Raw genomic sequence first — 144179 nt, 5'->3', positions numbered from 1 at the left:
AAAGTGAGAGTTCCCAAAAGTTATGTAGAAACTTCCATATAAATTCTTTGTTCAGAGCTAAGATGTACATGCCCACGTCAAGACTGCCTGAGATTTGTAGTAACTGAAGTGTTCAAGAGCAAACAAGAGCAGATAGAGGTTCCAGACATGAATGAAGGTGGACATTGATGTTCTGGCAAAGCCAAGATAGAAGAACATGGAAAAAAATTTGAACCTTCCAAAGACATATCCTAGTAAAGCATAAACACCAGCCTACAAAAAGTGCAAAGTAGTCAGCCAGTAAATCAACTGGCTACTGAAGAAAAGGTAGCGCTTCTCAAAGGAAAACAAAGTCCGGCTGGGCGCAGTGGCTCACGCCTGTAATCCCAGCACTGTGGGAGGCTGAGGCAGGAGGATTGCTTGAGCTCAGGAGTTTGAGGCTTGTCTGAGCAAGAGTGAGACCCCAGCTCGTGAAAAAAATGGAAAAACCCAGCCGGGCGCAGCGGCGAGCGCCTGTAATCCCAGCGGCCCTGGAGGCTGAGGCAGCAGGGTGCCCACAACCGGAGTCCGAGGTTGCAGTGAGCTCCGACGCCACTGCCCTCTGCTCAGAGCATCGGGTAGAACTCTGCCTCGACAAAAAAAAAAAAAAAAAACAAAGTCCAGAGTCTAGAGTTTATACAATGTATCACCAATGATGTCCAGTACACAATTAAAAAATTGCTGGACCAAAAAAAAAAAAAACCTAACAGGCAAACATGACCCATAGTCAAGGGAAAAATACCAGTCTCAATGTTACTGAGATGTTAGGTTTATGAGATCAGGATGATAAAGAACCTTTAACTCTAAGGTAATATTTGTACTTTTATGGCCGTATTTGTAGTTTTATGCAATATGTCATAAGCATGGCTCAAAGAATTAAGGAAAGTCTGAGTTTAATGAGTAAAAGCATAGGAAATCTCAGTAGAGAAATCTAAACTATAAAAAAAACAAACATAGAAATTTTGGAACTGAAAAGTTCAATAGCCATAAAAATCACAGTACATCAGGGATGATAGCAGAAAGGTAGTGAATGTGAATACAGGAAAACAGGTCTATAGAAATTATCCAAACCGAAGAATGGAGAGAAAATAGATGGAAGAAAAATACACAAATCTTCAGAGACCTGTTGGACAATGGGAAATGGTCTTAAATAAATAGAATTAGAGGCCCAGAAAAAGAAGGGAGGATGGGGAAAAATAAATTTTTTAATGATGAAAAGGCAAATTCAGCCTTTCACAGACTGAAAAGCTTATAAAAAATATATCTGACAATGGACTTATATCCAGAATATATATTTTTAAAAGTTGTTATAACTCAATAATAATACAATCTAATTATTACTATTTTGAGACAGAGCCTCAAGCTTGCCCTGGGTAGAGTGCTGTGGCATCACAGCTCACAGCAACTTCCAACTCCTAGGCTTAAGCGATTCTCTTGCCTCAGCCTCCCAAGTAGCTGGGACTACAGGCGCCTATAACAATGCCCGGCGGCTATTTTTTGGTTGCAGTTGTTATTGTTGTTTGGCAGGCCCGGGCTGGATTTGAATCTGCCAGCCCTGGTGTATATGGCTGGCACCTTAGCCACTTGAGCTACAGGCACCGAGCCCAATCTAATTATTTTTAATGGACAAAAGTTCACTTGAACAGGCACTTTACCAAAGAAGATATATGAATGGTCAATAAGTACAAAAAGGTCAGACACAATGTCTCACGCCTATAATCCTAGCACCCTGGGGCCTGAGGCAAGAGGATCCTTTGAGCTCAGGAGCTCAAGACCAGCGTGAGCAAGAGACCCTGTCTCTACTAAAAGAAAAATTAGCTGGGCATTATAGTGGGCACCTGTAGTCCTAGGTACTCAAGAGGTTGAGGCAAGAGGATCACTTGAAATCAGGAGTTTGAAGTTGCTGTGAGCTAGGCTGAGGCCATGGTAATTTAGCCCAGGTGACAGAGAAAGCCTCCATCTCAATAAGTAAATAAGCACGAGAAGAGATGCTTAAATTAACATCATTTGTCATCAGGGAAGTACAAATTAAAGCTATAAGATAATACTGAAAATCCCTGAAAAAGGCTAAACTAAAAAGACTGTCAATACAAGTTTTGAAGAAGACGAAACATAGTTATCTCTTTTATGGATTGCTATTAGCAGTGAAAAATGATTCAACTGCTTTGGAAAGCATTTGACAGTTTCTTTTAAGGTTAAACACACAAACTAGCTACTCTACTCATAGGTATTTACCAAAATGAAATGGGAACATATGTCTACTCACATCAACTTTCTTCATAGCCAGAAAGTGGAAACAACCCACATGTCCACTAATAGATGAATGGCTAACAAATTGTGTTAACACACTAGATAACTTATTGACAATAAAAGTATGCATTCTTGATAAATGCGCCAATGTAGAAGAATCTCTAAAACACCATGCTAGGTGAAAGAAACTCAACAGAAAAGCGTACATATGGTGTGAAGGAGAGATGAACAGTGAAGGGGCACGAGGGAATTTTCTGGGATAATGAAAATGTCCTATATCTTGATTGGGTGGTGGTTACATGGGTGTATACATTTATTGAACTGTACACTTAAAGTGCATGCATTTTATTGTATGTAAATTATACCTCATAAGGTTGATTTTTAAAGGACCCTTCCATAACCCTCTAAATTAGAAGCCTTATCTTCATCATCATTCTGTAATGAGTCATTTGGCAATAAATTTTATAAGGGACAAGTTCTTTATGAATCACACACAGACACCCCAAACGGATGTCTGCTCATTCATTTGTTTACCTATATGTGGAAACATACATGCCTGTTAAACTAATAAGGCCCCTGCCCATCATCACTGATTCTAGGCTGCAAAGAAACTAACCTCAGTCCTTCTCTCAGTAATCACTTGACCAGATCCTGAAGTGAGTATCTATATTTCTTTCATAAACAAGTTGTACCACCTGAAATCTTGACTGCTTAAGAGATTAGGAGTCCATTCCCTTAAAAATCTGCCCTAGCCAGAATCTGACTACCTAGGGAACCACTGTTGGTCAGATGTACTGTCCTAATCACCTTCCTCTGCTCAGGCACCTTTTTCTTGGGGTGGGGGAAGACAAGAGTCTCACTTCATCATCCTCAGTAGAGTACCACGGCGTGACAGCTCACAGCAACCTCAAACTCTTGGGCTTAAGCGATTCTCTTGCCTCAGCCTCTCAAGTAGCTGGGACTACTGGTGCCTGCCACAACACCTGGCTGGTTTTAGAGATGAGGTCTTGCTCTTGCTCAGGCTGGTCTCCAACCTGTGAACTCAGGCAATCCACCCACCTCAGCCTCCCAGCGTGCTAGGATTACAGGAGTGAGCCACCGCACCTGGCCCTTGGATACCTTCTTATAGACCCTTTTGAAAACACCAGCAATAGGAAAGCTAGACTTTCTTTTTCTTGAAATTTTCCAATTTCAAGTGGGAAACTAATGGCAGAAAGTGAAGTTACCACAAACTAAAGCCTGCGTGATGACCATTTATCAGAAAACCTCCCTTGCTGATCCGGATCCTTCATAACAATAACAGGAAATGAGAAAAAGTGCACTACAAGGTCAAATCCTATGTTTCTTATTGTATTCATTTTCTATTGCTGTACAACAAATTATACCAAATTGAACAGTTTAAAACACCACCCAGTTTGGCAGTTCAAAAGACTGAATGGGGTTGGCTGAATTCTCTGCATGGAATTTCACAAAACCAAACTCAAGTTGTTAGCTGGGCTGGGTTCTGATCTAGAGGCTCTGAGAAGAGTCTACTTCCAAGCTCATTCAGCTTTTTGGCAGAATTCAATTCCTGTGGATACAGAACTGAGGTCCCATTTCCCTTCTGGATGTCTAGAAACTACCTGCATTCCTTGGCTCAGGGCCTGCTTGCTCCAGCCTCAAAGCCAGTAATCGTGGGTGAGCCCTTCTCAGGCTTGGAATTGCTCTGATTTCCTCTTCCGGCCTGCAGCTAGAGAACATACTCTGCTTTTAAAGGACCCATGTAATTAGATCAGGCCCACCTGAATAGTTTCCCCATCGTAAGGTAACTTATTAGAGACTTTATCTACATCTGCAAAATCATTTTTGCAACACAACCTAACATAATCATAGGAGTTGCCTCAGAGCCAGAAATCATAGGGCCATCTTAGAATTCTGTCTACTGTTTGGATGCTAGATTCAGTCCAACACCAACCACCTACTATGTGTCCTCACCCAGACATTTTAAAGTTGTATTTAAGAAGAAAATCCTGCTAGTTAGTGATGCAGAGCTTGCTTTCCAGGTTGCAATAGTTAAGACTGGAATAGGACAGAAAGTATCAGCTCTGGGGTAAGAAGAACTGTGTTTAAAGACCAGGTGTTGGTCGGGCACAGTGGCTCATGCCTAGCATTCCGGGAGGCCAAAGTGGATGGATTGCCTGAGCTCACAAGTTCAAGACCAACCTGGGCAAAATCAAGACACCCCACCCCCATCTCTACTAAAAATAGAAAAACCTGATGGGCTTTGTGGCAGGGCCTGTAGTCCCAGCTACTCGGGAGGCTGAGGCAAGAGGATCTCTTAAGCCCAGGGGTTTGAGGTTGCTGCTACAACACTCTTCCCAGGACAGCTGAGTGAGACTCTGTCATAAATAAATAAGTAAATCCATCTATCCCAGGTGTTCAGGGAAGGGAGAGGTTAGAATGAGCTAGAAAAAGCTTCACAGTGGAAATGGCACCCCACTAGGGCTTTCTAGGATGAATAGAATTTGCCGAGGCAGGGCCAGGAGAAGAGAGGGATAATCAGGGATATCAGAACTTGATAATCAGGGCTGAAGCAGGGAGGACACCACCTGATAGCTGGTTGGAAACATTGGAAGATACAATTAGACCAGCAGATACAATTAGACAAGCTAAAGTCAAGACAGTTTTGTAAACCAGGACAAGTGCTTGCATTTGATTCAAGGGGCAACACTGAGCCTTTGAAAAACCTTTACGGGTTTCCTTAAGAGTATGCCAAATGGTAGGAAATTTGAGGGTTGGAGAGAAAAATGAGAAGATGAGAGGGAGAATAGTTAGAAAGCTATAGGAACATAAATTACTTATCTACACAGATGTTATGTATCTGTTATTATAGGGAGAGATTTATATCTGTTATTATGTAGAGATAATACATATCTGTTAGGGATGTATACTGACATTCTATAATGCTTGTAAAGGGCCATAATTTATTCTAGAAAAAATATAGGAGGCAAAGAAGAAAGAAGAATGTTAAAATGTTTATAATTGATGAAGCTTAACGATGGGTACCTATGGTTTCGATATACTATTCTTCCTACTTCTGTGTGTGTTTGAATGTTTCCATAATAAAAAGTCAGTGTTCTTTTTTTAAGTCAGTGGTGGTAATCTAGGAATGAAGTCATGAAAATTAAGATGAGGGTAGTGGCAGAGAAACTACAAAAGGAAAAAAATGAATTTAACAGGCATCTTGACCTTGACAACCGATTTGATATAGCTTTAGCTGAGGGCAGAAACAAAACTGATTTACATAACCTGGGAAACAGGACAATGTCATAAAAAACTGTCACCTGTACATAAATTTCTGCACTTTAAATAATGTACTCCCTTAGTCTATACGATTGAAATGTGTATAGAAATTAATAATCTGTGTAAGAGATCTGTCCATAGATTCTTTTACTCTTTTATACCTCATGAAAGATCTGTATAGTTTCTTTTTGTTCTTTTTTTTTAATTAAGTCACATACATACAGATCATGAATGTACCATGTCTTGTAAAACTTAGAGTATCTTATGGAAAAATCTGGCTTATTACAGGTGTCCCAAAAGAAATCACTATATATAGGAGTACAGATGCCTTGAAGAGTGTTCACCATAAGTGGAAGAAAAGACATTACATGTACATGAGGAAAGGTGACCAATACATAGAGAATATTTTGTAAATATTGTTGTTGTACAATTTTGCAATGAATATTTTCTAAATAAAGGTAAATTTAGTTACAACTTTCCATTTTTCCTCTGTATGGTAACTTTTGTGACACCTTATATGTATCTATGGCTTTGGCCTATACAAAAAATCATTTTCTGGGGCCCTTGAGAAGTCTCTATTTATTTTTTCTTTTATAAAGATAATGTTGCATGTTATATTTAAAGTTTTCTACAAGATGTGTTAAACATTTATCTTTTAAAAATTTTTCCAGGAATCTTTCATGTAGAAGCACCAAGTAAACAAGTAAATGTTTACTTGTTTTCGCCAGTGGGGTATTCTAAATTTTCTTTAGATACTCCTAAGAAGCTATACCTGACAAAATTGAAGATGAGCAATACTTATTTCCATAGCTGCAAAAGCCTTAAAAGAACTTGTTGAAAATTTTTAAATATCCTATCAGGAATCCTTCTTGGGACCAAAAAAGGAAGGTATTGCCATTTTAAAGACAAACAAAAAGGACAAATGATGTAAAACAGCCTTTTTTTTTTTGAGACAGAGTCTCACTCTGGCACCCTGATTAGAGGGCCATGACATTATTGCTCACAACAACCTCAAGTTCTTGGGCAGCTCAAGCCAATCCTCTTGGCTCAGTTTTTCTATTTTTAGTAGAGACAGGGTCTTGCTATTGCTCAGGCTGGTCTTGAACTCCTGAGCTCAAGTGATCCCCCTGTCTCAGCCTCCCAGAGTGCTAGGATTGCAGACGTGACCATAACCAACTGGGAAAGGTGGACTTTCATGAGGCAGGCTCCCACCAAGACAAATATCCCAGCTAACCTCTGAGAGCTGGAAGAGAAGAGCAGTTCTCCTCCAGAGCCATCAACAACGTGAGCCGTCTGTGAAGACCCGTCAGGAGATACCCACGCTCTCAGGCAAGCACTTGAAATGAAAAGTCTTACCCGAGAGATGTTTGGCTGCAAATATGGAGAGCAGGCCATGTGAATTAAGATACCATGAGCTGATAAAATGAATAGCAATTTCAAATTAAACCTCAGATCAATTAAACTAAGGAATCTGGTACGGTTTCACAATCTGAAATTTGTATTGTCAAGCCTAAAAAAGTACTAAGCTGTTCTAACAGGTAACATGTACTAGATCCAACAACGAAGTTCCTGGAGTTGCTAAAATCTTTATTTTCAGAGCAATAGCAAGAATCCTATCACTGAAGAAGATAATATCTAGACCTAAAATGGTATATTTCAACTGAGTTTTGGCAAAGTGGAATCCATATGTACTATCTGAAACTGGATTCAACCCTTCACTTTTAAACATTTGCAGTTTCCAATGAGTAGCTATTCTACTGCTGCCATTACAAGATCACACGCTGTAAGGCACCAACATTTACCCTGTGATCAATCATGTCACTTCCCACATGAGCAACTCTAAGTCATATGATTAGTGTGAGGAGCAGCAGATTTATTCAGATATGTCGCACAAAGCAGAATGACTAATGATAATCATAGAAGCTTTGTTCTAAGTTTTTAAAATCATTATAATAATTTTTAAATTACAGCTCAAAAATTATTTTTTACTATTTCTCTTAAAGTTTGTTTATCAATAGTAAATAAGTCTCCTGGTCAATAAACAAAGTTTGTTTATCAATAGTAAATAAGTCTCCTGGTCAATACCAGGTACTAAAGCTAATAAATGAAATAGAGACATTGCACCACATGTTAGATCAAAAATTAGGTGTAAAAGGTATGCATAGATTCTGAAGACAGTACAATTGCTCAAAAAGAAATATTCATTTTATAAGGTCTACAAATTTGCTGTACAACATTCTCCCTATAATTAACAATACTGCATTGTACCCTGGAAATCTTGTTAAAAGAATAGATCTTCACTGTGATAAAAATGTGTCAAATGGTTTATGAAGTGAGTGTATGATGCCCCATAATCATATCATTGTATACAGTTATGATTTAATAAAAAAATTAAAAAAAAAAAAAAAAAAAGAATAGATCTTGTCGCCTGTAGTCCCAGCTACTCGGGAGGCTGTGGCAGGAGAATCGCCTAAGCCCAGGAGTTGGAGGTTGCTGTGAGCTGTGTGATGCCATGGCACTCTACTGAGGGCAATAAAGTGAAACTCTGTCTCTACAAAAAAAAAAAAAAAAGAATAGATCTTGTGCTAAGTGATCTTACCACGTAAAATAATTTTTAAAGAAGGGAAATATTAATCTAATTCATTTTGTAGGAGAAATAAATAATAGTAGCAGAAAGATTATAAATCCTTTTTCTCCGGTGTAGTGGGTTCAATAACGGCCCCCCAAAAGGTATATCTGCACACTAATCATCAGAATCTTTGAATGTGACCTCATTTGGAAAAAGGGCCTTTGTGCAGATAATTAAGAATCTTGAGATAAAGTCATCCTGGATTATTCAGTGGGCGCTAAATCCAATGACAACTGTCCTTGTAAGAGATGTACAGAGAAAAGACACAGGGAGAAGAGGAGATGGCCTTGTGAAGGCGGAAGTATAGATAGGAATTATACTGGCACCAGCCCAAGCAGTGCCTGGAGCCACGGGAAGCTGAAATAGGTAAAGAAAGGCTTTTCCATAGAGCCTTTGCAGGGAGCACGGTTCTGCCAACATCTTGATTTCGAATTCTGGCCTCCAGAACTGTGAGAGAAGGAATTTCACTTGGTGAAGCCACCACGTTTGTTGTTAATTGTTACAGTCTTAGGAAACTAATATGACTGGAGAACTCAAAAACCAGAATAACCTTAGAAAAGTGTTTTCAGAAAGCAGAAAAACAGATACGGTGACTCAAAGGTAGTCTTCAAAGGTAGTTTCTATACCACAGGATCCAATGTGCCTGGCCACACTGAAGGCATTCATCAGTTCCTACCTCATCCCCATGGGCCCTGCAGCAACCCATCATGTTACCACCCTATGGCTACTTCCCAACCCACAGCCAGCCTGTATCTCCTAACCAGGGGGTCCTCAAACTGCGGCCCGCGGGCTACATGAGGCAGTGTGATTGTATTTGTTCCCGTTGTGTTTTTTTACTTCAAAATAAGATATGTGCAGTGTGTATAAGAATTTGTTCATAGTTTTTTTTTTTTTAAACTATAGTCCGGCCCTTCAATGGTCTGCGGGACAGTGAACTGGCCCCCTGTTTAAAAAGTTTGAGGACCGGGCGGCGCCTGTGGCTCAGTCGGTAAGGCCCCGGCCCCATATACCGAGGGTGGCGGGTTCAAACCCGACCCCGGCTGAACTGCAACCAAAAAAAAAAAAATAGCTGGGCGTTGTGGTGGGCGCCTGTAGTCCCAGCTACTCGGGAGGCTGAGGCAAGAGAATGGCTTAAGCCCAGGAGTTGGAGGTTGCTGTGAGCTGTGTGATGCCACGGCACTCTACCGAGGGCCATAAAGTGAAACTCTGTCTCTAAAAAAAAAAAGTTAAAAAAAAAAGTTTGAGGACCCCTGTTAAATCATCAAATACCTGCCAGAGGCCCTGAAAACCCTGGAGATACTGATTCAGGAAGGCTAGGTTGGGGCCTAGGCATGTGCATGTTTTACAAGCTTCACAAAGGGCACTGCTGTCCAGCAAAGACTTGAACCTGGTGCATGCAGCATCCGGACGATCTGGCCACTCTCATCCCAAAACACTCTTTGGGTGGCAGGCAAGGGAAATGATGTGCTAGTGGGAGCAGGGAGCACAGGCTGGAGGACAAAGAGTACAAATAAGAAAGCAGGACACTCTGAGCGGGATCTTCAGTCTGACTCCACCTAGAAACACACCACCTGTACATTGTTTCTGGGTCTGCGCAGCCTCCAGAAGTGGAATGAGGGGAGTGAGAAAATAAGGTGAAACCAGACTTGGTGTGCAGTTGAAACGTAAAAGTACTTCTCGAGTAAGTCATAAGAGCTCCATGTGAATGATAAAATGTTAATTCACTGAAAGTATAAAATATGCCAAGAAAAAATAAACTTAAAAGTTGTGGCTGGACAGAGTGGTTCATGCCTGTAATCCAAGAATTCTAGGAAGTGAGTCTGAGGATTGTTTGAGGTCCGAAGTGTGAAACCTGAGCAAGTGTGAGACCTCAGCTCTACAAAAATAGTAAAAAAGTTATCCAGGCTTTGGGGGTGCACACCTATAATCCATCCCAGCTGCTCAGAAGGCTAAGGCAGGAGAATTGCTTGAGCCTAAGAGTCTAAGATTGCAGTGAGCTATGATGACACCACTGCACTCTAGAGCAGGCGACAGAACAAGATCCTGTCTCAAAAATAAATAGCCATAAAATTAAATTCAATTTAAGAACTATCTGTTGATTGTCTACTGTGTGTCAGATACTGTGCTAGGTGCAGAGCTTCTAATGAGGAATAAAACAGTTCCTCATCTATTCTCAAGGACTAATCCAGGGCACTCTCAGGAAAACCAGCACCTACTAGCATGGTTATGACTAACCTCAAACCTTGGCTCACAGGAACCAAGAATTCAGCCAGTGGCTGAAGCTGATTTCTCCCCGTGGTCACATTCAATACAGAACAACTGATGTTTTCAGAAAATGGAAGTTAATGGTGCTGTGTTTAAGAAGCTGACATTTATTAAGATAATACTAAGTGACACTTCCATGAGGCCTGAACATTAACTTAGTTAGCATTGTGAATGTCAAACGTCTTCCTAGGCAGCATATTGTGTGTCATATGCCACACCTCCCACAGGTTGGAGATGCCCATTTTTGCCCTACATAGAAATTATAATAGACATCTGTGCACATGTTCACTTTTTTTTTGGAGATGGAGTCTTGTTATGTCACCCTCGGTAGAGTGCTGTGGTGTCACAGCTCACAGCAACCTCAAACTAATAGGCTTAAGTGATTCTCTTGCCTCAGCCTCCCAAGTAGCTGAGACTACAGGCACCCACCACAACACCCAGCTTTTTTTTGTTGTAGTTGTTGTTGTTTAGCCGGCTTGGGCTGGGTTCAGTGTATGTGAACGGCGCCGTAACCACTGTGCTATGGGTGCCGAGCCACATGTTCACCTCTTACTTTTGTGAAGATACACCTGGAAACTCAGCAACTACCTCTTATTCCCATGTGCAAGATTTAGCTTGGTGATGGCTGATGTGATGTCATGAGGCTACTTTTGTTTGAGTTTAAGAGACATATCAAAATTTATACAATCAGATGAATCATAGGATCATGAACGTTAGTGCTAGAAAGGAATGTCTTGAGGTCACCTACCTTTGACACCTCATTCATCACTGCTATCTGGACTCCCTCATTCATACCTAAAGTAATTCATTGTAGTGTCATCCAATGATAACTTTTCATTTCTTATTGGGGATATCTCTTCTATTCACAGAAGTACTAGAATGTAGTAAGCATATCAAATTTGTTTAGGACTTTTAATAAAAAGAGAAGTTGACATTTATTAAAAATTAGAGGAGTTTGAGGAAATTCTCTACTCTTAAATAAAAATGTAGAAAGGATAGTAAATGTTACTGATTTGACTAACAAATATAGCTGGAAGATTTGGTCTCTGACTCTTGTGAAGATTCCTTAGTGAATATTAAACTACAAAACTAAAATTAGTCTTTTGCCAAAAGGGATTAAAGTCGGGATTGCCCGCTTGATTTTTTGTAAATGAATCCAACTATGTCCATTTTCATTAACTTATCCATGTCACTGTTAAATTCGTATGTCAAATCATATGTCAGAGTTAAGTTCAGAACTATGATAGCCACTAATTCACTAGTATTTAATAGCATAACTGTGGCTCAAAACACCAACTCCCTGCAAACACCCAACAAGGACCGCATACATTCATTCACTCATTTAACCAATACTTTATGAGTTCCTACTGAGAGGGCAGTGCTGTGGAACTTGAAATAGTTACCAAAATAACTGAAAAGAACAAAAGCAAGTAAAGTTTTAGCAAGAAAGAAAAAGTTTATTTTAATGGTTTGGATGGCAAACCGGGCCCCCTCTTAGAAACTGCAGGCATCATGGAGAGCACAGTGCTGGATTTTATATGCAGCTTTTGAGGGGTGTTGTTTCTTGGAAATTTCCCATGGTCCTATCCTAATCAACTCCATTCCCATAACATGTTCCCATAACAGCTTGGATCCATCTGTCCACATCAGAAAGTCCCAGTGACATTAATCAGTCCCCCCAAACAGCCCACTCCCCAAAGCGGCCCAACCACAAGGTCTTGTACCTGGAAAGGTCCCAATTAGCAATTAGTCCCATTCACACAATAGCCCAGGTCAACCCGACCCAAGCCAGTCCACAACAATCTAACCACATTCACCATCCACCTTGCTCATGTCTAACTAACTGCCTGATCTCGGCCGGGCACTGTGCTAGGCACTGAGGTTGAGCAATTTGGCTTCTCATTCTTTAAGGGTATTCCATCAAGAGCCATTTCCCATACATCTGTAGCAGATATCACTAATCAATCACCCACCCTCTCCTCCCAAGCGCTGAGGCCTGAGGATCTTTCTCAGCATAATATTTATGAGAATATTACCAGTCAGAGGTGGAACACAAGATGAAATTTATTGGCCATCCCAGATTCTAACCAAACTATTAATTCATTGAAATCACCCGCTGTTCTCACACACTACTATGCCTTGGTTCATGTTTTTTTCTATATTTTTCACCTGCTTGTCCTCCCTTTCTGTAAACATCCAAATTATTTTGAAGATACAGCTCAAATGCTCTGTCTACCTTGTATCTCCCCCAATGAGATGCAAATTTCTCTTCTCAATCTGCGTGATACTCATTTTTTATGACATTTAACATAGTCTGCCTAATTAATAAAGTACATGCCCCATCTCTCACATAAGCACCTCAAGGCTAAGAAATGCTTTGTATGTCTTAGATTCATAGTATCGACCATTACGCCTTTGTACACACAAACATGATTGCTGGACCCTGGTTCAATCAATTAATTATGAGAGAATTTGGCATTAATTAAGGGAGAACATCCCTGGGACTTTCTGATGTGGACAGATGGATCCAAGTTGTTATGGGAACATGTTATGGGAACAGAGTTGATCAGGACCATGGGAAATTTTCAATAAGCTTACTTGGAAAAGTTTCCTGTATAGCTATGTTCAGTGAAGTTACATCATTTCTACTGTTCTTGTTATCAGTTTGCATTTGCAAAGCAAACTACTCTTAAGATTTTATTCATGTGGAAAAAAAACTATATTTGATGTATAGAATAGAACTAAAATAGCTTAACTCATGAGTCGTAGTCTTTTGGGGGGAAGACAGCATTTGTGTATATAAGCATATATGCTTTTTTCCAGGGAAAGGATTCATAGTTGTTTTTTTGTTTGTTCTTTTTTTCAGACAGTCCTACTATGTCGCCCTGGGTAGAGTGCCATGGCATCACAGCTCACAGCAACCTCAAACTCTTGGACTTAAGCCATTCTCTTGCCTCAGCCTCCCAAGTAGCTGGGACTACAGGCACCCACCACCATGCCCGGCTATTTTTGTTGCAATTGTCTTTATTGTTTAGCTGGCCCAGGCCAGGTTCAAACGCGCCAGCCTCATTGTATGTGGCTGGTGCCATAATCACTGTGCTATGGTGATGAGCCGGATTTGTAGCTTTCACTAGATTCTAAGAGGCTGCAAGTTAAGAACTAGAATATATGTGCAATAATTATAATGACTGATACAGAGGCACTATGTGTTTGATCTCGCACAGGTCAAAATGGCTTGCTGGGAAAGGGGAAAACCTCATTTTATTACCATTCCCACGTTTACATCCCCCTCAGGATGATCCTGGTAATTTCCAAACTGTTTTTCTATGTTCACTGCCTCCACTTAGGATTTTTTTAACATACAAACTTCTGAATGATCAACATTATTAAACATCTGTGATGTTTTCAGAACCTAACAAACCTCTACTAGTGAACGTGACAATCAGATTGTGATGTTAAATCTTGTATACCTTTGGGAAACATATTCTCAAAAAACTCCAAATTAAAATCTATTAATTAATTTAAAAGTATATAAAGTAGACATTAATAGCACTTTCCCACTTATGGAAATAAAAATAAGGCACTAGGAAAAATAATACACATCCTTAAGACATTGTTAGTGAATTAATGTTTATTTAAAACCATGCATGAATGTTTCCAGTGTGAATGAACTGATTTGCATCACAACATATTGATAGAGTGACTATAACTAATTTGTCCACAAGACATACTGGGTCAAACAATGTGATCAATCCAAAGGGCATCTTTTTAAAAAGAATTTAAGTACTGAGCCACAAAGATGATAAGTTATAGTCAGTTGCTTAAGAGACTTATCATTTAAAAAAAGAAAGTCTTTAATGAGTCAAATTTATTATGAAAAATTAGTGTGTAATCAAAGCCAACTATGTTCCTCAGACATGCCAGAGGTCAGCAAAATATTGTTAATAGAATTAATGTTACTAAAAAATAAAACATTTTTTTCTGAATGGTAATATAAAAGATCATGGCACACTACCATCAATTGACAATATAAAAGAGGAAGACATGTTTTAATTTTGACTTTTTGCTGTTTTCACAAAGGCAAAAAACAAAAATTTCATAAATTCTAAAAGGTAAACCATAGCAAGGTATTCTCTTCAACAGCATGCAATTCCCTATAAATAACTTATCTCATTTCGATGCATGAGAAAAGGCACATTTACAATTCAAACATAGCTCTTTCGGCCACTAAGGGAACTATTCACCATCTATTTTATCTACAAAGTCTTATTAAATCGAGTGATTATGAAGTAACAATTCCTTTGAACGTGTAAAATTTTCTAAAATAGTGACAATTCACTTGTTCTTTTCTATTTTATTGACTTACAGTTTCAAATACAACCATGTTAATGGCCAAATATGTACAACATTTTTAAAGACAAAAAATAACACTTATGTACAGTTTGCAAAGATCAAATTTTAACCACGGACACCTTTCATCTAGTCCAATGACTAGAAACTTTCCAACACCAATAACTACCAAGTACCACATCAGACCAAATGAAGCCTCAACACTTTTTGTTTTTCAAAGGCTTTCATTTTTCTTTAGGAAATGTTTACGATTCACCTACTTTGAACGTGGCAATAGCTACAACAGCAATGACTGATGCCACAAATCAAAGACTTTTCCTATCCAACAGCTACTGTTACTTGAAGGTAATTTTACCATTCAGATCAAATTCAGATGTCTAGATCCCAGATACCTGGGTATGAAATATGCAAATCTGCCAAGAGAAATTAGATATTTTTCTTCTTTTCTTTTAATATAACCCACTATATAATAGTGAACTAAATATGTTTGTTTCATAGAAACAACTTACATTTGCCAATACAGGGCAAATGGTCTATGTACAGATAACATCAGGACTGCCTAACTGACAGTGAGTGTTGCTCACAAGGCTCCAGGTTAATGGAGCTAATATGGTGGAGCTCTCTGCTGAATGGACTTTCCTTTCAGGATTCGTCGGATCTGGAAGAAAAGTAAATAGGATTTGTCAGGTTTATTTTTTATGATCAAAGGGGTATAGTTTCTTTTTTTTCTTTCTGGTTGCAGTTCAGCTGGGGCCGGGTTTGAACCCGCCACCCTCGGTATATGGGGCTGGCGCCTTACCAACTGAGCCACAGGCGCCGCCTCCAAAGGGGTGTATTTTCTTCAGAGTTTCTTTCATTCCTATCTATTACACACTACTCCTATTAACTTGTATTTATATGAAGAAATATGTACAATATTTTTCAAGATTTTATTTTATTTTTTTTTAAGAGAAAGAGTCTCACTTTACTGCCCTCGCTAGTGTGCTGTGGTGTCACACAGCTCACAGCAACCTCCAATTCCCGGGCTTAGGCGATTCTCTTGCCTCAGCCTCCCGAGTAGCTGGGACTACAAGCGCCTGTCCCAACACCCGGCTATTTTTTGTTGTAGTTTGGGTGGGGCCAGGTGTGAACCTGCCACCCTCGGTATATGGGGCCGGCGCCTTACCCACTGAGCCATAGGCGCTGCCCTATTTGTCAAGATTTTAAAGTGACTTCAAAAAAATACTGAACTTCTAAAACTATTTGACATCTCCTCTAATTATCTGTGGGTACAAGAAAGTAACACGTCTCCATTAAAAATTATCTGATGTTGAAAGTCTCCAAAAACTGACATAAGACCTATATTCCTTGCCTAATCTTTACTCCTGCTATTTATGAGAACACTTACCATAAGGCAGCAATTATGGTTTGTCTTCTCACTTAATCTTGAAATCAGTGTCAACAAGAACACAAAACCCATTTTACACACACATAAGCAAATCCTTAATGTCCTTCAAGTCATAACAGCTGTCATGGTATCCAAGTGTTAATGCATCCATGCAGAACTTCATGGATTACAGAACAGATCCCAGGACCCATGACTGATTTTATGCCACGGTCTGATAAACTGTCTTATCTGTCTCTCAGCTCACAGCAGATTAGAAGCAATAATTTAGAAGAAAAGATTGTGATAGAGCAGTGGTTCTCAACCTCCCTAATGCCGCGGCCCTTTAATACAGGTTGAGAACTGCTGGGATAGAGGATACAAGTATTAGCTGCTATAAGGAAACACAACCACCGGAGTCTGACGACAAAAGCAAGGGGAAAGACCCTCTCCCTATAAAACACGTAGGCACAAAATACAAAAGCAAAAAGGACAGAACATTTAGTGAAGAGTCAAACGGCCCTCCATACCTCCGTAACCCCTAAGAACATCATTATTTAACTGCATACCACAAACTCTGAAGCAGGAAAAAATACTGGGCTTAGGATTCTGCCATTGTCTAGTTAATGATGGTTCCTGTGCTTGGAGCCTCTCTGAATATCAATTTTTTCCGTTGAATCTTTATACCACAAAGTTGTTATACTATTAAGTGATATAATATACAAGAGAATTCTTTACAGGCTTGGCACCCATAGCTCAGTGGCTAAGGCGCCGGCCACATACACCAGGGCCGGCAGGCTCAAACCCAGCCCAGGCCTGCCAAACAATGACAACTACAACAAAAAAGTAGCCAGGCGTTGTGGCGGGCACCTGTAGTCCCAGCTACTTGGGAGGCTGAGGCAAGAGAATTGCTTACACCCAAGAGTTTGAGGTTGCTGTGAGCTGTGACACCACAGCACTCTACAGAAGGCAACATAATGAGACTCTGTCTCAAAAAAAAAAAAGAAAATTCTTTACAAACCATTAAGAGAGTCCTTCTAAATCATAAAAATCTCTACAAATATGGGTTATTGTAACATTATGGTCATAATAATGGCTCAGAATTTAAAAAAAAAAAAGCTAAACTGGATCCTATATATTTAATTTTGTGATTAGTAAAATATATAAAGACCTACCCATGGCCAAAATCACCCTCATTACCTCCAGGAAAAGATTTCCATCAAAAACATTTTAATTTCTTAAAAGAGTAAGTACTTATTAACTAGAAAAGTTCTCTCATGAAACTATTTAATCCTCAGTGACAATATATAACTATATTAATGAGTAAAGCATAATTCTATTTAACATATAAAGTACCTATGGATTCCAAATTACATAAATAACTTTTTCATTTCTCGTTCAGTGTCACTTAGCAGATAAAAGTAAGTGTAACAGTGAGTGTTCACTGAGCGCTTACTATGTGCCTGGGATTAACCCGAACACTTTACACATGGGAACCCATTTAATAGCCACAGTATTTGGTGGCTCATACCTTATAAAACCATGGCTCTCCCTCCTTGGTATCTACAGGAACTCTGGTACATCCTCCTTCATCAGCTTCCAAAGGTCAAACCATTCTAACTTACTCTAAACCCAAGTTTGAGTCATGGAAGAGAAGATTACTTGAACACTGACCATTTAGGATCCACAGGTAGACCCTCAAATTTCTTATGTTTCCTTCGGCAACAAAGTGATTAGCTACAAAGTGCTATGATAACTAGTGTGAGACCCAGACACCAAGGGAGCCCCCACAAAAAGCACCAGCCACCTTCATCCTGCATGATGGCCTCTGCCTTCACCCATCAGAAGAGAGCGCCTACAAGTACTTCGTCTGCCTCCTGGGACCCTCACCTGTTCTCCCACAGGGCCATCAGGAACCAAATGCACTGGCTGTTCATTCTCCAAGTTCCGAGTACTTGGGTCTGCTCCCTTCCTCATCAACAGGCGGACTGCATCCAACTGTGTCACCCGGTACTGCAGGCTGGCAGCAACGTGGAGGGCAGTGTTTCCATTGTATGCCTGAAGACAGAGGGATGAAATGAACATCAGGAAGGGGGAACTTTCATGAAAGCAGCTCAAAAAAAACAACATGAAGGTGGTATAAAAAAGGTCATTCCAACTATAAAAGCTTTCTCAAAGTACCTTTGCATTCACGAAAGACAAGCAACTGGGCAGCTCCAAAAAGAGACGAATGAGTTCCAAATTTGCTTCTTCGGCTGCCAAATGCAGGGCTGTGCGGCCACTTTTACGATCCTTGTCAAAGGCAAGAAGAAAGAAAAAGAAAAATCCAGATACCATGCCTTGGAATACACTTTTCACCCAGACTCTCAAATGCCTCACTCAGCCTTAGAGACTCACTTTGAATGCTCCCTTCTCCACAAAGCCTTCCCTGGTTCTAAGCTAACTAGAATCTTTTATTTCTCTTTAATTTCTTATTAGTTTGCCTACACACCTCTTATCATACTCTACCCTTATATAGAGAGTGGCTATAAAATGTAGGAGAACATAATATTTTTATTGTGCACTGTATCATATCAACAAATTACTTATTACGTATTTGTCTGAGTTTCCAGGCTTGATGGTCACACTGTGGAGTTAAATTTAGCTGTATTTGTAACTTCTTCAATTAGACAGTTAGCCTTCCAAGGACCCAAAAGGTTTATGACTTAGGTTTTTTCCTCCCAAAGCACCAAACCGAGTGCCTTGCATATAGGACTTACTCATTAAAGCCTAAATTTCAAAAGAATAAAATCTTCTAGTTTATAAAACAGGAGATGAGTCCAGCTCCTACAATGAAGAAAACCTTATAAAATGCACGTTTATTCTCAAATGTATGAAAATAAAAGCCAAAACAATAACATCAATTTTAAGCATTTTCCTTTCATTTCAAACTAATACTAACTTATTTCACAGCTAAGTGATCTTTTAGATAATAACCCATAGACTAAAAGCAAATAAGGAAAACCGATGAAGTGACTATCTAAAATCTAAGCTTCTTAACTATCCATGCATTGCTATTCATTCTGTTAACTTTAAAAAAAGAAGGAAAAAAACTTGTTTTAATCTATACATGGGAACAGTCTTCTGCTATAACCTTTTTCTCTCCTATCCCATCTCAAACCTTTTCTGTGAATTTACCTTTGCTTCCACTGCTGCTCCCATTTGAATCAGACACTTAATGGTATCAACCAGACTCTTATTCTTCAGTAAAAGCTCCTGAACTTCCGGTGAATGAGGCTGTTGATTTCTCTGGAGTTCATGCACCACAGCATTGTGAGCTATAACTGCACAATGAAGGGGCGTCAGGCCTAGAAGAAAGGTTTAATAACACAATAGTCAAGCAGTCCTTTAAGTCTTTTGGCCCCTCTATAATTACAAACCTTGAAGATGGCCTCTAACTCTATCTACAAACAGGCTCCACAATAAAGCAACCTGAATATTCCCTCCACTGGCTCTCAGTCCTAATTGTATCTACAGAACGTTTTACCTTCCTTCTTAGTAGGATACTTAATACCCTCAGAACTCACAGGCCCCACTCCCTACTTACTTCTTTATCTAACAATGTTTCAGCTGCTTACCATCATAGTTAGTTGCCTCAAGATCCACAAACTGATTGCTCCTCATTGCTCCCTTCTGAATTGCCTGCAAAATTTTAAAAATCATCTATTAGCAAAATACAAGCTATATGCATACTTAACTATTAGAATCCCCAGAAATAAGTAAGTTAATGCACAATAGATAATTGTAATAGCATATGAGAACATCCTACATCTAACTTCTAACATCTAAGCCCTATCTCTTTGGCCCTGTGACAGAAGACTGGTTTGCCGCCTCTCACCTGAAGCACCTGGGAGTGGCCCTTCTCAGCACAGACGTGCAGAGGTGTCCTTCCCCAGCAGTCCGTGGTGTTCACCTGGGCCCCAAGGTTCACCAGATCCTGTACAATGAGATGCTGATTGGCAGCCACTGCCACCTGAAAGGCACTCTGTGGACACATACAGGGAAAAAAAATATTTTTTTTACCATTTAACCTTATCATAACAAAGAATATGAAACTAAACTATGAGGAAAAAACCCACATACAGAAAATAAATCCTATTATAATAATAAGCAATCATATACTGTAAAGACAAGGAAACCAGAGTAAGCTTAGGGTGCGGCTTTATTGTTCTCAGTCTTTGGTCAAATAACTACAAAGTTAAGATTAAAAACTTCAAGGCTGATGGTAGCAAAAAGTCAGTATCTCAAAGTTAATATTAACTGAACTCTCTTGATCTTGAGGTCTGAGATGATCTACTCGTCACCATTCACTTCACCATGACCCCACCTTTGCCATTTCCGACCGCCTCTGTCCAGATCCTCACCTGTCCATTGTGCTCTTTAATATCTAGCATGTGAAGAGCATTCATCTTTCTTGCAAGAACATAGGAAAGTGCCCTTCTCCCTTGGGCAACAGCAATGTGAAGGAAGCTGGGGAACAAGGCAAGGAAAAGAGGTGAATTATTTCTGATTTCGCTAAGTTCACATTTTAAAAAATATTCTTCCTTTAGCCCCTTTTCACAAATGAAACATTACAGAACATTTGTCATTTCTCTTTTCTCCTAGATGATACATTCTACTTGCAAAAGAGCTGAGTTAGGCTACCAGACATCAGAAGAAAAATGAGAACATCAAGCACCATATTGAACATTTTTTTTGTGTCTGTGTGAGACAGAGTCTCACTTTGTCGCCCTAGGTAGAGTCGTGGCACCACAGCTCACAGCAACATCAAACTCTTGGGCTTATGCGATTCTTTTGCCTCAGCCTCCCAAGTAGCTGGGACTACAAGGGCTCGCCACAGTGCCCGGCTATTTTTTGGTTGTAGTTGTCACTGTTGTTTGCCCACTAGGCCCAACAAGTGTGGCATATCTAAAATTAAGCATATAGGCCCAGGCTGGATTTGAACCCACCAGCCCCAGTGTATGTGGCTGACACCCCGGCCACTGAGCTACAGGCACCAAGCCCCATATGATCACTTTAAATCTATTATTTTTAATTCTCATAAAAGCCTTATAAGGGAAATACCATTTTACCTGTCAAGAAATTGAGGCATATAGAAGTTTAATAATTTGCCCAAGACCACGGAGACGTCAGGACAGTTTTGGATCAATCTACAAATCAACTCACAGCCTAATCATGGCATAATCATTTCTGGTCTACAGATACAGTCTATGCTGGTCTTCCAAACTCAACATATTCAAGAAGACACATGTATTTTTATTAATTTAGAAAAGTAATTTGCAGCAAAAAAGAAAAAAAAACTGAAAAAGGGGAAAAAACCCTTTCTTGAAATACAAACTATCGCTAAGTAGCAATTTCCACCTACACCAGTTGCCTTGGCTGGCCAACCACTAAGTAAGCTATAACTTGGTACACTCTAGAAAAAGTTCATGCCCACTAGGCCCAACAAGTGTGGTTTATCTAAAATTAAGCATATAGGAGATAAAAGTATACTCACGTGTCACCATCGGCATCCTTTGAAAGAAACTGGTCTTGGGAAATATTTGCCAATTTGCTTTCTTCCTGTTCTACTTGCCACTGAAAAAATGATTTCCCTAACTGTGTGGTGTTCATTGTATTTCCAATGAGGTTTTGGAAGGGCAGCGAAGTATTTAAAGAGGTGGAGGCCATATCATGGCCCCCTGTGGCCTCACAGGCACTGCTGGGCATCATGCTGAAGCTCTGTAGATGAGCATCATTTTGTTGCTGAATGCTGGAAGAAGTCTGGATGGGATTAGTAATATTGTCAGATTGCCCATGACTACTTAGAAGGGAAGCAAAACTTTGGTTTGGGCAAAACTGTGATGATTGACCATCAAACAAGATTGGTTCATAGTTGGGAGACTGGGAAGTTCTGGAATAAGGACTGTACTCCAGAGTGGGGTTGTGGGAGTAGTGCTGCTGCGGCTCTACATTCTGGTTCTGTGGAGAACACTGGTACACAGAAGTCTGGTCCATCACTTGTGGGGAGCCACTGACTTGGAATGGCTGATATTTCTGAGGTGGAGAGAAGACCTGCCCTCCGTGGAAGTCCTGACACTGCTCTCGGGGGGAGCTCTGAGAAACACCCCCAGGGCTCATCCAGCTAACTTGGACTGTGTTCAGGGAAACTGGGCTGCATTCATTCTTAATGTTCATAATGTTCTGAAGCAGATTGGCACTGCTGTCCTGTTTGGGTTCATTGTGAAGAATATCTTCCATGCTCTCCCCGGGCGTTGGTGTTTGAGGTGGTATCTAGAAAGAAAGAAAAAGCAATTTGCACACTCAATTCCGTCTAAAATTATTCCAGGAATAATTTTCAAAGGGTATTCAGAGGAAAACAGTGAGATACTTACCAAAAATGGAGTATGCAGAGTTGGCCTCTTGCAAGCTGGTCCATCAGGCAATGAATCAGGCCCTTTCCTTTTCCCACTATATGATACTGTGTTCTTTAATTCTGCACCCAAGAAAAACATATGGAATCTGTGATAATTCTACCTTATAAATTTTACCCACAGTCACACTAAATTAGTTTACTCTAAAGCCCCCAGAAACGTATGAATAGAAGAAACTCTTACCTGTGAACTGCTCTATGTTCACACCTTGTGCCTATAAGGGAAAAAGTTTTCCATTTAGTATATACAAAAAATAGTTTTCTGTTTAATACAACCAATAAGTAGACTTATATCTACTCCCTTTTATAGCTCATACATAAATCTCTCATATGGTTATTCTATCAATATTTGTTTTGTCTCAATTTTCATTTTATCTTGCAACTTCTCTATTTTCACTTTCAACTTAACCCAGTTCAAGATAAAATTAATAAAGCCATTTGACTTTTCCCTTTCTAGTCAAAATGTGCCATTTCATTTTTTTTGTTTGTTTGTTTTTTTGAGACAGAGTCTCACTTTGTTGCCCCTTGGTAGAGTGCCATGCCGTCATAGCTCACAGCAACCTCAAACTTTTGGGCTCAAGCAATCCTCTTGCCTCAGCCTCCCAAGTAGCTGGGACTACAGGTGCCTACCACAACACCCAGCTATTTTTCGAGACAGGGTCTTGGTCTTGGTCTTGCTCAGGCTGGTCTTAAACTTGTGAGCTCAGGTGATCCACCTGTCTTGGCCTTCCAGAGTGCGAGGATTACAGGCGTGAGCCACTGCGCCCAGCCCAAACTGTGCCATTTCTAATGAACCATATTTATTTTCTTGCCCCTAACTTCCCTCCATTTATTCACGTTTCTCTCACACCCCTACTAGATGCCTGGCACTGGCCTAAGTGACAGGAATACTGCAGACAACAAGACCAACATGGTTTCTGTCCCATGGACTTTGTCATCTATGAAAAACTGTAAGTGATTTACTCGACCTAGCGCAGGAGATTAACTCTAAGAGACTAACCTCTCCCCCCACCCCAGTCAAAACAAAAAATAGATGCCACCTTAAAATCATCCACAGCTTGGCCAGAAGCCTTCTGTTTATGACTTCGGATGTGCAACAGGAGTTCCTTCACTGAATTTTTCACGCGAACACCTTGAAAGGGTCCTTTCTGTTGCCTGCCAACCCCCATATGGGGCTCAACTGTTCAAAAGAAAACAAAATACATCCCCAGTTAAATCTCTTCACAGACACAAGTCTTAATCATGCCAAAAGTAAAAATGTCTAACGTATACAGTTCCCAAGCAAAAGATCCCAAAGCCTTTCCAGCTAGCTGTGGCCAATGGCCCTATGTGTCCCCAGCTCTACGGAAGGGTTCTATGTTGCCTGTAACTTTCATGAAAATGTGGTCAGAGATCCCCAGAGCCAATAGATAAACCCAGATTAAGCCTCTCTGTCTCTCAGCCCTCATGAGACAGGATCACCAATCTGCCACCTAAATCTCACAGATCTAAATTTTCTTGACTTTGGAAAACTTTGGAGAATCAGGAGATAAATGATGCATTTTTAGCTTTTTAAGCCAAAGGTTTTATGTGCACATAGAAATTTTAAAGTCTATTACTTCCACTTACCTAAGAAGGCACAAAGCAACGTCCTCCAAAGATCTCAATGTACCAAAATCTAACAATTAACATCTTCAGTTTATTTATTATTATTTCTCCCAATTCAACTGTGCCAAGAAAGCTTACATTTGCTGAACTTAATTAAACAAATTTCCACATACGCACACAGGATTTCCTCTCACTGGCTGTTTTTGGAATTGCTTACACAGGCCTTCTAAGTAAAAAGGAAATGTACTCGTTTCACATTTAAACTTGAAAGTACACTTTAAAATGTAGTACATACAAACAGTATTCTGCTTCTGACCACTACTATGCCACAGCCTCTTGGAATCTGAGTTGAACTAAAACACCCAAACAGTCAGGAAATTAATAACTTGGCCACTCCATCGAGTGTAGAAAAAAGTAAGAAGATGGGACGAGAAACTGCATAATTTGAACAAATACATGTAATCAATACATGACACAAAAGGTTCAATTATGGGGTGAATAAAACAATTCCTTAAGTTTAGAAATTTCCACAAATACCAGAATTGCCAGAATCTAACACAGCACTTCCCTGGAATGAGAGAGGATAATAATTCAACATCACAAAAAAAATGCAGTTTCAGAAATCCCCTATGGCTCTGTGGTAAACCAAGGAACTCGCCAACCAGTTTCAGTCAGATGACGGCCAAATGCCAGAGAACAGGCCCTAAAAACACACACATTTTGAATTTGCTACACTCTTGACACAGTGAATTAAAGCACTTCTTAAAATTTTTAAATGACTTAAAATGAAAATGAAAAAATCACTTTTTAAAATAAAAGACAGCTCAAACAGCAGTGGCTGGCCGTGGGGAACACCGGAAGGAGATGTGCTTTAAAATCATACTTATTGGACAGTCCAACATTTGAGATCAGGCGTTCTTTCATCTACCCACCAGGGCATCCTGTTTTCCACCAAACTATGCAACTCGGTTCATTAAAAAAAAAAAAAAATGAAACCAACCAATTCACAACCGAAGAAGGCAAACGTGATGCCTTTCTTTGCTAGATAATGACTTAACCATCCCTTCTAAAGCACACATAACAAAAGATCAAGAAATTGTGGCAGACTTCTGAAACTCACCAGCATCCAAAACTAAGAACATGAATTGGTTTTCAGTCCAGCTTTACCTTACATCTAGTTAACAGAATTTTCTTTAATGGAAAATCCTTTTACTTACAATTTTCACAAATACTTAAGAAAACCTAAGTCATGACGTCAAACACAGTTCCCAAACCCTTATGCTCTGCTACCGCTTTTCACTAACCGCCGCAAGAAGAAAATTATACCCAGACCCCAAATCTCCTCGTTGTATCTTAATTATAACTCGATAAAGCTGCGTTTTTAGTAAAGAAAGAAAGGGGAGGCTTAGAGAGATGCCTAACTTCACTCATCCCGGGCCCTCAAGTCAGCGCTCTGCTGGGTGGTGTTTCAGAGGCTGGGAGCTAGCTGGATGGAGCCGGGATTTCACAGCCTGTCCAGGGCATCTGGTTGTGTCAGGCGCCCGGCCCAGGGCAAAGCATTCAGTAGTCGCTCATTAAATGATAGCTAATGTGTTTATGTCCTGCCGCTAAGGACGGCGCAGGGACAACCTCGCCTCGGGTCTTCCCAGCCGGGAGCCCGAGTGCGCAGGGGTGCGGGCCCGTGGCTACCTTGCAGGCGCTCGGCGCGGGCGCCGCCTCTGGGCCGGGACTCGACGGCCCCGCAGGAGGACACGGAAGAGGCGGAGAAGTCGGAGGAGTCGGAGCCGGAGCCGGGCGAGCCCGGCGCGGAGGGACCCGACGACGAGCAGCTGGCGTCGCAGGCGCCCGGAGCGGCAGCGGGCGGCGAAGCGCCATAGAAATACGCCAGGTTGAGCGGGCTGGTCATGAGGCCGCAGTCGCCGGTCGCGTCTAGCAGCCCGTCTCCGCCGCAGCTGTCGTCCAACAGCTTGTCCACGATCATGCTCCCGGGCTCGGCGACCCCCAGACACCGGCGCCCCTGGTTCGCTTCGCGCAGCTGCCTCCCACCGTGGCGGTGGCGTGCCGGGGACCTAGTGACGGGCGCGGCCGGGCCGCCCCGGTTTTTAGCCGGCCGTGGCGCCCGCCGGCCTCCCCACCGCCCCCGCGCCAGGCCTTGCCATTGGCGGTGCCCCGGCCGCCTCCCGGCCCCTCCTCCGGATGCGCCCGGTTTCCAGTAAACTGTACAGGATGAAGCAATGTGCCCTCCGCCCGCGCCCCGCCCGCCCGGCTCCGCCCAGACCGACCGGTTGTTTTCCTGCCCTGCGCCTGGAAATCCCGACCGACCCCGGCCGCCAGTGTCCGGCTTCCCGGACCCGACCTTCGCCGCGGCCGCCCGCCAAGAGACGCCCGAGCCGGGCCTGCCCTCGGCGAGCCGCGGCGGGGCCCGGGCCTGGGACCAGGGCGCGCGGCGCCGGGGCGTGGGCTGCGGGGGGCGGCGGCGCGGACCGGTCGGCCGGGTTCCCGAGAGTGGGGAGTCCTGGCAGGTGCGCGCCCTGCACCCGCGTCCTGCCCTGGCGCGGCGAGCTGGAAAAGCCGGAGTTAAGGCGTCTCGGGAAGGTTCCTAAGGGCCGGTGCCCTCAAGTGCCTCAGAGCACGCTGCCTCCTTAAAACTTGGGAAGGGTTTGCCAGCGCACTTTGGGCGAGGTCCCAAGTTGAAAGAGATGCTGAGGCACTTTTGTGCCTTCAATTATGGTCTGGGCCAGGACTGATCATTTTTTAGGCGCAGCCCTGAGATAAAAAATTATGCCTACGCTTCTGAATCCTTCAGTACTAGAAAAAGCCATCTTTGCAAAATATATACACAGGATGTGTCTGCATTTTATATATATATATATACACACACATACATACATACACATATATATGTAATTTTCATTCTGCATTGCTTTACACTGTGTCTGATAAACACAGGAATTTTGACCTTTCCCATCTTGAATATTTTTCCCAATAGATTTACACTATTTATTGAAGTCCAACTAGCCAAAAAATTAAAAAAAGGTAAAAGTTTGCAGGAGGAAACGATGAATTACATTAAGCCGTTTATAACTTGTAGAAATGGTAAGTGATGGGCGGTGCCTGTGGCTCAGGGGTAGGGCGCCCGCCCCCAACACCAAGAGTGGCGTGTTCGAACCTGCTCCAGCCAACAGGCAACAACAACAATAAAAATAGCCGAGCGTTGTGGCAGGAGGGCGCCTGTAGTCCCAGCTACTCGGGAGGCTGAGGCAAGAGAATCGCCTAAGCCCAGGAGTTGGAGGTTGCTGTGAGCTGTGATGGCAAAGCACTCTACTAAGGGTGACAAAGTGAGTCTCTGTCTCTATTTAAAAAAAAAAAAAATAAGTGATAAGATAAGTACACATGTGCTATATTAAAAAAATATGATTAAATATCACCAGGGATACAAAGTTCAGTGCAACATACTTTAAAGAGAACCTATGTTTGATAAGGGGAAAAGGAGGTCAGGAGGAAAATGTTTGCAGGAGAGGTGACTCTTGAGATAGGTCCCAAGGGATGGGTGTGATTTCAGCCCACAGCATTTACAGAGAAAGGGAATAGCATGAACAAGGAATTAAGGTCATATAAGAGCTTGTAGTCCCTTGCTCAATGCTTCATGTATGTAGCTACAGGTCACAGTTCTCAAATTTGGTTCAGAATAAACCTCTTTAAATTATTTTATAAAGTATGGCTTCCTTTTTGTTGATACTCCCATATTTTTACTTTTCTGTGTTCAGTTTGTTTGTTTTTTGGAGACAGAGTCTCACTTTATCGCCCTCAGTAGAATGCCATGACATCATAGCTCACAATAACCGCAAACCCTTGGACTCAAAGGATCCTCTTGCCTCAGCCTCCCAAGTAGCAGGGACTACAGGCACCTGCCACAACGCCCGGCTACTTTTTTTTTAGAGACAAAGTCTTGCTCTTGGTCAGGCTGGTCTCAAACTCCTGAACTCAGGCAATACACCCACCTCGGCCTCCCAAAGTGCTAGGATTACAGGCATGCGCCACTGTGCCTGGCCTTGTGTTCAGATATGTTTAGATACACAAACACACTTACCATCATGGTACAACTGCCTACACACAGGGGTGTTCAACCTGTGGCCCAGGGCAGATTATTTAAGGCCCTGTTTTACTTATGTGTGATATCAAATATTGCAAAAATTATTCATGGTCTTTTTTTTTGCTTATCAGCTTTTGTTAGTGTCTATTGTTTTTAATGTGTGGTTCAAGATAACTGATTCTTCTTATGTGCGGCAAAAACAAAAAGAAGGTTGAACACCTCTGGACAGTATTCATTATGAAAATATGCTCTGAAAGAGGGACTTTGCCTAACAATTGCAATCAATGTAACCTGGCTTATTGTACCCTCAATGAATCCCCAACAATAAAAAAGAAAATATGCTCTGAAAAGGTTTGTAGCCTAGCAGCATTAGACTACACCATATAGGCTACGTGTATAGTAGGCTATATCATTCAAGTTGTGTAATTAGACTCTGTGATGTTAACATAAGGACAAAATCACCTAACACATTTCTCAGAACGTATCCCTGATGTTAAGCAACAAGTTACTATATTTCCTTGTTTCTCACAAATGTATTTCCCCAAAACTTCCGTTGCTTCTCCCTCCCCCTAACTTTTTGGCAAGTTTTATAAATATATAAAAAGGAAACAACTCCCTTGATACATCTGTGGAATATACAAGGCTCAGAAACCAAAATTGCTTAAAAGATGCTTCAGATGAATGTTGAGAGGTTAATTTTATGCATTAATTTCACAGAAATAAGGAATGCCCAGACAGCTGGTAAAACATTATTTTGGGGTAAGTGTTTCTGGGAGAGATTAACATTTGAATCAACAGACTGAGTAAAAGAGATCCCTGCTCCCCAGAGTGGGTAGGCATCATCCAGTCCATTGAGGGCCAAAATAGAACAAAAAGGCAGAGACTCTTCTTCAACAGGCATCCACCTTTCCCTACATCAGCACGTCTGGTTCTTGGTCCTTCGGACTCCAGCCAGGACTTACACTACCAGCTCTCCTGGTTCTCAGGCCTTTAGGCCTGGACTAGAACTACACTGCCAGCTTTTCTGGTTCTCCAGCTTGCAGACGGCAGGTGGTGGGACTTGTTGGCCTCATAACTGTGTGAGCCAGTCCTTCATAATAAATCTCTTTCTATATGTATATGTAAAATCTATTGGTTCTGTTTCTCTGAAGAACCCTGATATATTGGAGTTTCCAAAAAAAATCAATTTGGACTTTTTTTCTCCTACCATGTTTTATGGATAATAATGGGCCTAAATGCCCATTCAAATAAATTCATAGACAAAAATTTTTTTACAGAAATATCTCATTGTTTTAATTAATTCTCTTCCTGTTTTACTTGTTATACAAAAATTTAAACTTCAAAATCGTGACAACTGGAGAACTTAATATAGACCAAAATGGTCAATGAAAGACCAGTGTTTCAAACTAAACAAACCTTTCTATGCATTACCAAAGCAACAATATTGTTTGAGAAGACTGTAACTCCTGATGCCTAGAAGCTTCCCACACAATCAAAAATGGTTATTAATATCACTGCAAAAAAGCAAATGTAAATAAATATACTTTGGTTCATTTAAATGTTGAAATATAAACCCAATTTGGTATATTAGGCTGAGTGATGAGATGTTGCCATTGCTCTACTGCTACATGGTTGAATGTTAATTCTGGGGGAGATAGCCACCATGACAGGAAGACACTGCACCAACTGGAAAAGTCAGCTGATGCCAACAACCAGCACCAATGTGACAGCTGAGTGAGTGAGCTACTTTGAAAGACGATTCCCCAGGCTCAGCTCCTATGGCTCAAGCAGCTAAGGCACCAGCCATATACACCTGAGCTGGTGGGTTCGAATTCAGCTTGGGCCCACCAAACAATAATGACGGCTGCAACCGAAAAATGGCCAGGCGTTGTGGCGGGCACCTGTAGTCCCAGCTACTTGGGAGGTGGAGGCAGGAGAATCACTTGAGCCCAGGAGTTTGTGGTTGCTGTGAGCTGTGATGCTACAGCACTCTACCCAGGGCAACAGCTTGAGACTCTGAAAAAAAAAAAAAAAAAGAAAGATGATTCCCCAGGCCCTACATCAGGCTTTCAGGTGACTGCAGCACTGGCCAACATTTTGACTATAGTCTCTTTAGATAATAACCCCCAAAGCCACTCTTTAAGCAAGAACACCCAAAGCCACTGATGCTTCCTGATGTACAAAAAAAGTATTTTAAAAACTGGGGCCTGGAGAATTTGTCTAAAGGCATACTGTTCCATTACAGGTGGAGAGGAGATTAAAATCTAACTCTGGAACCTGATCTTTTGCGTAAAAGAGGGACATTGTAAGATTCATTTCCCCATGGCTCAGAAGTACTGTCAACATCTAAAGATACCGAAAATGACAAATGACATATCAGTGAGTTGTGTGATCCATGGAAGGAAGAAAGAATAAGAAATAAAAATACAATGATGCGATCTTTCTCTGGGCTTTACATACACATAAGGTTATGTAAGGATAATAATTTACCTTATTGTGTCTTATGCATGAGAACATTTTAAAATAGTTTTATGGTGTCAGTTATGTTGTAAACTTTTTGAAACCAATAATTCAGAGTTTTAAGAAAAATATTGAATTTTTAAATATAGATGTAATGAACGTTTGCACAACCAAAGATGATTTGGAGCAACTTTTCTAACTTGAAAAAGCCATAACCTTACAGAGTAAGTTACTATGAGTAAGTTACTATAGTGCACTGGCTGATGAAGAGAACATCATAGGTGAGAGACCAATAAACCCTGATAGCGTTTATTTTGCTGAATGTCTTCAATATGAAAAGTCAGTAAAAGAAATCATAGCACTGCCATTTCCCAATGATACAGTAATTCACTGAATTATAGATTTAACTGCAAACAACTGATTTTTGTCTGCAGAATTACACTTTTGTTTTAGAAATGGACCAATCTACAGACTGTCTGGACTTGCTGTCCTGGTTATATTCATCTGGTATCAGCACCAGCCATCAGCAAAGATCTTTTATTTGAATGCTTAGCAATAAACACAAGGAATGATGAAACATTTCAAGTATACACTAACTTTTTTGAAACTCAATCTATCCTTGGACAATTGTGTTTATATTTGCAATGATGGTACAAAAGCAATGGTGGGTAAAACTGCTGGTGCCTTAAGAACAAATCAAGGCAGTGGCAACAAAATGAACAGGTAATCATTGTATTCCTTACCACCACCATTTGCAGAAAGAAAAGGGGGAGGGATCATTTTCATTTAATAAGTCCTGGCTTGGTGCCTGTGGCTCAAGCGGCTAAGGCACCAGCCACATACACCTGAGCTGGTAGATTCGAATCCAGCCTGGGCCCGCCAAACAGCAATGATGGCTGCAACCAAAAAATAGACAGGCATTGTGGCGGGCACCTATAGTCCCAGCTACTTGGGAGGTGGAGTTAGGAGAATCACTTAAGCCCAGGAGTTGGAGGTTGCTGTGAGCTGTGATGCTACATCACTATAAGCAGTGCGACAGCTTGAGGCTCTGTCTCAAAAAAAAAAAAAAAAGTCCTATGTGTAACAGTAACAGTATTAATTTTATTAAATCCTGACCCCTGAAATATACATTTTTTAATATTCTATGTGGCAAAATGGGAAATATGCATAGAAGTTTGTGCTGCATCCTAAAGTATGACAATTGCCTAAAAGAAAAGTATTTGTATATTATGTTGAACAAGATAACACTGCCATTTGTCCTAATCAAATACTGTCTGAGTTGCAAGCTGAACAAGCCCCTGTTTTTCATGGAACACTAATTATAGTTGACTGACAAACTATGGTTATTCATACACAGGTATTTGTCAGATTTTTTTTTTAAGAGAACAAAGTAAACCTGTCACGTCAAGGAAGATAACAGTATTTTTTGCCAATGATAAAATTCAAGTTTTCAAATGAAAATTAGAATTTTGGAGAACTTCTATCAGACATTTTCAGCTTGATAGCTTCCCAATACCTGAAGACTTTTTATAAGATCAATGGTGATATGTAATTAACAGATGTGATTTTCTTGACGTATCATAAAATGTGGGAACGTTTGGAAAGTTTGCATAACTTGATTAAGTGGTATTTTCCAAATGAAGAAGATAAGACATTACAAAATCACACATGGACAAAAAGATCCATTTGAAATGCAAGGGAGACCATGGATTTTAATGTATCAGAATATTAAAAAGTTCATCGATACAGTTTTCGATTCCACATTGTATCTATCCTTTAAGGAACTACCACTTGTTTTGGTACAGCATTAAGGAAGGATACCCAGGGGCTGCGCCTGTGGCTCAGTCGGTAGGGTGCTGGCCCCATATACTGAGGGTGGTGGGTTCAGGCCCGGCCCCGGCCAAACTGCAACCAAAAAATAGCCGGGTGTTGTGGCGGGCGCCTGTAGTCCCAGCTACTTGGGAGGCTGAGGCAAGAGAATCGCTTAAGCCCAGGAGTTGGAGGTTGCTGTGAGCTGTGTGAGGCCACGGCACTCTACCAAGGGCCAGAAAGTGAGACTCTGTCTCTACAAAAAAAAAAAGAAGGATACCCAAATTACCTAAAAAGACTATTAAAATATTTTTTGCTTTTCCAACTACACATCTGCATGAGGCCAAATTTTCTTTTTTTGAGACAGAGTCTCACTTTGTTGCCCTCAGTAGAGTGCCATGGTGTAACAGCTCACAGCAACCTCAAACTCTTGGGCGTAAGCAATTCTCTTGCCTCAGCCTCCCAAGTAGCTGGGACTACAGGTGCCCACCACAAGGCCCGGCTATTTTTTTGCAGTTGTCATTGTTATTTGACAGGCCCGGGCTGGGTTCAAACCCAACAGCTCCGGTGTATGTGGCTGACACCCTAGCCACTGAGTAACAGGGGCCAAGCCCCAAATTTTCTTCAAACATTTCACCAAAACAACATATTGCAACAAATTAAATGCTGAAGCAGATTTGAGAATCTGTCTTCTGTAAAATGGGACAGTAAGAGATTTGCAAAAGTATAAAATATTACTGTTCTTCTCACTGAGTTTTTATCAGATTTAGCAAATAAGGATTTAAAAATAGGGCGGCGCCTGTGGCTCAAGGAGTAGGGCGCCGGTCCCATATACCTGAGGTGGCGGGTTCAAACCCAGCCCCGGCCAAAAAAAAAAAAAAAAAAAAAAAAAAAAAAGAAGGATTTAAAAATAAATTAGTAAAGATTTAAATAATTTCAGGCTGGGCACAGTGGCTCACGCCTGTAATCCTAGCACTCTGGGAGGCTGAGGTGGGTGGATTATCTGAGCTCAGGAGCTGGAGACCAGACTGACCAAGAGGAAGACCCCATCAATTAAAAAAAAAAAAAATAGCCGGGGGTTGTGGCAGGCACCTGTAGTCCCAGCTACTTGGGAGGCTGAAGCAAAAGAATCACTTGAGCCCAGGAGTTTGAGGTTACTGTGAGCTGTGACACCATAGCACTCTACCGAGGGTAATAAAGTAAGACTGTCTCAAAAAAGAAAAAATATTTAAATAATTTTAATGATAGAACGTAAGCAATGTCATATTGTTCAAACTATTAATCCCAAATTTGGCTAAATGTTGAACATCAGGTTCTGGATCCTTTTTCTCTTCTCTATTTCCCTGTCCAAGACAATACCTTTATCTCTAATCTAAGCCAAATGACCCATCCAGCCCTGCCCACCTAAAATCTGTCCTCCAGATTGCCATTAGTCTGCCATATCTATAACCGGATGGAATGATTCCTTTACTTAAGAATCGTTCAGTGGCTCCCTATTATCTTTCCCATGGAGTCCAATCTTAGAATGACAGGTGTCCAAGCCCTGCCTCCCTACAAGCTCCACCTTCCTCCTTACCTTCAGTAACACCAAACTGAGTATAGTTTCTCACAGTACTGGGACTTCGTTCTGCTGTTCCCTCTATACAGAATGCTCTTCCCTTCCTCACCTGGCCTGCTCCTGCCCCTCTCCCCTGAGATTCACTTAATATCCAATCTTCCTGAAGTCTTTCCTGACCCTCCCTCCACCCTCACTCTTATCCTTCCATATTTATACATGGACTTCTATCAGAGCTCTTAGGATATGCTGAAATTATCCATTTATGAATCTGTCTCTTCTCTTCCACTATAAGGTCTCAAGACATGTATCCCTTATAAATAGCCAAGTACCTATTACCTAGGTAGGTAACTGGTACACATTTAACTGACTGGTGGAAAGAAATGAAAATGCTTCCAAAATTATTTTATGTGTAATACCATCAAACATCGAAATAGACCCTTTGGCTCCCTGAATTAGAATACCCTCATTCTTGGCACTTGGATTATGATAAAACTATTTTTATGTACCTTATATATATAGAAGATATCCTAGCTGTGTTTTTCCCAGGATTCTTTGGAAAGAATGTAAAATGCTGGGTGGCGCCTGTGGCTCAGTGAGTGGGGCACTGGCCCCATGTGCCGAGGGTGGCGGGTTCGGACCCAGCCCCGGCCAAACTGCAACAAAACAATAGCCAGGCATTGTGGCGGGTGCCTGTGGTCCCAGCTGCTCGGGAGGCTGAGGCAAGAGAATCGCGTAAGCCCAAGAGTTAGAGGTTGCTATGAGCCGTGTGACGCCACAGCACTCTACCCCAGGGCGGTACAATGAGACTCTGTCTCTACAAAAAAAAAAAAAAAGAATGTAAAATGCTTTAAGGAGCTTTTTTTCCTTTTCTCTCTCTCTCTCTCTTTTTTATGATAAAGAGTTTCTCTTTTGTCACCTTCAGCAGAGTTCTGTGGCATCAGAACTCACATAACTCACAGAAACCTCAAACTCCTGGGCTCAAGCAATTCCCTTGCCTCAGCCTCCCAAGTACCTTGAACTACAGGCACCCACCCAGCACCTGGCTATTTTTTAGAGATGGGGTCTTGCTCTTGCTCAGGCTGGTCTTGAACTCATGAGCTCAAGCAATCTACCCACCTCAGCCTCCCAGCGTGCTAGGATTACAGGCGTGAGCTACCGCACCTGGCCTTAAGGTGCTTTTAAAACAGATACCATTGTCATGGCAGTCTTCTTCATGAAGTCTTCCCCCAGGCCAATATCTTCCAGTGTTTTTCCTATGCTTTCTTTGAGGATTTTTATTGTTTCATGCCTTAAATTTAAGTCCTTTATCCATCTTGAACCAATTTTTGTGAGTGGGGAAAGGTGTGGGTCCAGTTTCAGTCTTTTACATGTAGACATCCAGTTCTCCCAACACCATTTATTGAATAGGGAGTCTTTCCCCCAAGGTAAGTTCTTGTTTGGTTTATCAAAGATTAGGTAGTTGTAAGACGTTAGTTTCATTTCTTGGTGTTCAATTTGATTCCAAGTGTCTATGTCTCTGTTTTTGTGCCAGTACCATGCTGTCTTGAGCACTATGGCTTTGTAGTACAGACTAAAATCTGGTATGCTGATGCCCCCAGCTTTATTTTTGTTACTAAGAACTGCCTTAGCTATACGGGGTTTTTTCCAGTTCCATACAAAACGCAGAATCATTTTTTCCAAATCTTGAAAGTACGATGTAGGTACTTTGATAGGAATGGCATTGAATAGGTAGATTGCTTTGGGAAGTATAGACATTTTAACAATGTTAATTCTTCCCATCCATGAGCATGGTATGTTCTTCCATACAACAAAAATAAACAAATGGGACTTCATTAAACTGAAAAGCTTCTGTACAGCTAAGGACACAATAACCAAAGCAAAGAGACAACCTACACAATGGGAAAGGATATTTGCATATTTTCAATCAGACAAAAGCTTGATAACTAGGATCTATAGAGAACTCAAATTAATCCACATGAAAAAAGCCAACAATCCCTTATATCAATGGGCAAGAGACATGAATAGAACTTTCTCTAAAGACCACAGACGAATGGCTAACAAACACATGAAAAAATGTTCATCATCTCTATATATTAGAGAAATGCAAATCAAAACAACCCTGAGATATCATCTAACCCCAGTGAGAATGGCCCACATCACAAAATCTCAAAACTGCAGATGCTGGCGTGGATGTGGAGAGAAGGGAACACTTTTACACTGCTGGTGGGACTGCAAACTAGTACAACCTTTCTGGAAGGAAGTATGGAGAAACCTCAAAGTACTCAAGCTAGACCTCCCATTCGATCCTGCAATCCCATTACTGGGCATCTACCCAGAAGGAAAAAAATCCTTTTATCATAAGGACACTTGTACTAGACTGTTTATTGCAGCTCAATTTACCGTTGCCAAAATGTGGAAACAGCCTAAATGCCCACCAACCCAAGAATGGATTAACAAGCTGTGGTATATGTATACCATGGAATGCTATTCAGCCATTAAAAAAAATGGAGACTTTACATCCTTCGTATTAACCTGGATGGAAGTGGAAGACATTATTCTTAGTAAAGCATCACAAAAATGGAGAAGCATGAATCCTATGTACTCAATCTTGATATGAGGACAATTAATGACAATTAAGGTTATGGGGGGGGAAGCAGAAAGAGGGATGGAGGGAGGAGGGTGGGGCCTTAGTGTGTGTCACACTTTATGGGGGCAAGACATGATTGCAAGAGGGACTTTACCTAACAATTGCAATCAGTGTAACTGGCTTATTGTACCCTCAATGAATCCCCAACAATAAAAAAAACAAAACAGATATTATGGGGGTGGCACCTGTGGCTCAAAGGAGTAGGGCACTAGCCCCGTGTGCCAGAGATGGTGGGTTCAAACCCAGCCCCGGCAAAAAACTGCAAAAAAAAAAAAAAATTCAAAACAGATATTATGATATACGATATGCTGATATGTTAAATTCTTTCCCTAAAAAATAATCATAATGTCTCCACGGCTATGTAAAACTTTTTTTTTTTTTTGAGACAGAGTCTCACTTTGTCACCCTTGGTAGAGTGCCGTAGCAACCTCAAACTCCTGGGCTCAAGCAATTTTCTTGCCTCAGCCTCCCAAGTAGCTGGGACTACAGGTGCCCACCACAATACCCGGCTATATTTAAAGAGGAGGTCCCGCTGTGGCTCAGGCTGGTCTCAAACCTATGAGCTCAGGCAATTCACCGGCCTCGGCCTCCCAGAGTGCTAGGATTACAAGCATGAGCCACCTCATCCAGCCTGTGAAACCTTTTTTAACATCTTAAGAAACATTTAAACTTTGGGGTGTTCTAACAGATTTTGTTTTAATGCAGAGGAGTAAATGAAACCACATTTTTTTCCAATTCCATTTACTCTTCTGTGCTCTGTTCTATCGGTACTCACAGACCTCCCCGTAAGATACCTAAAACATCTGATCTCCTAGGCTACGGCACAGACAGCTGTACTTAGTAAGATCTATAAGCTGCTTCCTTACAAATGGCATAATCCATTATTTCGTGTGGTTTGATCTGGAAAGGCTAAGAAGATGTCTTCAAAAGTAATTTCCCAGGTCCTGTTTGCAACAAATTATTAGCACCTAATAGTAAAGCACAGTATGCTATATTGAGGAAATTTCTCAAAGCAGGTAGTTATCCCTGCCCAGTTAACCTAATCATCAACCAATGAATTAGTGAATGATTTGCTCATCTCTGAACACTATCCTTAGCGCTGACAAAGTGACCTTGAGACATTTCTAAGTACTATATGTACAGTATGTACAACTTTGCATATTATGGACTGATTGCATCAAGGCAAAATTAGTAGTGTCCCTGGAGTAATCTCTCTGGAGCTTCCTCTTACATGAAAGTGGCCTAAGAGGTGTCATGTACCACTTTGTCATTCTCCTTTGAGCATCTATGACATGCCAGGTGAGTTGTCCACTATTGGACAATTAATTCTACTGCTCCCCAGTTAGGCACACAATGCCTGTCCTCTGATGGACAAGCAGAAGAAATGCCTTGTACAAAGCCAGGTCACACAGCTGAATATCCCAATCAGGAGATGACTTATAAATAGAGGCTGAGTCACAGCAACACTGCCATACCCTGAGTCTCAGCATCGCACCCTTCTAAGCCCAGGAGAAATCCAAGTATATAAATCGGAAACAAAACAATTTTTTCTTCCTCTTTAACACTTCATTTCTAAAGAAGTGAAAAGGTTTTCTATTTGATTTCAGAAAATATTCACATACTATAAAATGTACAGGACCCGTGCAAAATCATATGATATGTACAATAGAATAATGTTGGGTATTGGTTTGAAGGGCTAACTTGTGTATACCACACTCTCTAATAGTAATGATCGAAACTTACACAATTCATACACATGAAACAAGTACGCTTTCCTAAAATTCGCCCTGTAAATTGTACTTAGCTCATGAAGGTACTTCCTGGTTTCTATTTATAATGATGAACTTTATCTATGATAGACACACATAGAAATAAAAATTATGTAAGTGAACTTTGTCCAAACAGGCAGAGTACTGTAAGTTCTACGGCTGCTTCTGCTTTCTCTGCCTTTGACAACTCAAAGATTTCATTTCCACACATGAGAATGAAATAAACAGCAAATGTGGAAATACTGTTAATTTTTGTCTACTTTCAAGGACACTAAAATATGATTTGCCTTAAAAAGAATGAAGAAGAAAGAAAAGTACCTTCTCCTCCCAATTCCCGTTTCTCCTTCCTTTTTCCTTCTCCTTTCTCCTTTTTACCACTCCTTTTCTTACACAAATCTGCAGATTCTAGATAGTAATATGCTATAATCCAAATTACCCTCCCCTACAAATCTTTCTGCTATAAAAATTTCCCATGCTGGGCGGCGCCTGTGGCTCAAAGGAGTAGGGCGCCGGCCCCATATGCCAGAGGTGGCGGGTTCAAACCCAGCCCCGGCCAAAAACTGCAAAAATAAAAAAAAAATCTCCCATGCTCTGGAAAATGCTCAGTTTTCGAGAAGAAAACTTTGACAAACTAATTCACATCGTAGTATGTAAGTCGCTACAAAAATTTGAGGTAGATTGTATTATGGCCCAATAAATAAACAGTAACTTTGTTACCTTTCCTGAGATTATTTATTTATTTTTTTTATTATTTTTTTTTTTTGTAGAGACAGAGTCTCACTTTATGGCCCTCGGGTAGAGTGCCGTGGCCTCACACAGCTCACAGCAACCTCCAACTCCTGGGCTTAAGGCAATTCTCCTGCCTCAGCCTCCCGAGTAGCTGGGAGAGATTATTTATTTTTTAAGGAGGAAAAATCTGGAGGCAATTAATTAGCCTCAAAGGACTAATGTTTTAGAGTTGAATTTTAAGAAATTAAGTAAAGATCCTTTGATAAAAACACCCTTCCCTCTTCCTCTGTATGAAGCTTTGGCCTACATACACCTGCTAAGGCATAAAGCTAAGAAACTCCAAGCGTTGTTCTTATTTTCTTTACATTTTTAGTTAAGCCTTCTCTTTTCCCCAAAGAAAAGGTTATCCCTGAAAAATTAGTTATACTGAGCTTGCTGCCTCATCAATATAGAAATGGGATATGTTATCATTAACAATAAAATAATAAAAAATTATAGACCCATATTATAATAATATTGTGGTATAATAATTATCACTATTGAAGATCCACCATATACTGATATGGTACTTGTAAATGTTCAGTATGGAGTTGCTTAATAAACATATTGATTCCACTGATTGAAATGTTGATTTTTGTTTTTCAAAAACTTCATATTCAAAATTTCCTTTCCCGGCTCAGCACCTGTAGTACAGTAGTGATAGCACTTGCCATGTACACCAAAGTTGATGGGTTCGAACCCAGCCCAGGCCAGCTAAAAACAATGACAATTGCAACAGAAAAATAGCCAGGCATTGTGGCAGGCACCTGTAGTTCCAGATACTTGGGAGGCTGAGACAAGAGAATCACTTAAGCCCAAGAGTTTGAGGGTGCTGTGAGCTATGATGCCACAGCACTCTACCGAGGGTGACATAGTGAGACTCTGTCTCAAAAAAAAAAATAAAAAATTTTCCTTTCCCCTGCCCTTTTTAATACAGATAACATATTTGTCAAACTGAATGAGAGATGAGAATATAATTTTATGTTTTCTATTAAGGCATGAATGGTTTATATGCTGCATTTTCTCAAGAATAATTTTAATTTTAGAACTTTTAATTCAGAAATACTTGAACTTTTTGATTTGGAGGTTTTAGGGGATTTCTTTTTTTTTTTTCACATGGGTCTCAAGGGATTTGTTTAGTTTGTTAGTTTTAGACAGAGTCTCATTCTGTTGCCTAGTCTAGAGTGCCATGGCATCAGCCTAGTTCATGGCAACCTCAAACTCCTGAGTTCAAGCCATCCTCCTACCTCGGTCTCCTGAGTAGCCGGGACTACAGGGACTCATCACAATGCCCTGCTAATTTTGTATTTTTAGTACAGATGAGGTCTTAGTCTTGCTTGGGCTGGTCTCAATCTCCTGAGCTCAAGTGATCCTCCCACCTTGACCTCTCAGAGTACTTGGATTACAGGCATGAGCCATGGAGCCTGGCCTCAAGGGATTTATTTTTAATTTCTATGAACAAAGACACTAGCATGTGCCAGATAAAAAGACTTATTATAAAAACATTTAAGGCTCGGCACCTGTGGCTCAAGCGGCTAAGGCACCAGCCACATACACCTGAGCTGGCGGGTTCGAATCCAGTCCTGGCCTGCCAAAACAACAATGATGGCTGCAACCAAAAAATAGCCAGGCGTTGTGGTGGGCTATCATTACCAACAAAATAATAAAAAAATTATAGACCCATATTATAACAATATTGTGGTACAATAATTATCACTATTGATATCCACCATATACTGAATACTATGAATCATGCTATATATACATTCTCTCTAATGTAAGTCAGGGCTGGGAGAATGGTCGAAGATTGAGGTGAAATGTGCAGTTATGAAATCTTGCCAGTCACAACCATACTAGCAGACAGAATACATCAAACAAGCAGAACTACAAATAGAAAGAACTAGTATTAGTTGACAAGGAAATCTGAACTGTTGAATATGGCAAATTCAAACTATCAGCTTGCAACTATCAGCTTACCAAGTTGCTTTGCCTTACATTATCTGGATACTGCTCTAGCTTACTGCGTAGCCTGCCACCTAAGTATGGTTTTTACATTTTTAAATGGCTGCATTTCAAATGGTTATATAAGTGCCTACATAATATCCTCCATCTTATTGTCTCTTGGCTCACAAAACCGAAAATATTTACTCTTTGGCCCATTACAGAAAACGTATGCCAACACTTGCTTTAAGCAAAAATGCTTCGAGGCACTGTACTGTCATGGCTTTGAAACCTGCAAATCCAGCACTAGTGTTTACCAGATTTGTGACACTGGGCAAATTCCTTAATCTCTGAGCCTCAGTTTACTCTCCTATAAAGAGGGTACCAGTATCCAACTCAAATTGCTAAGATCACATAAGATACTGTACTATGTATATAAAGTAGTTAACACATCCTAAACACTTAATAAATGTTAGTTTCCTTCTTAAATTATCATGACCATTGAGTAAATCTCCCCCCCCCCCCGACTTTGTGTGTGTGTGGTTTTGGGGGAGCAGAAAAGGATAGATTACAGACTGGACTAAAATCTGTTAGTTCTACCATGCAATACCATTTTTCTCCCAGCACAATTTTACATTTGTGCAATCAAAATGATTAGAAAGGAGTCCAATGTATTTTTTAAAAATCATAATTGTAGATTTGTTAATTAGAAAATTATTATAGTGAACAGTTCCTAAAGATGCACTAAATTGGCCATGATATTCAGTAAACAGGTTGTCCTGTCAACCTCCTTCTATTCTTGTCTATTTCCAACAAGCATGCTTAACATTCCACTTCTTAATCTCACTCTGAGTTTACAGACCTGCCCTGATGCCTTGCAGAGTAGCCTCTTCCCATAAGCCTACATCATCCCACACAGTGTAAAAGTTTCATGAAATTCAAGCAAACAAGGTCTAAGGGACCAACAGCAATTCTGCTGTAAATAGTAAAGAACAGAATCAAAGTCATCCTTTAGTTTTATGTGTCCTGTTCATTTTTAACTCTGAGAATCTGTGCCCTCATGAACCTTCCATTCTACTGGGAAGGACAGACAATAATCAAATACCTATATAATATAATGCCATGCAGTAATTATGTGCTATGAAGAAAGACAAAACAAGGTCAAAGAACAAAGCTAAAGGTGCTATTTTAGCTAGAGAGTTCCCAGAAAGTCCCTCTACTATCTTGTAAACTGTACGACAACAAGACATTTTGAGACCTGAGAATTCTTGTCTCTCGTCCTTTTAAAAACCGAACAATCTCACCTGCTCCCACAGATTCACCTCTGGGAAGATCGATTCCTATCTCTAGCTCTGACCTTTTCTCTGAGTTCTAATTCCATGTTGCCAAGAGTATACTCATCAAGTCTAAAACCAAACTTGCCTCATTCCCCCTCCTTGCCCCTCTACTACCATCAAAAGAGTGGGAAGATCTAAACATTCTTTCCAGAAATCTTTAGAAGATTTAAAGGATTGACTCCTTCTACTCCTTCATTCCACTATAGAAAAGTCCTCCTAATTCCTTCTCCAAAATGGTTCCTATCATCTCCTTGTACTCATTCTCACCACCATCATGTTTAAGAGCAGCTGGAAGCTTGTTTGGGAAGGCCCTACTTTCCCCTGCCTTTCCCCACCTCTACCATGATCAAATGCTATGAGCTCTTATATTGAAACTAAAAAAAAAATTGTTTTTTTGAGACAGGGTATCACTCTGTCACCCTGGCTAGAATACAATGACATCAGCCTTGGGAGAGAGCAAGATGGCGTCCAAGTAGTAGCTTCCTTGCATCTGGGCACCGTGAGTCTGGGGAGATAAGACTCCAGGCATCTCTGGCTGGTGGGATCTGCCTATAATCATCCCTTTGAGGATACAGGGAGTCAGTGAGAGACTTCTGGACTCCAAGAGGAGGACAAAAACAGTAGAAAACTGGGAAGTGGTCACGTGTGTTCAATCGGCCTAATCCCACCCACAGCTATAAGTACAGTAGCAGCGAGACTACAAACCGGAAAGGCCTTACCTGTGAACTGTTTTGGTGTTTTTGGACTTGGCACTCAGTTGAACTGCCTTGGGGAGAACTTGAACAGGAGTGCGGAGAACTTTGGGAGTTGTCTAGGGCCCCAGACTGAGCCTCTGAGCCTGACAGAGCTAATAGTGTTTCGCTGTGGGCCGCAGGGAGCCATTGGGAGAGAACTGCCCAGAAAGGTCTGCCCTCAGGGTTGCAGAGTAAGGATTGGACGGGAGCAAGTAACCTAGTGACTGAGCAGCCTAAAGGTGGGAACTGAGCTGCCTTACAGCCTTAACCATCAGGGGCAGATTGATACCGGTTTTGGCACACTGGGTAAGTGGATAGCTACTTCAGCAGTGATTCCAGCGACAAGCACTTTCCTGGGAAAGCTTCTGCTTAGCAAGTTTAGAAGTTAAAAGTGCCTTTTAAGAGGGCTGAAGAGAAATTTAGGGTGTCTACCCTGTGGGGTTTGAGAATTCAGCGGAGGCCTCCAGTCATATCAGCACTGTGATTAACATCTCATACCCCAGAAGACCACCTGTTGCCCAGACAATATTCAACAAGATAAATATACTGCTTTGTTTTTGGTTTTTTCTTTTTGTTTGTTTTTTGTTTATTTTGATGTTGTTGTTGTTGTTTTTTAATTTCAACCTTTTCCGTACAGATATTTTCTTTCTCAATTTTTCTAATTTAAATACAATTTCCCCTTGCTGCCTTTTTCAATAACGAGAACTTCATTTTTGGTAGTGTTTCTACCCTATTATTTGGTTTCTCACGCAATTTTATCCTGTAAAGTTTTCTGTTTGCTTGTTTTGGTTTGATTTATAGCATTTATGTCTCTCCTCTCTACTCGGTGGAGGTGGGGTACTGTGTTTGATCAGGTTAGCAAAGAGCTGCTGACTTCAAGGGAACCACCCAAACAGGCACCCCCAGAGGTTGGGTTTTATTACAAGGTTGTGTCAAAGTACCCTACTATACACCTATATTGCTCTGTCTCCCTCTTTCCGTGCCTCTCTTCTTTTTGTCAATATTCCTTTTACCCACCCCCTCTCCTTTCTCTATTTTCTTTTCGTTTTGTTTTGTTTTTTTTTTTTTTTTTGTAGAGACAGAGTCTCACTTTATGGCCCTCGGTGAGTGCCGTGGCATCACACAGCTCACAGCAACCTCCAACTCCTGGGCCTAAGCGACTCTCCTGCCTCAGCCTCCCGAGTAGCTGGGACTACAGGCGCCCACCACAACGCCCGGCTATTTTTTGGTTGCAGTTCAGCCGGGGCCGGGTTTGAACCCGCCACCCTCAGTATATGGGGCCGGCGCCTTACCAACTGAGCCACAGGCGCCGCCCTCTCTATTTTCTTTTCATTCTTTCCTTCTTTCTTTCATCCTTTCTTGCTCTTCAACCTTCTCATCCGTCTGGTCCTGTACGAAAGGACTCATCAAAATCTTAGTCTACAGACAAGGGAACTTAAAGAGCAAGAAGAAGTGAAAGGAAAATTAGGGCAAGGAAACAGATAAAAGAAATCACTCATAAGGAAGAATCAGCAGAAAACTCCAGGCAACATGAAGAACCAGTCCAGAACAACCCCTTCAAGGGACCATGAGGTAGCTACTGAAGAGGTTTCCATTCCAAATGATGGAAACAATGAAGGAAACTGCTTAAAGATGCAATGGAAAGTATCAGCAACAGGTTAGACCATGCAGAAGAAAGAATTTCAGAGGTAGAAGACAAAGTTCTTGAGATAATTCAGATAGTAAAAGAGGCAGAAAAGAAGAGAGAGAAAGCAGAATGTTCACTGTCAGAATTATGGGACTTTATGAAGCGTTCCAACATACGAGTTATAGGAATCCCAGAAGGGGAAGAAGAAAGCCCCAGAGGAATGGAAGCCATACTAGAGAATATTATAAATTAAAATTTCCCAAATATCACCAAAGATTCTGACACACTGCTTTCAGAGGGCTATCAGACCCCAGGTCGCCTCAACTCTAACCGAGCTTCTCCAAGACACATTGTGATGAACCTGTCCAAAGTCAAGACAAAAGAAAAGATTCTGCAAGCTGCCAGGAATAAGTGCCAGTTGACCTACAGGGGCAAATCCATCAGAGTGACTGCAGATTTCTCTAATGACACTTTCCAAGCAAGAAGACAATGGTCATCTACCTTTAATCTACTTAAACAGAACAATTTCCAGCCCAGAATTCAATACCCTGCTAAGCTAAGCTTTAAAATTGACGGAGAAATCAAATCATTTACGGATATACAAACATTGAGGAAATTCGCCACAACAAGACCATCTCTACAGGAAATACTTCAACCTGTTCTACACACTGACCACCACAATGGATCAGCAGCAAAGTAAGAACAGAAAACCTAACCTCCACACTGATGCAAAAGATAAAACTAAGCAATGGACTCTCACAAAATATGATGAATAGAATACTACCACACTTATCAATTATCTCAATAAATGTTAATGGCTTCAATTCCACACTGAAAAGACATAGATTGGCTGACTGGATTAAAAAACACAAGCCATCCATTTGCTGTCTGCAAGAAACACACCTGGCTTCAAAAGACAAATTAAAGCTCCAAGACAAGCGTTGGAAGACAATTTTTCAGGCAAATGGAATTCAGAAGAAAAGAGGAGTTGCAATCTTATTTTCAGATACTTGTGGATTTAAGGCAATTAAAGTCAAAAAAGACAAAGATGGTCACTTTATATTGGTCAAGGGAAAAAATACAACAAGAAGACGTTTCAATTCTAAAAATTATGCACCCAATTTAAATGCTCCCAGATTCTTGAAACCGACCTTACTCAGTCTGAGCAATATGATATCTGATAATACCATAATGATAGGGGACTTTAACACTCCTCTTACAGAGCTGGACAGATCCTCTAAACAGAAATTAAACAAAGATATAAGAGATTTAAATGAGACCCTAGAACAACTGTGCTTGATAGACACATATGGAAAATTCCATCCCAAAGATAAAGAATACACATTCTTCTCATCACCCCATGGAACGTTCTCCAAAATTGATCATATCCTGGGACACAAAACAAATATCAACAGAATCTAAAGAATTGAAATTTTACCTTGTATCTTCTCAGACAATAAGGTACTAAAGGTGAAACTCAACTCTAACAAAAAGGTTCGACCCCACAAAAAGATATGGAAATTAAACAATCTTCTGTTGAATAACAGATGGGTGCAGAAAGAAATAAAACAGGAAATCATTAACTTCCTTGAGCATAACAACAATGAAGACACAAGCTACCAAAACCTGTGGGATACTGCAAAAGCAGTTTTGAGAGGAAAATTTATCGCTTAGATGCCTACATTCGAAAAACAGAAAGAGAGTGCATCAACAAACTCACAAGCCATCTTATGCACTTGGAAAAAGAACAATCTAAGCCTAAACTCAGTAGAAGAAAAGAAATATCCAAAATCAAATCAGAGATCAATGAAATTGAAAACAAAAGAATCATTCAGAAAATTAATGAAACAAGGAGTTGGTTTTTTGAAAAAATAAATAAAATAGATAAACCATTGACCAGACTAATGAGAAATAGAAAAGTAAAATCTCTAGTAACCTCAATCAGAAATGATAAAGGGGAAATAACTAATCCCACAGAGATACAAGAGATCATCTCCAAATACCACCAGAAAATCTATGCCCAGAAATTTGACAATGTGAAGGAAATGGATCAATACTTGGAATCACACCCTCTCCCTAGACTTAGCCAGGAAGAAATAGAGCTCCTGAACAGACCAATTTCAAGCACTGAGATCAAAGAAACAATAAAAAATCTTCCAACCAAAAAATGCCCTGGTCCAGATGGCTTCACACCAGAATTCTATCAAACCTTCAAGGAAGAGCTTATTCCTGTACTGCAGAAATTATTCCAAAAAATTGAGAGAGAAGGAATCTTCCCCAACACATTCTATGAAGCAAACATCACCCTGATACCAAAACCAGGAAAAGACCAAACCAAAAAGGAGAATTTCAGACCAATCTCACTCATGAATATAGATGCAAAAATTCTCAACAAAATCCTAGCCAATAGATTACAGCTTATCATCAAAAAAGTCATTCATCATGATCAAGTAGGCTTCATCCCAGGGATGCAAGGCTGGTTTCACATACGCAAGTCCATAAATGTTATCCACTATATTAACAGAGGCAAAAATAAAGATCATATGATCCTCTCAATAGATGCAGAAAAAGCATTTGATAAAATCCAGCATCCTTTTCTAATTAGAACACTGAAGAGTATAGGCATAGGTGGCACATTTCTAAAACTGATTGAAGCTATCTATGACAAACCCACAGCTAATATTTTACTGAATGGAGTAAAACTGAAAGCTTTTCCTCTTAGAACTGGAACCAGACAAGGTTGTTCTCTGTCATCTTTACTATTCAACATAGTGCTGGAAGTTCTAGCCAATACAATTAGGCAAGACAAGGAAATAAAGGGAATTCAAATGGGAGCAGAGGAGGGCAAACTCTCCCTCTTTGCTGATGACATGATCTTATACTTAGAGAACCCCAAAGACTCAACCACAAGACTCCTAGAAGTCATCAAAAAATACAGTAATGTTTCAGGATATAAAATCAATGTCCACAAGTCAGTAGCCTTTGTATACACCAATAACAGTCAAGATGAGAAGCTAATTAAGGACACAACTCCCTTCACCATAGTTTCAAAGAAAATGAAATACCTAGGAATATACTTAACGAAGGAGGTGAAGGACCTCTATAAAGAAAATTATGAAATCCTCAGAAAGAAAATAGCAGAGGATATTAAAAAATGGAAGAATGCAGCATGCTCATGGATGGGAAGAATCAACATTGTTAAAATGCCTATACTTCCCAAAGCACTCTACCTATTCAATGCCATTCCTGTCAAAATACCAACATCGTACTTTCAAGATTTGGAAAAAAAAATTCTGCGTTTTGTATGGAACCAGAAAAAACCCCGTATAGCTAAGGCAGTTCTTAGTAACAAAAATAAAGCTGGGGGCATCAGCATACCAGATTTTAGTCTGTACTACAAAGCCATAGTGGTCAAGACAGCATGGTACTGGCACAAAAATAGAGACATAGACACTTGGAATCGAATTGAAAACCAAGAAATGAAACTAACATCTCACAACCACCTAATCTTCGATCAACCAAACAAGAACATACCTTGGGGGAAAGACTCCCTATTCAATAAATGGTGTTGGGAGAACTGGATATCCACGTGTAAAAGACTGAAACTGGACCCACACCTTTCCCCACTCACAAAAATGGATTCAAGATGGATAGAGGACTTAAATTTAAGGCATGAAACAATAAAAATCCTCAAAGAAAGCATAGGAAAAACACTGGAAGATATTGGCCTGGGGAAAGACTTCATGAAGAAAACTGCCATGGCAATTGCAACAACAACAAAAATAAATAAATGGGACTTCATTAAACTGAAAAGCTTGTGTACAGCCAAGGAGACAACAACCAAAGCAAAGAGACAACCTACACAATGGGAAAGGATATTTGCATATTTTCAATCAGACAAAAGCTTGATAACTAGGATCTATAGAGAATTCAAACTAATCCACATGAAAAAGCCAACAATCCCATGTATCAATGGGCAAGAGACATGAATAGAACTTTCTCTAAAGATGACAGACGAATGGCTAACAAACATATGAAAAAATGCTCATCATCCCTATCTATTAGAGAAATGCAAATCAAAACAACCCTGAGATATCATCTAACCCCAGTGAGAATGGCCCACATCACAAAATCTCAAAACTGCAGATGCTGGCGTGGATGTGGAGAGAAGGGAACACTTTTACACTGCTGGTGGGACTGCAAACTAGTACAACCTTTCTGGAAGGAAGTATGGAGAAACCTCAAAGCACTCAAGCTAGACCTCCCATTTGATCCTGCAATCCCATTACTGGGCATCTACCCAGAAGGAAAAAAATCCTTTTATCATAAGGACACTTGTACTAGACTGTTTATTGCAGCTCAATTTACAATCGCCAAAATGTGGAAACAGCCTCAATGCCCACCAACCCAGGAATGGATTAACAAGCTGTGGTATATGTATACCATGGAATACTATTCAGCCATTAAAAAAAATGGAGACTTTACATCCTTCGTATTAACCTGGATGGAAGTGGAAGACATTATTCTTAGTAAAGCATCACAAGAATGGAGAAGCATGAATCCTATGTACTCAATTTTGATATGAGGACAATTAATGACAATTACGGTTATGGAGGGGGAAGGAAAAGCAGAAAGAGGGAAGGAGGGAGAGGGGAGGGGCCTTGGTGTGTGCCCCACCTTCTGGGGGCAAGACATGATTGCAAGAGGGACTTTACCTAACAAATGCAATCAGTGTAACCTGGCTTATTATACCCTCAATGAATCCCCAACAATAAAAAATAAATTATTTAGAAAAAAAAAAAAAAAGAATACAATGGCATCATCATAGCTCCCTGGAACTTCAAACTCCCTGGCTCACATGATCCTCCCGCCTCAGCCTCACAAGTAGGTGGGACTATAGGCATGTGCCACCATGACCAGCTAGTTTTTCTGTTTTATGTAGAGACAGGGTCTCGCTCTTACTCAAGCTGGTCTTGAACTCCTGGCCCAAAGCTATGCTCCGGCCCAGGCCTTTCAGAGTGTCAAGCATGAGCCATTGTGCCCAGCCGTCAAAACTAAATTTCTATGCCTGGTTTCCACATCTTCTAAAACCAGTTCCATCAAACACCTATCTGGTATAGACTGAATTTTGTCTCCTCACAAAATTCATGTATTGGAGTCCTAAACCCTAGTACCACAGAACGTGACTACATTTAGAAACAGGGCCTTTATTTTTTTTTTATTTTCTAATAAGACTACATTTATTCAATACCATAGTGAAAGTTTTGATTATAAGTATTCAACAGTATAAAAAGTACAAAACAGATATGTAGATTTCTAATGTATTTAATATAAAGTGCATGACTACATACAGTACATCATATAGGCAAAGAGAGCTGGGAGGGAAAAAAGAAGACTGTGGGTGAAATCTAGCAACAAATAAATAAATACATACAGACAGACAGAGATGATCCATATCATGGTATATCTTACCACCAATACTGTAGCCAAAATGTACAAAAAAAAAAAAAACATTTCAAAATAACTCAGGAGGATGATATTAGGTGGACTCCTGCAATTCACCTCAAAGACTGGGAGAGAGCCGACCCCACTAACTGTATCGTCTGTGCTTAGGGTGGCTTACAGCATGTAGGTTTTTTCCAAGAGGATGAAATACAAAACGTTTAGATTAAGAACTACAAAATTATAGGGTGTGCATAAAAAGTGGACACCCTATAATTTGTTACACTGACTAATTTTTAAAATCCAGCTCAAAAAATAAGCACTACATCAAGTCATTAGAAGACAAGCAAAAGCTCCTCCCTCATGAAAAGTCTGAACTGGTAATATTTTTCTCCTGAATGTTCATAAAAATGGCAGTAAGAATACTTTGGTCTGGGTTCAAGTGAGAGGTTCAGAATGAGGATTTTAGAATTGAAGAACTCCAAGGATATCTCCACGTTCAGACAGCCTGACTGAAAGAAGACAAACCAAAACCAGCTCACTTACCATTAACACACACCTCTTTTCTTTTAGTAAACATTACTTTAAATATAGAGTGAAAAACAAAATAAAATAGAAACCTTAGTAGCATAAAACAAGTTAAACATCCACTCTACACAGATAAAAGCTGCACAAAGGTCAACTTAAGTAACCCAGAGCTACAAGTGAATTGTGCAGACTTACAGTGAAGTTATCAGTCATGTAACACAAACTAAAGTAAATTATTTACATACTCAAGCAAGCCCTTTAAGAAATATGCCCCCCTATTGTACCCTCAATGAATCCCCAACAATAAAAAAAAAAAGAAAAGAAATATGCCCCCCAAAGCATTAAACTTTGTGGGTGTTTTGTTTGTTTTTTTGAGACAGTCTCACTCTGTCACTCTGGGAAGAGTGCCATGGCCTCGAAGCTCACAGCAACCACAAACTCAAGGTTTGTTGTGCTTAAGGAAGCCTCTTGCCTCAGCCTCCCAAGTAGCTGGAACTACAGGTGTCCGCCACAATGCCCCGCTATTTCTTTTTAAAGAGATAGGATCTCGATGAAGCGGAGCAAGATGGCGGCCGAGTAACAGCTTCCTTGCATCTGGGCACCGTGAGTCCGGGGAGATAGGACTCCAGGCATCTCTGGCTGGTGGGATCTGCCTATTATCACCTCTGTGAGGATACAGGGAGTCAGCGAGAGACTTCTGGACCCCAAGAGGAGGACTAAAACAGTGGAAAAAAGGCAAGTGGTCGCGAGTGTTCAATCCGTCTAAACCCACCCGCAACTGTAAGTTCAGTAGCAGCGAGACTGCAAACCAGAAAGGCCTTACCTGTGAACTGTTTTGGTATCTTTGGACTTGAACTCAGTTGAACTGCCTTGGGGAGAGCCTGAGCGGGAGTGCGGAGAACTTTGGCCATTGTCTAGGGCCCCAGTCTGAGCCGCTGAGCCAGACGGAGCTAATAGTGTTTGGCTGTGGGTCACAGGGAGCCGTTGTGAGCGATCTGCCCCGGGAAGCTCCACCCTCAGGGTCCCAGAGCTAGAATCGGGTGGGAGCTGGTAACCCAGCGACCAAGTAGCCTAAGGGAGGGGTCTGAGCCGCCTTGCAGCCCTAACCCTTAGGGGCAGAGTGAGACCGGTTTTGGCACACTCGGTAAGTGGGATAGCAACTTCAGCAGTGATTCCAGCGATAAGCACTTTCCTGGGAAAGCTTCTACTCAGCAAGTTTACAAGTTCAAAGTGCCTTTTAAGTGGGCTGAAGAGAGATTTAGGGTGTCTACCTGCTGGGGTTTGAGAAATCAGCAGCCTCCAGTCGTATCAGAACTGTGATTAACATCTCATACCCCAGAAGACCACATGTTGCCCAGAAAATATTCAATAACATATACATACTGCTTGGTTTTTGGTTGTGTCTTTTTTGTTTTTTGTTTTTTTTGGTTTGGTTTTTTTTTGGTTGTTTGTTTATTTTGATGTTGTTGATGTTGTTTTGTTTTTAATTTTAACCTTTTCCATACAGATCCTTTTTCTTTCTCAATTTTTCTAGTTTAATTATAATTTCCCATTGCTGCCTTTTTCAATAACTAGAACTTCATTTTTGCTAGTGTTTCTACCACTATTATTTGGTTTTTCACCCAATTTTATACTGTAAAGTTTTCTGTTTGCTTGTTTTGGTTTGATTTATAGCATTTTTGTCTTTCCTCTCTACTCGGTGGAGGTGGGGTACTGTGTCTGATCAGGTTAGCAAAGAGCTGCTGACCTCAAGGGAACCACCCAACTGGGCACCCCCAGAAGGTGGGGTTTTTTTTAAGGTTGTGTCAAAGTACCCTACTGTACACCTATATTGCTCTGTCTCCCTCTTTCGGTGCCTCTCTTCTTTTTGTCAATATTCCTTTTACCCACCCCCTCTCCTTTCTCTATTTTTCTTTTATTTTCTTATCACTCGGTCCTCCTTTCTTTCATCCCTTTTTTGCTCTTCAACCTTCTCACCCTTCTGGTCCTGTAACCCTTACTCCACAGGCACGAGAACTTAAAGAGCCAGAGGAAGTGAAAGGAAAATTAGGGCAAGGAAACAGATAAAAGAAATCACTCATAAGGAAGAATCAGCAGAAAACTCCAGGCAACATGAAGAACCAGTCCAGAACAACCCTGCCAAGGGACCATGAGGTACCTACTGCAGATGATTCCACCTATAAAGAAATGTTAGGAATGACAGAAAGGGAATTTAGAATACACATGTTGAAAACAATGAAAGAAATGATGGAAACAATGAAGGAAACTGCTAATAAAGTGGAAAATAACCAAAAGAAAATCCAAAAACAGAATCAAATAAGAGATGAACGATATGAAGAATATAAAAAGGATATAGCAGAGCTGAAGGAACTGAAACAGTCAATTAGGGAACTTAAAGATGCAATGGAAAGTATCAGCAACAGGTTAGACCATGCAGAAGAAAGAATTTCAGAGGTAGAAGACAAAGTTCTTGAGATAACTCAGATAGTAAAAGAGGCAGAAAAGAAGAGAGAGACAGCAGAACGTTCACTGTCAGAATTATGGGACTTTATGAAGCGTTCCAACATACGAGTTATAGGAATTCCAGAAGGGGAAGAAGAATGCCCCAGAGGAATGGAAGCCATACTAGAGAATATTATAAAAGAAAATTTCCCAAATATCACCAAGGATTCTGACACACTGCTTTCAGAGGGATATTGGACACCAGGTCGCCTCAACTCTAACCGAGCTTCTCCAAGACACATTGTGATGAATCTGTCCAAAGTCAAGACAAAAGAAAAGATTCTGCAAGCTGCCAGGAGTAAGCGCCAGTTGACCTACAGGGGCAAATCCATCAGTGACCGCAGACTTCTCTAATGAAACTTTCCAAGCAAGAAGACAATGGTCATCTACCTTTAATCTACTTAAACAGAACAATTTCCAGCCCAGAATTCTGTACCCTGCTAAGCTAAGCTTAAAAATTGACGGAGAAATCAAATCATTTACGGATATACAAACATTGAGGAAATTCGCCACAACAAGACCAGCTCTACAGGAAATACTTCAACCTGTTCTGCACACTGACCACCACAATGGATCAGCAGCAAAGTAAGAACTCAGAAATTAAAGGACAGAACCTAACCTCCACACTGATGCAAAAGATAAAACTAAGCAATGGACTCTCACAAAATAAGACGAATAGAATACTACCACGCTTACCAATTATCTCAATAAATGTTAATGGCTTGAATTTCCCACTGAAGAGACATAGATTGGCTGACTGGATTAAAAAACACAAGCCATCCATTTGCTGTCTGCAAGAAACACACCTGGCTTCAAAAGACAAATTAAAGCTCTGAGTCAAGGGTTGGAAGACAATTTCTCAGGCAAATGGAATTCAGAAGAAAAGAGGAGTTGCAATCTTATTTTCAGATACACGTGGATTTAAAGCAACTAAAGTCAAAAAAGACAAAGATGGTCACTTTATATTGGTCAAGGGAAAAATACAACAAGAAGACGTTTCAATTCTAAATATTTATGCACCCAATTTAAATGCTCCCAGATTCTTGAAACAGACCTTACTCAGTCTGAGCAATATGATATCTGATAATACCATAACAGGAGACTTTAACTCTCCTCTTACAGAGCTGGACAGATCCTCTAAACAGTAATTAAACAAAGATATAAGAAATTTAAATGAGACCCTAGAACAACTGTGCTTGATAGACGCATATAGAACACTCCACCCCAAAGATAAAGAATATACATTCTTCTCATCACCCCATGGAACGTTCTCCAAAATTGATCATATCCTGGGACACAAAACAAATATCAACAGAATCAAAAGAATTAAAATTTTACCTTGTATCTTCTCAGACCATAAGGCACTAAAGGTGGAACTCAACTCTAACAAAAATGCTCGACCCCACCCAAAGGCATGGAAACTAAACAATCTTCTGTTGAATAACAGATGGGTGCAGGAAGAAATAAAACAGGAAATCATTAACTTCCTTGAGCATAACAACAATGAAGACACAAGCTACCAAAACCTGTGGGATACTGCAAAAGCAGTTTTGAGAGGAAAATTCATCGCTTTAGATGCCTACATTCGAAAAACAGAAAGAGAGCACATCAACAATTTCACAAGAGATCTTATGGAATTAGGAAAAGAAGAACAATTTAAGCCTAAACTCAGTAGAAGAAAAGAAATATCCAAAATCAAATCAGAGATCAATGAAATTGAAAACAAAAGAATCATTCAGAAAATTAATGAAACAAGGAGTTGGTTTTTTGAAAAAATAAATAAAATAGATAAACCATTGGCCTGACTAATGAGAAATAGAAAAGTAAAATCTCTAGTAACCTCAATCAGAAATGATAAAGGGGAAATAACAACTGATCCCACAGAGATACAAGAGATCATCTCCGAATACTACCAGAAACTCTATGCCCAGAAATTTGACAATGTGAAGGAAATGGATCAATATTTGGAATCACACCCTCTCCCGAGACTCAGCCAAGAAGAAATAGACCTCCTGAACAGACCAATTTCAAGCACTGAGATCAAAGAAACAATAAAAAATCTTCCAACCAAAAAAATGCCCTGGTCCAGATGGCTTCACACCAGAATTCTATCAAACCTTCAAGGAAGAGCTTATTCCTGTACTGCAGAAATTATTCCAAAAAACTGAGGAAGAAGGAATCTTCCCCAACACATTCTATGAAGCAAACATCACCCTGATACCAAAACCAGGGAAAGACCCAAACAAAAAGGAGAATTTCAGATCAATCTCACTCATGAATATAGATGCAAAAATTCTCAATAAAATCCAAGCCAATAGATTACAGCTTATCATCAAAAAAGTCATTCATCATGATCAAGCAGGCTTCATTCCAGGGATGCAAGGCTGGTTTAACATATGCAAGTCCATAAATGTTATCCACCATATTAACAGAGGCAAAAATAAAGATCACATGATCCTCTCAATAGATGCAGAAAAAGCATTTGATAAAATCCAGCATCCTTTTCTAATTAGAACACTTAAGAGTATAGGCATAGGTGGCACATTTCTAAAACTGATTGAAGCTATCTATGACAAACCCACAGCTAATATTTTACTGAATGGTGTAAAACTGAAAGCTTTTCCTCTTAGAACTGGAACCAGACAAGGTTGTCCTCTGTCACCTTTACTATTCAACATAGTGCTGGAAGTTCTAGCCAATACAATTAGGCAAGACAAGGAAATAAAGGGAATCCAAATGGGAGCAGAGGAGGTCAAACTCTCCCTCTTTGCTGACGACATGATCTTATACTTAGAGAACCCCAAAGACTCAACCACAAGACTCCTAGAAGTCATCAAAAAATACAGTAATGTTTCAGGATATAAAATCAATGTCCACAAGTCAGTAGCCTTTGTATACACCAATAACAGTCAAGATGAGAAGCTAATTAAGGACACAACTCCCTTCACCATAGTTTCAAAGAAAGTGAAATACCTAGGAATATACTTAACGAAGGAGGTGAAGGACCTCTATAAAGAAAACTATGAAATCCTCAGAAAGGAAATAGCAGAGGATATTAACAAATGGAAGAACATACCATGCTCATGGATGGGAAGAATCAACATTGTTAAAATGTCTATACTTCCCAAAGCAATCTACCTATTCAATGCCATTCCTATCAAAATACCAACATCGTACTTTCAAGATTTGGAAAAAATGATTCTGCGTTTTGTATGGAACCGGAAAAAACCCCGTATAGCTAAGGCAGTTCTCTGTAACAAAAATAAAGCTGGGGGCATCAGCATACCAGATTTTAGTCTGTACTACAAAGCCATAGTGCTCAAGACAGCATGGTACTGGCACAAAAACAGAGACATAGACACTTGGAATCGAATTGAAAACCAAGAAATGAAACTGACATCTTACAACCACCTAATCTTCGATAAACCAAACAAGAACATACCTTGGGGGAAAGACTTCCTATTCAATAACTGGATAACTGGATGGTGTTGGGATAACTGGATGTTGGGATAACTGGATGGTGTTGGGATAACTGGATGTCTACATGTAAAAGACTGCAACTGGACCCACACCTTTCCCCACTCACAAAAATGGATTCAAGATGGATAAAGGACTTAAATTTAAGGCATGAAACAATAAAAATCCTCAAAGAAAGCATAGGAAAAACACTGGAAGATAATGGCCTGGGGAAAGACTTCATGAAGAAGACTGCCATGGCAATTGCAACAACAAGAAAAATAAACAAATGGGACTTCATTAAACTGATAAGCTTCTGTACAGCTAAGGAGACAATAACCAAAGCAAAGAGACAACCTACATAATGGGAAAGGATATTTGCATATTTTCAATCAGACAAAAGCTTGATAACTAGGATCTATAGAGAACTCAAATTAATCCACATGAAAAAAGCCAACAATCCCATATATGAATGGGCAAGAGACATGAATAGAACTTTCTCTAAAGATGACAGACGAATGGTAACAAACACATGAAAAAATGTTCATCATCTCTATGTATTAGAGAAATGCAAATCAAAACAACCCTGAGATATCATCTAACCCCAGTGAGAATGGCCCACATCACAAAATCTCAAAACTGCAGATGCTGGTGTGGATGTGGAGAGAAGGGAACACTTTTACACTGCTGGTGGGACTGCAAACTAGTACAACCTTTCTGGAAGGAAGTATGGAGAAACCTCAAAGCACTCAAGCTAGACCTCCCATTTGCTCCTGCAATCCCATTACTGGGCATCTACCCAGAAGGAAAAAAATCCTTTTATCATAACGACCCTTGTACTAGACTCTTTATTGCAGCTCAATTTACAATCGCCAAAATGTGGAAACAGCCTAAATGCCCACCAACCCAGGAATGGATTAACAAGCTGTGGTATATGTATACCATGGAATACTATTCAGCCATTACAAAAAATGGAGACTTTACATCCTTCGTATTAACTTGGATAGAAGTGGAAGACATTATTCTTAGTAAAGCATCACAAGAATGGAATAGCATGAATCCTATGTACTCAATTTTGATATGAGGACAATTAATGACAATCAAGGTTATGGGGGGAAAGCAGAAAGAGGGACGGAGGGAGGGGGGTGGGGCCTTGGTGTGTGTCACACTTTATGGGGGCAAGACATGATTGCAAGAGGGACTTTACCTAACAATTGCAATCAGTGTAACCTGGCTTATTGTACCCTCAATGAATCCCCAACAATAAAAAAAAAAAAAAAAAAAAAAAGAGATAGGATCTCAGTTTGCTAAGGCTGGTCTTGAACTCCTGAGCTCAAGCAGTCCACCCGCCTCTGCCTCCCAGAGTGCTGTTATTACAGGAATGAGCCACAGCACCTGGCCAAGACAGTAATTAAGATAAAGTGAGACTGTTAGGGCAACCCTTAATCCAATCTACCTGGTGTTCTTATAAGAGGAAGAGATACCAGGGACACACATGCACAGAGAAGAGGTCACATGTGGGGACACAAAGAGAAGGTGGCCATGTACAAGTCAAAGAGAGTGGCCTTGGGAGAAACCAAAGCTGGCAACACCTTGATCTTGGACTTCCAATCTTCAAAACAAAAGAAAGGCTGAGACACAGAGCTATAAATGTGCTTTGAGACATGTGCTTTCTTTCAGCCTTTTGTTTAAGCCACCCCATCAATGGCATAGTGTTATGGTGGCCCTTGCAAACTAACACACTATCCCATCCTATGTCCTTCTATGCTTCAGTATGCAGTCCTTATGAGTATCTTCAAAATCAGCATACTAATTCTTGTCCCAAACTTTCATCCAAGCTAGAATTCTTACCTGTAATATTCCTCATCCCTTACTTTAAAACATACGGGTTTTTTTTATTTTTACTTTTTCCAGTTCATGGCTAGGGCTGGGTTTGAACCCACCATCTCCAACATATGGTGCCGGTGCCCTACTCTTTTGAGCCACAGGCATTGCCCCCAAACATAGAGTTTTGATGTCAACTGAACCTGGGTCCAAATCCCAGCTCCATTCACTTAATAACCATCCAGCTTTAATTAACTTCTCTAAGACTCTGTTTTCTCATCCACAAAATGGGTATTAACTCATTCAGCAGGCCAGGTGTCATGGTTCACACCTGTAACCCTAGCACTCCGGGAAGCCGAGCTGGGAGGATCATTTTATTTATTTATTTATCTATTTAGAGACAGAGTCTCACTATGTCGCCCTCGTGGCATTACAGTTCACAGCAACCTCAAACTCTTAGGCTTAAGCGATTCTCTTGCCTCAGCCTCCCAAATAGCTGGGACTACAGACACCCGCCACAATGCCCAGCTATTTTTTGTTAAAGTTGTCATTTTTTTGTTTTGTTTTGTTTTAGCTGGCCCCAGGCTGGGTTCGAAACCGCCAGCCTCAGTGTATATAGCCAGTGCTTCAAAAACCATGCTATGGTGCCAAGCCGAGGATCACTTTAGGTCAGGAGTTTGAGACCAGCCTGAGAAGAGGGAGACCTTGTCTCTACTAAATATAGAAGAAAAATCAGCTGGGCATTGTGATGGCAGCTGTAGTCCTAGCTACTGGGGAGGCTGAGGTAGGAGGTTTCCTTGAACCCAGGAGTTACAGGTTGCAGTGAGCTAGGCTGACACCACAGCACTCTAGACTGGGCAACAGAGCAAGACTCTGTAAAAAAAAAAAAAAGAAAGAAAGAAAGAAAAGAAGAAGAAGAAAACTTTAGTGAAATAAAGAAATATGGGGAAAAAGAAAGAAGGAGGAAAATATTGCTTCTCCTCTGGAAGCTAGTACTTTAAAATTCAGGGAAATGATGTTGATGCAAAAAGACGATAAGCCAGAGAGTAAGCACCCATAGCACATTTATAGCTCTGTGTCTCAGCCTTTCTTTCACGAATGTGCCCCTCACAGAGCCTATTTACATGCTTTTTCCTAATCATCCCCTGATGAAAGTTTAGTACCAGAGATATACTGTATATGTTTATGTACCATGGCCCTTTGGAGGGCTACAAACCATATCTAAGATCTCCCAAAGAACCAACTTCTAACCTCTTGCGGGTGATATCCCCTTCTTTGAGTATGCATGATTAATATTAGCCACTCTACAAAATGCATGCTGTCACAGACAGCAAATCTGACTGAAACGATCAGAGGACTGGCGATGCACCAACTTTTGACATATGCCAGTTCCACGGTTGAACGGGGGACTTAAGTATGTGCAGATTTTCATATATGGGGGTCTTGGAACCAATCCCCCAAGTATACAAAGTAATAACTATATCAAAATACATCCATAACTCATACAAGCATTTTATTTTTAACCACTCAGATAGTTTATTACTTCATTAAAGTAATAATGTAATAGTATAGAGCCTATAGAAAATGCAAAATATTCTAGAAAAGAATCATTTGAGACTTTGTTGTTGCTGTTGCCTGGGTATGGCATCATCATCTCTCATTGCAATCTCAAACTTTTGGGGTCAAGTAATCCTCCTGCCTCAGCATCCCAACTAGCTGGGACTATAGGTACATACCAAATGTCACCATACCAGCTAATTTTTTTATTGTTTTATATAGGCAGGGGTCTTGCTATTTCCCAGGCTGATCTTGACCTCTTGGCCTCAAGCAATCCTCCTGCCTTGGCTTCCCAAAGTGCTGGAATTGGCTCCCAAGCGTGGGCATGATGGCTCACGCTTGTAATCCTAGCAGTCTGGGAGGCCAAGACGGGTAGATTACTTGAGCTCAGGAATTAGAGACCAGCCTGAGCTAAAGGAAGACCCTAAAAAGAAAAATTAGCCAGGCATTGTGTCAGGCGCCTATAGTCCCAGCTACTCAGGAGGCTGAGGCAAAAGGATCACTTGAGCCCAAGAGTTTAAAGTTTCTGGGAGCTTTGACACACCACAGCACTCTACCCAGAGCAACAGAGACTCCATCTCAAAAAAAGAAAGTGCTAGAATTACTGGGGTGAGCCACCATACTGAGCCTTATGTGAGGATTTTTTTTAAATCACCAGAGATGCAAAACATGCAAATTTCTACCTCTGAAAGAAGTCAATTCAAGTAGTTTATTAACTCCCTGCGCAACACCAGGGATGTTAAAAAACAGGCGAATAAGCTTGCCAGGTGCATGGGTTCCTCTCTTCAGAAGAGTGGCTGTGGGCCCTTCACCAAGGATGTGACTAGGAATGCTATGCCATTATTTAACTTTCCAACATGGAAAGAACAGTCCTGAGACGAGCAAGGTAAATAGGTAACAAGATATCCATTTCTTTATAATTCCAGTTATTATGTCTAAAAATGGCTTGCTAAATAAAAGGATGTCTTTCCCTCAAACATTAGCCCAAACACCGCTAACACTTCCACCACGTAGCTTCACTCTTTGAAAGGTCTAAAACATTTTCTTATGGTCTTCTTAAAACACGAAGAGTTACTTAGTTATCAGCTAAAACTTCATCAGTTAGTCTAAACAGGGAATAGGTAGTAGCCAAGCACAAGTGGGAAAGGGGAAAGGCTTTAGGGAAATCAGAGGCTGGGAAAGAAGTTGACCTCTCCCCCATGTACCTCTGCCAATATCCCCAAAGACCTGTTAGCAAATCCAGGCTCTGCCACTTACTATTTGGAGGACCTAAAGCCAATTATCAATCCTTTTGAGTCTTACTTTCCTCCTCTATAAAATAAGGCTAATTACACCCACCTCAAATGCTGTTATGAGGGCTAAATGAGACCTTACTGGTCAGCTCCCAAAACAAGTGTTTAATAAGTATTAATTCCCAGACCACTAACTCCCCCAGGAGCAGTGAAATATTTTCATCTACTAAGTTTAAAGGGAAAATGTTTTACCTCATAATCTCAACTTAAAAGAACAGTAAGTGCTTTCATGAGAAACCACATACACTAGCTTTAATGAGCCTCTTTACTAGCCCTGTGAGGCAGCGTGATGTTCTCTCCAGCCTATTAAAGATTACACAGCCCTGAAACTGTCAGCAGAGAGCTGAATTCCCCTCTGAGATGTGTTCATATGTCCTCCTCCCATAGAAAATAATGGAAAGTCAACAAATTGGTTTAAAAATGGTAAACCACCAGAAAATCTTAGTTTATAAAAAATCAAAGTAAAATACATGTAAGTAAAGTTCATAGTAATTTTAAGGCAACTTCAAAAATTGGTTACTTTAAGAATAACAAGAACCTTAGAAATCTTAGAAACTATCCCACTGCCCATTTTGACTACATCAACCAGGACCCAGGTAATACTTGGGTCCTACTTGGTTAGAAATATCTGCCCATCTCACCCTTGGGAGTTCAGCATCAGGCCAAGAAAGCCAAAAAGTAAAGTTCAGCAAGGGCCCTCGTGATCTTCTTCTTAACCTGGGGGTAAAAAAGAGGCCACCAGATCAGGTCAGCTATCAATCGAAGGGAAATGGTTTTTTTCAGGAGTAATTCAGTGTTAGTCTCAGAACAATGAGAAAATCTTCCCCCTCAATAATGCTGCCCCTTACTCTGGAGCTTCTATGAAGTTTCTTTTGCTTTAGAGAGCAGGACCTGTTTCAGGACAAAGTCCAAAGACAAGGGTTTGCCTCCTTTCCTTCAGTGAGGGAGTCTGTATGTGGACAACTAAATTATGCTGAACATGACCATCACCTCCACACTGGAAAGGATGCTACCCGATGTTTCACAACATGCATGTCATGCACTGATTTCACATGCTAACTCACACTAGACTGCCTCTTCTGTCACCCCAGTTCCTGTACTCTGCCCAACTGTGTCGTCAGCCTAAGCAGCATGATGTTAGAGAGATGGCAGAGAGTGGTGGTGGACTGTATTTCTTTAGATAATCAGATTTAAATTGAAGTAATCTATACCACCAAGGGCTTAAAATTTATGCAACTGTCATTCTCTTTGGGACAACTCTCTCACCAGTCCAGCAAATTCATTAAGTCCTGTAGAGAAAATCTGTAACCCATCCTATCTGGAAATGTGCTTTTATTACAAAACAAACTGCCCCCAAACCTAAAATATACCGACTATTACAAATAGTCTGGCGGGGGGGGGTCCAGCCAAGTCATCAAATTTCAAGCTTCCCTCATTCATAAATTTTAATTTTACAGAAAGGAATATAAAAATTAATGAGGGTATGCTGCAAAATATTTCAATTTACTTGCATTTTTTTTTATATAGTTTCATGCCTACCCTAGGCAGGAAAGTACACCTCCAAACCCACAGATCAGACCCCCAGGAGATCTCTGCCTGGGAGTATCAATGTTCTACATCACAGACTAAATTGTTACGTAATCACAGACTAAATTGTTACGTTAGATTTATGCTACTTCATCCCCCAGTCTATCCACTTCCTCCATCAGCATCTGAGTCCTTTCAGGACCTTGAAGACAAATAGACAAGGTTCTTAATAAGTATAAAAACATCCCAGATTTTCTTTTCCCAAAAAAACTGTCGCCCAATATTTTGCCCCAAAGCAAGTTATGACTATTCAAACAGCAGAAAGTGATTCCAAAGGTAAGAATCTGAGCATGGGAAAAGGAAAGAAGGGGGAAAAAAATAAAACCTTAGCATTTAAGATACTTTTCCATATTAAATATCAAATAATAAAAATATACCTTTGTGTTTGAAGAGTCAAGTCATACAAATACGTAAAAGCAAATCAATTGTTTCCAGCTGTAATCAGCGATAATAACCCAAGTACGTGACAGCATGAGAAAGATGATGAGTTTCCTTTGAGGTTACATGATAAGCAGCAGTTAAGCAGCCTTTTCTCTAAGAACTCGCTGGCGTCTGACCTCGTGGCAAGCGGAGGCCAGCCCTGTCCCTGGCCCCCTTTATAGCGTTCATTCGCTTTCAGTTCACCCCCCAAGTGAGCAGTGGGGGCGGGGGGAGCTAAGAACCGGTTCTCGAGACTCCAGAATACGGTCATCCTCTCGTTCAAAGGGGGCTGCGGGGGTTGCGTGGGCACTGAGGGGGGCCGAGGAGGCGGGGAAGAGGCAGCGAGGACTAGGTTCGTGGATTTTTTTCTGCACCCTGGAAATTCCCGGGCCAAAAAGGTACCGACTCGAGTCCCGGACATTCCCCTCCAGGGCCACCTCCAAGACCCGGACTGGAATCCCACGGAGGAATCATAAGCAACGTCGCTAAGCCAAACTTTTTTAAGACCGCCTTTTTAAAACGTCCCAGTTAATCTACTCCTACTGCTGAGCATGAAAGTTACCTCCTCATTATATTCATCTCCTTTTATTTTCGTTTTTTCTGTACGGCCTCGAAATGTAAGCGGGGATAGAATAGGAGGAAAGGGGTTGTCTTCTACAACACAGCTTTTTAAATGTAGCGATCAAAAAGCAGGGTCCCTGTCTTGTGCCTTCATTGACTAAGGGACAAGGAATCTGAGGCATAAATAAACCAATGGTCATATAACATGAATATCACTTTATTTCATGGGGGATGGGAGTGGGGTAGATTTAAACAGCAAATGAAACATTGCACAACACTGAAAGGATTTCTCCCTATGACATTTAGTTTCACTGTTGCTTTTTTTCTTTTCAGAACACTCTGCTGTAATCTCTGTACTACTTCCTTTTTTTTTTTTTTTTTTTGTAAATTATCTAACTCCAGGCAGTGTTACAATCCAGTTTTGTAATTACACAGGAAGTGATGGCTGTCTGGTTCTCTTACAGGACCAGCCTCTAGGGGGTACACATCAGCGGTCCTTAAGAAGCAGAGAAGCCTGATTCCCTCTCCCTTAACACAGACTGTTCAAAAGGGAAAAATACATGTAATACATTTAATTCACACTGTTTTTAAAATTCACTTTTTTTAAGTACACGCATTTTTAAAAAAGTAAAATTGTAAGTGCACTTTTAAGAAACAATTTAGATTGAAGTTGGTGAAGTGCATGTTAGATATTGAAAGGTGCCGCAAAGAAACAGGCCAAGTAGAGTTAAAAGCAGAGATTTATTAATAAGAGCATCTGCAAATAGATGGTCTGCCACTAAAAATGGAAAATGGCAACAGCTCTGAGCTAAGGGGCCTCTTTTAAAGCAGTTGAGGGTATGGGGTACATGATGTTGGGGTATGCTATGACAGAGACCAAAGGTCATCTGCTGGAGGCCCTACAAAAGGTGGGAGGGTTATCTGCTGGAAATCTATAACCTGGAAGGAGTGTTTTCACAGAACCAGAAAAGCAAGGAGAGTTTTCTTCTTTGCTTAATGAACGTCCAGACCCATCAAAGCCAGAGAAAGACTAATAAGTCCTCTTTGCTTCCCAAAAATTAGACCCATTGGAGGTAGAGGATGACTAACAAATCCTAGTCTATTCTTTTCTTAATGAGTGTTTAAACCAGTGGTTGCAACTGGTGTGCCAAGAAAAATTTTAAATGTTACTAAATTATTTTCAAAAGAAGTTCAAAGCATAAGCTCAGCACCCATAGCAGAATAGTTACGGTGTCAGCCATATACACCAGAGCTGGCAGGTTAGAACCCAGCTGGGGCCTGCTAAACAATGACAACTGCAACAAAATATAGCCGGGCATTGTGACGCAAGGCTGTATAGTCCCAGCTACTTGAGAGGCTGAGGCAAGAGAATCATGTAAGCCCACGAGTTTGAGGTTGCTGTGAGCTGTCACGTCACAGCACTCTACCAAGGACGAAATAGTGAGACACTATCTCAAAAAAAAAAAAAAAAAAAGTTCAAAGCACATTAAGTATATTCTTCTTACTTTTTTTGGATCCACATAATTTAAGTGTGCCATGGAAGTTTAACTACAGGTTCAAGCAAGCCGTGAGATAAAAAAGGTTAGAAAAACACTGGTTTAAGCCCTTGGAGGTAGAGACTTAAGGAGTGTTTATTCCCACAGGTAGAGAAAGACCAACAGTGCATTTTGTGCTCTCCTATCCTCTGTGTTAGGAGAGGCCCTCAACCATCCTCTTATCTTACACCACCCCACTATACTCCCAGGAGTCCCAGGTACCTTTGGCATTCAGGGTCTGTGGTTCAACTTTAAAACTGAAAAATGGCAATTTTGAAATTTTATTGATTGGTTGCACATTGAGGTTGTTAGGCATTCTGAGTGCACTGACTGCACTGTAGACATAAACCCTGGGTAGAATAATGCTTAACTCAAGAAAATAAATATAGTTGAAGTGGCATTTCTGGCATTAGTGACTAGTTAATATACAGAAGCTGAATTTACCCAGAACTCAGTTTTTCTGAAGAGTTGGTGAGGCGTTTTTCTGTTGTTTCCCTTGGGTATTTATTTCCTCATATCTCTCTCAGTGATTGCTATTTGCTTTAACGGGGTCCAGAAACAGACTCATTGATGGCACGTACCACATAAATATGTAAAAGCTTACCATATTTATTCTTGTCAAGTGCCCTGACTTAACGATCTCAAACTTAATAACTGAAGACAGGAAGTATCAGTCAAATGGTACTTAATAAAATGATGGTTGTTTGGAATAGCAAAATGTATCACATTGGAACATTCAAAGGTCGATTCTGTATTTGCTAAAGAAAAGTTACTCTTAATAGGGTAACTTCTATAAAATACACTTTGCATAGAAGATTCTTAGGAATTTTCCCTTTTGCAAGTAGTATCAAATCTATCATTTGAATTCTAGAATATGAGTTTCACTAAATTAATACTATCATTCCAAAATAAAATGTCATATTTAACTCAATAAAATTACACATATACTACTGGTTTAATACCTTAAGCCTAATGTCCAACCATAATGACCAACTTATCTGATAACGACAACATCATTAGTATAACTAGTAGGAATACCTTTATAATTAAGTTATGAAGACTAACATAGAAAAATATGTGGCTGGGCATGGTGGCTCACGTCTGTAATCCTAGTACTCTGGGAGGCCAAGGCAGGTAGTTTGCCTGACCTCAGGAGTTCGAGAACAGCCTGAGAAAAAGGGAGACCACATCTCTACTAAAAATACAAAAAACAGCTGGGTGCTGTGGGAGATGCCTATTGTCCCAGCTAATAGGGAGGGTGAGGCAAGGGAAACACCTGAACCCAAGAGTTTGAGGTTGCTGTGGGCTATGATGCTGGTATTCTACCCAGGACACAGAGCGAGACTCTGTCTTAAAAAAAAAAAAAAAAAAAATAGAAAAAGAAAAAAGAAAGGAAAATATATGTTAACACATTGTTGACCAGCAATTTATGCAGAAACTACCCACCATCTTACCAGTTAACTCATGACCAGTCAGCAACATGTTAAGTAAAAAATATATCCAAATTACATATTCTCCATAATTACAAATAAGTGGTTTAAAAACCTGCAAAAAAAATGACGAAAATGCTAATGTTCTTTGCATTCAGATGACAGAATTATAATTTATCCATAAGGTTTTTCTTCTTCTATATTTTATAATTTTTCAAAAATTATGATGTCTTTTATATTTATAATGGAAAATATATCTTTAAAACAAACTATTATTTGGCTGGCTAATGTTTACAATTATGTGGTACTAGCCTAAAATAAACTTTCAGAAGAAACTAAATTATTATGTCTAACTGTTCTGAGAGAAAGACTTAAGAAATATTTCAATCTCTATCAAAATTTCTATGCCAGAGTGTAGAAAGACAAATAAGAGAGAGGGATGGAAGTGACTGAGAATGCCTCAATAAACGGTCTCATGACCTTATGTCACCATATCCAATAATAACAAAAACTGGACAAGATCACAAGAAATCATTTGCACAAACAAGTAGTATCATTCCAAACCAGTGCCCTCTTTCTTTTTGAAATTCTCCTGGGAAAATGACTCCTTAGTCTCCTCCAGCAATTCTTCTTGAGAAATTGCCCAAAAGTTCTCCCATGAAAATAAAACCAAAGTTGTAGATGAAAGGGGCTATGGACTCTTACGTACCTTATTTTAAATCCAAACTTGAGTCCCCTCACTTATAAAATAAGAGTGAATACCACCTATACTACTGGATCATGAGCAGAATTAAATGAGTTATTGGTACAACCTCTGAAATGACATGCAACGTTATAGCTTCCCTCATCTGTCTTCCCTCTTCCCCTAGTCAGTAAGTTTGGAATCCCACCCCGGCATCACAATCACTAGGCACTTGCCACAACAGATAATTCTGTAATTTCCAGAGACTTGACCCCTAATTCTGCATTTTTATCAACTATTACAAGTGACTATTAAGGATCATTAAAATTAAGCTATTTTAATATATTTAGATATTGGTTCTCTTCAGACTCAAAACACAATTAAAACTCTTCTTTCTCCATAAAATATTTTATAACTTTGAAGGCGGTTCTCAAGGATAGGCAAGGAAGGTCTTGTATCCTCTCCCTGAAGTTAAAAACCCAAATTCTTTGATTCATTCTTCTAAGGGTACAAATTTTTCACACTTTGAGCATCTGTCTTTCTCTCTAAAGCCTCCCTAGTTTTTCTACATGTCTGTTTACAAACAACCTAAATTAGACCACTATATGTCATAGCTCAAAAAGAAAAGAGTATCTACTAAATGATTCCAAATTAAGTCAAATAAAATAATTCCATTATTTTTAGGTAATCATTGGGAATAACAGCTTCTTCCAAGCATGAGATAATGTGCATACCTTACACCCTAATTAAGAAATGCCTATCACAGATTTTAATATCCAATTTTATTAATTTCTACTTATATTTTAATTTCTAATTTTGGTATATATTTCAAAATAAAAACCAAAAAACATTTGAAATTAGTGGAAAAAAATTTCCACAACTTTATAATAATTAATAGCATTCTTTATATAAAAGTCAATTTTTAAAACCCTCAAACTTCAGGACAAAAAATAAATGTCCATTTATAGATCTCTCCTTTCCAATTTCAAAAGTGGTTATTCTAGAGTAAGTAGTCCACACATAAAATTTAGCTGAATCAAACAGGAAACAATCACCAAATGCAAATATTGGTTCAAAGCACACATTTTATATATGTTAGTTTCACATTTCCCTTCTGTATCTTTTCTAGATAAAATCAGGAAATTATAAATGTTCTCGCTACAAAATTCTGACCAAGGACACTGGCATTTTCAAGTAATTCAGAAAAGGTAGATCATCAAGAGAAACTCCTGAGACATGGCAGTCACCCGTGTGTTCGCAAGAGCCTCTGACTACAAGCCTTCTCTATTTCCCCTCCAAAGACAGATCCCTTGTGCTACTAAGGCAGATGTGCCCATATTCCTTTATCAGATAAGTTACAAACACTCCAAACTTATCTTTTCTATTCATGTCAGAACATTTTTCACACTCTTTAGCACAGTTATCTTCCTTCCCAAGGAAGCTAATTCAAATATTACTCATTAGCATCTTTGGTTATAAGGGCAATACAGTGTGTAGATGCTTTTAATAAGGGTTCTACCATGGCTAAGTCAAGATTGGAAAAAATCCTATAGGTAGATATAGATGTAACCTGCATTTTCTAAGCTCTTTACAAGTCATTACACAAAGTTCAACTCTGTTTGAAATTTTGTACATATTAATGACAGTCGTCTCCATGAGGCTGCTTTCTGTAACACAGGTCTACTGGGAAGATAACTGAATATGATTCCTCCAGGACAGACTAGGTCTCCAAGGGGCACACAAAGGACAAGAACATGTCAAGCTGGTTCTTCACAATAACTTCATCTGGATGCAGCTTGTGGGGTAAGTAATGGGCCAGGGTCATCTCCCAGGCATCGACGAAATAAACTCCAACCCCTGCGAACATCCTCCGAAGGATGGTGTCCAGCTGAAAGTTGTACCAGTCGCTGTTGAAAAGGCTCACCTCAGGCCCCAGCTCTTGCGCATTGGCTGTCCGGATGACCACCACAGTCTTAGGACTTCTATCCAGGAGCTGGACCACTGCTTGGCGGATATTCCTGAGCCGCCGAATGTATACTTCCAAGGGGAAGGTGCTGAAGTGAGACCAGATAGCTATGGCAACCACAGTGTTCTTCCCTCCCACAATACCTTTCAACTCATTTGCCACATAGTGGAGCTCACTGCTGAAGACGGTGGTGAAGCGGATGGGAGGACCATGACAGCGGTATTTGAGCAGGATGTTGTGCTTCTGGTCCACTGCAAGGAAGGGACCCACATTCTTGGGACTACCCAAGTTAAACTCCACTAAATCTGAAACAAGGAAAAGTCAAGTTTGTGAAAACATTCAAACTAAGCACATATATTTTGATTACTCTTTACTGAATGGCTTCAAAGAATTTTTTTTTTCTCAAAAGTACAACAAAAAGATACTTCACATATGTAAAATAGATACCTCACAGCACTCTGCACCCCTTTCAATTAGTGGACCTTTATTCTAACATACTTGTTATTTAAATCACTCCATAAATGTAACATTATAAGTAATACCATCAGTGACCGATTCTGCACCTGTGTTTATTCCTCAAAACCAAAATAACCTATTTTCCTCTAATTATTAGGCCAAGAAATCAGGCTATTTTCTGTGATGACTTAATATTTTAAATCAATTGGCATTTACATTTTATTCTTCAGATAAGTATTATCTCTTCCAGGACAAGGGCTATAGCTTCCATTTTATGAACACATCTTAGTAAACAGAATTTTGAAAATTCTGTCATTTGTGACAATATGAATGAACCTAGGACATTTTGCTAAGTGAAATTCTGCCAAACACAGAAAGACAAATACTGTATGATCTGACACATGTGGAATCTAAAAAAGCCAAAGTAGAGAGAATGGCAATTACCATAGGCTAGGAGACTAGGGGGGACACAAGGATGTTGATCTAAGGATGTAAAGTCACACAGGAAGAAAAGTTTTCCAGATCTATTGCATAGCCTGGGGACCACAGTTAATAATAATATACTGTGTATTTCAAAATTGTTAAAAGAGAAGATTTTAAACATTCTTGTCAAAAAAAAAAAAGTATGTGAGTTGCTAGATATGTTAGACTGATAAGCATTCCACAATGAATGCATATCAAAATATCACATTGTATTTCGTAAAAGTACATAATTACTTATAATAACCTTTTTAAATAAAAATAAAGCAACTTAAATTGCAATTCTGAAGAAAACTCAAATACCTCTTTTTGCAATAAGTTAGAGAAAGAAATAACCCTATTTCTCTTCACTTTCAATATTACCCTCCAGATGGAAAATCATGTTACCGTCTATAGAACGTCTATCTCTATCATGAAAATAACAAAGATAGCAACACAAGTTAAAATTCACTGCTTTCCTACCCTTCCCTTTATCTAAGTTGTGTTTCAAGGTCCTATTCCTTGGAGACATTCTAAAAGTCCCAGAAATTAGTGGGACTCTTTATTACTCCTAAACAACTGTGTACATCACTTAACATACGCCCCCATGAGGAAAGAAGATCTATCTCATATCCCTAAATATTCCTGTGACTTACAGAGAACAGAATAAATGTTGGGCAACCCAAATCAGTGTTTTCTAAGCACCTATGCAGTGCCTACACCCAATCTGTATTTCCTAAGCACCTATTCAGTCCCCACCACCATAGGTACCACACAGCCGGAAGTGCTCGGATAGATAAGTCATTTGCCCTTGGGGAGTTTTCAGTCGATTTGAAAAAGTAATATCAGACTATAATTGTCCTACATTCCTCTTAAGGGTTAAAGTAGGTTTTACCTTTTTCTTCTTGCAATTCCAGGCTTCTCTCCTAGGTTTTCTTACCTAATTTATTACTGCTTAGCATCCAGCCCTATTTAAACTGAATAAAAGCTCCAGCCACCATTTTCTTTTGATTACGATATTGCACTGACACAAGAGTTTATTTTTAATCAAGTGAAAATCTGTCTATAAAGGGTATGATGACAAGTGATCAGAATGGTTGATGTGAACATTGCTATCAAAGGAATCACCAAGCTATGCCATTGAAAATTAAGAAGCAAGCAGCTGCAGGGGCCCTGGCTGGTCAGCATCAAACTGTGTCCAGCATCATGACATACAAATTATGTCCTTTCTCCTAATTTTTAACTTATGCTTTTACCAACTAGAATTTAGCAAAGTATGTTTTGGTTTAAAAAAAAAAAGAAAAAACAAGCAAAACAAAAACTGGAATTGACTTTCCACTCTATGGGGTAATATCAACTTCCTCCTCCTTTCTTCTAAACATATACATAAAGGCTGATTAAAAAGAAATTATAAACAACAACTCAACAAGCCATGGGATTTACTTTATGAGAAGCCCTGCCTGTACACAGCCGTTAAAAATAATTAACACAAAATTATTTATCCACTCTCTTTTAAACAGAGCTTTAGTTCTTCTCCCTGGAATCCATTCTTCCTCATGCCATAAGGAGAAAGAGGAGAATACCCATTGTGAAAAAGGGGTGCACATCCAGCCATTGGATTTTGTTCTAAGCCTAGAGAGCATCCCCACAGCCAACTAGAGAAGTCAAAAAGGTGAGAATACTGGGACTCACCGCCATCCCTCAGTAGCACTAGCTCCATCTCAAAGTCACACCAAAAGTATGCCCTGGGTAACACAGGGATAGCTTTGCTTCAGGGATCATAAAATGGATCACAGTATATTTGGCAACTTCCTTTCAGTTGCATCTACTTGGAGTTACATCTACACTTGGAGGGAAGTAAAAGACATTTGTGTTGGGCGGCGCCTGTGGCTCAAGGAGTAGGGCGCCAGTCCCATATGTCGTAGGTTGCGGGTTCAAACCCAGCCCCGGCCAAAAACCACAAAAAAAAACAAAAAAAAGACATTTGTGAAGTAGCATGGTCCAAGTGACTCATCCCATACATAGAGAAATGAAGCCCTAAAAAATAGATTACTTGTCCCAGGTCACACAGCTAACGAATGGCATGGACTGCAGTGAAACCCCCCCCCGCATCTACCTATATCACACAACCCCACCAGAAACTGTCACATATCTTTTCAGGGTTAGGATACCTCTTTAGTCTTACAAAGACATAACTGCTTCCTCACCTGATGTCTTTGGTCAGGCACCTGAGTGGAGTCTGTTTATTTGAAAGCTAATGGGGGAAATAGTTATGAAAAAAAGCAATGTACCAACCTGGCACAAATGTAGTAAGGTATTCAAACCATTGCCTGATTGTTGAATCACCAAATAAATGCACCACTTTTCTTTGTAAGCATTCTGTGATGTTGTCAGGGTCATTAAACTGACGCATCTTAAACTTCCTGGGCCTCCACTGGTCTTTATAGTAATATCCAGAAGGAAAAGTTCCTGAGCCTTGAGATAGTTCTAGGTTGTTAGTTTCTGTAAGGAAAAAGGAAAAAAATAAGATAATCTGAACTTCTCCAATAGTAGATGAAAAATGTCCCAAGAAACATAATTATGCCCATGTATTTGTGAGCCTGCTGGCATCTGAGCAACATTTCCTGCTGTCATTATCTCAAAGAAATCCCAGACTTTCCCCTGATACAAAAAGGATACTTCTCCTTTGCACAAAAATGGGAAGATCCAAATGAGTGTGATGGTGTTGGTGGACAGAAGTAAAAAGGGGACTTTGAGCATGCCCTCTGATTATGTATGTTTTCATCAAAGCCAAACACACCGACTGAGCGTGGTGACTCATGCCTGTATTCCAAGTGCTCTGAGACTCAGAGGCAGGCATATTGCTTGAGCCCAAAAGTTTGAGACCAGTCTGAGCAAGAGCGTTGACTGGTCTGAGACCGTTTCTACTTTAAAAAAATAGAAAAATTAGCTGGGTGTTGTAGCAGGGACCTATAGTCCCAGTTATTCAGGAGGATTGTTTGAACCTAAGAGTTTGAGGTTACTGTGAGCTAGGCTGACACCACAGCAATCCAACCTGAGGAAGAGTGAGACTCTGGCTCAACAACATCAACAACTACAAAAAAGCCAAAGCTGTGGCTTAAAGGAAGACAAAAACTAAGGCAATGTGTGGATTTATAAGCATTTGTCCAGCATTATCCCAGAAGAGAACAGCTTCTCATCTGAATGCCTGCAAGGCAAGTAACAACTTAAATTCATATTTTACATATGTACAGTAATATTAATCCATTGTTTCTCAGCCCACTAAAAGAAAAGTTTTTTTTTTTCTGACAGAATGAATTGTTTATTAATTAAGGGAAGACTGTAGGCTCACTCAGGCCCACAGCAATTGTTCATCTTTATTAACTATTATATATCCAAATTCATCAGATAAGACCAAGTAAGAATAAAGAACAAAAGCATTAATTGAGACTGCCATAAAAATTTCTCCTCAGCATAAATGTTACAAACCATATACACATCATTTCTAAGTCTAGAGCACATAACTTAAAAATAAGCTACAAGGACACCAGGCTGTCTGTTGTGTTCGCCTACCTCCCTAAAAGGTTAAATGAAACTTTTGTGTAATTTGAAGTTAGGGAATGAAGAGCAACAGTTCAGCTTCAGGCAGGTGCTAAATCTCCAGCTACAACTTGGTGGGGACCTCAGGGAATCTCTTCTCAAGGCCTTTTTAGCAAGCAAGGAGGAATTAACCCTTGCATCTCTGCTGTTTTAGCAAGCAGGGAGGAATTAACCCCCGAGTCTCACTTATGGCCGAGAATGGAATTTTCCCTTCCCAGGTTCTCCCATACCTCAAGGAGCACATATGAGACAAAGCTACCTTTCTGGAGTGCAGAAAACCGTGCACCTTCACCCCATCATGGAATAATTATGAGATATGAATGACATACTGAATACCAAGTAAAATAGAAGAATAAAAGTCATATAGATTGGTCAGAACATAAAAGAGAATTTTTCCTTAACTGATACCTTAAAAATGTACACATCTAAATGCAAATCTCATCCTTCACTATTAGCTGTGAAAGCCAAATTTCTTGTGGACTGAGACTAAAGTTCCTAAGCACTCTGTGACAAGTTATGTAAATTAAGTTCCTTCTCATTATTACAACTTTACTTTAGGTTATTTTTACTGTTTTAAACCCCAAAATATAAATATAATCATAATAATTATGAGGAAAATAACAACATTAAATCATCTAGGAACAAAGACTGATAATATCTGGATACAGATCAGACATCTGATTTAGAAAAAATGTGTAATAAATATAATAAAGCATTTGCCATAATCTAAGTACTACAATGCATAGAAAATGCTATTGTGAAGAAAACCAAATTTGACAAGATCTATTTTATCATATTTATAGTAATAGCTAATTATTAGAATCTTATTATTTTATGAGTTCTACCATTTTAATATAATCCATTGTACTCTGCCTGATTAATATCAACAAATAGCAGCCTATTTTTTCTTTTATTATTATATTAATAAAATGACGTGACTTTGCTCATTAATTTGACCACCCATCCTATGAACAGCACTGTGAAAAGTCATGATAAAATTTTCAGATGATAAAGTCAGTGCTGGCTTTTTAGTTCAGTGAGAATAGTTAACAACCTAGGAAACACAGCTGACAGCAGCAGGAAGTAAAATACCTTTCTGCCTAGATCAATTCAATAAAATATTCATTAATTATTAATAATAATTATTAATTAAAATTAATATTAAGTGATTAATAAAATAATCATTTAAATGTACAAATGCTGAAGAATTAATACGATAAAAATCAGATACCACTGAAGATCTGAAAAAAGGTTTACTGTTTTGGGCAACTGATTTTAACGTAGGTTCAGCTAAAAGCACAATGCTACTAAAATTATATTATAGGAGAAGAAAATTATAATTTCAGGACATTTAATAAAAGAAAAGTTTTAATCAATGGGTCCTACATTCAAATTTTAATTCCAAAACCCACCACTTAATACAGAGAACTAATGACATACATTCTAAAGGATTATTCTCCACAGTACAAAAGGTTCAGAAGGTCTTTATGCATAATGGACAATACTAAAAATATACTCTAGCAATGTGTACTCGCAGTTGGAGCCACTTACACGTGGTAACACACGCGCCAGGGCCCTTTTCAGAGGGAGCATCAACACCCTTCTGCCCTAATACCTCCCACAGAAAATGCTGCTATAGAAACAGCACACTTTGTATGCTTTAAATAGATAATGATTAGTATTTCTTAAATATCTACTCTGCATGGACACTATTCTCAGCAATTACATATATTATCTCATATGATGTTCACAATAACCCTTTGAAGGTCCCATTACTCTCCCTGCCTTTCAAAACAGGTAAGCTACTTGACCAAGGTCCCACAGCTGAGCTACTTAAGTAGCAAAGCCAGAACCTGACCCATGCAGATGAGCCATGAAGCCCATGTTCTTAACCACTGTGCTAGACACTTCTCAAAGAGATGTTTACAGATGTCAGCCATTTCTTTTTTTTTCTTGAAGGAACATATTTATTCATTTCTAACAATTTTTCAATTCTATAATCTTAAAGAAACCAAAAGTTTATATCACTTCCTTAAAATACCCCAGTGTTCAACCATGACCATAATCCAGTCCCATCTATAAAATCACAATATGAAATCCAAGTGCTTATACGGCTCAGAAATTTGGGTCTCGGGGCGGCACCAGTGGCTCTAAGGATTAGGGCACTGGCCCCATATACCAGAGGTGGCAGGTTCAAACCTGGCCCCAGCCAAAAACCGCAAAAAAAAAAAAAAAAAAAAAAGAAATTTGGGTCTCTTATTTGTGACTATTTTCAGCTTATTTAACTTTTTGATACTATCTGTGTTGTTCAGAGTTATTTTAGCTTTATTCCTTTCAAAAAAGATGCTTATTTGACAATTACTGGATATCTAATCTTTTCTTTTAGACATCTGCTCATTCTTCACATATTCAGGGCCCAAATGGAAAACAGTCTTTTTAAAAGCTTTATTTGACACCGGGTGCGGTAGCTGATGCCTGTAATCCCACCACTCTGGGAGGCCAAGGCAGGTGGATTGCCTGAGCTCGGGAATTTGAGACCAGCCTGAGCAAAAGCAAGACCTCATCTCTAAAAACTAGCCAGGCATTGTGGCAGGTGCCTATAGTCCCAGGTACCTGGAAGGCTAAAGAAAGAAAATTGCTTGAGCCCAACAGTTGGAGGTTGCTGTGAGCTAAGATGCCATAGCACTCTACCCAGGGTGACATGAGACTCTGTCTCTAAATAAATAAATAAATCTTCAAATAAATAAATAAAAGGTTTATTTGAAGGTCAGGAGCAGTGGTTCACACATGTAATCTTAGCACTCTTGAGAGGCCAAGGCGGGTGGATTGCCTGAGCTTAGGAGTTTGAGACCAGCCTGAGTTAGAGCAAGACCCTGTCTCTAAAAATAGCTGGGCGTTGTGGTAGGTACCTATAGTCCCAGCTACATAGGAGGCTAAGGTAAGTGAATTGCTTGAGCCCGAGAGTTTGAGGTTGCTGTGAGCTATGATGCCAGGGCATTCTACCAAGGGCATCAAAGTAAGACTCTGTCTCAAAAAAAAAAAAAGAAAGAAAGAAAGCTTCATTTGGCAAATGTGATGATCAAAGAAAAATTGGGGTAAATATTTGGCTTATTCCAAATAATTTCTCAGCATGTTATCAGGGTAGTTAATTAATACTATTAATTATCCAAAGCTCCCTCATTATACCTGTATGTCAAGGCTGCATAGCTAGAAAGCTCCAGAAGATGACACCTGGGACCCACACAATACATTCATTAGAATGAGGATTTAAAGTGATTTTTGAAGTCACAGTTTTTATAATTGTTAACTTGGTAGACTTGGCTAGTCTGTGTGTCTAATTCATGTTACAAAAAAAAGTATGTATCACATAGGAAACAGTTACCATTTCCATTCAAATGTTAATTATATTCACAACCAGAGCTAAGTCAAGCAAAGCAAATCAATTCCTGAAGCCAACATTAATTCTTTAAACATGCTGTGTGCTACCTGCATTTTTTTGTGATATACATGTACCTACACTGCCCCCTTATGGTGAGCTGGGACAAAAACATTATTGACTATGGTAAAATGCTTTTATAAGTATCTGTGGTTGTTAAAGGTGTTTCTTAGAACTCAGACTGCATTTTCACATAAGATAACTGAAATATGAAAATCTCTTAAATCTATAATGTACTAATGTGGAATAAAAATAATTAAAACAAAAAATAAACATGACTTATTGCTTAATTACGGTTGTAAAGGCAGATATGAAGATTATTGTGCAAAATCACAAGGAACGTTTTTTATTATTTGCAAGTAATGCCCCTGCTACTCTAAAATGTCTTGACTTCTCTTTAAAGCCCATGGCTTACATTTTCATCCAAAGGGTATCATCTCATGTCATCTATTAGCCACATTAAAGGCTACTGGGGCCACAAATGGGACAGAATGAGAGGGGAAAAAAAGGCAGAGAGATAAATTTCCCTAACCTATCTACAAAGTACTGGATGAGAGAGATGCAATGTAAATTAAGGATGGGAGGGAAGCTTGTGCAGGTATGGGACACACATGTCCCTTGATTTTATGGTGTGAAATTATCTATAGAATTAAGAACAGTAAAAGGGAGTATATAATTTATGAGGGGAAAAAAAGACAGGACAGAGAAGAAATGATATCAAACAATTCCTTGCCCCAGAGAATGCCACGAACATAGGAAGCATGGTCATCTCAGTAGGAAAAGGCTGAGGACAGTGCGTGTTAGGCTGTTTAGGCACACCACATCAAGAGCTAGAAACAGAACAGCCTGGGTGATTATAGTGCCTTGGGCTTGTGTTTATTCCTTGAATTCTCCTATAAAACCTTGAAATGTTGATTTGTCTTTCTTTCTATTTTAGTCCCCTAAAAGCTCAACATTTTGCAGAAAAAAGCTAAAAATGCTGCATAGGTAGAAATACCTGTAGATTCTACCTATGTTGAAAGGGATCTCAGAGAACAAATATCTCTCAAAGGTGAAGAACGCAAGTCACAGAACGACTTGCTGACGTTTCTCAGAGACAGGACAGGTGCTGGTAGAGGAGGTGACTGTTTATAAACACAAATGTTTTTCATTATTGGTAGAGTTGTGGGAGTGGGCTTCCTTCCCCCAGATTGTATCAGTGAGTTGAATTCTATATGCAGGATATAAGCCCTTTGATTTTCTAGGTTAACTAAATACAATGTATGCTCCATTAAATTGTTTTTTCCAATAATTGGAAAGTAGCTATCTTTAAAATAGCTTGGTCACATTTGTTGGGATAACATTTCTCTGCCATTTTCTAGAAATCAACATCAGATAGAGTTCTTACCCATAAACAGACTACTTTAGTTTTCACTCACTATCATTCACTTCATCATTTGAATGCACTCAGATTCTAGAGGGCTAATAAACTTGACTACTGCAGACAAATCAAAACATCCAGATATCACTAGACATACCTCCTAAGCATGGATAAGGAGATAGTAGAAAAAAATGCTAGACTAGGAGTCCCAGAACCTGGTTTAAATGTGATTCCACATCTCCAGCTCTGAGACCTTAAGAGTCTACACCTTCAGAGTGTAACAGAGTAGGTATCAAAATTACAACTGAATAAATGAGTCTCTGGAGCGCTGTTTTAAGTAGTTTACAATTGGTAAAGTACTGATTATTTTGAAAAGTTGCTGTGAAAAATTCAGTACTGTAAATAGTGTGAAAGCACTTTTTTGATAATAAAGAGCTACAAGGGCATCTTGGAAACATATGTTCTAAATGTTCTATATCTTCATCTAGATGGTAGTTATTTAACTAGTTTTACATTGCTGTATATCATATCACCACAAACTTAGTGGCTTAACAACAAAGGACACGCATTATCCCACAGTTCTGTAAGTCAGGAGTCCATGGCATGGTGTAGCCACAGGGCTCACAGATTGCCAGTAGGTGTCAGCAGGGCTATGTTCTCTGCAGAGAGTGCTTCAGAAAGTTCATACAAGGTGTTCACAGAATTCAGTACCTTGTGATTAAAAGACTGAGTTTCCCTTTGCCTCGCTGGTTGTTCGCTAGGGGATACCCTTCAACTCCTAGATACGAAAGCTGCCTATATTCCTTGCCATGTGGCCCTCTCCATCTTTAAACCCAGCAAAGAAGAATCTCTCTGTCTCTACCGAAAAAAAAAAAAAATTAACAGAGGTGGTGTCATCCCAGCTACTTGGGAAGCTGAGGCAGGAAGATTGCTTGAGCCCAGGAGTTCAAGGTTGTAGTAAGCTCTGAACAGGCCACTGCACTCCAGCCTGGGTGACAGAGTGAGACTTTGTCTCAAAAAAAAAAAAAAAAATTCTCAGGAACTTCCCCTCAAATATAGGAGCTCAAGTCTTGTTGGTGAATATAGAATCTGTCAAGGTCGCTGTGCCGTTCAGCTGTGATAGTCGGAGACAAGAGTACAGATGCTAATGAAAACTAAGCAGTAATCCTGGCACTGGGGAAAGCCTGTCAGGAACCATTTGCCCTGGATAAGGTAGTCTACGCTAAGTAAAAACTGTTTTTCTTTGCTTTTAACTAAAATTACACCCACAAATAGCAGCGGCACTAGCAATCTCAAGCAATCCATGACTAAATATGCATCTTAGAATAATTTTACCTTGTAAGAAAACTAGCTAACACATAAATAAAATTTCACTGGGGGCCTGGCGCCTGTAGCTCAAGTGGCTAAGACGCCAGCCACATACACCAGAGCTGGAGGGTTCAAGCCCAGTCTGGGCCTGCTAAACAACAATGTCAACTGCAATCAAGAAATAGCCAGGCATTGTGGCAGTCGCCTGTAGTCCAGCTATTTGAGAGGCTAAGGTAAGAGAATTGCTTAAGCCCAGGAGCTGGAGGTTGTTGTGAGCTGTGATGTCACAGCACTCTACCCAGGGAGATAGCTTGAGGCTCTGTCTCAAGAAAAAAAAATTTTCATTGGGGAAAAAAAAAGTAAAAAGATTTAAGCTCTCTTCTAAGACTGGAGCAAAACACAATACAAGCCTCAAACACCTTGTGGTGCTAAAATATCTTGAATAAATGCTTCAAAAAAATAATAAATAAATAAATTTTTTAAAAATTTTAAGGGCAGGGTGGCGCCTGTGGCTCAGTCGGTAAGGCGCCGGCCCCATATACCGAGGGTGACGGGTTCAAACCCAGCCCCGGCCAAACTGCAACCGAAAAATAGCCGGGTGTTGTGGCGGGCACCTGTAGTCCCAGCTACTCGGGAGGCTGAGGCAAGAGAATCGCTTAAGCCTGGGAGTTGGAGGTTGCTGTGAGCTGTGTGAGGCCACAGCACTCTACCGAGGGCCATAAAGTGAGACTCTGTCTCTACAAAAAAAAAAAAAAAATTTTAAGGGCAGTGGCCTGTGGCTCAGTGGGTAGGGCGCCAGCCCCATATACCAAGGGTAGCAGGTTCAAAACTGGCCCCAGCCAAACTGCAACAAAAAAATAGATGGGTGTTGTGGCAGGTACCTGTAGTCCCAGCTACTTGGGAGGCTGAGGCAAGAGAATCACTTAATCCCAGGAGTTGGAGGTTGCTGTGAGCTGTGTGATGCCCCGGCACTCTACCAAGGGTGATAAAGTGAGACTCTTGTCTCTACCAAAAAAAAAAAAAAAAATTTTTTTTAAAGGATTAAAGTATGTTAAAAGGCAATAGCAGCCAAACTAAAAAAGTTCCCAATTGCCAAAAATGGAAGAATTTGAGCCAAAAAAACACAATTAAATTGAATAGGAATGAAATAATCATGAGCCCATACTGATACAAATAATTAAATGGGGAAAAAGAGACAAGTCTGTCTTTATAGAATTTCAACTATTAAGTGTCAAAAGATGAGAGATACTGAAAGTCACCATCATAACACAAGAGAAATCAATGCTACAGGCAAGAGCTGATGAACATTGATGAACGCTAAAACTAGTGAGTGAAAGGTTGGGTAGAAATAGAATGTTTGCACAGAATGAAAGGAAAATGAAAAGTATGAGCCCCAAGGCTTTGACCCAGCCCTCTGCTGGTCACTAGGCAGAACTTAAATGAGGTGCTGCTAAACTGGGGTCCTGTGATACGCTGTAAGTAATTGCTCTTCCCTTTTCTTTTCAATTATGTACTTGCTTTAGAAGGTTTTCTCACTCAAAGCCTAGCTATTCTATTTCTACTGATTTGTAATTAATTCATTCTAAAAATCCTTCAAAACCCTTATTAGTGGTGCAGGGTCCCATGATCGGCACCCTCCATCCTCCGAAAGAGCTGTGCGGGGACCCATGATCAGCACCCTCCCACCTCCAGAACAGCTGCGCAGGGACCCGTGAGCCGCACCCTCCCGGACTCCAGAGTTGCACTGGCACCCTCCCACCTCCGGAAGAGCTGCGCCCGGACAGTGATCAGCACCCTCCCTCCTCCGAAAGAGCTGCGCAGGGACCCCAGATCAGCACCCTCCTGGACGTCTGGAAGAGCTGCACCAGGACCCGTGATCGGCATACTCCCAGACCCCTGTAAGAGCTGCGCAGGAACCCGCTATCCCACCCGCCAGGCCTCCCCACGCCCTGAGCAGGAACTCCTGGAGCTGCGCCACCCTGCGTCCTCCCTCCTGTACCCTGCCTGCCTCCACACCGCCCGCTAGTCTGGCCAGGGACTCTGGCACCCACGTGCCCTCCAGAGCCCTTCTCCTGGCCAGAGACTGCTGGAGCCTTGGGCCCTCTGTGCCAAAGTCACTGGGCGCCAGGGACTCCCAGAACCGTGTGCACCACCGCCCACCCTGTTGCTGGACACGGGGGTGTCACACTCTGGAGCTGCTCCCACAACCAGAACTCCTGGCTGGGGCAGCCCCAGAGGAGCTACACAGGGTTACTCCCTACAAAGATCCAGCAAAAACAGAGTGATCTAATCTCGGAGAGGCACTACCCCAACTCTGAGGATGGCCAGAGGCAACAATGAAAAACAATCATGAGACAAAATCAAAGGAAATACTCTGGCAATATGAATAATCAGAGTAGATCAACTCCCCCAAGGATCAATGGGGCAGACACAACACAAGATCCGATGCACAAACAAATAGCTGAGATGTCAGAAATCGAATTCAGAATCTGGATGGCAAATAAGATCGAATTATAATTCCAAGCAGTAACCCAAAAGATGTCTCAAGAATTCAACGAATTCAAAGACCAAATGACCAAAGATTTTGACACATAGAGACAAGAAGTTGCAGCCCTCAAAGATCTGAGAAACACAGTAGAATCCCTCAGTAACAGAATGGAGCAAGCAGAAGAAAGGATTTCCGACATACAAGACAAAGCTTTCGAATACTCCCAAACTCTAAGAAAGGAAGAGAAATAGAGGGCAAAAACTAGTCACTCTCTCAGAGAGCTCTGAGATAATTCGAAGAAAATCAATATTCATCTTATAGGGATCCCTGAAAGCGATGAAGTGGCTTCACAAGGCACAGAGTCTCTTCTCCATGAGATTATGAAGGAGAACTTTCCAGACATGCCAAGAGATTCTGAAATTCAGATAGCAGACAGTTTCAGAACTCCAGCACGACTCAACCCAAATAAGACATCTCCCAGACACATCAAAATCAATTTCACTAAAGTTAATATGAAGGAGAAATTTCTGAAAGCAGCCAGATGAAAGAAAACCATCACCTACAAGGGCAAGAATATCAGAATAACTGCAGATGTCTCTGCTGAAAACTTTCTAGCTAGAAGAGAATGGTCATGAAATTTTAATCTCCTAAAGCAAAATAACTTTCAACCCAGGATCCTGTACCCAGCTAAAGTGAGTTTCATCTATGATGGAGAAATTAAATACTTTAACGACACTCACATGTTGAAGAAATTTGCCACAACTAAACCAGCTCTCCAGGATATTCTCAGACCTATCCTCCATAAAGCCCAGCAAAATCCTCCACCACAAAAGTAAACCCACCCAGAAAATTTTCATTAAATTCCAACTTCCACAGTCGGAAAAGGATTAAAAATGTCCACCGGACTCTCAAAAGGCTTATCAATATTCTCAATTAATGTGAATGGTTTAAAACCTGCACAGGTTTTAACCTGTTTTAACCTGTGCAGGTTAAAACCTGCCTCTAAAGAGGCACAGGTTGGCTGACTGGATACAAAAACTCAAGCCAGATATCTGCCGCATACAAGAATCTCATCTTACATTAAAAGACAAATATAGACTCAAGGTGAAGGGACGGTCATCTATACTCCAGGCAAATGGAAAGCAGAAAAAAGCAGGCGTTGCAATCCCATTTGCAGACGCAATAGGCTTTAAAACAAGCCAAAATAAGGAAGGATAAAGATGGACACTTCATATTTGTTAAAGGTAATAATATGATGAGATTTCAATTATTAATATTTATGCACCCAACCAGAACACACCTCAATTTATAACAGAAACTCTAACAGACATGAGCAACTTGATTTCCTCCAGTTCCATAGTAGTTGGAGATTTTAACACCCCTTTAGCAGTGCTGGATAGATCCTCCAAAAGGAAGCTAAGCAAAGAAATCTTAGATTTAAATTTAACCATTCAACATCTGGACTTAACAGACATCTACAGAACATTTCATCCCAACAAAACTGAATACACATTCTTCTCATCAGCCCAGGAACATACTCCAAAATCGACCCCATCCTGGGCCACAAATCTAACCTCAGCAAATTTAAAAAAATAGAAATCATCCCTTGCATCTTCTCAGACCATCATGGAATAAAAGTTGAACTCAATAACAACAGGAATCTGCGTACCCATACAAAAACATGGAAGCTAAAAAACCTTATGGTGAAGGATAGATGGGTTATAGATGAGATTAAGAAGGAAATCACCAAATTCTGGGAACAAAACAACAATGAAGACACGAATTATTAGAACCTCTATGATACTATACTGCAAAGGCAGTCCTAAGAGGGAAATTTATAGCACTGCAAGCCTTCCTCAAGAAAACGGAAAGAGAGGAAGTTAATAACTTAATGGGACATCTCAAGCAACTGGAGAAGGAAGAACACTCCAACCCCAAACCCAGCAGAAGAAAAGAAATAACCAAAATCAGCGCATAATTAAATGAAATTGAAAACAAAAGAATTATACAGCAGATCAATAAATCCAAAAGTTGGTTTTTTGAAAAGAACAATAAAACAGATAAAACTTTGGCCAACCTAAACAGGAAAAATAGAGTAAAATCTCTAATTTCATCAATCAGAAATGGTAAAGAGAAACAGACCCCTCAGAAATTCAAAAAATCGTTAACGAATATTACAAGAAATTTTACTCTCAGAAATATGAAAATCCGAAAGAAATCGACCAATACCTGGAAGTATGCAACCTACCAAGACTTAGCCAGAACGAAGCGGAAATGTTGAACAGGCCCATATCAAGTTCTGAAATAGCATCAACTATACAAAATCTCCCTAAAAAGAAAAGCCCAGGACCAGATGGCTTTACGTCAGAATTCTACCAAACCTTTAAAGAAGAACTAGTACCTATATTACTAAACCTCTTCCACAATATAGAAAAAGAAGAAATACTACCCAACACATTCTACGAAACAAACATCACCCAATCCCTAAACCAGGGAAAGACCCAACAAGAAAATTATAGATCAATATCACTAATATTGATGCTAAAATACTCAATAAGATCCTAACAAACAGAATACAACAACACATCAAAAAATTATACACCATGACCAAGTGGGATTTATCCCAGGCTCTCAAGGCTGGTTCAATATATGTAAATCTATAAATGTAATTCAGCACATAAACAAACTAAAAAATAAAGACCGTATGATTCTCTCAATTGATGCAGAAAAAGCTTCTGATAATATCCAGCATCACTTCATGATCAGAACACTTAAGAAAGTTGGTATAGAAGGGACATTTCTTAAACTAATAGAGGCCATCTACAACAAACCCACAGCCAATATCGTATGGAATGGAGTTAAATTGAAATCATTTCCACTTAGATCAGGAACTGGCAAGGTTGCCCATTGTCTTCATTGCTCTTTAACACTGTAATGGAAGTTTTAGCCATTGCAATTAGGGAAGAAAAGGCGATCAAGGGTATCCTCATAGGGTCAGAAGAGATCTAACTTTCGCTCTTCACAGATGACATGATCGTATATCTGGAAAACACTAGGGATTCTACTACAAAACTTTTAGAAGTCATCAAGGAATACAGCAATGTCTCAGGCTACAAAATCAACACCCATAAATCTGTAGCCTTTACATATACCAACAATAGCCAAGCCGAAAAAACAGTCAAAGACTCTATTCCTTTCACAGTAGTGCCAAAGAAGATGAAATATTCGGGAGTTTATCTAACAAAGGACGTGAAAGATCTCTATAAAGAGAACTATGAGGGCGGCGCCTGTGGCTCAGTCGGTAAGGCGCCGGCCCCAGCCAAACTGCAACCAAAAAAATAGCCGGGCGTTGTGGCAGGCGCCTGTAGTCCCAGCTACTTGGGAGGCTGAGGCAAGAGAATCGCTTAAGCCCAGGAGTTGGAGGTTGCTGTGAGCTGTGTGAGGTCACGGCACTCTACCGAGGGCCATAAAGTGAGACTCTGTCTCTACAAAAAAAAAAGAGAACTATGAAACTTTAAGAAAAGAAATAGCTGAAGATGTTAACAAATGGAAAAACATACCATCAGTGTAACTGGCTTATTGTACCCTCAATGAATCCCCAACAATAAAAAAAAAAAAAAAAGAAAAACATACCATGCTCATGGCTAGGAAATCAACATTGTTAAAATGTCTATACTACCCAAAGCAATATATAATTTTAATGCAATTCCTATCAAAGCTCCATTGTCATATTTTAAAGATCTTGAAAAAATAATAGTTCGTTTTATACAGAATCAGAAAAAAAATCAAATAGCCAAAACATTACTCAGAAATAAAAACAAAGCAGGAGGAATTACGCTACCAGACTTGAGACTGTACTATAAATCGATAGTGATCAAAACAGCATGGTATTGGCACAAAAACAGAGAAGTAGATGTCTGGAACAGAATAGAGAACCAAGAGATAAATCCAGCTACTTACCGTTATTTGATCTTCGACAAGCCAATTAAAAACATTCAGTGGGGAAAAGATTCCCTATTTAACAAATGGTGCTGGGTGAACTGGCTGGCAACCTGTAGAAGATTGAAACTGGACCCACACCTTTCACCATTAACTAAGATAGACTCACTGGATAAAAGATTTAAACTTAAGACATGAAACTATAAAAATACTTGAAGAAAGTGTAGGGAAAAGTCTTGAAGGAATTGGCCTGGGTGAGTATTTTATAAGGAGGACTCCCCAGGCAATTGAAACAGTATCAAAAATACACTACTGGGACCTGATCAAACTAAAAAGCTTCTGCACAGCCAAGAACATAGTAAGTAAAGCAAGCAGACAGCCCTCAGAATGGGAGAAAATATTTGCAGGTTATACCTTCGATAAAGGTCTAATAACCAGAATCCACATTGAACTCAAACGTATTAGCAAGAAAAGAACAAGTGATCCCATCTCAGGGTGGGCAAGGGACTTGAAGAGAAACTTCTCTAAAAAAGACAGACGCACGATCTACAAACACATGAAAAAAAGCTCATCATCCTTAATCATCAGAGAAATGCAAATCAAAACTGCTTTGAGATATCACCTAACCCCAGTAAGAGTAGCCCACATAACAAAATCCCAAAACCAGAGATGTTGTTGTGGATGTGGAGAAATAGGCACACTGCTACACTGCTGGTGGGAATGCACACTAATACGTTCCTTTTGGAAGGATGTTTAGAGAATACTTGGAGATCTAAAAATAGACCTGCCATTCCATCCTATAATTTTTTTACTATGTATATACCCAGAAGACCAAAAATCACACTATAACAAAGACATCTGTACCAGAATGTTTATTGCAGCCCAATTCGTAATTGCTAAGTCATGGAAGAAGCCCAAGTGCCCATCGACCCACGAATGGACTAGCAAATTGTGGTACACGTATACTATGGAATATTATGCAGCCTTAAAGAAAGATGGAGACTTTACCTCTTTCATGCTTACATGGATGGAGCTGGAACATAGTCTTCTTTTTTTTTTTTTTTTTGTAGAGACAGAGTCTCACTTTATGGCCCTCGGTAGAGTGCCGTGGCCTCACACAGCTCACAGCAACCTCCAACTCCTGGGCTTAAGCGATTCTCTTGCCTCAGCCTCCCGAATAGCTGGGACTACAGGCGCCCGCCACAACGCCCGGCTATTTTTTGGTTGCAGTTTGGCCGGGGCCGGGTTTGAACCCACCACCCTCGGCATATGGGGCCGGCGCCCTACCGACTGAGCCACAGGCACCACTCGGAACATATTCTTCTTAACAAAGTATCTCAAGAATGGAAGAAAAAGTATCCAATATACTCAGCCCTACTATGAAGCTAATCTATAGCTTTCATATGAAGACTATAACCCAACTGTAGCATATGAATATGGGGAAAGGGCCAAGGGAGGGGTAGGGTGGGGGAAAGTCAGGGTGGAGAGAGGGTAATGGGTGGGGCCACACATACGGTGCATCTTAGAATGGGTACAGGCGAAACCTACTAAATGCAGAATACTAATGTCTACATACAATAACTAAGAAAATGCCATGAAGGCTACGTTGAACAGTTTAATGAGAATATTTGAGATCGTATATGAAACCTGCACATTGTACCCCTTGATTGCACAAATGAACACAGCTATGATTTAACAATAAATAAATAAATAAAAATAAAATTTGAAAAAAAAAAAAAAACCCTTATTAGTTACTTAATCTGTCTTTCCTCTAACAGTAATAGTACATCACAAACCAGCAACCCTTCCTAGCTGATCTCTCAGACCTGGCAAGCCCAGGCAAACCACTGTCCTTCCCACTGACCATTCCATGAGACAACCTGGGACATCAGAAGGTGGGCAAACCAGTTGAGGCTGTAGCAAAGAAGTTCAGATACAGGAATGGGACGGCCCTGAGGACGTCAGACACAGGAGAGTATGAAGGGTGCAGTACTACTGAGGGGCCCCATGTCTACTGACATCTCGGCTATGGGGATTAGACCTAGACAAACAAAAGACAGTGAGTCCATGAATGACATTTCACGTATGTATCTTCCAAAATTAGCAATTCATTTGGTTCAAGTAAATTAAATACAGCTCTTCGTTAGGAAGAGAGTGGGAATTCTGGTGGCATACTCATATGGTAGAGAACAGAGACATCAACTGGCAGCATCCTAGCTGCATCTGGGCCAAATTTTATTATTTAACCCACACAGTATCTTCAAAGTTTTCAGTTGAATGTTAGTGTTTTACATCTGGAGACATCACATTTACAAATTAAACACTTCTGCTTTTCATGAAAAGATAGATAGATAGATGGATCGATCTAGCCAAACAGGGTTTGTTTCTGTATGGTAACAAAGTAGCGGGAACTAGGGAGAGGCTGCTTCAGTCAGACAGACCTTGAGGCATGCCTATGGCTGATATATCCTGATTAATTATATCCTCTAATGAAACCCATGTATCATATACCCAGCCCCTGTGGCAAAAGGGATTGCAACATGTGCAGTATGGAATTTTTTTTTTTTTTGAGAGTCTCACTTTGTCACCCTCAATAGAGTGCTATTACGTCACAGCTCACAGCAACCTCAACTCTTGGGCTTAAGTAATTCTCTTGCCTCAGCCTCTCAAGTAGCTGGGATTATGGGTGCCCACCACAATGCGTGGCTATTATTTAGAGATGGGGTCTCGCTCTTGGTCAGGCTGGCCTCAAACTCCTGGGCTGAATCAATCCATCAGCCTCAGCCCCTTAAGTGCTGGGATTACAAGTGTGAGCCACCATACCTGGCCATGATTTTTTTTTTTTTTTTGAAGAGACAGGTCCTCACTCTGTCATCCAGGCTGGAGTACAGCAAAATAATCATAGCCTCGAATTACTGGGCTCAAATAATCCTCCAATCTTAGACTCCCAAGTAACTGGGACTACAGGGGTATACTACTATGCTGGCTAATTTTCTTTTTAATTTAGAGATGGGATCTTGCTGTGTTGCCCAGGCTGGTCTTGAACTCCTGGGCCCAAGCTATTTTCTCATCTCAGACTCCTGAGTAGGTGGGGTTACAGGCAAGCCACCACAACCAACAAATGGGATACTCTTTTTTTTTTTCTTTGAAACAGACTCTCACTATGTTGCCCTCAATAGAGTACCATGGCGTCACAACTCACAGCAACCTCAAACTCTTGGGCTCAAACAATGCTCTTGCCTCAGCCTCCCAAGTAGCTGGGACTACAGGTGCCTGCCACACGTCTGGCTATATTTTGGTTGCAGTTGTCATTGTTGTTTGGCAGCGCCCTAGCCGCTGAGCTACAGGTGCTGAGCCTAAATGGGATACTCTTGATTAAAATGCTTTCAAAAGGACAATGACCACCATACAGGTTAAGTTTCATAAATAATGTTCATCCTTTTAAAAATAACTATAGCTAATTATTCTGCAAAACTGTAACACATTCACGCCTTTGAATTTAATTCTTTTACTATTAATACTATCCCACATCAATGAATCAGAATTACCCGGAAAGTTTGTTAAACTACAGCCTGCTGAAGGCCAGATGCAATGGCTCATGTCTATAATCCTAGCATTCTGGGAGGCCAAGGAAGGAGGATTTCTTGAGTTCAGGAGTTAAAGACCAGCCTGAGCAAAGTGAGACCCCTGTCTCTACTATAAATAGAAAAAATTAACCCAGCATTGTGGCAGGTACCTGCAGTCCCAGCTACTCAGGTGGCTGAGGCAGGAGGTTTGCATGAGCCCAGGAGTTTGAGGTTGCTGTCAGCTATGCTAAGGCCACAGCACTCTAGCTCTGGTGACACAGCAAGACTCTGTCTCTAAAAAATCCCCCATAGGCTCACACACTCCTGGGCCGAGCCAGCCAAAATTTCTGATTCAGCAGTCTGAGGTAGGACCTAAAAAAATGAAATTGGCTGGGCGCCCATAGCTCAGTGTATAGGGACGCCAGCCACATATACTTGGGAGGCTAAGGCAAAAGAATCGCTTGAGCCCAAGAGTTTGAGGTTGCTGTGAGCTGTGATGCCACAGCACTCTACCGAGGGCAACATAATGAAACTCTGTCTCAAAATAAGTAAATAAATCAATAAATAAATAAAATTTTACCAAGTCCCCTGGTAATACTGATGCTGCTAGTCTCCACACCACACTTTGAGAAAACCACTATTCACCAATCCAATTTTTTTTTTTTGCAGTTTTTGGCCAGGGATGGGTTTGAACCGCCACCTCTGGCATATGGGGCCAGCGCCTGACTCCTTTGAGCCACAGGCGCTGCCCCCAATTTTTTTTTAATTTTGAAATTGTCCATGATAATTTTACCCATATTACTTAAGTATCTCTAGAGCAGCGATGTCCATAAGAACTTTTTGTAATGATGAATACATTCTACATAAAATGCCATCCAACATGGCAGCCACTATTGGGCAGAAATGACTGAGAACTGCATTTTTATTAAATTTTAATTAATTTTAACTTACATAGCCAATGTGACTAGTAGCCATCATACTGGACAGCATTACCTCTAAAGAGTCTTTTATTTTTTAAGAGACAGAGTTTTAGTTTGTTGCCCTTGGTAGAATGCCATGGCATCACAGCTCACAGCAACCTCCAACTCCTGGGTTTAAAAGGCAATTCTCTTGCCTCAGCCTCCCGAGTAGCTGGGACTACCAGTGCCCGCCACAACACCTGTTTTTTTGTTGCAGTTTGGCTGGGGCCAGGTTCGAACCCACCACTCTCAGTATATGGGGCTGGTGCCCTACCCACCGAGCCACAGGTGCCGCCCACCTCTAAAGAGTAAAGAGCCCAATGAAGGGAGACTAGCAGGAGAACACAAGTTTTACATGAACACAAATAGCAAAACCCACAATTATGCATGTAAAGTCTGATTTGTTTAAATCAAATGTTTCTTTAAAAGAAAAATTTTTTTTTTTTTTTTTTTGAGATAGAGTCTCACTTTGTCACCCTTGGTAGAGTGCCATGGCGTCATAGCGACCTCAAACTCTTGGGCTCCAGCAATCCTCTTGTCTCAGCCTCCCGATAGCTGCGACTACAGGTGCCCATCACAGCGCTTGGCTATTTTTAGAGACGAGGTCTCGCACTTGCTCAGGCTGGTCTCAAACCTGTGAGTTCAGGCAATCCACCCAACTCAGCCCGCCAGAGTGTTAGAATTATAGGCATGAGCCACTGTGCCTGGCCTCTTTAAATATTTTTTATTGTGACCAGAAGTATCTATGGCATATTAAAACAGAAATAAGATTTCTGGAACACCAGTGAAATGATAGAGCCTCCACCCAATTAATAAGAAAAACAAGTCATCATATTCATTCCTTTTTTACCTTTTATTCTCCTAGGAATCACAGTTACCCAATCAGGTCCACTGGAGTTTATTGGCATCTTGATATTGACATCACTTTAAGAAGAATAAAAAAGCACAAGCTTAGCTTAAGGAACATTTATTTTCAGATACAAACACAAAATTAGAAAAAATAGTATAAATTATGCTAAAATAACATTTTTTCTTTTCTTTTTGGATAAAGGGGAAACGTTTTCAGTGATAAACTCATTCTTTCAAAAGGCCTCCCCTTATCTTAATAGGATCTTTTAAGCAAAGATCTGTTGTCCTTTCTAAAACCAATACTTTTTTCCCCTTACAGGTGAAAAAGAAAGACGACATCACCTTAAATGTCCAATTGTCATTTGGGGAGTGAATACAAGGCTAAGCTTCTTAATGCTTTCTGACTTAAGCAAGGTTATGAGCTGCCAAGAAAGAAAGGTAAAAATGATTATCAGCTCAACTCAAAACAACACACCCAAAGATCCCTCCAAAGATCAGTTTCAATCTTTCTCTTTTTCTTTTCAGACAGCCCAGTAATATTTCAGGACTTTAGCAGAGCAGAGGATGGAAAAATGAAAATCAATTAACAAGACTCTGTCAAATATTTGGTTTCCAAAAATTAATACCACCTCAAACATTGTTTTCCCATCAAACTTCCAAGTAAACAGCATTTTATAATGATTCTATTAAATGTGCCATCAACCAGCCAGAATAGGCAGCAACAAACACATCATTTTATCCTTCTGGATTCACAAGTGCTTGTCTTTTGTTTTTAATGGTAACATTTATAGTCAGAAATATACTTTTAAGTTTTAGACCAATTTAGTCCTCTAACCTTTCTCCCGCTATATTCCACAAGGACTCTGAGTAAATTACAAACTATGCTTCTTCCTCTTTGCACAGGCGCTAAGTAGACAATACAACTCTAAAACGGGGTATGTCTTCACACACAGACAAGAAGGTACACAGAAAAGAAATAATCCATAAACTATTCACAGTCATTGAGAAGCAGCAGATCTGAAATCTGAATCCAGGATTGAAACTAAAACTTTTGGTTTGTTTTTGTTTTTAAAGGTTCTCCAGTTTAAGTTTAGTTTTGTACTGAGCCATACAAAATACTAGACTCAATAGCATAGTAAATATTATACGTTGAGTAGTGCTCCCTCTGCTGGCCTTCTAAAGACATGGCAGGAGCCTACTATATGTGTTTCTTATCCTGATAATGGCCAGAAGCTGACTCTAGAAGTAGAAAATCAGGTTGTTTTATTTTAGGAGCTCCTGCAGACCACATACTTCATGGTAGCAACTTTTCCTCCATCGAGTAATGATGAATGGACATGAAATAAAAGAATTTTTAGGGTTATGGCTTGGAGCCTGTGCTCAAAAAAAGGTTAGGGCACCAGCCACATACACCAGGGCTTGGCGGGTTTGAACCCGGCCCAGGCCTGCTAACCAACAATGACAACTACAACAAAAAAATAGCCAAGCATTGTGGCGGGCACTTGTAGTCCCAGCTATTTGGGAGGCTGAGGCAAGAGAATTGCTTAAGCCCAAGAGTTTGAGGTTGCTATGAGCTGTGACACCACAACACTCTACCGAGGGTGACATAGTGAAACTGTCTCAAAAAATAAATAAATTTTTTTTAGGGTTGCCCAGATGTACTCAACAAAAATACCTACCAGGGAATGTTTAAGAAGTATACATTTTATTAAAAAGTAAAAAACTCCTCATTAGTATAGTGGTTAGTAAAAAATAATGATGATAATAATAAACAAATAAAAGTAAAAAATATGTACACATGCTTTCAAATAATGTACTTTTTGACCATATAGCTTTTATAAAGTTTTATTTCTTAGGAATGTTACTTTACTTCAAAATGATAGGGAACGTTGAAGAAAACATAAATTTTAATTTATACTGATTCCATACATTATTTTCTGCAAGTTATTCCATGTATTTATGGTTATGCTGAACATGTTTTTGCTTACATTAGACATAGACATTTCAGCACAATATTGTAATAATTTCAACAATTGTTAACTTAAAAAACACAGTTTGTCATGGCATTCCTGGCTGCCCATGCTTAATTATTAAGTCAATCTACCAATGTTGCCCTATCTATCGCCTTTTCTCCTATCAATAAATGTGTGTATGATTTTAGAAACTAATACTCTATCGCTTAAAATGTTTTTAGCCTATTACACACAAAGCTAAAACACCAACTTGACTACTAGACCCCTAGCAGCCCTGCTAGTGGATTAGTTTTTATCTGTTCCTTGAATAAATAATTTTGCTACATAAGTACTGTGTAAATATGCTATATAGTTTGTTTTTTTTTTTTTTTTGAGACAGCGCCTCAAGCTGTCACCCTGGGTAGAGTGGCATGGCATTACAGCTCACAGCAACCTCCAATTCCTGGGCTCAAGCAATTCTCTTGCCTCTGCCTCCCAAGTAGCTAGGATTATAAGCATCCGCCACAATGCCCGGCTATTTTTTGGTTGCAGCCATCATTGTTGTTTGGCGGGCCTGGGCTGGGTTTGAACCTGCCAGCTAAGGAATAAAAATAAGGTGTGGCTGGCACCTTAGCCACTTGAGCCACAGGCGCCAAGCCTATGCTATGCAGTTTTGAAATAAAACACAAGACAGGGTAAAGAACAAAAACTCAAAGGTAAACACTAAGTTTCACTTTTGAAACACTAATCAAAAATACAAATCTGTGTTTGTTATTCACCACCTCTTCTGAATTCGGTCAAGTTCAGACAGAAGAACATATCCCCGAAACCAGAAAGCCTCTTAAGTGGAACAAGGACAATGGGAAAGGATTCTTGAAATTACCTGCTAGAAAAAGCAGCACGTACCTCTGGAAGAAAGCACTCTCTGCAGCAGTCAGGAGACCCTTCAGGTATCCACCTTTGAAATGGTTAATTCTGCTGCTGCAAGGGAGCTTCTTTGGTTTGAAGCAGAACCAGGGCTCTCCAGTGTAGAGATCTGTAAAGTTACACAAGGGCAGGCTCCCAGGAAGACACACGTTGCACTCAGTAGTTTCAGAAATTCTTCCTGAACGGAAGAGACTCTTGAAATAGACCCTGTCTGGTTTTTCTTCTTGTAAGTGCTGCAGAACTTTGATCCCCTCACTGGGGTGGACCAGAGATACAGACACTTTAACTTTGCCTGGCCAGAGCAAAGTAAAGAAAACCTTGTAAATCCCATTCTGATAGTCTATTACTCTGCCCACAGCCCCTGCTTGCAGCGAGGGGGAATGAATTCTGGCCTGCAGGTAGTCTCCACCATACTTCTTGGGCTTTCTTTGAAAATCCTGTACATGAACCAGCACCTCTAGCTGGCTCCCCACCTTGTAGAAGGCTGCAGAGTTTAAGATAACAAAGTAGCTGGAAGAAGGGTCAGTGCTCTTCACAAAGGGGACCAGGCCCACATCAGGAGCCTGCCACTGCAAGGCAGCCAGCAAGGAGTCCTCTTCCACACGTTCCTGGCTGGACAGGGTCTGCTGCTCATAGCCACAGTAGGGATTCCGGCTAATTCCTGTCACCTGGGAGGAAACATACTGTCCACTGCTGTCGATGAAGGTGGCTGAAACAGTCTCACGGTCCAAATACTGAAGAGAAAGACACAAACGTCAGAAACTACCACTATAATAAATGCCTGTATATTCAGCCAAACAAATCTCTCCTTTACTTTAAATCTGTACAAAATCAATTGGAATGACATTGTTTCAAAAACTGGCCAGGTGTGGTGGTTCATGCCTATAATCCTAGCGCTCTCAGAGGCCTAGGCGGGAGGAGTGCTTGAGCTCAGAAGTTTTGAGACCAGCCTCACAAGAGTGAGACCATGTCTCTATTTAAAAACAAAATACAGGTCAGGCACGGTGGCTCATGCCTGTAATCTTAGCACTTTTGGAGTCCAAGGCACATGGGACTGCTTGAGCTCAGGAGTTCAAGAGGTCAGTCCCCTTTGTGAAGAGCACTGACCCTTCTTCTAGCCTGAGCAAGAGTGAGACCATGGTTCTACAAAAAAATAAGAGAAACTAGCCAAGCACTGTAGCAGGTACCTGTAGACCCAGCTACTCAGGAGGACGAGGCAAAAGGATTGCTCAAGCCCAAGAGTTTGAGGTTGCTGTGAGACACTATCGCAGTCTACCCAGGGCAAGAGTGAGACTCTGTCTCAAAAATAAATAAATAAATAAATAAATAAATAAATAAATAAAAACACAAAAAAATAGTTCACAAGTTTTACAGGGCTATTTTATTGCAACAAAATAAAATCAAAATGAGAAATAAGGTCCAGGCATGATGACAGCACTTTGGGAGGCTGAGGCAGATGGATCATTTGAGGCCAGGAGTTTGAGACCAGCCTGGGAAATACAGCAAGATGCCATCTCTATGAAAAATTTAAAAATCAGCCAAGCATGGTGGCCTATACTTGGGATGCTGAAGTAGGAAGATCATCTCAGCCCAAGAGTTTGAGGCTCCAGTGAGTTGACTGGGCCCCTGTACTCTAATATGGGCAGAAGTGAGACTCTGTCTCTAAAGACAAGGAGAGACAAATAAATTCACAGAGGGGACGCCACACTTTTATGAATTTAACCTCCAGAAGTTCTGTCAGGATCTCACAGAGAATATCAAAGAAAAACCCCTTTGGGCTTCTGGCAAGAGAAGGGGAAAAGCAACCATTTGAAAAGTATGACAGAACATTGTGTTCTTCTTTAAAAAACCTGTCCTCAAGAGAAAACTCTTTTACAGAATGTAACCAATTAGGGTTTTATCAGAGCCTAACCAACCTAAGAGAAGCCCACTCTAGCTACCTGGTCTAAGAAAAGGAAAAACCAAAAAGCACTGGTGAAGTTCACATATCCAAAGGACACAGGCTCACTAAAGGATGTCAGGATGGAAGAATGCTCCCCTCCCCCACATCTTACTATCACACCAGTAAAACTCTATCTTTCTCTGAGTTCCTTTAACCTAGTACACATGTCCAGCTTTCAACAAAAAAAATCATAAGACATTCTAAAAAGCAACAGCCACCATTTGAAGACACACAGCAAGCATCGGAACCAGACTCTCAGGTGGCAGGAACTTTAGAATTATCAGACTTGGAATTAAAACAACTATGATTAATATGCTAATGGCTCTAAGTGGAAAAAGCAGACAAACAAGAATAAATGGGCACCGTAAACAGAGATACACAAATCTATTTTTTTTTTTTTGAGACAGAGTCTCACTATGTCACCATCAGTAGAGTGCTGTAACATCACAGCTCACAGCAACCTCAAACTCTTGGCCTTAAGTGATTCTCTTGCCTCAGCCTCCCACGTAGCTGGGACTACAGGTGCCTGCCACAACGCCTGGCTATTTTTTGGTTGCAGCCGTCATTATTGTTTGGTGGGCCCAGGCCACATTCAAACCCGCCAGCCTCAGTGTATGTGGCTGGCGCCATAATCACTGTGCTACAGGCGCCGAGCCACAGAGATATGGAAATCTTAAGAAAGAAACAAAACAAAATGCTAGAGATCAAAAATACTCTAAGAGGAATGAAGAATGCCTTTGATGGGCTCATCAGTAGACCAGACATAGCTGAGTGAAGAGTCAGTGAGCTTGAAGATACTCCAATAAAAATTTCTGAAATTGAACAGCAAAGAGAAAAAAAGACTAAAAGACAGAATACCCAAGCTGTAGTACAACTACAAAATGTGTAACATACACATAATGAAAATGCCAGAAGAAGGCTGGGCATGCCTATAATCCTAGCACTCTGGAAGGCCAAGGTAGAAGGATCCCTTGAGTTCAGGAGTTCAAGAACTCCTGCGAAAGAGCAAGGCTAAAAAAACAGAAACACTAGCTGGGCGTGCAGGCACATGCTTATAGTTCCAGCTACTTAGTAGGCAGGAGGACTGAGGCAGGAGGACCACTTGAGCCCAGAAGTTTGAAGTTTTTGTCAGCTAGAGTGATGACAGGGCATGCCTGCCTGGGGCAACAGAGTGAGACTCTGCCTCAGACAAAAAAAAAAAAAAAAAGCCATGAGAAAAGAACACCTTACTCAGAAAGGAGCAAGAATTAGTATTACACCTAATTTCTCCTCAAACACCATGCAAGCAAGAAGAAAGGGAAGCTTGGCACCTGTGGCTCAAGTGGCTAAGGCGCCACCACATACACCTGAGCCGGCAGGTTCAAATCCAGCCCAGGCCCACCAAACAACGACAGCTACAACCAAAAAATAGCCAGGCACTGTGGCGGATGCCTGTAATCCCAGCTACTTGGGAGGCAGAGGCAAGAGAATCGCTTGAGCCCAGGAGTTGGAGGTTGCTGTGAGCTGTAATGCCACAGCACTCTACCCATAGCAACAGCTTGAGGCTCTGTCTCAAAAATAAAAGAAGAAAGAGAAATAGGGGGCGGTGCCTGTGGCTCAGTGAGTAGGGCACCAGCCCCATATACCTAGGGTGGCGGGTTCAAAACTGGCCCCAGCCAAACGGCAACAAAAAAATAGCCAGGCATTGTGGTGGGCGCCTGTAGTCCCAGCTACTCAGGAGGCTGAAGCAAGAGAATTGCTTAAACCCAAGAGTTTGAGGTTGCTGTGAGCTGTGACGCCATGGCACTCTACCCAGAGCGACAGCTTGAGACTCTGTCTCAAAAAAAAAAAAAAAAAAAGAAGAAAGAGAAATAAAATCAAGTGCTGATAGGAAAAAAAACCTAGAATTCCATAACCTGCAAAATTATCCTTCAAAAGTGAAGGAGAAATAAAGATTCTCAGAAAAACAAAAATTGAGAGAAGTTAACCTTGCAAGAAAGGCCAGTGAACCTGTCTTGCAAGAAATGTTAAAAGCAATTCTTCAGGGAGAAAGAAAAAGATAATTAAGTCAGAAACTGCAATTTACAGCGGTTCTCAACCTGTAGGTTGCTACCCCTTTGTAAAAATGAAAATACATCCTGCATATCAGATATTTACATTATGATTCATAACAGTAGCAAAATTACAGTTATGAAGTAGCAATGAAAATAATTTTATGGTTGGGGGTCACCACAACATGAGGAACTATATTAAAGGGTCACGGCATTAGGAAAGTTGAGAACCACTGTTATAGAAAGAACACCCGACGGGCAGTGCCTGTGGCTCAGTGAGCAGGGCGCCGGCCCCACATACCGAGGGTGGCGGGTTCAAACCCAGCCCCAGCCAAACTGCAACAACAACAACAACAAAAAAATAGCCGGGCGTTGTGGCGGGTGCCTGTAGTCCTAGCTAGTCGGGAGGCTGAGGCAGGAGAATCGCTTAAACCCAGGAGTTGGAGGTTGCTGTGAGCTGTGTGAGGCCACGGCACTCTACCGAGGGCCATAAAGTGAGACTCTGTCTCTACAAAAAAAAAAAAAAAAAAAGAAAGAACACCCGAGAAGGAATAAGGGAAAGTAAAATAAACAGTTTTATTTTTCTTATTTTTCTTAATTGATAACAGTTTATTCAAAATAACAGTAGCAATGTATGTGATTATATATGCTTACATAAATATATATTTATATGTATGCTTACATATAACAAAATAAATGACAGCAATACACAAGTGACAGGAGGGAGGAATTAGGAATATTTGCTTATTATAAGGTAACTGCACTACCTGTGAAGGATTACAGAATCATTTGAAAGTGGACTCAGATTAATTAAAAAATGTATATTGCAAACTCTAGGGCAACCACTAAAAAATTATTTTTTAAGTATAACTAATATGCAAAGAAAGAAAATAGAATCATATAAAATGTGTGATTAAAACCACAAAACAGTCTATAATCCCAGCATTTTGGGAGGCCAAAGTGGGAATATTGCCTAAGGCCAGAAAATAATGAGACCAGCTTGGGCAACATAGTGAGACCTTGTTTCTACAAAAATAAAAAAATAAAAAAATTAGCCACGTATGGTGGTGAGTCATCCTAGCTACTAGGAAGGCTAAGCCCATAGTATCACTTGAGCCCAAGAGTTGGAAGTTGCAGTGAGCTATATCACGCCACTGCACTACAGATTGTCTCCAAAAAAAAAAAGGATGGGGGGGAGAAAGAAAAAAAATACGAAAGGCAGAAAAACGTAGAAGATAAAAATAGGAACAGAGAACAAGGGCAATAAATAGAAAATAGTAATAAACGTAATAGATATTAATCCAACTACATTTGACCATTGAACAACACAGGAGTTAAGGATAATGAACCTGTAAAATTAAAATCCATATATAACTTCTGACTCCTCCAAAACTTTACTACTAGCCTACTGTTGACTAGAAGCCTTACCCATAACACAGTCAACACATTTTTTGTATGTTATATGTAGTATATTCTTACAATAAAGTAACCTAGAGAAAAAACATTATTAAGAGAATCATTTAAAATACATATATTTGGGCGGAGCCTGTGGCTCAGTGGGTAGGGCACTGGCCCCATATACCGAGGGTGGCAGGCTCAAACTTGGCCCTGGCCAGCTAAAATAGCAGTGACAACTGCAACCAAAAAATAGACGGGCGTTGTGGCGGGCGCCTGTAGTCCCAGCTACTTGGGAGGCTGAAGCAAGAGAATCTCTTAAGCCCAAAAGTTGGAGGTTGGTGTGAGCTGTGATGCCACAGCACTCTACCGAGGGCATCATAATGAGACTCTGTCTCAAAAAACAATAATAATAATAATAAAATAAAATAAAATATATTTACTATTCATTAAGTGGAAATGAATCACCATAAAGGCATTTGACCTCATGTCTTCGCACTGAGTAGGCTGAGGCAGAGAAGGAAGAGGAGCAGTCGGTCTGGCTGTCTCTCGGGCGGCAGTGGCAGGAGAAGCAGGCACAAGCAGCGTAACTTTATGGAAACACATTGTAATTTCTGTCTGACTTTTTCTGCTCATTCATGTCTCTAAAAATGTTTCTATACAGTACCAATTCTTCCGCTGTTTTCTTTAGTTTCAGTGCCCATATCATAGAAGGGCCGATGTCATAAAAGAAGTCAAAAGCAGTTCTGAATACTTAGAACTCTCCTGCCAAACTGATGTCAGTATGTTTTCAGGCACTGCTTCTACATCTTCTTCCTCCTCGCTGGACACTGGTTCAGAAGTACTCATCTCCATCAAGTCGTCTTCTGATAATTCCCCTGGTGTGGTGTCCATTACCTCCTGAATTTCTCCAAGATCTGTATCTTGAAACCCTTCATCTCGCACCTTTGTTGTGACATTCACAATCTTTTTCATGATTTCCTTGATTGACACTGGGCAAATCCTATGAAGTAATATACAACATCTAGACACAAGTTTTCTCCAGCAGGAATTTATTGTTTCAGCCTTGATGGGTTTCCCGGCTTTTTCTATAACAATAATAGCATCTTCAATGGTGTAATCCTTCCAGGCTTTCATGATCTCATTCATAGCATTGACAATTCTTTCCATAGAGTACCATATGTAATGACCCCCTGTTACAGAGTCGGAATGACAGATGTGCCTGGGGGCAAGTAGACCAGTTCAATGTCTTCAGTGTTGAACTTATGGGGTTCTGGGTAACTGGGGCACTGTCCAATATCAAAACAACTTTAAAAGGCAGTTCTTTAATAGCAAATACTTCCTTACTTCAGGAATAGAGCATCATAGAACCAATGCAGAAGAAGGATTAACATTCTCCAAGCCTTCTTGTACAACCACGAGCAGCCAGTGTTTGTCTCTTCCCTTCAAGGCAAAGGGTCAGCAGCTTTTTAGGTAGCAGTCTGATCATAAACTCAACTGACTTTGTACAAAATAGCAGAGTTAGCTTATCCCCTTCTGCCTTAAATCCTCAGGCTCATTGTTCTTCCTTACCAATCAGAGGACTTTGTGGCATATATTTCCAGGATAGATGAATATTTTTCATCTACATTAAAAACCTGTTCAGGGCGGCACCTGTGGCTCAGTGAGTAGGGCACCGGCCCCATATGCCGAGGGTGGCGGGTTCAAACCCAGCCCCGGCCAAACTGCAACAACAACAAAAAAAAAATAGCTGGGCGTTGTGGTGGGCGCCTGTAGTCCCAGCTGCTCGGGAGGCTGAGGCAAGAGAATCGCGTAAGCCCAAGAGTTAGAGGTTGCTGTGAGCCATGTGACGCCACGGCACTCTACTCGAGGGCGGTACAGTGAGACTCTGTCTCTACAAAAAAAAAAAAAAAAAAAAACCTGTTCAGGCAGATGTCCTTTCTCCTTAATGATTTTCTTAATGGCATCTGAAAAGTTGTCTGTTGCTGCTCAGTCAGCAGAAGCTGCTTCTATTATTGTCTTGATACTTATTTTTTATGCCGACCCTCTTTCCAAAATCAAAACACTCTTTGCTGCCATTAAATTCTCCAGTTTTAGATCCTTCACCTTCCTTTTGCTTTAAGTTATCATATGATAACTTTCCTTTTTCTCAAATCCTATTAAACTCTGTAGGTATGTGTTTCTTTTAGTAATCCTGTACCCACATAAAAGCTGCATTTTCAATATTGGATAAAAAGGTATTTCCAAAAAGTGCAAGGTTTTCAAGCCTGCTGTCATAGCTGCAGTGGCAGTTTCATGAATTCCCTTTTCTTTTTTTTACAATTGTCCTTACTTTGAATTTATTTATCTTAAATGTCAAGCAACCATAGCTGCACGCTTCAGCTACAGCACATATCAAGCGATTCAACTTTTTCTTGTAATGTCATGATTTTTCTCTGCTTCTTGAGAGCACTTCCAGCACTAGTGGCACTTTACATAGGTCCCGAAATACAAGAAGAAATTTTAATGCTCTAAATCATGTATTTTTCCCTCTAATTTTATACTTACATGCACATATTTTTATTTCAAAGGATCTCATTTAGGAGTCTTCATCATAAAGGAGTTTAAGGCAATATTAGCTCATTAAAAACATGGCATAAGGGAGCACAAAACTGACTTGAAAGAATTCCCCTCACCCATTGACTACCTTCCCAGAAATGTTCTAGGCACACTCTCCTTTTTAGTTGTTGTCAGGCTACAGCACACCATTAAGAACCAAATCATGCACTGTATGTTCACAACAAACCTCAGCTTCTTCTTGCCCTTTTCCTCTCCTCCTCTCCCACTCTGACTCTTGTTCCAGAGGTCACCACATCAACTACCCAAGGCCAGCTAATCAGACCCATACAACATAATCCAGGAATCACCAAACACATGTGGGGTAAACCACCTGAATTTTACTTGCAAATGAAAAGATGTAAAAAGACAATTTGCAAATAGAATACTACCACACTTATCAATTATCTCAATAAATGTTAATGGCTTGAATTCCCCACTGAAGAGACATAGATTGGCTGACTGGATTAAAAAACACAAGCCATCCATTTGCTGTCTGCAAGAAACACACCTGGCTTCAAAAGACAAATTAAAACTCCGAGTCAAGGGGTGGAAGACAACTTTTCAGGCAAATGGAATTCAGAAGAAAAGAAGAGTTGCAATCTTATTTTCAGATACATGTGGGTTTAAAGCAATTAAAGTCAAAAAAGACAAAAATGGTCAGTTTATATGGGTCAAGAGAAAAATACAAGAAGACGTTTCAATTCTAAATATTTATGCACCCAATTTAAATGCTCCCAGATTCTTTTTTTCTTTTTTTTTTTTTTTTTTTTTTTTTTTTTGCTGGGGCTAGGTTTGAACCCACCACCTCTGGCATATGGGACCGGCGCCCTACTCCTTGAGCCACAGGTGCCGCCCACTCCCAGATTCTTGAAACAGACCTTACTCAGTCTGAGCAATATATCTGATAATACCATAATGACAGGGTACTTTAACACTCCTCTTACAGAGCTGGACAGATCCTCTAAACAGAAATTAAACAAAGAAATCAGAGATTTAAATGAGACCCTAGAACAACTGTGCTTGATAGACACATATAGAACACTCCACCCCAAAGATAAAGAATATACATTCTTCTCATCACCCCATGGAACGTTCTCCAAAATTGATCATATCCTAGGACACAAAACAAATATCAACAGAACCAAAAGAATTGAAATTTTACCTTGTATCTTCTCAGACCATAAGGCACTAAAGGTGGAACTCAACTCTAACAAAAATGCTCGACCCCACACAAAGGCATAGAAATTAAACAATCTTCTGTTGAATAACAGATGGGTGTAGGAAGAAATAAAACAGGAAATCATTAACTTCCTTGAGCATAACAACAATGAAGACACAAGCTACCAAAACCTGTGGGATACTGCAAAAGCAGTTTTGAGAGGAAAATTCATCGCTTTAGATGCCTACATTCGAAAAACAGAAAGAGCACATCAACAAACTCACAAGCCATCTTATGCAATTTTAAAAAAAAGAACAATCTAAGCCTAAACTCAGTAGAAGAAAAGAAATATCCAAAATCAAATCAGAGATCAATGAAATTGAAAACAAAAGAATCATTCAGAAAATTAATGAAACAAGGAGTTGGTTTTTTGAAAAAATAAATAAAATAGATAAACCATTGCCAGACTAACAAGAAATAGAAAAGTAAAATCTCTAGTAACCTCAATCAGAAATGATAAAGGGGAAATAACAACTGATCCCACAGAGATACAAGAGATCATCTCCGAATACTACCAGAAACTCTATGCCCAGAAATTTGATAATGTGAAGGAAATGGATCAATATTTGGAATCACACCCTCTCCCTAGACTTAGCCAGGAAGAAATAGAGATCCTGAACAGACCAATTTCAAGCACTGAGATTAAAGAAACAATAAAAAATCTTCCAACCAAAAAATGCCCTGGACCAGATGGCTTCACACCAGAATTCTATCAAACCTTCAAGGAAGAACTTATTCCTGTACTGCAGAAATTATTCCAAAAAATTGAGAGAGAAGGAATCTTCCCCAACACATTCTATGAAGCAAACATCACCCTGATACCAAAACCAGGAAAAGACCCAACCAAAAAAGAGAATTTCAGACCAATCTCACTCATGAATATAGATGCAAAAATTCTCAACAAAATCCTAGCCAATAAATTACAGCTTATCATCAAAAAAGTCATTCATCATGATCAAGTAGGCTTCATCCCAGGGATGCAAGGCTGGTTTAACGTACACAAGTCCATAAATGTTATCCACCATATTAACAGAGGCAAAAATAAAGATCATATGATCCTCTCAATAGATGCAGAAAAAGCATTTGATAAAATCCAGCATCCTTTTCTAATTAGAACACTGAAGAGTTATAGGCATAGGTGGCACGTTTCTAAAACTGACTGAAGCTATCTATGACAAACCCACAGCTAATATTTTATTGAATGGAGTAAAACTGAAAGCTTTTCCTCTTAGAACTGGAACCAGACAAGGTTGTCCTCTGTCACCTTTACTATTCAACATAGTGCTGGAAGTTCTAGCCAATACAATTAGGCAAGACAAGGAAATAAAGGGAATCCAAATGGGAGCAGAGGAGGTCAAACTCTCCCTCTTTGCTGACGACATGATCTTATACTTAGAGAACCCCAAAGACTCAACCACAAGACTCCTAGAAGTCATCAAAAAATACGGTAATATTTCAGGATATAAAATCAATGTCCACAAGTCAGTAGCCTTTGTATACACCATTAACAGTCAAGATGAGAAGCTAATTAAGGATACAACTCCCTTCACCATAGTTTCAAAGAAAATGAAATACCTAGGAATATACCTAACGAAGGAGGTGAAGGACCTCTATAAAGAAAACTATGAAATCCTCAGAAAGGAAATAGCAGAGGATATTAACAAATGGAAGAACATACCATGCTCATGGATGGGAAGAATCAACATTGTTAAAATGTCTATACTTCCCAAAGCAATCTACCTATTCAATGCCATTCCTATCAAAATACCAACATCGTACTTTCAAGATTTGGAAAAAATGATTCTGCGTTTTGTATGGAACCAGAAAAACCCCCATATAGCTAAAGCAGTTCTTAGTAATAAAAATAAAGCTGGGGGCATCAGCATACCAGATTTTAGTCTGTACTACAAAGCCACAGTGGTTAAGACAGCAAGGTACTGGCACAAAAACAGACATAGACACTTGGAATCGAATTGAAAACCAAGAAATGAAACTAACATCTTACAACCACCTAATCTTTGATAAACCAAACAAGAACATACCTTGGGGGAAAGTCTCACTATTCAATAAATGGTGTTGGGGGCAGCACCTGTGGCTCAGTGAGTAGGGTGCCGGCCCCATATGCCAAGGGTGGCAGGTTCAAACCCAGCCCCGGCCAAACTGCAACAACAACAACAAAATAGCCGGGCGTTGTGGCCGGCGCCTGTAGTCCCAGCTACTCGGGAGGCTGAGGCAAGAGAATCGCGTAAGCCCAAGAGTCAGAGGTTGCTGTGAGCCGTGTGACACCACGGCACTCTACCCGAGGGCGGTACAGTGAGACTCTGTCTCTACAAAAAAAATAATAATAAATAAATAAATAATAATAAATGGTGTTGGGAGAACTGGATGTCTACATGTAAAAGACTGAAACTGGACCCACACCTTTCCCCACTCACAAAAATGGATTCAAGATGGATAAAGGACTTAAATTTAAGGCATGAAACAATAAAAATCCTCAAAGAAAGAATAGGAAAAACACTGGAAGATATTGGCTTGGGGAAAGACTTCATGAAGAAGACTGCCATGGCAATTGGAACAACAAGAAAAATAAACAAATGGGACTTCATTAAACTGAAAAGCTTCTGTACAGCTAAGGAGACAACAACCAAAGCAAAGAGACAACCTACACAATGGGAAAGGATATCTGCATATTTTCAATCAGACAAAAGCTTGATAACTAGGATCTATAGAGAACTCAAATTAATCCACATGAAAAAAGCCAACAATCCCATATATCAATGGGCAAAGGACATGAATAGAACCTTCTCTAAAGAAGACAGACAAATGGGTAACAAACATATGAAAAAATGCTCGTCATCCCTATGTATCAGAGAAATGCAAATCAAAACAACCCTGAGATATCATCTAATCCCAGTGAGAATGCCCCACATCACAAAATCTCAAAACTGGTTCAAGCCCGGCCCCGGCCAAACTGCAACCAAAAAATAGCCGGGCGTTGTGGTGGGCGCCTGTAGTCCCAGCTGCTCGGGAGGCTGAGGCAAGAGAATCGCTTAAGCCCAGGAGCTGGAGGTTGCTGTGAGCTGTGTGAGGCCGCGGCACTCTACCGAGGGCTATAAAGTGAGACTTTGTCTCTACAAAAAAAATCTCAAAACTGCAGATGCTGGCGTGGATGTGGAGAGAAGGGAACACCTTTACACTGCTGGTGGGACTGCAAACTAGTACAACCTTTCTGGAAGGAAGTATGGAGAAACCTCAAAGCACTCAACCTAGACCTCCCATTTGATCCTGCAATCCCATTACTGGGCATCTACCCAGAAGGAAAAAAATCCTTTTATCATAAGGACACTTGTACTAGACTGTTTATTGCAGCTCAATTTACAATCGCCAAAATGTGGAAACAGCCTAAATGCCCACCAACCCAGGAATGGATTAACAAGCTGTGGTATATGTATACCATGGAATACTATTCAGCTATTAAAAAAATGGAGACTTTACATCCTTCATATTAACCTGGATGGAAGTGGAAGACATTATTCTTAGTAAAGCATCACAAGAATGGAGAAGCATGAATCCTATGTACTCAATCTTGATATGAGGACAATTAATGACAATTAAGGTTATGGGGTGGGAGGAAAAGCAGAAAGAGGAACGGAGGGACGGGGGTGGGGCCTTGGTGTGTGTCACACTTTCTGGGGGCAAGACATGATTGCAAGAGGGACTTTACATAACAATTTCAATCAGTGTAACCTGGCTTATTGTACCCTCAATGAATCCCCAACAATTAAAAAAAGGAAAAAAAAGAAAGTATGTAAATGAATGAACTTGCCTGTATGCCCAAAAAAAAGACAATTTGATTTATTTTCCTAAATGGCAACTCTATCCCATTCTTTAACAAAGGCAACTTCAGGTCTGCCATCTTTGTAGATTTAGAGCCAACAGAAAATACCAAACAGATGGTCCACTCCTCAAGCCATTGTAAGCTGGGAGGTAGAGTGAACATCATGGTTGCCTGTCCCACATCCATTTCACTCCTGGCCTACTGAATAAAAAGCAATTTATGTCCTGACCTATCAGCTCAGGGGTGAGCCTGACTGATAGAGGAATAATCCCAAGCAACTGACTGGTTCCAGAATGGGCATGTGACCTAATTCAGGATAATAAGAACCAAAAGAGGATGCCGGAAGCTTATGCTTGATACATGCAGTCAAATCCAGACACCACCAATGCCCTAGTAATAGCTACTTGAATTTTAATTGCAAATGAAAAAATGGAAATAATCTCTCGAGAGGATTTCTTTTTTTTTTTTTGAGACAGAGTCTCACTATGTCACCCTTGGTACAGTGCCCTGGAGTCACAGCTCACAGCAACCTCAAATTCTTGGGCTTAAGCAATTCTCTTGCCTCAGCCTCCCATGTAGCTGGGACTATAGGCATCCGTCACAACACCCGGCTATTTTTTTTGTTGCAGTTGTCATTATTGTTTAGCTGGTCCAGGCTGGGTTTGAACCCACCACCCTCGGTGTTCATGGCTGGCGCCATAACCACTGTGCTATGGGCGCCAAGCCTCTGGAGAGGATTTCAAGGTTAACAATTGTTTCTTCAGTTGGACATACAAGGCAGAACTATCCCCCTGTTCTGGCAGGCATCCTACAATCCAAGCCCAAAGGAGGAAGCTAGGAAATGCACAGCTTAGCCGGGCGTTGTGGCGGGCGCCTGTAGTCCCAGCTGCTCAGGAGGCTGAGGCAAGAGAATCGCTTAAGCCAATGAGTTGGAGGTTGCTGTGAGCTGTGTAAGGCCACGGCACTCTACCGAGGGCCATAAAGTGAGACTCTGTCTCTACAAAAAATAAATAAATAAATAAATAAAAAATAAAAAATAAAAAAAAAAGAAATGCACAGCTAAGAGGCTTATAGAGAAACACCCTGATCCCCAATAGAACTATGCCCAAGTTACCTCCTGACTTCTATTCAAGTAAGTAATGTTCATTAATATTATAGTCAGTTTGAATCAGCTGTCTTTCCTTGCAACCAAAAGCCCTAATATGCAAGTATTATAATATATAAAATATCAATGAATAAGGCAAAAAAAAAAAAAAAGATAGGCCATGCTCAATAAAAGCTCATCAGAGAAATCAAAGATGGCATGCCTTCTCTCTACAATCTTTTGTTGGATATTGCTACATATACTTCCTTATCTTACTGTGTGATATTTTTAATTAAAATTGAACCTATGCTGTTCTAGAAAATAATCAGATACTCTGACCATAAGAAGGGTACAGTCAAGATGAGAAGCACATGATGGAAAAGGGATTTAAGGAATGGGAGTCTGCCAATTTTAAAGCCTTTTCCCTATCACCACAACCTTCTTTATCAATGATCATCACAGTAATAAAATGAACAGTTTAAAATTCATGACAGCATTCTCATCCTGAACAAGAAGCCCTCTTTAGACAAGGAAAAATGCTTTACACCCGATTCTGCTAAAAGACCCACTTACTATTTTCAACATCAGAATTGTCTTACATTATTTATTATTGCCACCTCCCTTCTTCAATGAGTGGAAAAGTATTGTGTTTATTCAGATAATTAGAGCTTTTAACTGGTACTCAGTCCAGAAGCTTCAGAGGATTAAAGTAGACCTAAAGGGAAGTTTTGTAACACTCCTTCCTGACTGTAGTAACATAAATGATGTGAAACTTTGTGGCCTTCCCTCCTAGGTCTTTCTTTTTCCTTTACCTTCTATCCAAGACCTATACAACTATCTTTTTTCTCTATCCTTATACTCAATCTGTTGGATGTGGTAAAAACAAGTAAACACACTAACAAAACCAATGCAAGTGAGTGCCATGCACACTTCAGGTCTTAAAATACATTGTGCTTTCGTAGTCCTTCAGGGTCAGCTGCATCTCCCAACTCTATTCTTTTAAGCCCCTTTTGGGCTCCACCCTCCTTCTACCTCTTTCACCACCAGGAACTCCCTTACTGCCCTGCTCTCCAGCACCAAATGTATCTGCATTGTCAGCCATCATGACATCTCTCCTTAGGTCAAAGGAAAGAACATGGCTCCTCCTACATAATTACTAGTAAAATAACAAGAACACTCACAGTAGATTGTGTCCCTTGTCCAACATAAAGTTACATGCTCCATTTGTGTTCTAGATCTCATCCTCTCTTACTCCCCAGCTTTTCTGTTATCTCTTTCCCCTGAAATTCAAGTCCCTCAGACTTCTGCGTCCAGCCAAGACAGAGAAACAGTAACCAAATTTGCTCTCCCACCCGAAACAACTGAAAAAACAAAAACAAAAACCGGACATGAGCGTGATGCCTGTGAGACAGCAAACACAATAATCCTTCTAAATACCCTTGGCTTATTGCCTTGAGGGAGTTTGCAGGCTGCAGCACTGGGAGAGGAGCCCCGGTGGAGCTGGCAAACTCCGGGTTTGAACCCACCACCTCCAGTATGTGGGGCCGGCGCCCTACTTGAGCCACAGGCGCTGCCCAGTGACATCATCTTTAAACCCTGTGTGGCAAACCATGACGACCACCATGATGCCCAGGGAAGACAGGGCAACCTGAAAGTCCAACCACTTCCTTAAGAGCATCCCACTTTCAGATAACTGTCCAAAATGCCTCAATGTGGAAGCAGAAATGGGAACTCCAAGCAGTCAAAGCAGATTTGCACATCCCTCCTTGGGAGGATATGCTAATGGACAAGAACACTATGATCTCAAGTCCATCCAAAGACACCTGCAAATCAACCTTGCTCTGGAGAAACCACTGCATCTTATCTGGGGGAATATCTGAGACTTTGTGTTCACCAAGGAGGACCTCACTGGATCTGGGACGTCGTAGGCCAAGGTGCCCGCCAGCTGCTGCTTGTGCTGGTGCCACGACCTCATGAGATATCACTGGTCTGGGGCCTGAGACGACCTCTATATTAGTCAACTCAAGCTGCCAGAATAAAATACAATAGACTTGGTGGCTTACACAACATCCTTGTCCAGAATGAGAATACTGTTGTGAATTTTAAACTGATCAGTTTATTACTGTGATGATCACTGAGAAAGAAGGTTGGGGTGACAGGGAAAAGGCTCTAAACTTGGCAGGCTCCTATTCCTTATTCCCTTTTGCATCATGTGCTTCTGATCTTGGCTATACTCTTCTTATGGTCATGCTGCCCCCACGGTCACTACCACCTCTGTTGCTCCTGCTTCTGTCACTGCCCTGGACAAAACTGATGTAAAGGAAGAGTTGGAAGAATTGGATGAGGATAAGGGTTTTGTTATCTTTGACCAATCACCAAAAGCAATCAACTCAGCCAGCCTCCTTTGTGAAACAAGAAAATACTCACTTCTTCCTCTGAGAGAGAGAGGGGGAGAGATTCCAGGGGAAGGGGCAAGATGGTCTACTAGTGACACTGGTCACCAGATTATGTCAAGAAGAAAAAAGTTTAGGGGAAAAAGCGCAGCCCAGGTGAAATACTGAGGGAAAGCTACCAACACTTAACTATACCAGAGAACCCATGGGAAGAATTTGCAGAGCAGAATAAGAAGCAGCAAGATTTTGCCAGAGAGTGACCCCTGAGAGATTTGGAGCGCAGCAGGAAGGGTAGGTGGGAGTGTTTGCTTTTCCTTCTGTTACACCTGAGGCAATCTACAGCTTCCAACATATCATAGAGATCCCTTCTACCCTCATGAATCGAGACACTGCTGCCCTAGGTGAACTGAGAGCATCTTAAGAGCACAGCTTGGGATGGCAGGCCAGCACAGGGTCACTTCCTCTACCTCAGACCCAAGCTGAGACAGTGAGCACAATATTGCCTGTACACGTGCCAGGTGCCTCTACCCTGCCACGGAAGTCACAGCCCCTCATATTTCCCTGTCACTGGACCCCACATGTACATTCCCCAAGACCCGTGTGACTGTGACAACCATAAAAAGAGGAACAATATTCCTGGGCTGCCCCCAGGGACTGGGAAATGTTGAAAATGCTTCTTAGGAAGGAAGAAGGTGGAATGTCAGCACCTGAGAGCCCCTGACTCGTGTCCAAAGCTGTCCGCACTGCTCCCGGCAAGGATGAGTGCAGAGAGGAGTCCATAGCGTACGAGAGTACCCCAGCCCAGAGCAGAAGTAGCATCAAAGCCCAGAAGAAATATGGAAACAGGAACTTCCCCTCCTCCAGCCACCCGATGCTGAGGATGTAGCTGCCTCTGCTCCCAAGTTTGAGCTTTTGGCACAGGTGTGCTGTAGGATGGCCAGTTCTAGGCTTGTAGGAGGAGAAGGGGTACTCTGCAGACTGTGCCCAGTTTCTGCTCGGAGGACATAGTTCATTTCCCTCCCTATGCAGACAGGCACTGTTTCTGCAGCTGTCCCAACCTGAGAATCTCATCCCTTTGACAGAAGGTTCCCCCGCTCAGGGCTGAACAGGGACCCATCCCCATTTCTCAGTCCCATAGGCTCAGGTCCAGACTCCCATCTCTAGGCCTAAACAGGCCCTTTACAGGCTGTATTCTCTGGACACTGGCTCATCAAAAAGCAGCCTGACTGGTATGTCATCTGGGCTGCCTCTCCAGAAATAGGGAACACACCCTACTGCCCCTCCCAGAGCAGAGAAGAGCTTGCCTGGAGCAAGGACCAACTATGGCAGGGTTTGTTTTATTTTTTTATTTTTTTTTTAACTATGGCAGTTTTAGTTGTTTTTTGTTTTTTTTTTCTGTAGAGACAGAGTCTCACTGTACAGCCCTCAGGTAGAGTGCCATGACATCACACAGCTCACAGCAACCTCCAGCTTTTGGGCTTACGCGATTCTCTTGCCTCAGCCTCCCGAGCAGCTGGGACTACAGGCGCCCGCCACAACGCCCGGCTATTTTTTTGTTGCAGTTTGGCCAGGGCTGGGCTTGAACCGGCCACCCTCGGCATATGGGGCCGGCACCCCACTCACTGAGCCACAGGCGCCGCCCAACTATGGCAGTTTTAAAATTAACTTCTGCCCATAGGCCCCTGGCACCAAACAGTTGTCACAGTTTTCAAAAGCACTATATAAACCTCTAGACAGAAAGCCCAAATGGGCCACCCACTCAGGTCCCCCCTCTGCTGTCAAAGCTTCTGAGCCCCTCTTTGGCTTATGTATCAATAAAATCTGTCCTTTTGCTTATTAGGTGGTCCATGGGTTCATTCTTTGAATCTCCAGGACCAAGGACTTGGCAGAGAAAAATTACGGCTACACCCCAGATCTCTGTGTTAACTGGAGCCATAGCCAATACTTCCTAGCACCCAGTCTTGGGGAACTGGCAGGTCCCAGGGGAACTGTGGGGCTCCTGGAGCTCAGCCATTCAGGCCAAGCTGCTTCCAGCTGAGAGGAGCATACAGCATGCCAGTGGGCCTCTTAAGACAAAGGGACCAGACTACCAACTTCCCACCAAACGAGGTGTTCTCCCTCTCCTCCTTCTCCCTTCCCTTGCTTACTAATGCCATTTCTACTTGGCAATGATGAGGATTCCATAGGGGACAATTAGGCCAGGGCACTTGGGAGCAGCTGCCCTTTCTCTGACAGGGCACCTAGGACACCAGGCTTCCACAGAGCCTGGTGATCAATGCCATCACTCTAAAAAGCTGCAGCAAGCACTTTGGGGGCCCCAGGGACAAAACTCCCACTCCCACTGAGGGAGAGTAGGAATAGCAATACTCTCCCAGAATTGCCTGTCTCTTCTCGCTTCCTCCCTGGAAGCAAGTCCCTGGCACAACTACATCTCCCCTGCTCAACCATTTCAACCATAGCCCACAGCCAGTCTGGTAGCCCTGCATGCAGCAAGATGAACTGCCTCCAGCACCCTTCCTGCAGTGGGTCAGGATGAGAGCTGGGAATCTGGGCTGCTTTGTGCCCCCAAATGGCAGAGACCACTATTGTCAAGAGAGAGAGGTGTGAGCAGCTTGTGTGGCCCACAGCTGCCTATCTCTTCTAATCTCATCAAGAGGAGCACACCCCTCCTGTCCCTGGCCCACAGAACATCCATGCTTCTCCTGCTTGAGTGACATAATCAGGTGTACCTGCCCAAATAGACCTGCCCTGCCTAGGAAGGGTCAGACTCACATACCTCCCAGGAAATAGGAACACTGCCAGTTGCTGCCCTGAACCTTTAAATCCCCATCCGCCATAACCCACATTGAGGAATTCCTTTCTTGATTTCACCCCACCTGCATCCAGGTGGAAATAAAGAACACATGATTTCTACAGAAAACGTTCCATTTTCCTTTGTTTCATGCATTGGAATGATCTTTCATCCTTGGGTCCAGAATCTTTCACTGAGCATTCTTCCAAAGCAGGAGATCACCGCTCCCCTGACTATCACAGCCAGAGCCTAAACTCAGGGAGGCAAGTTTAATAGCCTAGTGTTGGTTGGTCCCCTCAGGACTCAAGCATGCCATCCCAGGGCCTGAGAACTGGAAATTACCTAACCTAGCCCACCATTGCTGGCACCTGAACACTCTCCCAGGAGTCTGAGGTCCAATCAATCCAAACTGCCAGAAACACCACAGTGGGTTCCTACCTGCCCAAGTTGAAAAGCAGTGTACCTCTCCCTCTCTGCACTGAGCAGCAGAGTTTCCAGCAGAGGAAAACAAGTTGATACAGGGTTTGCCCATTCAGGGCTGGTCAGGAACCCCTATTTTCTAGACCTGAGCAAACAGACTTATTTTTTTCTTCAAGCCATGCTCTCTGGATATAAACAAGCCAGGAGAAAAGCAGCTTGGCCAGTATTTCATATGGGCAGGCCCCTCCTGAATAGGAAAGCATACACCCTGCTGCTTTGGCCAGACCAGAGCTAGAGGATTTGCATTCATTTGTTAATAATTCATTCCCTAATCAACATAGGGAGGATGTTTTCTGTCTGCCAGATGCCGGCCAAGTGTGAATTTTACTCCCAAGACCTCCCAGTTTGCAAGTGGTATATGAACCTCTAGACAAAAGACACATGCAGGTTTCCCACTTGGGTCTCCCTGACCTCCCCCCCATACACAAGGTTCTATTGCCCTTTATTCCTTCTGTATTCCTTTCTCTGTCTAAAATTCTGTCATGTCACAGGTATGTGGGTTCATTCTTCAAATCTCCAAGACCAAGCTGGCTCACGCCTATAATCCCAGCACTCTGGGAAGCTGAGGCGGATGAACTGTCTGAGCTCACAGGTTCCAGACCAGCCTGAGCCAGAGCAAGATGAGGTCTCTAAAAATAGCTAGACGTTGTGGCCAGAGCCAGACGAGGTCTCTAAAAATAGCTAGATGTTGTGGTGGGTGACTATAGTTCCAGCTACTTGGGAGACAGAGACAAAGAATCGCTTGAGCCCAAGAGTTTGAGGTTACTGTGAGCTATGATGCCCCAGCTACCAAGGGTGACAAAGTGAGACTCTGTCTGCAAAAAAAAAAAAAATCTCCAAGACCAAGGACACACTACAAAAACAAATTCTGGCAACAAGGTGAACCACAAAGCTGTTTTGAGCTGAGGGAAGACGATCTAGATGAGAAGGAATCAGCATAAGAACTCTGGCAATATGTAAAAGCAGGCTGTTTCAAAATACTCAAAGAATAATACTAGCTCTCCAGCAACGGACTCCAACCAAAAGGAAATCTCTGAGATGTCAGATAGGGAATTCAATATGGATGACAAGTTCAATGGGATAAGAAGTGAAAATCAACAAAAAGAAACCAAAAAAAATTATCTAGGACATGAATGAAAAATTCACCGAAGAGACAGATTACTTAAACAAACAAACGACAAAAAAAAAAAACATAACTGACGGCCCCCATAGCTCAGTGGGTAGGGCGCTGGCCACATGCACCAGGGCTGGTGGGTTCGAACCCAGCCCGGGCCTGCTAAAACAAAAAAATAGCTGGGTGTTATGGCGGGCATAAGAGAATAGCTTGAGCCCAGTGTTGTGCTGAAAAAGAAGCAAGCCTAACTCCATTTTAATATAATTCCTTTTCCAGAGAATCAGTGGGAAGGCAAAGCGGGCTACTTTGCTACATTTTATTGCTTTAAAAAAAAACTGGTTCCACTTGCCTCCCCACCCATTGCATAGTATTTTAAGTGTATTTAGTTAGAACTGTTTTTTTTTTTTTTTTTTTTTTGTAGAGACAGAGTCTCACTGTACCGCCCTCGGTAGAGTGCCGTGGCGCACGGCTCACAGCAACCTCTTAACTCCTGGGCTTACGCGATTCTCTTGCCTCAGCCTCCCGAGTAGCTGGGACTACAGGCGCCCGCCACAACGCCCGGCTATTTTTTGGTTGCAGTTTGGCCGGGGCTGGGTTTGAACCCGCCACCCTCGGCATATGGGGCCGGCGCCCTACTCACTGAGCCACAGAACTGTTAAAACTATTAATACTGTATAGAAATTCACTAATTATTTTTATGACAACAAATGCCATGGTTCTGTTAAGGTGGTCTTCATGCCATCTGTATATGATATGAAATTGCTAAAAGAGCAAGTTTGACTCCACTTTACTGTTCACTCCTTTTCTGTCATATTTCATTGCCTTGCAAACTGGTTCCTGACTGCACCTGTGATTATATCCTTGGTGATTATCGCTTTTTGTGATCATGCTGTTTACGACCCCTACCTGTGAGTCCCCCTCCCTACACTATCTTAGGACATTATAGATTGTATTTGTTTTGTAGAAAGATTTACTAAGTGTTGTTGTGATCATAACATTGTAAACTGACTAAGCTGCCATACCCTCCTGATCTCCCCTACTTGTTGTTTTCACCCCTCCTGACTTCCCCTAACTGTTTTCGCTTTTGTAATTATGTTTCTTTACCCCCTGAAAAAGTTTTGCCTTATAAAAGTCAGAGCCTCAGTCAATTCCCCGCTGCTCTCAGAAACCCCATGTTGGGACACTAGGGCAATCGCTGGCCAGCTCTTCAAAAAAAGGACTCTTCTTTAATTCAACTTGTCTGGTAGTGGGGTCTTTGGGGGACTCCTTGGTGACACAACACCAGGAGTTTGAGGTTGCTATGAGGTACAACGCCACAGCACTCTACCAAGGGTGATGTAGTAAGACTCTGTTTCAATTAAATAAATAAATAAATAAATAAATAAATAAATAAATAAATAACTCTAGAAATAAAAGAGTCATTTGGGAAATTTCAAAATACAGTGGAAAGTCTGGAATCCTCAAACTACGGCCCGCAGGCCACATGAGGCGGTGTGATTGTATTTGTTCCTGTTTTTTTGTTTTTTTTTTTTACTTCAAAATAAGATATGTGCAGTGTGCATAGGAATTTGTTCATAGTTTGTTTTTTTTTAACTATAGTCTGGCCCTCCAACAGTCTGAGGGACCGTGGACTGGCACCCTGTTTAAAAAGTTTGAGGACCCCTGGCACTACACCATCCAGAAGAAAGAATTTCAGAGCTTGATTATAAGGCTGTTGAATTAAACCAGTCAGTCAACAATAAAGAAAAAACAATCAAGAGAAATGAACAAGCCGGGCTTGAAGACTGGCCAGGTTTGGTGGCTCACATCTGTGATCCTAGCACTCTGGGAGGCCCAGGGGGGTAGACTGCCTGAGATTAAGAGTTCAAGACCAGCCTGAGCTAGAGCGAGAGGAGGTCTCTAAAAACAGGCGTGGTGGGGGGCACCTGAGGTCCCAGCTACTTGGGAGACTAAGGCAACAGAATTGCTTAAGCCCAAGAGTTTGAAGTTGCTGTGAGCTGTGATGCCACAGCACTCTACTGAGGGCAACATAATGAGACTCTCTCTCAAAAAAAATTCAGGAGGTGGAGCAAGATGGCAGCCTAGTAATAGCTTCCATGCAACTGGGCACAAAGAGCCCAGGGAGATAAGACTGCAGGCATCTCTGGCTGGTGGGATCTGCCTATAATCATCCCTTTGAGGGTACAGGGAGTCAGCAAGGGACTTCTGGACTCCAAGAGGAGGACAAAAACAGTGGAAAACTGGCAAGTGGTTGCGTGTGTTCGATCGACCTAATCTTGCCAGCAGCCATAAGTACAAGCAGCAGTGAGACTGCAAACTGGAAAGGCCTTACCTGTGAACTGTTTCGGTGTTTTTGGACTTGGCACTCAGTTGAACGGCCTTGGGGAGAGCTTGAGCAGGAGTGCGGAGAACTCTGGGCATTGTCTAGGGCCCCAGACTGAGCCGCTAAGCCAGATGGAGCTAATAGTGTTCAGCTATGGGCCTCAGGGAGCCATTGTGAGAGAACTGCCCTGGCAAGGGTCGCTCAGCAAGGATCCAACAGGAGATAGTAACCTAGTAACTGAGCAGCCTAAAGGCGAGGACTGAGCTGCCTTACAGCCTTAACCATCAGGGGCAGAGTGAGACCAGTTTTGGCACACTGGAGCCTCGGGCTATTGCCCTGGGTAGAGTGCTGTGGCGTCACAACTCATAGCAACCTCAAACTCCTGGGCTTGGTGCCACCCGGACCTCCATAAGAGCTGAGATGCAACCCCCAACCCACAACCCGCGCCCAGCGGGCCTCGGCATGCCCTGACCAGGAACTGTGGGAGCCGCACAAACCTGCATCCTCCCTCCTGTAACCCCCCTGCCTCCACACCGACCCGCTCATCTGGCCAGGGACTCTGGTAGCCGCGTGCCCTCCGGAGCCCTCCCTGCCTCTACACAGAGCCCTTCTCTTGGCCAGAGATTGCTGGAGCCTTGGGCTCTCTGTGCCAAAGTCCTGGGCGCGAGGCACTGCCAGAACTGTGCGCACCGCCTCCCGCCCTGTTGCTGGACTTGGGTGTGTCACACTCCAGAGCTGCTTCCACATCCAGAACTCCCAGGCTGAGGCAGGCCCAGAGGAACTACACAGGGTCACTCCCTACAAAGATCCAGCAACAATAGAGTGATCCTGCTGGGGTCTAATCTTGGAGAGACACCTCCCCAACTCTGAGGACTGCCAGAGGCAACGGTGAAAAACAATCATGAGGCAAAATCAACAGAAAAACTCTGGCAATATGAATAATCAGAGTAGACTGTTCATACTACTCTGTGATCGGGGCGGCGCCTGTGGCTCAAAGTGGTAGGGCACCGAGGCCATATGCCGGAGGTGACAGGTTAAACCCAGCCCTGGCCAAAAACTACAAAAAAAAAAAAATAAATAAATAAAAAAAGAACTCCCCCAAGGATCAGACACAGAACAAGATCCCATGCACAAACAAATAGCTGAGATGTCAGAAATCGAATTCAGAATCTGGATAGCAAATAAGATCGAATTAGAATTCCAAGCAGTAACCCAAAAGATGTCTCAAGAATTCAAGGAGTTCAAAGACCAAATGACCAAAGATTTTGACACATTGAGACAAGAAGTTGCAGCCCTCAAATATCTGAGAAACACAGTAGAATCCCTCAGTAACAGAATGGTGCAAGCAGAAGAAAGGATTTCTGACACTGAAGACAAGGCTTTCGAACACTCCCAAACTCTCAGAGAGGAAGAGAAATGGAGGGCAAAAACAGATTACTCTCTCAGAGAGCTCTGGGATAATTAGAAGAAAACTAATACTCGTCTTATAGTGTTCCCCAAAAGCGATGAAGTGGCTTCACAAGGCACAGAGTCTCTTCTCCATGAGATTATGAAGGAGAACTTTCCAGACATGCCAAGAGATTCTGAAATTCAGATAGCAGACAGTTTCAACTCCAGCACAACTCAACCCAATAAGACATCCCCCAGACACATCATAATCCATTTCACTAAAGTTAATATGAAGGAGAAAATTCTGAAAGCAGCCAGATGAAAGAAAACCATCACCTACAAGGCAAGAATAACTGCAGATCTCTCTGCTGAAACCCTTCAAGCTAGAAGAGGATGGTCATCGACTTTTAATCTCCTAAAACAAAATAACTTTCAACCCAGGATCCTATTCCCAGCTAAACTGAGTTTCATTTATGACGGAGAAATTAAATAGTTGAAGAATTTGACAGACCTAAACCAGCTCTCCAGGATATTCTCAGACCTATCCTCCATAAAGACCAGCGTAATCCTCCACCACAAAAGTAAACCCACCCAGAAAATTTTGATCAAATTCCAACTTCCACAGTCGCAAAAGTATTAAAAATGTCCACAAGACTCTCGAAAGGCTTATCAATATTCTCAATTAATGTGAATGGTTTAAATTGTCCTCTAAAGAGGCACAGGTTGGCTGACTGGATACAAAAGCTCAAGCCAGATATCTGCTGCATACAAGAATGTCATTTTACATTAAAGGACAAAATATAGACTCAAGGTGAAGGGATGGTCATCTATACCCCAGGCAAATGGAAAGCAGAAAAAAAGCAGGCGTACCAATCCTATTCGCAGACGCAACAGGCTTTAAACCAACCAAAATAAGGAAGGCTAAGGATGGACACTTCATATTTGTTAAAGATAATACTCAATATGATGAGATTTCAATTATTAATATTTATGCACCCAACCAGAACACACCGCGATTTATAAGAGAAACTCTAAGAGACATGAACAACTTGATTTCCTCCAGTTGCATAGTAATTGGAGATTTTAACACCCCTTTAGCAGTACTGGATAGATGCTCTAAAAAGAAGCTAAGCAAAGAAATTTTAGACTTAAACTTAACCATTCAACATCTGGACTTAACAGATATCTACAGAACATTTCATCCCGACAAAACTGAATACACATTCTTCTCATCAGCCCAGGAACATACTCCAAAATCGACCACATCCTAGGTCACAAATCGAATCTCAGCAAATTAAAAAAAAAAATAGAAATTATCCCTTGCATCTTCTCAGACCATCATGGAATAAAAGTTGAACTCAATAACAACAGGAACCTGCGTACCCATACAAAAACATGGAAGCTAAAAAACCTTATGGTGAAGGATAGATGGGTTATAGACGAGATTAAGAAGGAAATCACCAAATTTTTGGAATAAAACAACAATCAAAACACAAATTACCAGAACCTCTGGGATACTGCAAAGGCAGTCCTAAGAGGGAAATTTATAGTACTGCAAGTCTTCCTCAAGAAAACGGAAAGAGAGGAAGTTAATAACTTAATGGGACATCTCAAGCAACTGGAGAAGGAAGAACACTCCAATCCCAAACCCAGTAGAAGAAAAGAAATAACCAAAATCAGAGCAGAATTAAATGAAATTGAAAACAAAAGAATTATACAACAGATCAATAAATCCAAAGTTGTTTTTTTGAAAAGAACAATAAAATAAATAAACCTTTGGCCAATCTAACCAGAAAAAAAAAACAGTAAAATCTCTAATTTCATCAATCAGAAATGGTAATGATGAAATAACAACAGACCCCTCAGAAATTCAAAAAATCCTTAATGAGTACTACAAGAAACTCTACTCTCAGAAATATGAAAATCTGAAAGAAATAGACCAATACCTGGAAGTACGCAACCTACCAAGACTTAGCCAGAACGAAGTGGAAATGTTGAACAGGCCTATATCAAGTTCTGAAATAGCATCAACTATACAAAACCTCCCTAAAAAGAAAAGCCCAGGACCAGATGGCTTTACGTCAGAATTCTACCAAACCTTTAAAGAAGAACTAGTACCTATGTTACTGAACCTCTTCCAAAATATAGAAAAAGAAGGAATATTACCCAACAAATTCTACAAAGCAAACATCACCTTGATCCCCAAACCAGGGAAAGACTCAACAAGAAAAGACAATTATAGACCAGTATCACTAATGAACATTGATGCAAAAATACTCAATAAGATCCTAACAAACAGAATCCAAGAACACATCAAAAAAATTATACACCACGACCAAGTGGGATTTATCCCAGGGTCTCAAGTCTGGTTCAATATACGTAAATCTATAAATGTAATTCAACACATAAACAAAATAAAAAATAAGGACCATATGATTCTTTCAATTGATGCAGAAAAAGCTTTTGATAATATCCAGCATCCCTTCATGATCAGAACACTTAAGAAATTGGTATAGAAAGGACATTTCTTAAACTAACAGAGGCCATCTACAGCAAATCCACAGCCAATATCGTATTGAATGGAGTTAAATTGAAATCATTTCCACTTAGATAAGGAACCAGGCACAGTTGCTCATTGTCTCCATTGCTCTTTAACATTGTAATGGAAGTTTTAGCCACTGCAATTAGGGAAGAAAAGGCAATCAAGGGTATTCACATAGGGTCAGAAGAAATCAAACTTTCACTCTTCGCAGATGATATGATCGTGTATCTGGAAAACACTAGGGATTCTACTACAAAACTTTTAGAAGTCATCAAGGAATACAGCAATGTCCCAGGCTACAAAATTAACACTCATAAATCTGTAGCCTTTATATACACCAACAATAGCCAAGCCGAAAAAACAGTCAAGGACTCTATTCCTTTCACAGTAGTGCCAAAGAAGATGAAATATTTGGGAGTATACCTAACAAAGGACGGGAAAGATCTCTACAACGAGAACTAAGAAACTAAGAAAAGAAATAGCTGAAGATGTTAACAAATGGAAAAACATACCATGCTCATGGCTGGGAAGACTCAACATTGTTAAAATGTCTATACTACCCAAAGCAATATATAATTTTAATGCAATTCCTATCAAAGCTCCATTGTCATATTTTAATCATCTTGAAAAAATAATAGTTCGTTTTATATGGAATCAGAAAAACCTCAAATAGCCAAAACATTACTCAGTAATAAAAACACAGCAGGAGGAATCACACTACCAGACCTGAGACTATACTATAAATCGATAGTGATCAAAACAGCATGGTATTGGCACAAAAACAGAGAAGTAGATGTCTGGAACAGAATACAGAACCAAGAGATGAATCCAGCTACTTACCGTTATTTGATCTTTTTTTGTTGTTGTTGTTATTTGATCTTTGACAAGCCAATTAAGAACATTCAGTGGGGAAAGATTCCCTATTTAACAAATGGTGCTGGGTGAACTGGCTGGCAACCTGTAGAAGATTGAAACTGGACCCACACCTTTCACCATTAACTGAGATAGACTCTCACTGGATAAAAGATTTAAACTTAAGACACGAAACTATAAAAATACTTGAAGAAAGTGCAGGGAAAACTCTTGAAGAAATCGGCCTCGGTGAATATTTTATGAGGAGGACTCCCCAGGCAATTCAAGCAGTATCAAAAATACACTACTGGGACCTGATCAAACTAACAAGCTTCTACACAGCCAAGAACATAGTTAAGTAAAGCAGGCAGACAGCCCTCAGAATGGGAGAAAACATTTGCACATTGTACCTCCGATAAAGGTCTAATAACCAGAATCCACATTGAACTCAAACGTATTAGCAAGAAAAGAACACATCATCCCATCTTGGGTGGGCAAGGGACTTGAAGAGAAATTTCTCTAAAGAAGGCAGACGCACGATCTACAAACATATGAAAAAAAGCTCATCATCCTTAATCATCAGAGAAATGCAAATCGAAACTGCTTTGAGATATCACCTAACCCCAGTATGAGTAGCCCACATAACAAAATCCCAAAACCAGAGATGTTGGCGTGGATGTGGAGAAAAAGGGCACACTTCTACACTGCTGGTGGGAATGCACACTAATGCATTCCTTCTGGAATGATGTTTGGAGATACTCAGAGACTTAAAAATAGACCTGCCATTTGATCCTATAATTCCTTTACTAGGTTTATACCCAGAAGTCCAAAAATCACAATATAACAAAAACATCTGTACCAGAATGTTTATTGCAGCTCAATTCATAATTGCTAAGTCATGGAAGAAGCCCAAGTGCCCATCAACCCACAAATGGACTAACAAATTGTGGTACCTGTATACCATGGAATATTATGCAGCCTTAAAAAAAGATGGAGACTTTACCTTTTTCATGTTTACATGGATGGAGCTGGAACATATTCTTCTTAGCAAAGTATCTCAGGAATGGAAGAAAAAGTATCCAATGTACTCAGCCCTACTATGAAGCTAATTTATAGCTTTCACATGAAGGCTATAACCCAACTATAGCACAAGACTATGAGGAAAGGGCCAAGGAAAGGGAAGGGAGGGAGGAGGTTAGGGTGGAGAGATGGTAATGGATGGGGCCACACCTACAGTGCATCTTAGATGGGTACAGGTGAAACTTACTAAAGGCAGAATACAAATGTCTACATACAATAACTAAGAAAATGCCATGAAGGCTACATTGAACAGTTTGATGAGAATACTTCAGATTGTATATGAAACCAGCACATGTACCCCTTGATTGCACTAATGTACACAGCTATGATTGAACAATAAGAAAAAAAAATAAAAGGGCGGCGCCTGTGGCTCAAGGAGTAGGGTGCCAGTCCCATATGCTGGAGGTGGCGGGTTTAAACCCAGCCCCGGCCAAAAACCAAAAAAAAAAAAAAAGAAAGAAAAAAAAATAAAATAGACAACTATTATAGTAAACCATGCAAGAACAATGAAGCAAAGAAAAGAGTAAGTAACTAGTTTTTATGCCTTCAGCCCATTTCTAACACAAAATCTTTAACAGAATCCCTTCACATTTTTCCAAGTAACTAACATAATTTATTAATCTGGCTCACAGAAAAAAATCTGTAGGACCTTAGTGTGCCCATTTCCCTGTGAGATTAGGTGTTCTACTAAAAAACACAAAGTGAGCTCCAGCCAGTCAAATTAAAAATAAATAAATAAATAAATAAATAAATAAATAAAACCTATGGCTTAGTTTTAAGTATCTTGTGCTAATAAAACCCAGTAAAAAAAGAAATGCCAGAATTAAGTTTGATTTGTAACCTGAGAAGTACTACCAGCCATCTTTTATGTAAGGATGCTGTTTGTGTTTTTATATAAAAACTACTCCACAAATATAAATTTATGAGTTCACGTGGGGGGGATTGTAGCAGGGGGTACTACTTAGTACCATTCTAGTACCAGGCCCTTGTGAGAGGTTGAACATGACATGGTCCCTGTCCTTGAATGCCATCCAGTAAACTCCAAAATAGTCTCTCATCAACTCCCTCCTTTGAAATACTCCTTCAGCTTTTGCCAGACACCAACTAAAAGGAAGAGCCTTGAAGAGCCTTTTTTCTTCATCACTCTAAAGCTTCCCTAGGGTATATAACACTTTTCTTTCAATGTAACATTTTCTGCCTCAGTGCCTGTAGCTCAGTGGCTAGAGCGCCAGCCACATACACCAGAGCTGGCAGGTTCGAATCCAGCCCAGGCCTGCCAAACAGCAGTGACAACTACAACCAAAACAAATAGCAGGGCGTTGTGGCAGGCGTCTGTAGTCCCAGCTACTCCGGAGGCTGAGGCAAAAGAATTGCTTAAGCCTAAGAGTTGGAGGTTGCTGTGAGCTGTGACACCATGGCACTCTACCCAGCTGACAGCTTGAGACTCCGTCTCAAAAAAAAAAAAAAGTAACATTTTCCTTTCTGTATAACACTTTTCACAATCTCTATCTTCATTATTACGTTACGTGATTATGATTATTACTTATTATTTTCTCCCATGCACTTTGTTTTTTTTTTGTAGAGACAAGAGTCTTACTGTACTGCCCTCTGGTAGAGTGCCATGACGTCACACGGTTCATAGCAACCTCTAACTCTTGGGCTTACGCGATTCTCTTGCCTCAGCCTCCCAAGCAGCTGGGACTACAGGCACCCGCCACAACGCCCAGCTATTTTTTTATTGCAGTTTGGCAGGGGCCGGGTTTGAACCCGCCACCCTCGGCATATGGGGCCGAAGCCCTACTCACTGAGCCACAGGCACCACCCAATGCACATTTTTTTTTTTTTGAGACAAAGTCTCACTCTGTCACCCTTGGTAGAGGTGCTGTGGCATCATTGAAGCCACAGCACCTCATTGGCAGGCCCAGGCTGGATTCGAACCCAGCAGCTCCGGTGTATGTAGCTGGTGCCCTAGCTGCTGAGCTACAGGCACCGAACCAGTTTTTCTATTTTTAGTAGCAACAGTGTCTCGCTCTTGGTCAGGCTGGTCTTGAATTTCTCATCTCAAGCAATCTACCCGCCTCGGCCTCCCAGAGTGCTAGGATTACAGGTGTAAGCTACCATGCCCAGCCTCCTGTGCACATTTAGAATGCAAGCTCCATAAGTGAAGAAATGTCTGCCCTCTTCACACTGTATCCTCAATGTCTAACACAGTATATGATAGTAAAGGCACTCAAATACTTACTGAATACATAAAACGAGAACTGTAATCAGGATAAGCTTCCTAATAACCACTATTTTCTCAAGGTAGTTAGACCCAAATATCCAGATTTGGCTTCTTAGTTATGAAGGGGTACTCACCTCTACCTGAGTAACATTGATGACCAGCACCACCACCATCAACACTGCCAGCAGACAGCAGAAAAGCTGCAGTTTGAAGAAATTGGTCCACATTGTCTAGCTGTGTCATGATCACCCATGGCCGACGCCATGCTATCTTCACTCCTCAAAACTCCATGTCTCTGTTTTTCTGAGCTGCAGATGAGCTCTCGGCTTAATTTGCTTCTATCCTGCTAGTAGCCTTACAGTTTCTTCATGCAGAGGAGAGACTGTAGTTGGTTCAAGAAGCACATTTTTCTTCAAAGAACTCCTTCAGAGAGGGGAAATGAGAGAACATCACCAATGACATCAGCTTAGGGTAGAGGGAGAGGAAAAACGTGTTTGCTCTTCCTCAGCCTTATCAAAGCCCAAAATCCCGAGGAGAAAGCAAGGAGCCAGCGCACAGTAATGTCTATTCCACTTGCAGACAACCTCCCCAAAGTTTCCTTTCCCAATGCCAGACTTCTGAGTAAATACAGTAATACTTCCCCTATTACCTATTTAGGTTTTAACATTTAAGACAGCAAGGAAGAATGTCTTTAAGCTCAGAAATTACAAAAGTCATAAATTTCTACAGAGTTCTCAGAAAATACAATCACTTCTCTTCCTTTATAGTTTAAGTTAGTAATGTCACTATGTTAATTATATTTAAAGAACATTAGGAGGAAACCTCTTGTTTTTATGAAGAGCTCTGGGACACTGTGCAAATCATCCTGACATTCTGAAAACAAGAAGTGCCACTCCTCTGTACGGTAGGACACAGGATACACTCTTTGAGTTTCAAGCTCTCCTTACCATATATGTGGTTCTGGTGCTCCTGCAGATGAATAACAAGGCACAGGAGACAGATACCTGCCCTGAAGATGTGAGGGAGGAAAGATAAGGAGCAGGTAACAGGACCCCCAAATCATTCATCACACGTGCTAGAAGCAGAGAACTTCAGAGTCGGCCACTCACAGCTCTTCTCTCATGTAACAAATTCAAAATGCTCTCTCCAAGAAGGGAATACTTTTATACTACTGGTGGGACTGCAAACTAATACAGTGTGGGGTGACAGAGCTCCCCACATGAAGCACATGAAGTGATCCTAGTAAGGGTTAATTGGCTTTTGCTAACCCAGAAGCAGCTTTTGCAAATAGCAAAAAGGCTGGACAGAGGGCTGGGCTCCCCTGAAGCAAACACAGGGCTTATTACCATGGAAACGAAAAATTCCAGGAACAAATGGCTCTGAAGTCATGCATTCCATCAGACCTGGGGGTCGCAGGTGTTATAGCCTCACTCGTAGAGTCACGGATCAAAGGTTGACAAATGTGAGAACATTATGTCATAAGAAGCCTATAGGTCTCTGTGCTGTGGAAAAACAAGGCCATAAATCTAAACCGGGTAGTTGAATGTGCTTATGAGGAGTTTCACTTCCTCATTTCCCTTGCAGTTTCTGTGTTATGTTTAATCAGATTTGTAGTTAGAGTTACCTGTAGTTAGAGTTGACACATGTCTGAGAGGAACGTAAAAAACAGAAGAAATTGTGTTAATGTGGAGATTTGATATTTACCCACAAGTTGATTTTAGATAGAGTAAATTAGGTAAGATTTAGGTAATAGTAAAGTTTATAGATTAAGTTTCTACGTGACCACCAATGTATATAAGGTGGCACAAAATAAAGTTTCTTTGCTACACGCCATCTCTTTTGTGTGTAGTCAATCATTCCTGGGCCCATCAACATTGCAGGAGCAAGCTCACACCTGTGGCAAAGCTGCTGACTCTCTTGCGTCTCCGATCATGCAACATACAGTCTCAATGGAAAGAAGTATGGAGAATCCTCAAGGAGCTAAAAGTAAACCTTCCCTTTGATCCTGCAATCCCATCACTAGGTATCAACCCAGAAGAAATAAAATCATTTGCTGTAAAGACATTTGCACTAGAATGCTTTTTGTTTTTTGTGTTTTGTTGTTGTTATTGTTGTTGCCTTTGGTAGAGTGCTATGGTGTCATAGCTCAAACTCTTGAGCTCAAGCAATTCTCTTACCTCAGCCTCCCAAGTAGTTGGGACTACAGGAATCTGCCACAACGCTCAGCTATTTTTTTTTTTTTTAGCGATGGGATCTCACTCTGGCTCAGACTAGTCCAGAACTCATGAGCTCAGGTGATCCACCCACCTCAGCCTCCCAGAATGCTAGGATTATAGGCATTACCACACCTGGCCCTCTAGAATGTAATTATTGCAGCTCAATTCACAATCACCAACATGCAAATTCAACCCAAGTGCCCATCAACTCATGAATGAATTAATAAACTGTGGTATATGTATACCATGAAATACTATTCAGCCATAAAAAAAGATGAGAGAATTTACTTTTTTTTTGTTTTTTTTTTTTTTTGAGATCGTCTCACTATGTCGCCCTTGGTAGAGTGCCATGGCATCAGAGCTCACAGCAACTTCAAACTCTTGGGCTTAAGCAATTCTCTTGCCTCAGCTTCCCAAGTAGCTAAGACTACAGGAGCCCACCACAACACCTGGCTATTTTTTTTTGTTGCAGTTGTCATTGTTGGTTTTAGCTGGCCCGGGCTGGATTGGAACCCGCCAGCCTCAGTATATGTGGCTGGCTCCCAACCCGCCAGCCTTGGTGTATGTGGCCAGTGCCCTACCCACTGAGCTACGGGCGCCATCCAGAATTTACATTTTTTGTAGTTACCTGGATAGAGTTGAAGAACATTCTTCTTAGTAAAGTATCACAAAAATGGAAAAGCAAGTATCCAATGCACATAATACTACTATGAAGCCAATAGATAAGCGACTATATACTCACACTAGAGAAAAACACAATTAAAATCAATGAGTAGGAGAGCATAAGAGGAGAGGAAAGGAGAAAAAGGGACTGGTAAACTATCACCTAATGGGCACAATGTAATAGTACACAGAACACCCGCTAGGTGCAGGGCTCAAGTGCAACTTGAACCTTACCTAACAAATGCAAACAATATAACCTAATCATTTGTATCCTCATATTAATCTGAAATTTTAAAAAATGCTCTCTCCAGCTGCTATTTTGATATAGGTCAATAAAAAAGGTCCTAATATTTTGTTCCCAGACAGGCTTTCGGCGGAGGGCAGGATATAGAGGTAAAGGTAGAAAGGGCAAGCAATTGAGGTACAGTGTATCTCACACTAGGTCAGCTGCATCCACACTCCCCTCAGCTCTGTGCTGAACTTGGCAAGCCCCCATTCTGTCTCCTCTGCTTAAGCCATCTGAACCATTCCCATACCACAATGAACATACCAACCCTTCCCCAACCCAGCTTCAGAAAGGAGAGAAGGCTGAGCTATTCTAACACTCTCTCCATCGTCAGAATTCTCACAGCACTTAACCATTTTCACTTCTCAGCTGATCTCTATGTGATTTTATTTCTTGGTATACTAGGCTAACCCAATTATGACTATACTTTCAAAAACAATGTTAACAGAGGAAAAGTAATTTAATGATAACGTATCATACTTTTCTAATTCACTCACAGTACTTAGTTCTTTATACGGGTATCACTTAATTCAACAACCCATCCAACAAATGATTATGGAGGCTTACTCTATACCCTATACACACTGTGCTAAGTGCCAAAAATTCCCCTTGAAAAGCTTACACTCATATCAGAAAAGACGTTGTTCCTCTTTCAAAAAGAAATAAATCTATCCCTCCTAGCTATCCCCATGGGAATGCTAGGTATTGTGAAAAACTGTACTTATCCACCTCATGACCCCTCAATACCACCTCTCTGCAGTACCCAGGCATTTACTCACGCACCCCACTGCAACAGAAATATGCACATAATATAATAGTTAAAGATACTAAAAATGAAGTAAAAAAAATTAGAAATTAAGAGAATGATTTTATAGGCACAGAATTATACATTTAAGTACACTATAGTGGGAAGAGTAGGGATAGATATATTTCCTTTCCTACCAATAAAAAAAATAAATCTGGCTATTTAAATACATTAACTCCAACATGGAAAATTACTCTTAGACTTTATATACCAGGGCCAGGTGTGGTGGCTAACACTTACATTCCTTCCTCTGTACTCTGGAGACTGAGGCAGGTGGACTGCCTGAGCTCACAGGTTCAAGACCAGCCTGAGCCAGAGCGAGACCTCATCTCTAAAAAATAGCCAGGCATTGTGGTACAAGCCTATAGTCCCAGTTGCTTGAGAGGCTGAAGCAAGAGAATACCTTGAGACCAAAAATTTGGGTTTGCTGTGAGCTATGATGCCACATCACTCTACCAACAGCGACAAAGTGAGACTCTTTCTCCAAAAAAATAAAAAACTTTAGAGCGGTGCCTGTTGCTCAGGGAGTAGGGCGCCAGCCCCACATACCGAGGGTGGCGGGTTCAAACCCAGCCCTGGCCAAACTGCAACAGAAAAATAGCAGGGCGTTTTTGCAAGCGCCTGTAGTCCCAGCTACTCGGGAGGCTGAGACAAGAGAATCGCCCACACCCAAGAGCTGGAGGTTGCTGTGAGCTGTGTTGTCACAGCACTCTATCGAAGGCAACAAAATGAGACTGTCTCTAAAAAAAAAAATTAAAAAGTAATAAAAAATAAAAAACTTTATAAACCACAATATAACTGGAAAAAATGTTGGGTGCAGTGGTGCATGCAAGTAGTCCCAGCTACTCCAGAGACTGAGGCAGGAGCATCATTTGATCTCAGGAGTTCTATAATACCAGGACATTTTTAATAATAAAAAAAAAAAATGAATTAAATAAATAATTAAAATTTAAAAAAAATTTTTTTTGAGACAGTCTTACTCTATTCCCTAGGTGAGAGTGCCATGGCGTCAGCCTAGCTCACGGAAACCATAAACTCCTGGGTTCGGCAATCTTCCTGCCTCAGCCTCCCAAGTAGGTGGGACTACAGGTGCCTGCCACAATGCCTGGCTAACTTTTCTATTTTTTTAGTAGCGAGTAGGTCTTGCTCTTGCTCAGGCTGGTCTCAAACTCCTGAGCTCAAGAGATCTTCCCTCTTCAACCTCCCAGAGTACTAGGATTACCCACATGAGCTACCAGGCCCAGCCAAAAATTTTTTAAATGAGTTTGAGAGCATCCTGGACAATACAGCAAGACCCCCATCTCAAAAAAAAAACAGGTGGGGGGGTCGCACACGTGTATATAAACACCTAAAAAGCTCCAAATGTTATTTTTCTTAAAGATTAGTATATATAAACACCAAAGCTCCAAATGTTATTTTTCTTTTTTTTTTTTTTTTTTGGCCAGGGCTGGGTTTGAACCTGCCACCTTCGGCATACGGGACCGGCATTCTACCCCTTTGAGCCACAGGCACCGCCCCCAAATGTAGGGAACAGGTCAGGTGCAATGCCTCATGCCTGTGATCCTAGCACTCCCAAGAGGCCAGCACAGGTGGATTGCCTGAGCTCAGGAGTTCTAGACCAGCCTGAAGAAGAGTGAGACCCCCATCTCTAAAAATAGCTGGTCTTTGTGGCGCGTGTCTGTAGGCCTAGCTACTTGGGAGGCTGAGGCAAGAGGATCACTGGAGCCCAAGAGTTTTCGGTTGCTGTGAGCTATGATGCTATGGCACTCTACCAAGGGGCAACAGAGTGAGACTGTCTCAAAAAAAAAAAAAAAAATTGGCAGATCAGTTTCAGCAAATACTGGGCTCTACATGTTCAAGACCATACCTTAACTTTTTTGCATCTCCTTTGCATATACAAATAAAACATGAGTAGTGGTGGTCTAACACTGCACAATTTGAAAAAGAAGACTGCTCAAGTTTAGCTTCCTCAAATCATAACTTTTAGATTTATATAGATACTTCTTGTTTTCTAAGGACCAACCTGCTTACAGTGCAGCTAAATTCCTGTGGAGTACCATCATTGAACTACATGGTTATACTAATCTTTTTTATTTATTTATTTATTTATTTATTTATTAAATCACATCTGTGTACATTGATATGATCATGGGGCCAATTTAACTTTGTTAAAACTTATGGCAATAACCCTTGAATGCCATTAGGTACTTAACTTCTTACTCCCATCTCACAGGAGAATTACAAAGTGGTTGCTTAAATCACTTAGAATTACAATTATCAGCAACAAAATGAAATACCTGAATTTAGTACTAAACAAAGAAAATTCTACAGCAACTCCATCCTCCGGGGAGCTAATGTTCTCAGACAACCATTTCACAAGGACAATATATAAGAGGACAATCACACACCAATTGCCCAGTGTCTGAGACAGTCCCTATCCTAAATACTCTAACCTGTTATCCACATAAATGCAATTGTACCAGTCAGAGAAAGTATCTGAAATTTTAGAAGCTATTTTTTTTTTTTTTTTTTTTTTTGTAGAGACAGAGTCTCACTTTATGGCCCTTGGTAGAGTGCCGTGGCCTCACACAGCTCACAGCAACCTCCAACTCCTGGGCTTAAGCGATTCTCTTGCCTCAGCCTCCCAAGTAGCTGGGACTACAGGCGCCCGCCACAACACCCGGCTATTTTTTTGTTGCAGTTTGGCCGGGGCTGGGTTTGAACCCGCCACCCTCGGCATATGGGGCCGGCACCCTGCTCACTGAGCCACAGGCGCCGCCCAAGTATCTGAAATTTTAATTCAGTATATACGTTCCCCTAAATAAGAGACAAAAGCACAGATTTACATGTAACATATCTAAACTTTAATGTTTGCATTTCAAACTTTCCAAAGGGCAGATACATTTTTCATAGAGGGCTACACAAAACCTTGAAAACTAACAGTGGCCAAGAGCAAGAGAAAGAACTGGAGACCCCTCCAAGACCATGAAAACGATGGGGCAACTAAATAAAGCCAATCCTTGAAAAAATAAGAAGCTGGGATGGTAGCCTAAAGGACTTGTTTCTACAGATTCCATTTTTCTTTCATGTCCTCCCACCTCACTAGCCCAAAGTGATAACTTACCTAGACTTTCCTTTTCCCTTCTTCCAAAGCAGGGACCATTCATTCCCGGAGATTACATAGCAGGTAAAGTAATCAAATCAGTTGAATAAGTGGCATAGTACTAAGTGCTATAGTTGAGAGTTATTAATACACATCAACCCTGCATGTGTATTAATAACCATAATGGAAACTTTTAAAAAACACCATGCCAGGCTCAGCGTCTATAGTTCAGTGGCTAGAGCGCCAGCCACATACATGGGAGCTGGAGAGTTTGAACCCAGCCTGGCCCTGCCAAACAACAATGACAATTACAACAACAAAAAAATTGCTGGGTGTTGTGGCAGGTGCTGAAGCAAGAGAATCGCTTAAGCGAAGAGTGGGAGGTTGCTGTGAGCTGTGATGCCACAGCACTCTACCAAGGGCGACACAGTGAGACTCTGTCTCGAACAAAAAAAAAAAAAAAAAAACATGCCAGGGCCCTGCCGAACTAATTAAATCAGAATCTGTGAGACTAGCCCCAAGAAACAGCTTTTTTTTTTTTTTTTAATAAAACAGACAGTCTCTTATTGCCCTCAGTAGAGTGCTATGTTGTCACACAGCTCACAGCAACCTCCACTTCCTGGGCTTAGGTAATTCTCTTGCCTCAGCCTCCCAAGTAGCTGGGACTACAGGCGCCAGCCACAACACCCGGCTATTTTTGTTGTTGTTGTTGTTGTTGTTGCAGTTCAGCCGGGGTGGGTTTGAACCTGCCACCCTCGGTATATGGGGCCGGTGCGCTACTCACTGTGCCACAGGCACCACCCAGAACCAGCTTTTTTAAAGAAGGTCCCCAGACAGCCCAGTGCAGTGGCTGATGCCCTGTGATCCCAGCACTCTGGAAGGCCAAGGCAGGAATATCACTTTAGCTCAGGAGTTAGAGATCAGCCTGACCAAAAGTGAGACCCAGTCTCTACTAAAAACAGAAAAATTATTTTAAGATGCATCTTTTCTATTTAAAAAAAAAAAAAGAAAGAAAAGAAAAAGAAAAAATTAGCCAGTCATTGTGGCAGGCACCTATAGTTCCCAACTCCTTGGGAGGCTGAGGCAAGAGGATCGCTTGAACCCAGGAGTTTGAGGTTGCTGTGAGCTAGGTTAAGGCCCTGGCACTCTAGTCTGGGCAACAGAGTGAAACTCTATTTAAAAAAAAAATCTCCAGGTGATTATAATGTACAGCCGTTATACATTATAATGTATAATAGAGGTTCTAAGGTACCTTACAAAAAGAGAACATCCAGGATAGGGTGCCCAGGGGATGTTAAACTTGTATCAATTGGTAAGGGATGGCCTTTCTAAACTGATAATTTGATTTTGATTTGTAACTTCCATTGTTCCATCAGGACAACTCCATTCCAGGGCAATGAGGAGAGCCAACCCCACTTCAGTTATCTATTTCTTCTTTCCTTTATCAGTAACAAATAGCAAGCAGCACTTTATCAGCCCCAAGAGCTTGTGAGCATAACAAACAAGGAAAGATGGTGCTAAACAAAGTCAAAGAAAACCAGAGGCCAAAAGCCTTGGAGGAATAATATGCTGCTGCCTCCATTGCGTAGAATCAGACAATTAATTATCAGAGTCTGGGAGTCTTGCCAACTTCAAACACAATCTGATGTTCCAAATGGTAATTAACCGCAGTGAGGGAAGAGGCCCACCGGAGCAGCGTGATTCTTTATCTTTAAGAAATGTAGTAACAATTTTCTTTGGAGTAAACAATAAAAAGCAAGGAAAAAATTACAGACAATTCCACACAAATTTTTTACACATCTCGCCTTCGAACCCCTCTTAACACCACCCTGGAGGGCCTCTGATCTGGTAGAGAAGGGCGACAGGCCAGAGTCTCCACACCACACCTTGTAAAGTCACACCGGTTTCTCCTCACTCGACCTGAATCTGACGTCCCAAAAGGGCAGCTCAGGACAGCCAGAAAGAAGAGTCCAACCTGCGACAGCACCACTAGGCAAGACGCAGCCGGTGCCCACTGCAGCGATGACACGGGAGATAGGGGAAGGGTGGGGAGCCGTCGCCAAGCGCAGCGCACCGGGGTTAGAGGAGGTGCCAGGGAAAGTGGGGTCTTCAGCAGCTGCTGGGAAGTCCCGGCTCCGCCGCGCTGCGACGTAGCAGTAAGTCCAGAAAACTGAAGAGGGAGATGCTCGTGCCCAACCCAGCCTCCTCCCCGCCAGGACCTGCCCCGGCAAGGGCTCCTCGGGTCCCAGGCTGTGGCAACCTGGGGCTCCAACTCTGCCTCCCCTTTCCACCGGAGCCTCCCCTCCCCGGCCCTAGCGCCCCTGGCCATGATCCCCAGGGCTGTACCTCTGCGCAGGGCTGGGGACGCCGGAGTCAGCGCGCGCCGAAGGCGGGGTTTCGCGGCTAAGGGGCTCGCGAGAGGCCGGGCAGTGGGTCGCACGGCCCTGCTCCCGCACATAGCCGGTGTCCCTACACTCACCTCCGAGACCCGCCGCCCTTCAGTGGCGCCCGGGTGGCGGGGGAATCAGACGCCTTGATCTGTGGTCGCTGCGCCAGCTGCCTGCACCCGCTTCCCGGCGACGTCTCCTCACCGCCGACCCCGACTACGATTGGTGGAGCTCGGAGGAAGGCGGGCAGAGGACATTGACTGACAGCCGCGCAGGCGGAGTGCAGCGTTGAGCCCGGGACGCCAAGTTGGCCTCTCTTTCCCAGCGCGGCGGGACCCCTGCGCAAGACCAGACGTCGCAGCTCTAGCACACGGGCCTGGGGTCTGTCGCAACTGGCGACCCAACTCCTCGCGACCTTCGGACGTCAGAGTTACCCTGCGGGCATCAACCTCAAACCTTTTCTCTTGTCGGCGAAAGTGCACAACCGGAGTTGGCCCTACTTGAGCGATCTTTCCTGTGCAATGGTTCCATTTATTGTTCCCTGAACCGAAAAATACGATTTGTCAAGCACTAACACGGAGATAGCAGATCCTTGAATCTTTCCTTGCTTTGAAATTAGTCCACTTCTTCTACTCACCTATAAACAACCCGTTCCTTTTACTCTCACTGCACATGATGTGGGTCTCCTGGCAAAAATGCCAAAACACCCTCTTCTCCGCTCTCCAATTCTGAATCATTCTGTTCTGGACGTTCTTCTATCTGGTAAAACGTTGGTAGCAGTTATGTGAAATTCAGGAACTCAGAGAAGACCTTAGAAACCAGCACTTGCGGGCGGCGCCTGTGGCTCAGTGAGTAGGACGCCGGCCCCATATGCCGAGGGTGGTGGGTTCAAACCCAGCCCCGGCCAAACTGCAACAAAAAAATAGCCGGGTGCTGTGGCGGGCACCTGTAGTCCCAGCTGCTCGGGAGGCTGAGGCAAGAGAATCGCGTAAGCCCAAGAGTTAGAGGTTGCTGTGAGCCGTGTGACGCCACGGCACTCTACCCGAGGACGGTACAGTGAGACTCTGTCTCTACAAAAAAAAAAAAGAAACCAGCACTTGCTCAAGAAACAGGGAAAGATGACTGGCTGTTCTGTGTTTCTCAGTACTGGGAGCACAGTGGGGTTCACAGATTAACCTGAGCAAAACACAGGCCCCAAAGTAGACCTGCCCCCATACTGTTATTTCAAGGTTGAAGAAGAAGAATTAATATAAATTGCAACTGACGTCAATTATTTTTGTATTTCTTGACCACAATGGACTCTGTGTTCTCATTGCAGGCCTGCATGCATGAACAACCAGGCCCATGAATGGGATAAAGCGAATTCCTGCCATAAGACAATCTCTTTTGGAGTAACCATTTCATGTTCCTTCTTTCCCGAAGAAATACAGCATTCCGAAGCATTTTGTCATCATGAAAGGTAACTTCATGCCTCTGTGCCTAAGGAAGAAGAGCTGTATACTTACTATACTTCCTGCTCTGATTAAGCTTTATCTCCCAGTAGGTGGACTCCCAGCCACCTGTCTTCATAGTTTGTCTAACAAGTGGTAAACTCTTGGAACAGGACATGATGACTTCTATGTCATGGTTTTGGATCTCAATAACCCCACTTTCCCTCAAGCACTCATAACCCCGAGGCATTTGAATTACCTATACTTTACAGCCCATTATTTGCAGACCGAAGTGACCCATTCCTTTGGTTTCCTTCTTTCCTTTTTTTTTTTTTGAGAGAGTCTCAGGTGGCACTTGTGGCTCAAAAGGGTAGGGCGCTGGCCCCATATGCCGGAGGTGGTGGGTTCAAACCCAGCCCTGGCCAAAAAACTGCAAAATAAATAAATAAACAATTAAAAAAAAAAAAGAAAAGGAGAGAGAGAGTCTCACTATATCGCCCTAGGTAGAGTGCCATGGTGTCACAGCTCACAGCAACCTCAAACTCTTGGGCTTAAGCAATTCTCTTGCCTCAGCCTCCCAAGTAGCTAGGACTACAGGTGCCCGTCACAATGCCTGGCTATTTTTTGTTGCAGTTGTCATTGTTGTTTCCCAGGCCTGGGCTGGGTTCAAACCTGCCAGCTTCGGTGTATGTGGCCAGCACCCTAACCACTGAGCTATGAGTGCCAAGCCACTACCAGGTCTTTAAAAGATTTCTCACTGCAAAGTCACCACATGCCCAAATCAGCACATCCAATGCAGCATACTGTCATGCAAAGAATATGCTCTTTGCATCTAGCCTGCCTAGGTCTGGACCACAGTTTTGCTTTTCGGTAGCAGTGCCATCGTAGGCAAATTACTTAACTTCTCTGAACTCATTTCCTCTATTGTAAATTAGAGGCAATACCACTTGCACTTAGGAATAAATGAGATGTCAAATGAAAAGCACCTACCCTGGTGTCCCAAATCTCTGCCTCTTATATTTCCTAATCTCAGATTATAGCATAAGGAATTATTAAATGTTCCATTTATGACAGTCTCACCTTGAGAGTAAGGAAGGATGGCAAGAAAAAAAGAAAGAAGGAAGGAAATTGGTTTATAAGAAGATATGAAACCAAAGGAACTCAGGGCGGTGCCTGTGGCTCATTGAGTAGGGCACTGGCCCCATATACTGAGGGTGGCGGGTTCGAACCCTGCCCCAGCCAAACTACAACAAAAATAGCCAGGCGTTGTAGTAGGCACCTATAGTCGCAGCTACTCAGGAGGCTGAAGCAAGAAAATTGCCTAAGTCCAAGAGCTGTGAGCTGTGACACCACAGCACTCTACTGAGGGCGATAAAGTAAGACTATCAATAAAAAAAAAAAAAAAAAAAAGGAAAGAAAGAAACCAAAGGAATGGGTCACTTCGGTCTGCAAATAATGGTTTAGATGATAGTATTTTTATTAATGCTAAATTTCTCTAAACAAAACAAAGCACAGATCCTAGGGTAGATAAGTAAAAGCAAGTTAAACCTGTTTGTGATGTGTATAATATGGAGGATATTCATCAGTAAATCTGGCTTCATGTCTGATGGCAGAAGCTTGGAATACAACTACGTCTGAGCCTGAGTTGGTTTCTGAATCAGTTTCTTCACTTCCTTCCTTTGAAAAAGTTGCTGAAATTTGGGCCCCCAAAATGGCCAAATTACTCAAAATTAAGTGACTACTGTCACATTAACAACCACCATATTCCAAAACACCATGAACCGTTGAGAGGATGCTACCAAGGGTAGGAGACTAAAGGGGAAAGATGGTTGGTGCCAATACTGCCTTGGTCCATGCTCTCAAATTAATGTTCCTTGTTTTAGATTCATAATTGGTAATGGTTAACCCAGATGTATAGTTTAGGGCAAAATAACATCAATAGTTTCTTTCATCATTGATTTTCCTCAGTAGTCCTCAAGTCATATTCCACAGATAATCAGAATAACATCAGTAGCTTTTTTAAAAATAGGGATTCTGAGCCCCACCCCCAACCTGGTGAGTCGGACTCCCAAGGGCAAGAGTATCCACATTTTGTAAAGCTCTTCAGATTTTCAAAGATTATTTTAAAATTATCCCATTAATTTTATTTTATTTTGTGATCCTTCAGTGTTTTACTGTGTGGAACAATGCTACATCTACACTTGGGTTGGCTTAATCAACCTCTTCAATGGTGGGCCTGAGGAAGCACCACCAGAAGGAGGAGCCCCACCACCAAGTCCCGCACTCTGGCACGGCTTAGTAATGATAGGGTTGCAGACTTTGTCCAACTCCTTCTTGTGGATGTTCAAATGCTTCCTGCTCTGCAGTCTGGTTCTTATCTTTTTTTGTTTTTTATTTTTTTGAGACAGAGCCTCAAGCTGTGTCCCTGGGTAGAGTGCTGTGGCATCATAGCTCACAGCAACCTCCAACTCCTGGGCTCAAACGATTCTCCTGCCTCTGCCTCCCAGGTAGCTGGGACTACAGGTGCCCACCACAACGCCTGGCTATTTTTATTAGTTGCAGCCATCATTATTGTTTGGCGGGCCCAGGCTGGTTTTGAACCTGCCAGCTCAGGTGTATGTGGCTGGCGCCTTAGCCGCTTGAGCCACAGGCGCAGAGCCTCTGGTTTTTATCAAACCAGTTAATCATTTCATTACACCTGTCAAGAATGTTCTGTTTGTTCTCATTTTGCCTTGAAGTTTCTCTTCTTCAACAGTTGCATTCATGTTGAACGCATAGGACTATTCCATTAATTTTAAATGTACAGTGGAGTGAGTTCCTGTATATATCAAAGTTCACCCAATTTCCCTTAATGTTAACATGTTATATAACAATGATACAATTACCAAAACTAAGAAACTAACACTAATATAATGCTTTTAACTAAATCATATGCTATAGTTGGATTTCACCAGTTGTTCCAAAATTATTCTTTTTCTGATCCAGAATACCATGTTACATCTAGTTATCTTGTCTCCTTGTTTTTTCTAATCTGTAACAGTTTTTCAGTCTTTGTTTTTCACAACCTTAAATTTTCTTTTTTTTCTTTTGAAACAGAGTCTCTTTGTTGCCCTTGGTAGAGTGCTATGGCATCACAGCTCACAGCAACCTCAAACTCTTGGGCTTAAGCAATTATCTTGGCTCAGCCTCCCAAGTAGCTGGGACTACAGGTGCCCGCCATAACACCTGGCTATTTTTTTGTTGCAGTTGTCATTGTTGTTTAGCAGGCCCTGGCCGGGTTCGAACCCACCTACCTCAGTGTTTGTGGCTGGTGCCCTAACCACTGAGCTACGTGTGCTGAGACTCACGACCTTAAATTTTTTGAAGAATATTGGTCAGGCATTTTGTAGATTGTTCCCTGATTTGTATATGTCCAGTGTCTATCATGATTACACTGGGTTTTGTATTTGGGGGAAGAATACAGAGCAAAGTGTCCTCATTGCATCAAATCAGGAACCATAAGATATTAACATGATTCATTAATGGTAATGTAACTCTTGATCATTTGGTTGATGTGGTATCTGCTGGTTTTCTCCACAATAGAGTTTCTAATTTTCCATGTCCCTACTCCATTTATTAGAATTGAGTAAATTCCAACTAAATCCATCTCACACTTAAGAAAGGGAAATTAGGCCAGGCGTGGTGGTTCACGCCTGTAGTCCCAGTGCTGTGGGAGGCCGAGGCAGGCAGATTGCCTGAGCTCAGAGGTTCATAACCCATATGAACAGCAGTCAGCCAGAGTAAGACCCCATCTCTACCAACAACATCAACAACAGCCAGCACTGCAGGAGAAAGAAGAAAATCAACAAAAAAGGAGTACTTCAAACAAAGAAGAATGAACAAGCACACTGAAATTAAAAATAAAAAAAAAAGGGAAATTAATCTTTTTAATCTTTACCTTTTAAAGGGAGGAGTTTCAAATAATTTGTGGGTGTATATTAATAACACCATAATAATCAATATATATTTAAGGGGAGATGCTTCAAAGCTATACAAATATGCTGCCTCTCAATGTTTTGACCACTAATTATAGCATTTATCTGTGGATCACTATGGTACCAACTATTTTTGTGGTTTTCTAATGGTGATTTTTCTATTTACCTCATTCCTTCTGCATTTATTATTTAGAAATCCATAAAAAAGGAGTTGTCCTCCTCCCACTTATTTATTCAATAGTTTATTTAAATCAGGGTGTACTCATGGATATTTTATTTCTTATAATCTAATACTATCGTTATTATATTTTGTTGCTCAAATTCCAGCTTTGGCCATTGGGACCTTTTTTTTTTTTTTGAAACAGAGTCTCACTTGGTCACCCCTCAGTAGAGTGAAGTGGCATCATAACTCACAGCAACCTCAAACTGTTGGGCTGAAGTGATCCTGTTCCCTCAGCTTCCCAAGTAGCTGGGACTACAGGCACCTACCATAATGGCTGGCTATTGTTTTTTGGGTTTTATTGTTGTTGTTGTTGCAGTTTGGCCGGGGCTGGGTTTGAACCCGCCACCCTCAGTATATGGGGCCGGCGCCCTACTCATTGAGCCACAGGCACTGTCCGGCTATTGTTCTTTTAGAGACTGTATCTTGCTCTTGCTCAGGCTGGTCTTGGAGACTGTATCTTGCTCTTGCTCAGGCTGGTCTTGAACTCATGAGCTCAAGCAAACCACAGGCCTTGGCCTCCCAGAGTGCTAGGATTACAGGCATGAACCATCACGCCTGGCATTGGGAGCTTTCTAAGATTGACTGCTGTGTCAACCTTTTGACATGCCTTATAATTGTTTATAATTTTCTTACTTTCTGGCTGTATAAGATGATGTGGACTCATTTTGTTTTTTCCCTTCCCTCCCCTAGAATCAACCATCTCTCCTAAGAGGCCTGTCTCCTTTAATTGAAGAATGGTAGGGACCAAGATCTGAGTGTTAGGTATTTGTTGCAACTGGGGTGCCATTTTTCTAGGTCCTCTCAACATACAAAGCTAGAAGTGTATGTGTGTATACTAACCCATGATAAACACACTACTATATTTCCATAACAATCTTGTATAAACGTAAATTCATATTGCTATCTCCATCTCCAATCTAGCACCACAAGGTTCCTTCTAACATTACCCCTTTGCTTATTTGTAATCTCTTTCTCTAACAGTGAGATACCTGGCTATCATTGTCTGTAATGTATCTCCTTATTTGTTCAACCCTACATACATGCAGTTATGGAATTGATAACCTCTTTCTCCAAAAGAAACAAATTTACCAACCAGAGCACAGTGTTCCTGTTCCGTTCTTTCTGTCTTTAGCTGCATTATCCAGTCAAAACAGTTTTTCCAAAGTTACTTAGGTTATTCCCTTTTTATTCACCTCCTTCGGTGAGGTTGTCATACATTTGTAATAGTTTGTGTCATTCGTCATAGTCTACATACTGTTCTGAGATCTCCTGACATCCTGGTTGATGTTTTTTGTTTGTTTTTTTGCAAAACCAGCATAACGTTCAATCTTTGAGATTTAAAGTTCTATGGGTTTTAACAAATAAATACATGCATGTAGGCTGGGCACATTGGCTCATGCCTGTAATCCCAGCACTTGAGAGGCTGAGGCGGGTGGATTGCCTGAGCTCACAGGTTCAAGACCAACCTGAGCCAGAGTGAGACCTCGTCTCAAAAAATAGCCAGGCATTGTGGCAGGTGCCTGTAGTCCAAGCTACTCGGGAGGCTGAGGCAAGAGAATCAATTGAGCTCAAGAGTTTGAGGTTGCTGTGAGCTATGACACCATGGCACTCTCAAGGACTCTGTCTCAAAAAAAAATTATGTTGATCAAAAGAAAAGAATAAAAACAAAGAATATACTTACTGTGCTTTGAACTTTTTTAATTAATTTTTTTTTTTTTTTTTTTGCAGTTTTTGGCTGGGGCTGGGTTTGAACCTGCCACCCCAGGTATATGGGGCCAGCGCCCTACTCCTTGAGCCACAGGCACCACCCATTTCTTGAACTTCTTTCAAAAATAATTTAATTAATGGTCTTTAAATTTTTTTCATGGCACACCAGTTGAAAATTGCTGCCCTAAAACAAAAAAGAAAATTGCTGCCCTATGTTGTTGCCTTTTCCAGAATGCCATATAAATTGAATCACACACTATGTATTCCCAAGATTTTGTTTGCCAGAAAGTTTGGGAACCTCTACTCCTGCTAATTCAGGTACTGTCTGATGATCTGTTGAAGCACCAACATCCACTTTATCACCAAACTAGGAGTCAGCTTCAGTTTAGATACACTATAAAAGGCATACATCCTCTTAGCTCTATGCGTTAAATTGTCAAAATTTGGAAGAATATTGTTTGAAGTGCAAAAAGGTTTTCTTTTCCTTCAAAGATAGATGAGAAAACACATGAAAAGCTTTGTTTTCCTGCTAACTTTTTACTCCTCCAGGGTGGACCTCTGCTCCCACCAATGTCAGTTGTATTTATTTCTAAACCATCATATGCCAGTTATAACATTATTGTAATCATATAATCTATTTACCTATTACATAAACCTTTGAAATCAAGTTTAAAAAGATAAATTATTCAAGAAAAATGAAGTTGACTGCTTTGAAGAAAGACTCAAAAGTGGATTGCTTAAATCTGTAAAAGGCCAGGTGCAGTGGCTCACGCTTATAATCCTCGCATCTGGGAGGCCGAAGCGAGTGGATTGCTTGAGCTCATGACTTCGTGACCAACCTGAGCAAAAACGAGACCCCCGTCTCTACTAAAAATAGAAAAACTGGCTCAGTGCCTGTGGCTCAAGTGGCTAAGGCCCCAGCCACATACACCTGAGCTGGCAGGTTTGAATCCAGCTGGGGCCTGCCAAACAACAATGATGGCTGCAAACAAAAAATAGCCGGGCATTGTGATGGGCACCTGTAGTCCCAGCTACTTGAGAGGCGGAGGCAGGAGAATCACTTGAGCCCAGA

At 41.1% G+C, this 144179-nt stretch overlaps 2 protein-coding genes across 5 annotated transcripts; both read right to left on the bottom strand.

The window, feature by feature from the left end:
- Nucleotides 1-15241: 15241 nt before the first annotated feature.
- Nucleotides 15242-26222, bottom strand: NFKBIZ (NFKB inhibitor zeta). 2 transcript variants are annotated; one of them, XM_053564988.1, is made up of 12 exons: nucleotides 25885-26176; nucleotides 23649-23788; nucleotides 22793-22823; nucleotides 22571-22671; nucleotides 21694-22469; nucleotides 20561-20666; nucleotides 20035-20181; nucleotides 19775-19838; nucleotides 19335-19504; nucleotides 18339-18449; nucleotides 18048-18215; nucleotides 15242-15452 (listed from the first exon to the last, which is right to left on the bottom strand). In XM_053564988.1, exons 1-12 carry the CDS (start codon nucleotides 26174-26176, stop codon nucleotides 15399-15401), a joined length of 2160 nt encoding a protein of 719 aa, XP_053420963.1. In that variant the 3' UTR covers nucleotides 15242-15398. The 2 variants fall into 2 exon arrangements, with proteins under 2 accessions (XP_053420963.1, XP_053420964.1); XM_053564989.1 differs by having other exon boundaries at nucleotides 15242-18215; nucleotides 25885-26222.
- A 42389-nt stretch (nucleotides 26223-68611) lies between these two features.
- Nucleotides 68612-135973, bottom strand: NXPE3 (neurexophilin and PC-esterase domain family member 3). 3 transcript variants are annotated; one of them, XM_053564991.1, is made up of 6 exons: nucleotides 135866-135973; nucleotides 126448-126736; nucleotides 94999-95753; nucleotides 92142-92215; nucleotides 72931-73137; nucleotides 68612-70025 (listed from the first exon to the last, which is right to left on the bottom strand). In XM_053564991.1, exons 2-6 carry the CDS (start codon nucleotides 126538-126540, stop codon nucleotides 69475-69477), a joined length of 1680 nt encoding a protein of 559 aa, XP_053420966.1. In that variant the 5' UTR covers nucleotides 126541-126736; nucleotides 135866-135973; the 3' UTR covers nucleotides 68612-69474. The 3 variants fall into 3 exon arrangements, with proteins under 3 accessions (XP_053420966.1, XP_053420967.1, XP_053420965.1); XM_053564992.1 differs by lacking the exon at nucleotides 135866-135973 and adding an exon at nucleotides 135733-135865; XM_053564990.1 differs by lacking the exon at nucleotides 135866-135973 and adding an exon at nucleotides 127261-127413.
- Between the last annotated feature and the right edge of the window lie 8206 nt (nucleotides 135974-144179).

The sequence above is a fragment of the Nycticebus coucang genome, chromosome 16, assembly GCF_027406575.1.
Source record: "Nycticebus coucang isolate mNycCou1 chromosome 16, mNycCou1.pri, whole genome shotgun sequence".
Classification (NCBI taxonomy): Eukaryota; Metazoa; Chordata; class Mammalia; order Primates; family Lorisidae; genus Nycticebus; species Nycticebus coucang.
Note: the sequence above shows the minus strand (reverse complement) of the source record. Positions and strands in the feature narration are given on the sequence as shown.

What these genes read in the sequence shown, in the direction of transcription:
- NFKBIZ (XM_053564989.1), bottom strand. Translation starts at nt 26,176, where the DNA reads ATGATCGTGGACAAGCTGTTGGACGACAGCTGCGGCGGAGACGGGCTG. An exon ending in AAGGATGCCGATGGTGACAC is followed by an intron (nt 20,667 to 21,693) that starts GTGAGTATACTT and finishes CTTGTTCCCCAG; the next exon opens with CTTCCTTCACATTGCTGTTG. An exon ending in TGAGGCAACTAACTATGATG is followed by an intron (nt 19,505 to 19,774) that starts GTAAGCAGCTGA and finishes CCTTTCTTCTAG; the next exon opens with GCCTGACGCCCCTTCATTGT.
- NXPE3 (XM_053564991.1), bottom strand. Translation starts at nt 126,540, where the DNA reads ATGTGGACCAATTTCTTCAAACTGCAGCTTTTCTGCTGTCTGCTGGCA. An exon ending in TCAATGTTACTCAGGTAGAG is followed by an intron (nt 95,754 to 126,447) that starts GTGAGTACCCCT and finishes CTTTCTCTTCAG; the next exon opens with TATTTGGACCGTGAGACTGT. An exon ending in GATTCCTAGGAGAATAAAAG is followed by an intron (nt 73,138 to 92,141) that starts GTAAAAAAGGAA and finishes TTTTCCTTACAG; the next exon opens with AAACTAACAACCTAGAACTA.